The 144,179-nt window shown below is 43.7% G+C and overlaps 1 protein-coding gene across 1 annotated transcript; it reads left to right on the forward strand.

The window, feature by feature from the left end:
• Window positions 1-10,496: 10,496 nt before the first annotated feature.
• Window positions 10,497-115,542, forward strand: EMP2 (epithelial membrane protein 2). Its single transcript, XM_078663102.1, has 5 exons — window positions 10,497-10,697; window positions 74,990-75,105; window positions 75,446-75,545; window positions 81,133-81,279; window positions 114,846-115,542. Exons 2-5 carry the CDS (start codon window positions 75,028-75,030, stop codon window positions 115,028-115,030), a joined length of 510 nt encoding a protein of 169 aa, XP_078519228.1. The 5' UTR covers window positions 10,497-10,697; window positions 74,990-75,027; the 3' UTR covers window positions 115,031-115,542.
• The last annotated feature ends 28,637 nt before the right edge of the window (window positions 115,543-144,179 follow it).

A 144,179-nucleotide genomic window follows, 5' to 3' on the forward strand; every position in this document is an offset into this window, starting at 1 on the left:
AAAATGCTCCAGGTCACAGCAGAGTACCAGGAAAATTGTGTCAGAAGGGTCAGATTAATTTCTTGGCAGTATGCATACTCCATTGCAACGGTGACAGAATATAAATGCTGGCAAGATAAAGATCTGCCCGCTTGATTTTGATGCAAGGGGACCTTACATTTCCCTACTGCTGTGACTACTCTGTCAATCACCGCCAGGCAAACCCTGGTGGTAGGGAACAGTACAATGGTAATAATGGCCCCATCACCATGGGAGATGACTTTCATGGCAGGAAGGCATTTTTTTTAATTTTCAAAAAGAAAATCTAGTTTCAGGATTTTCTTTTTGTAAATAATGGCAGGAAAAAGCTGTGGCGGGGGCGCCTGCTACTGCATTTTAAATGACTGCCTGCTTGTCGGTCTTTTATAAATGTGGCAGGTGTTCCCTCCACCAGCGGGACGGAGTATATTACTCCAGCCCCCCTGCCGGAATGATGAGCCGTCCGTCCATTTATAAATCAGTGCCAGGATGTCCAACCTCACTTTTCTGAGGGGATGGAGTCATAAGGAAGGACTAATCCCAAAAACGTAATCACCTCTAGCCCACATAAGAAGTGCTCGCAACTGTAGGACTGCTCTCTAAGGTATGCTCCCTAAAGGGCCAATCCGCTTCCCATTAAACCCCACCTGCTACTCAATTATTTTAGGATTTCTTTTCTCAATTAATAAATTATTCCATTGGCCAAATGGAAAACCATCTTCTCAAAAAACAGAATATCTCTGTTCTTCAGCCCTAACATTTATGAGAATTGGCTGAAAGACATTGGCAGTTCATAAATTCATCAGTTAGTTGATTAAGGAAGAGGTGAGTTCCCTTTTACTTGACTGTGCTTGGTTGAAAGTGCTGAAAAATGGACAGTATTTGTTTTGTAATACCTCAAGGGATCGAAAACTTTACGTTACCATTGTTGCTGATGTTTAAACAATGTGAGGGCTACTGAATATATAACCTCATTATTTTTTATTTTTGCAGTGTTATACAGCGCAAACTCGATCCAAAGGTATTGGAGCGCCTTACATGGTCAACAGCTATGTTACACAAGGACACATTCTGTTTTTTGTATTTTTTAGGCACAGGAAGATTAAGGGCCTGAATTAGAGCTCAGTGGAGGGGAACATTCAGTTACATATGTGATAGATATCCCGCCTGCCACTTGGCACTCACATTCTATTCTTTGGGGATTGTAATACAGTGGACAGGATATCTGTCATTTTTGTGTAAGAGGATTCCCTCTGCTGACTTCCAAATCAAGCCCTAAGTGATTTGTCTAGATTCACAGGCTGTTGAGCTGATGCTGAGATTCGAACCCGGTTCCCCAGTTCCAAAACCAACAGCTGTGGTCGTTGCGCCACATCCTCTCCCCGTTATACAGTGAAGAATTCAGGCTGCAAAGGTGTGTTATGGAAGTGAGTCTTAAATCACTTGGCCACAATGCTTTAAATAAAATATTATTTTTTCTTTTTCAGATGGGCAAGGTGGGGAGGAGAATGGAATTTCGTTCAGAGGAAATGTGACAATGAAATGGAAAATCCCTCCACGTGGCTGGGTAAAGAAATGGACAAGCAATTAAGCATGATTTTAGGCCTAATACATAGGGTTAATAATAAGATTAAAATAAGTGAAATAATATGGAGCATGGAGCTTTGTTGGACTGTTCACATTTCAATAATTATGTTTGCCTCGTTCTATCTTAAGGAATGTGTTAAAGTTACTACTCTTTTTCAGTGGAAGTAAATAGTATGGTATAGGGGAAAATAGAGAGGCCAGTTTCCTGGGATTATAATTGGCTCCAGAATGCCAGAAAGCAATTTCATGTTGGTCAAAACTGAATATGATCCTATGTCAGCAAATATTTTATATTACAATCAATCACACCTCATTAATCTGATAGGGACGGCATCATTTTTATCGGCTAAAACAAGAATGCCACATATGGTGGCAATCCTACAAACAGCATATTTGGGATAATGGAGGAAAACATTGTAGTTTCTCCAGTCCATTGGGTCATGGTAGGGTTGAAGACAAAGTGTTGGAAAGCAATTGCTCTTTTTTAATCACACAAATTGTGAATCGCCTCTACTGTAAAAGATATTAATTGTATTGTACTGCCCCAAGTGCCAGAGGGATACGGGCCACCATGGAAGCCCTTCTTAAAGTGCAAGATAGTAATCAGGAGATTGGTTACCTCCGAAGAAGTTTTTCCACTGGGAATAATATTCTACCACTTGAAATCTATGCAACATATGAGTCCTCCCTGGTTCTGTGACTCCTTCAACTGTTGCATAAAGCCAGGAAACTGGGGACTCAGCCGCTGTGTGAGGCCCTGGCTGTACCTATACTAAAGTACAACCAAAACCCTGTCTCCCCTACATCATATTGGATTATTTTCCTTCTCTCCACTGATTACAAGATCCTTAACAAAATCATAGCAGACAGAATACTGCCTATCCTGCCAGATCTGGTCCATTTGGGCCAGAATGGATTTATTCCATGCCAAAATACTTCTCTCAATATTAGACGTCTCTACTTAGTCATAGAGGAAGTCCCCAGGAGTTCACCCAATTCGGCCTGCCTCTCGCTCCATTTTTGTGTTCTTAAGTATCTTTTTGGATAATCTTTCTCTTGTCCATGGCGGGCCGTGTCGCTTTGTCTAAAATGGTGATACTGCCGCTCCTCTTTTACGTTTTTCACTGACTTACCAATTGTTATTCCACCCTAAACCTTCTGTAAACTCGATTTGTTACTGACAGACTTGATTTGGGGGGAAGGTCGAAGGAGGGTGGCATTGTAAAGCTGAGGCGGGACGATATCTGTAGCTCACATATTTCACATTCTTATCTAGCAGGTCAACGTCAATGGGTATCTTTTTGGCTAGGAGGTTAACATCATTGGGAGACAGGCCTCACTCGGTTGAGGATACGATAAGGATACCTCCATAGCCTTTGGATTCCTGGTTCTGCTGCCCATGGATCCCACTCACTCCTACTGTGTATGGCCCTAGAATGCTCGTGGCGGAGGTTCCCACATTCCAAAGTTCTGCGTCCTAATTCCATTGCTCCTACTACTGATGGCACTTCCACTTGGAGGTAGCACTTTCATGAGAAAAGCTCTTGAAGAATGGGGGACACCTGGCATCACATGACTGGTGATCTATTTCTGGATGGGGCCCTCAAGAGTTTTCAGGATCTCCTGGAGCACCCTGGCCTGCATGGTGGGTTCTTCCTGACATATGGCTCTATCAGATGGGCGATGGTTAAACAGTCGAACAGTCGGGGTGTGGAACCCTCTACAAACCCTTTGGTACATGCATTTCACTCTGCGGAACATGATTGACACTTCGTTTTTGACAATATCAGGCATTTGCACATGATCCCCTAACCCCCCTGGCACATCTACGAACTAAGGGCCCTATTTATCAAGAGTTTGTATCATGTTTGCAGAGCGCAATGTGGTGCATGCATAACGCAAACCCTAAAATTTGATTTATCAAGCCATGCAAGGTCACTTTGCGTGGCTTGTTCTATCAGGAGTAACACAACACCATGCAAATCGCTGTGTTGCATTACTCTGCCATGGGAAGGCAGTCCATGGGCGTTGCGTGGGTGCTCCCATGCAACTCCCATGGAATTTGACACATTCCCAGATTTACTATCTGTGGTAGACCTGGGAATGCACCAACAATGTGCGCCTCTCAGGGGAGGCATAACGAGGAGAAATATCATTATTTCTCCAAGTTACTTCCTCTATCTAAAAACAACCCTGAATGCAACGCAGGCACCCTTGCACCATGAAATTCTGGTCATCCTCTGGACCCTGTGTTAGATAGTTTGCTGCGTTGTTAACCTGTTAGTGTTGTTTTGATTTCCTATGTGCAACATCTCCTATACACCTATCAGTAACGGTTTATATGGAATGGGTGTTTAATCCTTTAGTGCGAAAACATAAATAAAGACTTACTTACAATAAAAATGAAGATATGAATTTTGCTCTGTTTCAGTAATAAGTCTCAATGATTGTAAGTGCAGATTATGAAAGTGCTATTAACCTCAATGTCAAGTAGAAGACAATAAACCTCAAACAAGGTGAAATAATCTTTGGTTCTTCGAGAACAAGGTGAAAAGCAATATAAATACTTGGGGGGCAACGAGTGCCTTGGGCGTTGGGGGGCAGGTCATTCTTTGCCCGCAGCACGAGGTTGCAGGTTGGGGGGTACTGTTTGATGGGGCTGTGGCAGTGTTATTGTTTGGGAGACATGGTGGTCGGTGGGTGATGGGAGTGGGGTGAAAAACGCGACCAGACAATAGAAGAAAAGTGTTCTTCGTCTTTAGCTGGGGGCATCTCCCTTAAGGTCTTCTCCTGGTCAGTGAACGGGCTTCACAACAAATTGAAGCAGGTGGTGAAGAGGTATTTGGCGAGGCAGGTGACTGACCTGGTCCTACTGAAGGAGACAGATTTAAAGAGTTTCCACTGGGAATTTTTTAGGAGGGGCAAGTTGTGGTCACTGGTCCAGACCACTCAGGCTACTCGGGGGTCCGATTGCTTGTCCGCTAGTCCACACCCTTCAGGTGAGGGAAACATGTGCAGATTTTTTGGGTTTCTGGGTGGCGGTGAGCGGCCTGTGGAATGGGAGTGTTTGATTATGGCTTCCTGGTATTGTCCACCTGGGTTGCAGGCTTCAGGCCTGGAGAGTATGTTGAAATGGATTAGGGTGTGCCCAGAGACTTGTTGCTGGTGGGGGAGGGGACAATAATCTGATTCCGCATGGAACTGAGGATAGTATGGTGCAGTCAGGAGAGACATTCGGGGATTACCCGAGACTATGCTCCTTCCAGGAGTCAATAGGGCTGGAGGATTTCGGGTGGGTAAAACATCCGGGGGAGCGGCAGTTCTCACATGAGGCTAACACCTCATGGGCGCACTTGAATTCTTTTTTGGTATCGGGGTCACAGAGTTTTCACTATAGGAACACCACCTACATGGCCAGAGATATTTCAGACCACTCCTCGATGGTTATGGAACTGTGGGTTTCTGGGGACCATCATTGGTTGGGTTGGTAGCTGGACCCATGGGAATTGACGAACTGGGACACCTGCTGTCACCTATTGGAGAAATCAGGCCTCTATTTTTGGGAGAATGAGGGGTCGGTGTCCTCGGGGACGGTGCTTTGGTAGGCGTCCAAGACCGTGCTCTGGGGTCAATTGATCGCGCATGTGGTGGGCAAGCAGAGGGAATGACTGCGGAGGGTGAAGGAGCTGGAGAGGGAGCTGTCAGAGGGGGAGGTGGCATATGTGCAGTGGCCGAACCGGATGGGGCTTGGCAGTTGACTCTGTTGTGGGAGGGCTATAGGTGGCATGTTCACCAGGAAGCGCAAACTCTGTTTTGGGCATGGCTGAGCAGTCTCTGCGAAGTGAAGAGCACGATGGGGAAGATACTTGTAGTCAGGATTCATGCTGCACAGGTCAATGCTTCATAATCTTTGGGGGATCTTCAGTTGTTTGTTTCGTCTGCTGCATCTTGGGGGAGCCAGCTCTTCTCTTGGCGCTGGAGTGGAGGAGTGTGGCTCAATGGTTAGAGCGGCAGACCCTGATGCAGAGTTCTGGCCAGGGACCAGGGTTCGATTCCCGCCTCGGCGGGGTCTCGGGCTCAATTTCCTCGGACCTGTTAATTCTTGCCTCGGTGCCTATTCTAATCACGGGACCCACGCTGCAACTCTGGGCAATAGCTTGCTTAGCCTCCACACCGGCCCCAACAGCGCTAAGGATGCCTGGCTTCACCCTGGGGGTGCCCAGGAGTGGACGCTACACAGGGAAAGCCAGGAGGGGTTCCACAGCAGTATGAGTATCAGCGCCAGGAAGCCGAATAGGCGACACCGCAAGGTGACCGTCTGGTGACAGTGCGCTCTATAAGTACCATGACATTTACATTTACATTTACATTTGGACGCCAAGAAGGCATTTGATTCAGTGGAGTGGCCATACCTGTGGGATCTTCTAGAGCTAATCGGGTTTGGCCTGGGATTCTTGGCACGGGTGTGGCTTTTGCAGTTGAATGGGGTGCTGTGGGAGGAGTTTAAGCTGTGTCAAGGTGCCAAGCTGGGGTATACCCTCTCCCTGCTGCTCCTCGTTGCGGTGGCAATAGAGCTGCTGGAAGTTGATTCCATTGGGATATCCAGTTGCAGGGCCTACGATGGGATGAGGAATGGGAGGACGTGATCTCTTTGTATGCAGATGACGTCTTGCTCTATTTGGTAGAACTGGGCGGCTCGCTGCTGAGAGTCATGGAGATCTTGTGCACCTTCAGGTTTGTTTCTGGTATTACAGTCAATTGGACAAATTAGTGGCCTACCCGCTGTCCAAGTGGCCCCTGCAGTTGGAGTGGTCTGAACTTTGGTTTACGTACCTTGGGACTTAGTGACAGCTGATTGTACAGTGTTTCACTAGAGGAATGCTGGAAGGAAGCTGCTGAACTTCCGCAGGTACATTGACCACTGGAGATGGCTGCCCCTGTCCTTACAGAGCAGGGCGACCCTGTATACGATGATCTAGCTCCATAATTTCTTCTATCTGGTGCAAAAAGTATTATTTGAGGTTCTGGATCTTTTTTTTTGCGAGTTTGAGGTGAAGGTGTAGGTTCTTCTGTTGGATGGGGGAGTCTCGAGGATCTCATTTGAGATGCAGATGCACCGACCGGGGGACAAGGGTATCGCTCTCCCGGACTTACAGTTGTACTATTGGGCGATTTGCCTGAAGCTGGACAATGATTGGTCATTTGCGGATCGGAGGAGCTGCCACTGATAGCGGACCGGCAGGTGCTGGAATCCTAAGGTTTTGTGCGTTGGAATTATGGTAGGTCTGCTTGGGCATCTGGCGGGAGGTGACGCTTAATAGGTATACGCTTCTGCTTTGCAATGTGGCATTGGCAGTAGCCAGGACGAATGTGGTGCAATACTAGGGCTGTTCATTGCTCCTGACGGAGTAGGTTTGGGAGTCCAATACTGAGTGGTGTAGTAGGGTGGAGGAGTTGATTTACCTGACACTGGCTGCCCCCGAGTTTTGGAAAGATATGGGATCGATGAGAGGCAGAGGATAATGTAGGTCTGGGAGAGATTCAAGGGGGGGGGGGTGAGACCTGGGAAAATAAGCAAACTGGCTGTGCGTGCTATAGGACCTTTGGACTACGTGAGTAATGTGCTTCTTTCCTGTGTTTGCAGATTGGACTAGTGGAACACTACCAACTTACAGGTTTGCTTCTTACTGTGCGCCGCAGCACACTGGGGAGGGTGTTCAGGGTTTCGTTTTACTTGTTGTGTTTCATGATATAACTTAATAAAAACATCTTAAAAAAATAATGAACTTTGGATAGTATTGTACTTGATGCATCTTGGTTAAGAGGAAGGTGGAATATATATACAACGATTGAAACAAAGGTCATGTTCTGCAATGCACATTTTTACCCTCGGTATTCTGTGGTGCTCTTTTTGTAATTGTACGTGATTTAGAAACAGCAACGGCAGTTACCAGCGCCAGCAGAAAGACAAGGTCTGTGGTAATTGTGTGGACTTGGATTCAGTCAGTTTGTCCTGTGGACTCCAGCTGCTGAGAGCAGCTGACACCTTCATGGGGAAATCATGGAAATGGTAAATTCAAGGGGAAATGCATACAGAACCATAGATGCCCCTGGCAGTCCATTTCTCTGAGCAACCTCAGGGCTCACCCTGTAATCCCTGTCACCTTCACCCACTGGAGACAGTATCAGTAACTTCGGGGTGGATTAAATGGGACAAATCACAAATCAGAGATGCTTGCAGTGAGGCCCACGGGCCCAGCTTTAAGTGAGTAAGAAAGTCAAAGGATTATGTGGTGACACATCTCACATTAGGGACAAACAGCCATACTTATCCCATAAATAAAAAGACAAATGGCATGGGTGCAACCAGTGGTTAATTTGTGAATAAATAGGTAATGGGGCTCCCATCAGGGGGCAGCTTGCCCATTTCTCCTGTTAGCGCCCCCTACAACAGAGCCAACTACTAACCATGAAAGTGGGGAGATGATGTGGCATAATGGCCTGAGCTGAAGACTTCGGAGTTCGGTAACCAGGTTAGAGTCTCGGAGTGGGCTCAACAACCTGTGATTCTCTGCAAATCACTTAACCCCCCCTAAATAAATATGTTCTTAACTGGTGCTCATGAAAAGCGCAGGTGTTGATGATTGAGCACGGGAAGCCACCGGCTCAAATTAAGCAATGGGTGCGACTCAGGTGTAAATAGCTTAACTAAAATACAGCAATGAAGAGGGCTGAAGGAAGTACTGATATGAACCAGTTAATACATTAAGACAAGACTGACTTCGATTGCAGGATTAGAACTGAGCTTTACCTAGCAGAGAATTTCGACATGAGTCAGATTAAAGTGTACAGTGAGATGGTAACAAAAATACATAGCATGTGTCTAAATCACATTTCAAGCCATTTGGACATTGACATTCTCTAAGCACCGACTGACCTGCCCTCAAGTCAGGTCAAGATACCTGTTCAACTAGAATGTCTATACGTATTTGGTAAAACAGTTATGACTAAGAGAGGACGTGGGATTACATTGGTGCCCTCTGCTGAATCACGAAAGATGTAATCACCACAGGGGCTTAAAGGGACACTTTGATGCCATCCACCTGAAATGGGAGATTGCCTAGGGGTTCGCTCTTAGTTTTGGAGAGCTTGTGTCCTTCTTAGCTATGAAGTCGTTTAGCTTGGCTTGGGCTAGTGCTTGAATTGGGCAGGACCTGTCAGGTACTTAGTACCTTTACTTCTTTCATTTGAAAGGGCGAGTACCAGCTCTTCTGAGCACTTGTGCAGTATATTTTATTGGAGCGTGCTGGCACTTCTCAATAGCAAATATGTGCACCCGCACTTTACATGTCCATTCAAGCACTGACTTGGACTGAGAGACTCGCTGGTGTTGGGAGCAAGTGGTACTCCTCTGATGAGCTCAGAAAGTCAAACATATGAAGGAATTAATGTTACTGCATTCCATGGGTAGTTGATGGCAGGCTTCTACCCCAAACACTGCAATACCTTACTGGCTCTTGTAGATCAGTTAACCCATGCATCAAATTAGTAACCATGTGTTGATCACTCCACTATTCTGAGCGGTGTGAACCTCATTTAAGTACCCTGTAGTTCTGAGCACCACAAACACCGGTTAGAGTACATCTGTTGTTTACAGTGCCTCTAAATTGTAGGGTGTGGTATGAAGCGCTATAAAAAAAAGTCATTATTATCAATGGGTGTTTTGCCAGGTCATTAAAAAAAACTCTCGTAACTCTAGCCACAGCTGGACTTTCATTGCTCTTTCTTGAAAAAAGGGCGTTTGATTGATCTATTTTGAATTAAATCCCGTTGCAAGACATATATCCTCTTCCCCACACCTTCTCTGCCCCTCTATTGCACTGGTTTTATAAGGTGTATGTGGATGTTCACAGTAGACTTTGGATGAATATGTTATTTATTCAGCGTGTAGCGTTTTGCGGAGAATATTTATATGTCATTCTTAATATGTATATATTTTTTTAAATAGAAAGGAAGGAAGAAAATATAACCTCTAGCCTAGCCCAGGAGGGTAAGTCATGCAGAACGGCGCCCTTGTGGTACCCTAACTTCGGTCTCGCATCCTACGTCATCGTAGGCAACGCCTTCCCGTCATCCTTGGTCGCTTCTGAGGAATCAATCTTACCCCCAGGATGCGCAATAGACTTGGGGGGCGGGGGGGGGGGGGGGGGGGGGGGAGGCCACCTGTACCAGTAAGGCTTACTTTTATAAGAGTTTACAAAACACACATTAAAAGTGAACCCCAAGGACTCACATCCGAACCCCCGGTGCCCGTTAATCTATTTAATGAAAGGTGTCGAGGAGGGCCACTTCTGGCCCCAACAACCCGTCTCTCAGGTTGAATGTAATTTTAAAAACACAAACAACTGGAGAGGCGCAATTACAGAGCGCGCAACACCCATCCATCCCCGCCACCTTGGCAAGCCAGCGCGCCCGGAGCGCCAGGGAAAGGGACGCGTCCGTCTCGGTGAAGGTGTGACCTTTTATTGTCGCTTTCGCTCAGCGCAGACGACGAGTGTGCGACAGAAGTTGGCTGTCAAGCGACTTATTGAAGATAAAGTCACAAAAGTGGGAGGAAGAATGCTAATTTGTGCTATTTTCAGAGAGCAGCGGTGAAAGCCACGGAGCGGGTCTTGTTTGTTTTCTCCTGGCAGGGGTGGAGCTCTTCCGCCCCCTCTGTCCCTGAAATGGTTCGCTGTCGTCCGACACGTTCACCTCCTCCCCCGCCGGGGATGGAGAGCTCCTGAGTGCATTTTTTAAAATTTTAAAACCGAGGTGGAGAAGGAGGAGGTGTGGGAGGGAAAGGGCGAACCTCGTGTGTGTTTTTAAGTTCCAGGGAGCGCTCTTTATTTTCTTTCCACACCCTCCGCCTGTGACCTCACCCTGCAGCAGGAGAGGGCGGGGGAGGGACGGGAGTGGTGCGAGAGAGAGAGGACTCGGTCTGAAAACAACACTCAGCTCCAGCAGCGCGAAGAGGACGCCCGCTCCAAGCCCCGGCCCGTCACGGCAGCCCCGGGACCCCCCCAGCGCAGACTGGACACCAGGGACCCCCGGTAGGTTTGTCAGCTGCGGGCGCGCCTGGCACCGGGGCAAGCGATGCCAACTGTTGCTGATCCCCCTCCCTCATAGCAGGGAAGGATGGCACGGCCTCCAGTGATTGTCTGCCACCAGCCCCGCGCGGCTCCGGGATATTGTGCAATGTTTACACCCCAGCTCCCGTCTAGACGGAGTGTGAGGGCTTAAAAGGTGGCAAGGTGGTTTCTCGTGGAGTGGAGGAAAGCTATTTTTTTTACTTTCACCTGGTGGAAGAAAGCTGTGTTTTTTAACTCTCACCTGGCAATTATTCATGTTTAAAAGGAACGTCTTGTTATGCTCTCACACGTCATAGTATATAAGTTGTGAATGGACAGAGTCATCACTTTTCGTCCAGGGGTATTCGGAACTGGCTGGCACGCGGGTTTAAACCTGATTCGCAGGAAGGAACCTCCTTTTAGGAATTTTATTTGAGGGCGTTGTGCTAGTTTTTACAATTTCTGATTTGGGCCATGACCTTTTTTTTTTGCATTTTTAGGCAGCTTTGATCCCTGTTTTCAGAATCTTATTTTCGTAGATAACCTTGTGCCAGCCTTTAAACTTTGTGGTTTTGGGGCAGGAGCCACCGGCCAGAGTTTATTTAAGAGGACATTGTGCCTTTTTTATGCCGAGTTGATTTGGGCAAATAAAGGAGCGGGCCTTTGCAAAATGAAACACGGGCTTTTTGTGCGGAATACACAATATTTTGAGGTTGCTAGAGAGAGTATTTGTTGCTTTGTTCGTGTTTTTCACAGTTATCAGGATTTCCCCACCATTTCTCTGCTTACAAAAACATCATCTTTCTCCCATTCGCGTCCCGGAGCGCAGAATATCTTCCAGATGTTCCCTCCATTTCTGCAGATGGCAGTGCTCATCTTAGAAAGAATGCTCAAGAAAAGTCTTCCGTGGAAAGGACACAACGCCGTTTCTGGTGTTGTTTAAGTGAGTTGGGGAGAATATAGATTGCCAGGTAGCGCTTCAAAGGTATTGTGCACAGTGCAGGTACGTGTGCTAGCTTTACACGGGTTGCACGCCTTTGTTTTCATTCTTTGTGTTTGGTTATTGCGCGTTTTTCATTCGTGCGTCACGTTGGACGGAAAAACAGGCGTTCTTTTTTTTTTTTAAACTTTGAGTGAGTGGAAATTCCATACTTTGGGGAAGGGGCGAGTAGAGTAAAATAGCTACATTCTGAGAAAATAAAAACCCGTCTCCGAAAATGCAAGGCAGCTGTCGGTGTTTCCACTTGGAAAAAAATCTTGGCGAGATGTACCTCACCTACTAAGAAATAATAAAATAAATAAATAAAAAAACGCGCATCCAGATGTTCGTGTTTTATTTTTACGTCTGCAGAAAGCATTTACTTTGAAAACTTCAGCCTCGCTTTAATACAGTCAACGTTCTTCCGCAGCTGTATGGGCGAAGCAGTTTTGTTTGACATGTGAATATTTTTGGGGCGTGTGTGGTTCGAGTTTCTTTGCGCGATTTTAGTTAACTCAGAGGCGTCTGGTGGAGCTGCTGCAGTCTGCTTTTCCTTGGCCAGTTTGCCCCCTAGTGGAGAGAAGTATTTTTGCATGCGCGTCTCACCTGTCACATCTGGTGCTCGCTTTCGTCTCATTCTTAATTTACTGTGCACTGAATTAAGGGGGTCTGTCACGCGAATGCACGCGCCTTAATCTTTGTTCTAGATTAGAGAAAAGACGGAATTCGCAAGTGTATTTTGTGGGAAACATCCATTATCAAACACATTTGCATATGTTATGTGCACCGCACTTAATATTTGCAACAAATGCGTAGATGTTTAAGGTCCGTGCACGGTGTGATATTTTTGAGGAAGGCATGCAGTTATTTGAAAAATTCGAAGAATGATTTCATTTTACGTTTCCCATCAATTTTAGGAATTTAGTGGCCCGGCTGAGTTACCACGACCAACTTCTGAGCGTCTGTTTATTCTCCGGCAACACACTTTCTAAAGAAAGTTCGCGGGGTCACGCAGCGGTTTATTTTTGTAAATGTATTTATTTAGAAGGCTTCTAATCTGTAGCCTTGTAGCCCAACGGGTATTTCGGAGCGCTGAAGATGGTTACAAAATATACATGGGTTGCAAACTCAGTCTGACATTGTGCCATGTTTTGCTACAATATTTATTTTTGTGGATCTTTCTTACTGATCAGGACTTTTTTTTTCTAAACAATGCGTAAAGTTTGGAAAACGAGATTGTTAGCTTTTTTAATTGCCTTTTATTTCCTATTTCAAGACTTAAAACTTTAAAAGCAACGTTTGATCCCAAATAAAGACAGGGTTTGAATGAATTTCATGCCACATTTATCGTTTTGCATTAAACGATACACGTTTAAGGGCATTTTGCACCTTAGATTATTACTCTCACCAGTCAAGACATAGATGTGCTTTCCCCATTCCACAAAAAATGAACACCATTTCGTGTCGACAGATCTTTAAAATGCTATCTCTTATTTGTTGACAGTTCTCAAGATATTCTTGTGCCAAGAGATTGATAAGCCGGGTGACTCCTGCCCTGGGAAAGCCTCTGGCAGCTTCCGACTGATTAAAATGGGCAGGACCGCCATTCTGACACTGGGGTTTGGCGGGTGAGCTGCAGACTCGAGAGGGCTGCTTTCAGAGCCCAGTGGGTGGCCAGGACCTAGGCATGGCAGTCCCCACCCCCCATCCTAGTCTAGGCCTGATGCTGTGAGGCTGCTGTAGCAGTTCTGCCAGCCCTGCACAGTCAGCTTACAACAACGGAGTCAGTGGTGAATGTTCTGCTATACAAATACCTAGTAACATACAACAGTCTCTGCACATTCAACAAGTGGTTTCCCCATTTATAAAGTCCTAAAGCTAATCCGAATGGGTCCTTTAGTATGAACGGCTCACATGCATCCCTCACTTAGCAGGGTTTCGGCTTTTCCAAGCTCTAGAAAATGTGATTTTCACCCATGCATATTCAGAGGTATGATCTGGTTGGATGCAGACTTTCATACATTATTCAAGCCAGGGGGAGTTTGTTCTAAGCACACACAGCCCGTTTTCTGACATGATGTTGGCTGTACCGCAAGGGGTGGTACAAGTTGCACCCTCAGCCTAAAATAACCAATGACTAGTAAATTGCACATGTTTGCTAACCACACGAATTTACATCTTCTGGAGTGTATACACATGGAAAACCTCTTTTCCAATGCACGTGGGCATAACCAAGCATTATTTTAATTTATATTGGTTCCAGAAGTTAAATGCAGAGAACTCCTGCCACCTGTGGAGTGAGCAGGATTTTCCCTGAGTCTTGTCTTGGAAGCGCTTGGTGGCGGCAAAGGGACTGCTGACTAGCTTTTCCATTCTATGTGGTTTTGGATCAAAGTGCCGTCAAGGTTTTATGGGGTTATAGTCACATCCACACAATAAAGGCCAACATACAAGGCAAATTTGTACACAAAATTTACCTCCTTATTGTGGCGTAACCAAATGTTCAGAGAATACTTGAAAACCACATGCAACAAATCCCCTCCTTCTCAATAGGTGAGTAAGGCAATCATGTCAAGGGGGCTGCCGCTCTCTTTAATCGCCAGCACTGACAATTGTAGGCCAGCGGGGGTATCATTCGGATCCACTACAATTAATATTCTGTCTGGTGTCTTTCTAAATCAAATATATGATCATTTTTCACAGTGTGAACCATCTGTATTGGGTTCCATATGGTACTTTGAAAGCTATGCATTCAGGAATTCACAGATCCTAAAGTTCTGGATCACATAAAATTGAAGTGATAGCCCCCATGACCATGGCCCTGTGCGAATGTGACATCAGCACAAATACAACTCATATTTAGTAGCAGGCCAAAGAAATACTTGTCTTAGAAGACTTTGATTTTATGAAGAATAGTGCTCTTTCTGGTGCCAGGTTCTCTTTGGTGATATTTTGCCTCTATGCTTAATGTAGAGACATCCGTCATGTCGTGTGTCACAATATTGTGGTCGAAATATCAACCTGTGAAAATATTGTATCCGTTATATCAACAGCTAAAATTAAGTTAATATAGACTTACTGTTCTTAACTGCAGATCTACTTACCTTGACAATAAGTTGGTAGTCAATATCATGCATATATTCTTACTTGCTAGCCTATATTTCACCCGTGATATAGTGATATAATACCAGCCAAATCAAGTGAAATGCATGTTTATATCAAGATAAAATGTCAAAAGATCAACGTGAGACATAGTGCAAGGATCAATCAAAGAAAAATAATCTTGAGCCACGTTTTCGGCAAGCAGATTTCCTTCTTGAGAAATGTGTCAAGGACACATCTTGTTTTCCCACATACGCAGTATATCCATCGGAAACTTTCCTCGCTATCCATATCAGAAGAGGAACACAGAGGGAGGTTGCGTCCTTGTTTCAGAGGAATCTGATTTCCGGGAGGTGGAATGGAGACTTAGGGGCAGATTTACTAGCAAGCCATGGATCATAACAAAGCAAGACAACTTGCTGCGTTGTGTTGTATGACGGAGAGGACAGGAATGTGCCATATCTACTCCGATATGGTTCATTCCTGCCCCCTCCTGGCGCTGGTGCACTGAGTGCAGCATACCACCAACGCCAGCACCACGGTGCAAGGGTGCCTGGGTTACAGCTGGGATTGTTTTAGTGCAGGAATGGTCACTTTCCCAAGTAAATAAATAAAGATTTTTAACAGCGTCAAGTAAAAAAGTAAAATTCAATGAAAACTAGTCAAAAGATGTCTGACCGTTTGGGGGTATAGTGGAACTGTGCATGGTTCTAAAACCACCTGTTTATGCCTATATTACTCTGCCCTTCTGTCCCTGATTTTGGAGTTAGTTGGCATGGTGCCGGCAATGCTGCACCTCTCCATTGATGCAGGAAAGTAAATCAAACCTGCCTCAAGATTTGGGTGGTGCACAGGAGCATATATGTCAATATGTGGACAACTATTTCTAGACCAGGGTGGAGCAGCACACATGCCCCCATTTACAACCAGTCCTGCCAGCAGTGTCCTGACAGTTCTTTACTAACAGGACAGGAATGTGTACTTGGTTGTAGAAGGATTAGGAAAAGCCTACTAGTTAGAACCATTAAGGCCAGAGCATGGCTGAAGCAGTATTTCTTGAAGAGCTGTGTGCCACGGGCACAGGTCTGGTCCAAGTGGTCTAACAGCGTTTCATGCCTGTTGGTAGGTAGTGTCTGGAACAAGTGTAGTATAGGGCAGGGGAGTAAAAGAGGTCCTCACAGCCCTCACAGTGTGGGTGGCCCCCACTGCATTCATCTCAAAGGGGGACTTTTGGGGCTGGCCAGTTGTAAACATATAAAACACTCAGAACCAGCAGGGCAGTTAGGGAATGGGTAATGGGTGCTCCGTTACCGTACCTTGAAGGGGTGTCCCTGAGGTTTTGTTATGCCACTGGTATAGGGAACCTGTGGCATCTGCAGAGTAACACTCTTTAAGGATTGGTCTCAACATCTCTGTGCTGGTGCAACTGAGAGCGGTGATTTTGGAGGTATATAAGTGTTAGTTATCTCCACAGAGCTCTGTTGTGGGATGCAGTTGTCTTTGCACCCTTGGCACAGAGGAACTCTCACCAGCCAGAACATGTTAATCACAGAGTGTGGGGTAAAGATACTCTAGGGCCTTAGCCAGCACATAAAATATCACCTCTACTATGTCTCAGGGCTAAACCAAGCACCTTGGTAATAGATAGGTTATATCCTAAACTTTCCTTTATGATGCAATAACACAAATTTAGTGTCTTATAAACGTAAATTTGGTTTTGATTCCGTGAGGTATAAATATTCACTGAAGTGCTGACTTTATCAAAGATCCGAATTTCCTAAAGGAAGGAAACAAAAAAACCTCAAGGCATACAGCTGGTATGTGCTCTTGAGTTTTACCAGATCTATTTTTACAGCTTGTTAAAGTTCTTTTCTCTGGATTACTTGAGCAGCAGTAAATCGCTTAGAGTTGTTGCTACTGCTAATATTTAAAGCACTTTATTGTCTCAAATAGATGTCAGTATTTCTCACAGAGGTCTACTGCAGTATTAGAAGATTCTTTTGCTAATGCCCCATGCTCTCTAGGAGTAGAGGTTTGCATCTGCTTCTCTCACAGTCCTGAGAGGCGTCCATCCCGCAAATGTTCAACAATCAGAGTAAAACGCTTTATTTTCATTTTAAGTCTTACCTGCAACTTCATATAACTACTTGACAGCCTGCGTCTCTATTTAGCAAAGTATTGGATGTGGCATGATGGGTGCATGTTGTGCCTTTTCTTGGGCACTTTCTTCAATGTCTCCTCACGAGGTGACCGGTTATTTCTTTGTAAAAAATTTACACTCTTAGGTATCTGATGAAGGTTAACCTCATGCAGTGGCAGCCAGCACAGATCTGGGGTGGTGAGGCGGGGAAGCGAGGGGTAGGGAGGTATAACTGTGAAAAAAAAGAAAAATTCACTTACCTCCTTGCAGCTCTGTCCCATGTTTTCTATCCTCCGCCGAACAGGAAGCCTCCAGGCTCCCCAAAACCAATCACAACGCTGCAATGCAGCTCTGTGATTGGTTTGAGGGCTGGGGTTCGACGCTCAGACGGGCCTGGGCATGTTCTCTATGCAGTCTGTAATGCGGCCAGCATGTAGAACATGCTAAAGTGCGCATGACTGGCCGACACGAGAGGGCAGGACAAAGCATCATGCGCACTTTAGTGTGCCCACCACTCCTCCCCATCTCTGTCAGCAGAGCAGCCCCGCCCTCATGCTGACGCAGCAGGGAAGAATACAATGATAATAACATCTTATTATTATCATTTCATTTTTCCTTTCTTTTACTGCTGCACAGCAGCAGTCGGGCGACGCTCCTCGCTTTAGCAGAGGAGCCGCCCCTGCCCTCATGGGGTTCATCCAGGTCTTCACTTGTGTTGGTGGTTGCCGGTGTGGGGTGCCGGCACTCACATTTGGGGTTCAGGACTTATTTTCCATTATCAGATTTTAACCCTGAGCAAAAAAGAGAAAAGCAAAACGGAAAGATTGAAGAAGGCGAGGGAAAGAAAGGAAAATAGAGAGAAAAGGCGAAAGCAGGGAGTAAAAAGAATACACATGAGTTAACAGACGAAACAGGCTGTGTATGGTGGTGGAAGAAAGGAACAAGCTGTAGAATCGAAGTTAAACAGTCTTGGTATGCAGAAACCATGTCATGCAGCAAACCTGGAGGGGGCTTAAAAAAATTAATCAATTCAGGCCATTGTTTTAATCTTAACATTAAACAGTGTGTTGATCATACGGACTCTACTCCAGGGACATGTGGTCCAGTGGCGGGGCAGCTGATTGTGAATCCCAGGTCCCAAAGGTCTGATTGAAGGTTCCCCACTTGACTAAATTGTGTCACATTGAGCAGACCCCTACTTCTCCTCATGACTCTGATCCTGTAATAGTGGGTTCTTTTATAAAAAGTCTATATTTATGTATTAAGTCATGTATACAAAGCTAGACATTAACAATTTTGATTATCGGAACGTGTATCGATTCTTCCGGTTAGGTGGAGCTTCTCCAAGCTTTTGGGTGGGTAACTGCTCCTACTTGTTCAAATATAGTGTGTAATCAGCCGGCTTTTTCGTAAGGAAGGTTTTTAATGGTGCAGTCTCCCGGTCACAAGGCGATCTAACCAGAACAGACATTGAAAACCCAATAGATCTGCCCATAGTAAGCTTACATTATTTTGTGCAGACATGCATCGTGAAAACGAAATGATCAAAAATGTTAACAATTATAACAATGAAAGAGTAGGCTACCAGCCCAGATACACCAGCACTGGCACTGAAGTGCACTAATTTTCAGGCCGCTGTGGACATGTGATCAGACAACATGCCATCATTCACAGTGCAAGACAACCAATGGATGGAGTGCTTCTTGTATGCTGTTGTGAGTGCGAGCAAAATGTGCATGACACTTGAACAAACTAATATATGAAGATGGGTGACCAAAATCACCTATATATATGTTTGTATGTTTAGGCAATCTGCTTTTTCAGGTTGAGCCTGGGCAGCACATGCGCTGCTCTGCGGAGCATGCTGTGTTCAGGGAGGGACTTGTAGAGCCGCCCATCTCCCACCCATCTTTTCAGTTGGCTCCTGTTACTGTCCTTTCTAAATCGTTGCTTTTCATTCATAAATAGACTTAGTAGTCCCTCCTTGGTACCGCCTTATCTTCATTTGTAACCTCCCATGAGGACTTGTGTTGTTACACGGTCTACTTTATCTAGTCTGGGAGTACTATCATCTTCAGTGATTTGCTCCTATCCCGCTCACTACGTGCTTTCCTACAAGCAGCACGCCACCCGCTTTTATTTTAATTAGTAATGGTGTTACTCTTTAACTATAGCGGCCGTGCTACTTTATTTATTTAACTTGGCAATGTGATCCGCTTTAGCATCAGCACTACGAAACTTTTTTTAAATTGAAAACCCCCGTACCTTGCTTGTACTTACATAGTGACTGCGCTCCTTTATTTAGACTCTGCTCGCCTTATTCAGGTTACAGGGAGCATTGTCTAAAGAAAGGGACACAGCCACCATTAAAGTGAAAGCTTAGCATGGGGTGCTTTTACCCCCCAAAAAAACATTTGTTTATGAACAAATTTTTTGGGTGGTAAAAGTGCCCCATAACGTGCTTTCACTTTAATGGTGGCCATGGCCCTTTCTTTAGACGCGGTTCGCTGTAACCTGAATACGGTGAGCGGCGTCTAAAGAAAGGGGCGTGGCCACTATGAAAGTGGTCTCGCATTTACGAGAGTTTGAGCTTTCTGCATTAAAAATGATAATGCCTTTTATATATGTATTCGTCTTGAAAACACATTAATAAAAGGCATTGTCATTAACATTGCAAATGCTTGTCTATGTTTTGACTCTGGATTTTTTCGCCTCTTTCTGGTCCCTCTATTTTTGCTGGCTTTAGAACTCTGTGTACTTTACCCCTGCTAACCAGTGGCACAGTCCTGTGCTTCCCTTTAAACATGGTTGAATTGGCATACTCCTAATTGATTTATTTTTGGCACATGGTACATGGTGTACCCAGGGCCTGGAAGTTAATTGCCACCTGTGGACTGCAGCGCCCATTGTACAATGCTAGTGCAAACATTAGCTATATGCCTACCCTGTGTAGCTTGACTGTACAGTTTAAAAACTTCAATACAACCTGTCAGAATGCAACTTTTTGACAGGTCAAACTTGCTCTTTTAAATACTAATTAGTCACCCATACAAAGGCCTTGAAGCTCACAAGACAAGGTGTGTGGTATTTAAAAGTGGGGCATGTAGGAATTTAATGCTAACATCCTCCAAGTGACTGGCACCAAAAGCTATTTTCACTGTTGCCGGCCTAGCTGTCCCATGTAGAAAACCAGAGTACAAATTCAAATACTAATACTGTATCTCAGTAATATGACTAACTAGAAAAATAATTAAACAACCATTTTTATTAGTTATTACAAATACAGTTCAGAGATGAAGTCTGGTTTTTCAATAAATATTAAGAAAATGTAGCATTTAGAAAGAAACCTTTTCCCTGCCTGAATTTCCTAGAGGCTAATTTGAATTTGCTCTCCAACTTCTCTGAGCAAGGGAATAGCATCTGAATAGGTGTGAAAATAGGTGTGAAGTATTTCCCAGGAACTACACAATAGTTCGCTGTTATTGACAAGGCGACCTGAATGGGTGGGAATGACGCCTTCTAGCTCAGCAAAGGGTGCGGGCTGCAAGCATCCATTTTGAGATTACAGTGTCAAATCCAGCATGAGTTTCAAATCCTGCTTGACTGATCTGTTAGGTTTACATATGACACTTTGCAGCACACTTGAAACAAAGGAAACAGGATGCCAATACAATTCTTCCGAATCCACCGTCTTGTTACTGAAAAATCCTGCTTTTGTCCTACCTGACTACCGTTTCTTGGTTTATTCGGGGTCAATTGGTCACTTCAAACAACATTTTGGTTTTAGATGCATGAGGACATTAGGATTACCATAGTACACTCCCCACAAACACCCACAGCCCTCAAAGCATAATCTTAGTGGAGCCAGAGGCTTTTGCCATCTTGAAAATGTCTGAAGTGGGACATACGGCTGGCCTGCTTTTCAATCTATATTGATAAAGCAAGCTATAAGAGACCTTTCTGCAACTGCCCAGCTGACCAGTGGCAACTGAACCACCACTGGGCCATGATGTTGGTCTTTTCTTGACACTCTTTGCATTTCTAAGTGCCTTTCCTGAGGACCTGTGGGATTTAGAAGTGTATCCTGTAGTGGATTGGGACTTTAAGGGCTAAAGTTATTGGCATTTTAAAAGCGCAGTTTTCTATTGGTATGGCATGGGAGTAGCTCTGGGGTTACTATTGTAGACTGGATTCTGATTCTGCTTGTGCTAGTAATTTTCAAGTATTACATTCTGGCCCTTTTCTCAGTTTGTTGGCTATGTCGTATCATTGACCTGTGGAATATTGATTTTCAACACTATGTGTGACCAAAGAAGGTATTTTTATTTATTTATTTAAATACTTATAGGCATATTATGAAATTATGTACACTCCACCAATCAACTAACATACATGATTTGAGTAGAGCAACCCTCACTGACATACAATATTTGACTAGAACAAGCTTCACTTCTCTTTACTTCTCATAGTGTATACAATTATCTTCCTAGTGGACAATATAAGGTCAAGAATGTTGTCAGTTGGAAACAGCAATCTTTGTTACTGATCATACAGTGTAATCTTGTATTAATCTATTTACATTAAAACTGAGGATTTTACACTTTTACTATGATTTTTTGCTAATTACTATCCTCTCGTTTTCTAGTTTATGCCCTGACTGAACACCTCTCTCTAAATGATTTGGGGCAAATGACACAGTTACAGTTTCTGAAACAAAAATTTTCTGTGGGGAGCAAAGATGATAATGTTATGCTGGATTCAGATTTTTTTTTTCACCATCCGCACTTGTGCAGATGTATGGGAGAGTAGAGGAGGCGGAAATGCGTCATTTTGCACAAGCAACAGCCGAAACTGAATCTGTCTATGAGCGAAATGTGCTGTGGGTGTACAATTTGCATTTATATACATGCAAATCCCCCCAGTTCAAACTAAGTGCTCAGAGGAGTGGCAAGGGCTAAGGCAAACACATGTCTTTCTGCATTGCTTATTCACAAAGGGATGCAGCAAGATATGCATGTGGCACAGAGACCATTTTCCTGCACCGGTCCGGACGGGACAGAAATCTATGCTATCAGCATCTCGAAATCTGGTACTCTTCTGCTGATGGCATACATGACCAATCGAATGGGATGAAATTTACCAACTTTGAAAAAAATTTCAATGTGTGCAGGGAGCGGGCAGAAGCTTAGAGGGGGTAGGGCTTAATTCAGAGCACAACCCGAGGCACTTCTACCCACCTTCTGTCCTAAAAAAAGAAATATATAATAATCCCTAAAATCTTCTAGGCCTACCGACGTCCTGTGGGCGTTGAACACCCTGTAATGGACATCGACTATGCAGGTCCTCCAAAAAAGTGCGGGAAACACACAATGTGAAGGTGTTTCCAGCTCAAATTATGGGCTGTGTGTGTTTTAAGGCCTGTAGTATATTTCATTTAGATGCCTATGCGCTAGAAATGTAATTCAATGTATAGATATACATAAACTCTTTAAGGACCATACACATCAACGGTGGTCCAGAGGGAGAAATGCGTGAAGGGACAGGAGCCCCACTGACCTGAATGTATCCCTAAAATTGTACCCGCTTGCGTCATGTGGGGCAATGCATATTAGAGCTGTGTGGAAGGGGCTTCCTTGGATGTGAGTCTGTGAGCGCAGCATCCCTGTTCATGTGACCTGATCCCCTCACAGCCAGCAGTCCCAATTGTGATTGACACCTGTAGGCTCAGTTTAAACATTTGTCTTTACGGTAAGGGGCATTTTGCCTCTTACAAATGTTCAGACATATGTTTGTGATCCCTGCCAATTATGATTTCCATATAGTTCTGTATCAGTCTAGAATGGTTGTTTCCAGAGTGTCCTTCGCCTGCATTTCTTTTCTTCTCAATAAATTAAGTATTTTAACCAACACTGGTCAAGTGTTGCATACAGTTTTGCAGCGAGGACTGACAATTTTAAACTGCCTTTGACTGTAACCATTCAGTGCAAATATAATTTTTCAGTGGCCCATGAGTGGGAAAAGCCGGATGCACAGTCCCCTCTACAACACATGGAATCTGCTCCAAGACAGGAGCAAGATATTGGGTCCTCTTAATATTTTGTTTTGTGTGGACATTGGAAATGTGCCCAGCTTCAATGTACAAAACATATTTGTCCAGTTGCTATGGACAACACACACTTGTTCAGTTCGCATGGACACACAATAACTGTGAGGGCATTGGGAGGATTGTAAAATCACAAATGCCACTTCATCTGGTAACCAGCTGAATTGACCACAGACAGGATAGTGATATAAGGGGCTTAATTTGCACATTTTATCACCTGCATTGCCCCTACCTCACTTCTTTGCTGGGTCTTAGAGTTGAGGAGTTGTATATCTGAGCCTTTTCACTGTGGGCAGTTGGCGTTTTTTGTGGGGATAACAGCAGGCATATGTTTTCTTAATTTTATTTGAACAGATCTAGGACCAGGCAAGAAATCCTCGTTTTCCATGAGTCCTGTCGAGTTCATGGGAAAACTCACGCCCACCTATGATGAGATCATTTGTTTTTAAATCAGCCTCTTGCATGAATGTGAGTCAACTCTGCAAATTACTATTGCAGAATTCGCTGATGGTCACCAAGTGGGACTACTGCACAAACGTGTCTCATTAGCTTGTGTTTTATAGTTTGTGTCTGTGATCAGTTACTGTTTGTTAAAATGTGGAATTTTTGAGTTGTTAAAGAAAACTGTTTAAAAGGAAAACATATAGTTGCCCATAATAGAACATGTCAATGTGTAGTGACCAACTCTTGAAAATTGAGGATTTGTAGCCAAGTGAGTTGACTGTACAGTTTCAAATGTTTATGTAGTTTAGCAGACATGAAATACAATATGGCATACTGTACATGTAAATCTCAAAGCACTGCTCTGCTACTGAATTGTGCTCCACAATTTTCTGGGAGAGTAATTGTCATCTGTGCTCCCATGATCATGGCTATTACCCCTTAAATTAATTAGAACCGCACCAACCGTGTTCACAATTAGGAAAGAGCTGAGCCCACACCTCTTTAAAGAACACTGTATTACCACACAGTAACAGTCCATTTTATCTCTCAGAAGTCAAACACCTCTCCGATAACTCATTTATTGCATCATTGCCTTTGACAACACTGTGCTGTTTTTCTATTAGATATGTGCCATACAAATTTTACCAAACACACAAAAGGTTATGACAGGAAGGCTTGCGATAAATTTAAGCCCTGGCAAACTCCCGGCATAGTATTCCAACCCATTGTTCTTTTTCACATCATGCCACCTCAGTTTGGATCCAGCCCTAAGCAATTCAGTTTTGACCCTGTTCCAATAAGACTAGTACAGTCCGACCTGCGTCGGTCAGAAATGGCCTACGTCACCTTCTCTGGCTCCCAATCAAACAACGAGCCCAATTCAAGGCTCTCGGCATGGTTTTCAAGTCCCTGATGGGGACTGCTACAGAAGACTTAAAAAAGCGCATTCAATGGTATGTCCCCGGGAGAACACTGCGCCCAATGGAAGCAAAGCGGGGGGCCGTTCCTAGTGCGAGAAAGGCCAACTGGGGTGGAAAGAGCTTTGTTCTTAGAGCCACCAATGCCTGGAATGACCTTCCGTTTTATCTAAGGTCTGCTACGGAATACCTTTCATTTAGGAAAGGTCTGAAGACATGGTTGTTTACAGCTTAGTCTCAGTCTGGGCTCAGGGTGGAGGATTTCAGGTAGACAGTGCTCAGCGCCAGGACACCCTTGGGTAACAGTGGGCTCATAAACCTATATAACATAACATAACATAACCTGCCAGGCCAGGTCTTCCTTGAAACAGAACACCAGCAGCCCAAGACCAGTTTTGGCCCGACTGGGCCTCTCCAGTCCAGTGTAGCTTGATTTAAGATACAATTACCAGCTACATACATTGAACAGTATTTCCAATGCTTTCTGGCCTGTCTTTAGATATAGGTGATTTGATTCTTCAAATGCATTTGGTAATTGAGCATACCTATAATTGATTGAGTCTGAGACCCTGAGTACAAGAAGAAAGAGCTCATTCAATTAAAGCTCATATACTCATAGTGTTTCAGTTTAGTAGCTTACAGCAGGGGGAAAATAAAGCTTTCCTACCTGCATGCAGTCTTAGTAGTCACATGCCATTGGCCGTTAGTCTTCTGTGTCCTCCACCATTTCCTATGACACATATATTTCGGACTCAGCTTGTTGGTGGTCAGAATTTAGTAATATTTGTCTCCTCTTTAGTGACTTCCCGGTGTGGATTTATAATTCACTATGAACCGACCAAGTTATGTTTGACTAAACCATGTGCTAACCGCCTTTGATGCAGTCCTGTTGCAAAATGGTGACCACTATTCTTTGTCTCCTTGAACCTGGACTAAGGCACTGTGAAATGTTTGAAAACAGAATTTTAGCGTTCATGCTTGCATTGATCCCCTGCACATGGTGTCCGATGACGCCATTTACCACACTTGGTTTGGGTCATGGATTTGAAACACATCTACGATGACCAATCATAGATTCCTTTCATGTGTTAAAGGAAAAAGTATCATTATCTGCAAGTTGATGTTTTTGGTTTGTACTTTCCATATGTGATCAAAACTAATTATAAGAGAAATAGCGCCAAGTGACCTTGACACGCACCGCTGTTGCTTTACAGTCATAGTGCCTTTCACTTAATGATCAGTGTGAATCATGTGTACTGCTGCCAATACAACGTAATACGATTTGGGTGCATGTAATCCAATGGTACGGTAATGTATTACAGAACCAATTTTTGATTATATGCTCCAGCGACTGACCAATGGGAGTCATTGTGTCTACGGTGAACCACAAGATCTGAGCGTGGCATCTTGGAACACTGAAGATTGTCATTCCTCACATGTTTCAAATAGTTTGAATATTATCCTGACCTTTCTTCTCGTGGAAGTTTGATTGCACATTAAGAAGACAAGGCCAGTCTGTTCATCAGATGTTTGTGGATAACAAACACAAGACAGTACATTCTTTTATTGTGAACCCATCAAGGGTCATATGCTTTTCGTAACACATTTTCCTCTCATAGTTCTTCTGGGGTTCATGATATCATTGCATGAACATGCTTTCACATTTGATGATAGTGCAATAGTTTGTTTTCAGGATTGACATGTAGTATCTGGTTTACCCTCTGTTGATAAGTTGGTGTGATTTTTGGTTTTTATATTCAGACTTAAGCCTGATACCTTTTAGTGAATTTTTCTGACAGGTGCTTACTCTAATGAAGGGTATGGCAAAGTTAGCATGGCCCATTAACCCTGTACACTGGCCATGGTGTGAAATGGTTCAGCTGCCCCCTAGCTTTCTTTGGAGCTCCCACTAAAAATGGACAAACTATTTGTACTTCTTTGTTTTGTTTGATTGTTATATCCTTTATGTTTCAATATCATGTTGATGTCTAAATGTGTCCTTTGTTTTCACTGCAGTAAATTCACATATTTTTAGTCATTTTAATTATTTTAGTCTGGTGTTAGCCAAGACCTTTTGATTGAATTAAAATTATATACATCATATACTTACTTGTAGGGGCTCTCGACCAGCCCTCTCCATCCTCTGGTCTGTTATTGTGCCATTCACATTTTTCTTCTGCCCACTACAGCTTGCATTGTGTGGCCTCTGGCTACCTTCACTGTGAGTCATGGCATCCTGCTCTTCAACAAGAAGCACATCCACATACAAAATAGTACCCTTCAGTGCCAGGGACTACTATGGTAATGTGTGCTTTTCAAGACCCAACATAGTTTTGCTTTTAGCCAGTGTTTTTGTTTTGATTGAGGAGGAGCCAGCAGCTTCCCTAACAACAAAGTTGTGCAAAAACAGCAACAAAACAATCATTGACAAAGCCAAAAGTCCGACAGTGTTCGCCTGCCCTACTTTTCCACTGCTTGTTTGTTTTATTCTTTGAGACTAAGGGGGCAATTCACAAAGCCATTTCTGAGCATATGAAGTAGAACTACAGGAGTGCAAGATCACATACTCCTAAATGATTTTGTGAATTGGGCCCATAGAGAAATCCTCTAACTACTATGTTGTGGTCAACAAGATGTTAGAAATGTATTTTCTTATATGTGTGACATACTGGAACAGCAATGTGAATTTATCATAGGTGTATGGCTGTAGGTGATGTAAGTGTTACATTAGGTGGTTTTCTGCTTGCCCTGCACAGGGCAAAATTGTCGTTCCTTTGAATTAAGTTAATTGTTGTGGTTATCAGTGAATGAATGAATGAAATGCGGCTGGTAGGGCACACAACTGCTCCAAGGAGTGTCACAGCGCGTATTGGCCTGCTACAGTGTGGAGTCGGACTTGCTCCTTTTTAAAAAGCCCAGTTTTCAGCTTTTTCTTGAACAGTGAATTAGCATCCACTAAGCCTAGCTCAAGAGGGAGCTTGTTCCATGCAATTGGGCCAAGATATCAGTTGGAGTTTAATTGTATTCATGTATTTGATGATTGGTGCAATAAATAATACAATATTTGATTCTTTGTACCAGTATATTATATATACAATTTATTTTAGTATCATATTTTTATTGGTAGTCAGAAATCAGTATCAACTCAATACAACATTTCTATCTCCTAAATCTACACTAGAAATATGTCAGCGTAACACTAGCCTTCCCTCGCTTACAGCACCTCACCTGGTGTAGACAGGTGCACGGTTTGAGGTGTAAATAAGAATCAAAAAGTGATTGCAAGTGTTTGTGAATCTCTGTATAGTTTCAACACCATGGGCGTTGGCTTCATTTACATTGACACTCCGCTCATACTCTTTTGGGAACACTCATTACTCTTCCAATAGGTATCACTTCCAATTGCTGCCAAATATGCAAACACTGCAGAAGTTCTGCTCTCGCAAATCAGACCAAATGTTTTTATGGAAAGTTTCAGACATAGTCAAATATATTCCAGGTGGAAATCACACATACACCTGAGAAAACTTTGCAAATCAGCCCCTGTGGATCTCATGCTCCTTCATCTGGGACCATAGCTGCACGTCATCCTATCTGGACCTTTCATTGCAGAAATAAAAATATCACATTTCTATAACTCACGAAGAGAAATCTGAAAGAGGATCCTCCACCGGTGTGGTGTCCGCTGCTGATGGATCCACCTATTGCAACCATCCTGAAAGAGACCAGTGTTGAAACCAACTTTTTTTCTAAATATGCCACTGTATTAAAAGGGTAAGCTATCCAAGCATATGTTTATTTTTATTGCGGCTTGGCATATTGACCACTCTTTCAGTAAAATCCAGCCAGGTTTTTGGCATATGCACAATAAGTTGGAATCGACAGATTGCCATGCATCTCCCAGTATGCTACCTGCTTGTTCCTCCGGCAGCCCTGAAGTTTCGCCTTTTGCTTTGCTCCAAGAGACCTTTGTTCCGGTAAATTCATTTCCTTCTCCTCCAGAGGAGCTAGTGCTCCTCGGCTTCCGTTCATGATCCTGACTTACTAGAGGAAGATGCCTGGAGTTAAAGGCAGAGTGTATTTGAAAGAACAATTCACAGGCAGGCTGGGGCAAGGAGAAAAGCTTGTGTTCTTTCAATGATTGTCTGAGGATCAATGATAGCCGAGAAAGTGGTATGAAGGTGGGACCGCCAATGGGGGTGGGGTGGTTGATATTTCTGTTCTTGTTTTGGTTAGCTGCAAATGACCAATGCTTCAAGAGACTCTCCCTTATGAAACAGGGAATATTTGTATTGTCCTGTAGTTTAATTTCATTTATATATCGCTTACAACCCCTGATGAGGCGTCAAAGCACTTTTTCGGCGAGTAGTACACTACTCCGGAACCCATAATATCACAATACAAAAAGACTCACAACATGGAAACATCATGGATTTCTCTGAAATCAAAATGAGGCACTTTTATCTGTCTTGGCGATGTTTTACCCTGAAGAAGTTGTTCTAACTTTATCTCCATTAAATGGCTCAAAACAAATGAGGTGTGTCCTCTTACCACTCTACACCTTCACCAGAAACATACAGTCAAAGTCAGTTTCCCATTCCTATAATAAACTCAAAATGTACCACATTACACTGTCTTTCATAATGTTCTTCCAAAAATTGTTTTGTTGAGTTATCTGATTCTATTACATTTATTTACTAAAATGCAAATACATGTTTTAAATTTGGTATACGAGTCCAAATCATTATCAATTTAAAAAACACGTATTCAAGGATTAGTTAAGCATTAAACAGTGCCTTGTAATTCACGAACCACTTCCGGGCATCATTAGCATACCTATCCAACCAATCTCCTGTCAGGCATCAGGCGGTCTATCTTTGTTTTGAAGATTGGGTGAATGTCGCTGTCCAGGTCCCCAGCAAGGGAGGTTTTTCAGGTATCTGTAGATTATAAAAAAAAAAAAAAAGTTAACTATAGAAAGGGCCACTGGAATTGTGCAGCAGGGGAGGGCCATATTGTGCAGTTGAGGTGAATAAATTATGTGGCAACAAAAGACAAATTATGCAGCGTAATGCTGCACAAGTTGTGGTAGTATTACTTTATTTTTTTCAAATTTTTACACTTGTTAATACTGTCTGGTAAATAGTTGTACGTCAATAGTATCAGTTTGACTGCCAAATATAGCAATAAGCAACAGAAAGACGACCAGTCAACTTTTCCAAAGAGCCTTCCATTGTGCGGTAATACATGTCTCAGCGTTTTAGTAACATTTGAACTGTTTGAGCTAGAAACACCATTTTTTTGTTATAATGTGCAGATCAGTAAGCAGATGACGGCTGTGTCGAGAATGCAGCAAATTTATGCAAACAAAAGCTGGAGCTGCACAATTGTATAATTCCAGTGGCCCTGATTTATGCAATCCATAGTCCAAAATTAAAGGTTCTGGGGAGTTTTGACTTCCTTTAAAATCACACAATAGTCAATAATATCACAGAACTATTTCAAAGAGTCTGTCCATATCAGGCTGCCCAAGACATATCCGTGTATTAGGAGTGTGCTCATTGACCCAATGAACTGTGAAATCAGGTTAGATTGCCAGAATGATTGAAAATAAGCAGAACATCTAAAATTGACCTTAATGGTAAGAAAATTGTGGGCATTCTTCTTCATTGTGGATATCTTGGGAATGTGAGTGAACTTTACTATTCAGTAAGTCTGTGAGCCTGGCACCAGTATATGTATTGTCATGCTATGTGTGTGGGAAGAAACCTTACTCATCCATAGACCATGCCTTCCTTGAATGGCAGAGTTTGGTAGTAGAGGATTGAAGCAACCAATCCAGTGACAGAATGGATTTTCTTGGAATTGGTGACTCCAAATTAGGTGTCCTTTTGCATGACTCCAATCATGGGAACAAAGTTGATTGCTGAGCTGCAGTATGATAGGAAAAACCTCGTGCTTCAGTATCTTTGTACATTCCAGTCTTGGGATTTGATTTACAGCCCTGTGGCTCTTGTGGCTTTCGACCGTTCCCTTCAGATTGCTGTCCCAGCACCACAAACATGATTTATGATGGACTAAAACAACAGCAGGAATGTCAACTGCAAAGGTGGCAATGCCTGGATTACCCAGTGTTCTCAGTTAAAGAAAGTTGAGGTATATTTCATTTCTATGTTTTGTAGGGGAGGTTGGTGTTTAAGTCGACATTAAAGATACTGTTCACCGTAGAAATAAAAGTCAAATTTAGGATGATGCTGCATGTAGAACTGTCCTTCTGTTTCTAGACAGATTTGCTCAGTTCAATGCATTTCTCTGTTTTATGTTCATCATGGAAATGCCTGGTTTTTCTGGTTTACCAAGTTGTGTGTCTTGGGACTTCATTTAGGACTCGTGAGTCCAGATTGGACCACTCGGTTCAGTTATTTTTTTCTTCCTGCATATTTGGTGAAATTTAAGAACACATTGCTATAAAATGTATGTACCGCATCCCTTTGCAGTGCATTTATCGGTGTGAGAGGCAAAGGCCTTGTTTATTGATTTGTGTGTGTAAATGTGGTGGGGGTACATGGGCGGTGATGGGTGAGGACTTCTGAAATTTCTTTCATTTGATGGGACAAGCAGTTTTTGATGGTAATGTTATGCACTAATCCAATCTCAGAGCATAGTTGAAAGTAAAAAAAAAAACACACTATGACACAGTCAACGGTTTCTGCGTCATAGTGTTTTAAATTTTCTTTTTACTTCCAGCCATGCTGCACAGCAGCTGTCTTGCTGTACATCCTGGTCCAAAACATTGACAAAGCCAAATAGCTTTACTATGTGGCTTGATCAATGTGTTATTTTAAGGCATGTTGTACAGCATAGCAGCATGGTTGAAAGAAAAAGAAAAAAAGCGATATGACACTGCCAGCGTTGACGCCTCATAACACTTTTTTTTACTTTCAGCCATGCTGTATAGTAGTCGCACTGCTGTACAACATGGCTTAAAAAACATTGACAAAACCATTAGATCTAACAAAGTTGAGATCTATTGGCTTTGTCAATGTTTGTTGCATTGGCAAACATACAAGTGCAGTTATGGTCAAGTAAGTATTTGCTGAGCGATTGTAAAAATTCTTTCCCCACACCACCTGGAAAGCATTACTCCTGCTATTGTCAGGGGATACGTTTCCAAGTTTCCAACCTTTTCCAGCGTTGGAAGAGATTGGAGAGAAGTTGGTGAATACTTTTAAACGGTTGTATGACAGAGGCACGCATGGTTGAACCATGCTTGTCTCTACCATGGATCCCCAACATCAAATGTGTCTAAACAACGCATTCCTTTACCACGCGTGCGTTTACCACACAATTTTATGGTAAAGTAATGTTTGGCAAAGGGATGTGTGGTAAAATTCATGCACCTTTCCCTCCGCCCTTAGTCCTTAAATCCTGCCCCCTGCCAGGCCCGGACTGGCCATAGCAGGCACCGGGCAATCCCCCGGTGCGCCGCAGGGGTGGGGGCCGGTTTTGGGCCCCTGGGGGCCATTTTGCTTACAGGGCCGTTTTTACAGCATAGCTGCAAAATGGCCCCTGTAACAAAAACGGCTGAAAACCGGCCCCGGCAAAGAGCTCGGCGGCACCCACAACCTCCCGAGTGGGGAGGGGGGGCCGGCCGAGCACTTTGCCAGGGCCGGTTGTGGTTCCCAGTCCGGCCCTGCCCCCTGCCCTATAACCCGACCCCCCTAGTCCAAAAAACAACCCCAACTCTAACACTTTAAACTATCCCGACTCCCCCTGCCCTAAAAACAGCCCTACTTCCTTGCAAACTGCCCCTTCCCCCTGCCCTGAGCCCTAAAACACTGCCCACCCACTTAAAACCTACCAGAAACCCCCCTGCCCTGAGCCCTTGAAACTGCCTCCCTGCCCTGGAAACTATTCCTTCCGCCCCCTGTCCTGAGCCAGGGCCGGACTGGGAACCAAAACCGGCCCTGGCAAAGTGCTTGGCCGGCCCCCCCGCCCCCCGGGCGGGAGGGGAGCGAGCGCTTTGCCAGGGCCGTTTTTCAGCCGATTTTGTTACAGGGCCGATTTTGCAGCTATGCTGCAAAACCGGCTCTGCAACAAAAACGGCCCCCAGGGCCCAAAACCGGCCCCCACCCTTGCAGCCGACCGGGGGATTGCCCGGTGCCCACAACGGCCAGTCCGGGCCTGTCCTGAGCCCTAAAACTCTTCCACCTACACTTAAAACCTACCCCGATCCCCAAAACAAGCCCCTTGCCTTAAAAGCTAACTCCCCAGCCCTAACTTAACTCGTCGCGTCCCCGTCCTTCGCACAGGTCCTCCCAGACACCTAGAACGCTGACTGCCTTAACCATGCATAAGTTTGGCTCAGCCATATGCGTGGTTAAGGCAAGCGTTGTTCAGGTGCGGAGTAATGGAACGCGTGGTTGCAGCTGCGTTGCAAAGTCTGTTTCCCCTTTTAAACTTGTAAGATTTTGTGTGTGAACAATCTTGCAGGTTTGTTTAACCCTGGAACAACCGCTTCCCACCTACTTTCAGCAAAATGAGAGCCATGTTAGAATCCAAACCCGAATAATCAGGATGGCTATTATCAGAGCTGTGATATAGGGACATTTTTTTTTTTAACTGGAGAAGTATTTTTCTGAAGCCTCCCGTGAAGAAATGTTATAAAATTCCACACCCCTAGATCGATTCCTAGCATATGAAATTAAGCACTAGTGCAGTTTTTGTAAAGACACTTAACATTATTAAAGCAAAACATTTAACCCATCTCTACAAAATACTCGCTCGTGCTAATTTTATACAGTTTACCAAAACAAATAATCTTAATGAACAGATACAAGGCACTTCTTTTGATTGTGAATTTCTCTTGTCCGAAGAAGCAGGTACAGCGTGTTTGTTGAGAGCCAGGTGCAATGATTGTAGCGCACGTGCGTGTAGATGTAAAATTCCCACTTAGTGAACAATGTAGGATTATGGGGCAACGTGCAATCATCACAACACCCACACATTTGCCAATACCTGTTTCTCTCATTGTGATATTCTATTATTAAAACGGAGTGGGGGGCCTATGTTTTTTTAACAGCTCCATGAAATGTTCTTTCAAACTGGGCCACAGCCAATTTTTTGTATTCCTCTTTTTATGGTTATCTTTATTTTTTGTGGCGAGATGGAGCAAGGTGGTCAGAAGAAATCTCCTCACAATATCATCAGGTGAGAGACCTAGCAGATACCAGTTCTTGTACAAATACTCATCTCATACAATATTGAGCCCATTGTAGACCTCCAGTATCCCTTGTGTTTTTGTTAACAGTTAGATTGGGGGATAGGATACTTTGTAGGTCTTTCATTTTGCTTCCCCTTTAGACCCTCTCACACAGTTGTTCCTTGTTGGTCAGAAGAAATGTCAAAATACTCGAACGAGTGATTGCTATGGTTCTGAATATTTTCCTCATAACAAGGCACACCTGATTCACAGCAGATACGTTTCTGAATGACCTTACAGAGGAGGTCTTGGTTAAATATTATGCATTTATGAACATTTATTTTATTGAGCTTCCGGAATTAGAGAAAGACAGCCAGAATGTTTAACTGGCCTTAGGGTGCATTTATTTTTCTGTGTGTAAAACTTATTAACTTGAGGTTGGTCAGCCAGCTCAAGCTTGAGTTAAATGAACTTGAACAGGTTTGTGCATGTGACCATGTTTCTGTGAATTAATTTAATGCCAGAGAGAGTATCAGAATGTGAAATGCTCGTCATGCCCCTTTCTGCTTGCTACATTACTATGGTGTGTATGTAGCAACCAGCCGAAGACCAAGTTTATCGGCAGTTCAAACTACTCTCTTATACATTAACCCTTTAATCAAAGCAGACCACAAAGGAAGGCATTATCCATACCCCTACTCGTCTGTCTTGACAGTTGGCCTTTGCTTGCCAACGCTGTGGTAGCTGGCACAGATCGGGCGTGAGAGGGCGAAGGGCAGGGGGGAGAGGGGTAAAGAAAAAAAAAGTACCTTCTTGCTGCGTCTCGCCGCTCTCTCCACCGTCGTCTCCGGAACAGGAACAGAGCACCCACGAAGCAACTAGTCTCCCCTGAGCCAATCACAACACTCCAATGCAGCGTTGTGATTGGTCTGAGCGCCGAACAGGGACTGGGGGCCTGGACATGTTCTCCACCCAGGCTGTAATGCAGCCTGCATGGAGAACATACCAAGTGCGCATGACTGATTCCTTCACACTTAAGAAGTGCAAACCACTCTTCCCCTCCCCTGCTCTGTCAGCAGAGCAGCCCCGCCCTGCCCGCAAATCTGCCGCACAAGGAGAAAATAAAATTGTAATAACTTTGTGTTAACATTTTATTTTTCCTTTATTTATACTGCTTAAAAGCAGTGGGGCGACATTCCTCCGCCATAGCAGGGGTGCCACCACTGTGCCAATGGCTGCCAAAGTTAAACCTGCCAAATGGAATGTGCCTTTCTTTTCCTAGGCGGGATAGTGGATATGTATGGTGGTGGTCTTTAGTACTCCAGTACTTAAAAAAACACAAATTGTATTGATGCTTTTCAAGTTTTGAAATACAAGGCATAAAATACAAATAACTTGTCTATGCCTTTTGGGGAAAAGGGTTCTCATACAGTGCAATGTTCTTGTTTTCAATTTAATTGTTAAATCACAGTCTGTTGTATTAATTACAGTCTTTTATGCACATTTCTACTTTTGAAATGCCTATTAATCCCAATACGTTGTCTTGCTGCATCAGGACTCCTTAGTTAGTAATGTTAATTTTTCCCTCAAGGCGGGTGCTGCTCATTTGGCAGAAGTTGCTGCTTTTTAGTGAGTAGCTGCCATAAGTCCAGATCTTACTCTAATTTGCCGTCATATCTCATCATTTTTATATGAGTCTCCTCTGTCACACACCACTCATCCACATCTTTTGTACAGTTATCCACCCTGGAAGCCCATGGGCACATACAGGGAACAGCTAATCATCTGCGGACCAGTAGTAGCGAGAAATGAATAAACCTCTGCTCAATCTTATTTTTAGTCTTGCTAGCCCCGATTCCTAACAGCAGAGTGTGGTGTCCTTTGCAATTCTGGCTGGATCTCCGGGTGGTAAATTCTGCTACCTATGTCTAGTAGGTGTGTATAGACAGACATGTCTACTTTGGATGGAATTATGTAGCGTCTATCTGCTGACACTTTGGGCAGTCTGTGGCTTTGTTGGCTCTATCCTGTGTACCATGGTCGTGTGACATATGTCATGTGTATGAAGTTGAATTGTATTAAAAGGAATCTGGCATTACCAGTTGCCGTTTGTATTAATATGATGGCTTCTTCCCATTGTTTATCTTGGTAATCAACTCCATAGTCTGTTTCCCATTTCATTCTGGCCTTTAGTGGTGGTTTCTACATGTCTTCTCTGAGCGCTAGGTACAGCCTTATTTCCTTGGTCTGTGTGCCGTTCCAGCGTATTTGACCCTCGTGGGGTTTCAGTAACTGTCCCGCACAGTTTCATTGCTGTTTTTCATATTGCTAATAGTGTATAAACTGTCCCACCTTTAGGTAGACATTCTCAGCGGCTTGCTGCAGAGTGATAGCGGTGCCATTTTATATAAGTCATCTGCCTCCATAGAGCCTTTCTCTCAAGTGCTCCAGTAGTTAGACTGATTCCACCAATCAGTGCCATATGATTCATTTGAAATCCTCTCGATGATAACGCCCTTTTAGAGCACTGTGGACCAGAGCTCATCTGAAGTGGGTGATCTAGACTTGAAAGGCAACTGAATACCACCACCAAATCTATATCACAAAGTTAATTCCATCAGATGACAAACTTGTTTTGCAGTCTGAGCATCAGGCATGTGATCCCTTCAATTTCCACAATGATATGTCTACTGTAAGGAATTGCAGAAGCGGTTTTGGTGAGATTTCTCTATGTATGTATTATATTCAGTTTGATTGAAGAGGTTACATTGTATTTTAAAGACCTATTAGGTTCCTATATAAACCCATGACAATTTACTTACAACTGAATAGTGTTGTATTGTGTTTTCTTTACAAGTGTCATTCATATGCTAAACTAAATCAATGAAAATGTGTTAACAATCATACTCAATGTAATAACTATAAAATGCTATCCATCGCATTCAAACTTTTTCCTAAGCTAATGTTATTGCATTTGAAATGCAAGCCATGCTTGGAGGTAGTATCTTTGTCTCTTTGCCCATGGCTCAAACTATTGTAATTTATAATTGGACTTCCCTCAGCTTGAAAGGTACAGGTGATATCAGTTAAAAACCTTGGTGCCGCACCCTACGAATAGGAAAGAGGCAACTGACTTTAAGAAATGGCTGGAAAAGAAGGTTTCTGACTCTAAATATGGCATCTGGCATTTATGAGCTGCTGATGCAGGATCCAGGGGAAAGCAGCAATGACATTCAGATGTTCTGGTAAAAAGAGCTTGGCAGGCAGCTGAGTTGAAAAGGCGGAAGAAGTTTTAGTGAATGTCCCAGAATGTCTCCGAAAGAAAGCCGGTGCTCAAAATGTGATTTTGTTGGCATTATGCCTCTGTTGCGACACTTATAGCATGCAGACGTGTCATATGCTTGTTGAATACCATGTGAAGAGAGGGGTCCACGTCTTTTGAGACAGTTCTAAAGTTGTGGGCTTCTGAGAAGAACTATTGTTGGCATTTGAAGGACACAAGAATTCATCTCAATGGGACTTTTTGTTAAAGGTTAGAACGCCTTGTTCAACCAGAGATAAAAATAATCACACAGCTGCTTTTGTCAGGGAAGCAGAATATTGGGATGTATGACGTTACAACGCATGCTATTACAACGCATGCCTTTACGACGCAAGTTTTACAACGCAACTTTTACAACGACTTGCGTTGGGGGGCGCTGGATAGTGAATAGTTTAATTTACTATTCCAACTCCAGTCCCCGTGGATAGTAGGGAAGGTGTTGGAAACTATTCCCTATCCTAGAGCGCCCCCCAGCGCAAGTCGTTGTAAAAGTTGCGTTGTAATGGTTGCGTCGTAAAGGTACTTCGTTGTAACAGTTGCGTTGTAAAGGATGTTCTCCGAATATTGCCATGTTTTGGGGGGAAGATTTGATCACCTACAAGGAACAATTAGCTACACAGTTCTTGGTACTTATTGGTTGCAGATAAAACCGCACCCTTTATAGAAATATAAACGGATATGAGTAACACTCAGCTTCTTTTCTGGAGTATCTAGTTGTGGAATAAAATTATCCACCTGAGATAGTTGCAGACTGTACGTTTAATCTCCTTGGGAATTAGCCAATTCTGATGGATCCCGCTTGAGAAGAGTAGGGATATCATTGGCAGAGCAGATGATATTGACTTACCTGGAGGAGAATGGTGCGCTGACTGTGTATGGGAGTGCAGTGTTGTGAACAGCATCTTGATTCACTTCTTGGTATGGCAGAGATTTAAAGGGAGTTGAATTGTTCCTATTGCGTGGAATTCAATGCAAATTACTAAAGCCTGACCATTAGTTGTTGGAGTGTCGTATTAACCCTCTCTCAGCTTTATGCCTAACTGAAGTTAAAAATCTTCATGTTACCCTGAAGTCTCTGTCTGCTAGCCTAGCATTAAAGTCAAACACATTTTACCAGATTCATACTGAATACTGGTTTTGAACTTCTGCAAATTTTAGTGAAATTTGAAAATGTCTTCCCTTTTAGGCATGTAAACAATGCCCCCGCGTGGGCAGTGTTTTGAGTTAGTTTCCTGTTTTGAGTTAGTTTCCTACAAGAAACAAGAAATACACAGCAAACTAGGAGGGCGAACACAGGGAGGCTGGCTGAGGTTGAAGGTCTCAAGATTTAACCTTCCACAGGAGCACACTTCTTCGTGGTCTAATTCATCACCTACTTTAATCAGGTTGTGCTATACAAAATCTCAGTAACATAACTAGCCTTTTCTTCATTGCAAGGTATGATATGGATGGATGGGCGTCCTTCTCAATGGGGCTGGCTGTTAGTTTCATTGCAATTAATGTACTTTTTTAAAATGATGTTCATGCCCTCGTAATGCATTAGCCTTCCTTTCCATCAATTTGATTTTTGTTGTTTTGCTACACTACCTGGTCCTAACTCCTTACCCCTTTTTTTTGCGCCACCAGCATTTACCCCCCTAGGCCTCTATGATGTGTGTGCCTGAGTCCTGAGTGTTCTTCTAAAATGTTTTTTTCTTGATGGGTAGTCAGTGGACTGAAAAGGGGATAAGCCTCATGTTGCATGGGTCGTATTAAAATCAAAGTCGATCTTTTTTATTTTCAACCTGGTTGTTGCTGTTCTTTAGGGTTTTTTTAATATCGACTTTTTCTATCCTACATTGAAAACTAAAGCGAACAGTGCATGTAATAGACATTTCTTAATCGATCTTGCTCCTTTGCAAAGGTTTTCGAAACAAACCCTAAGGTCCTGGTGTCTTACAAATAAAACACACTGATTCCTCACTGAAAAACGTGTTGATCAAATTACAGAAGTTCTGCTTGAAGTCCAGGCTTAGTACTGCGGTTTCACACTGGATTATCGTTGATGCAGGAAGGACCTTATTATGCTAGCTGCACACAGTGATTATTCAATGACTGTTCTCTCTGACGTAAGGGGGCCTGGCCTCTCCAGAATAGTTGATTCCACTTTCTTGCACCTGAGTTAGCATTCTGTGTGGTTTTGATGATTCATACCCCCAATTGTAAGCTTTCCAAATAACTCCTCCAGCCTAGATGACTAAAATGTTTCTATAATTATGTAGTAAGCAGCTGTTCGGAGCACTGGTTTCTAAACTGATTTGATCTATATACATGTCCCTTTCTTCATATGTTTCTTCCAATCATCTGGCATTCTATTTATAGGCGATGTGCAGTCATGTTAAAACAGGGTAGTAACCTGGCCACAAGCCATATTGGATTTGACTCCCATCATGTGTCCTTAGAATATTCTATCAACAAATAATGCAATATAGAACATAGGAGAACTGTTCCCAAAACTCAATACTGTTAGGAGGGTTGGAAAGCTGGTAACTTATAACTGAAGATTAGTGGATGTCTCAGATTGGATGTATGTCATCACAACGCATGCTTTTAATCCGCATGCCATTACAAAGCAGTTTTTACAATGCAAGTCGTTACAACGACTTGCGTTGGGGCGCGCTGGATAGTGGAATAGTTTAATTTTCTATTCCAACTCCAGTCCCCGTGGATAGTAGGGAAGGTGTTGGATAGAAAATTAAACTATTCCCTATCCTACAGCGCCCTCCAGCGCAAGTCGTTGTAACGACTTGCGTTGTAATAGCTGCGTCGTAATGGTAGTGCGGAGTAAAAGTTGCGTTGTAAAGGATGTTTCCCCTCAGATTGAGTGTAACTCTGGATTTATGTGAACACCTGCAAAATGAGTACCGGTCCTCGACCGATATTTGTGTTTGAGTTGAGGGTCCTGGTCCCAGGCTGCCATGTATTTCCCTTTACATATTAGCCCAGAGGCTGATAAAGCTATTTCTAATTTCTTGGTATATTTTGATGCCTCAAAACAGGCCTTATATTAGCAGGAACCTACCACTTGTGCCCATCCCTGCTGAGGTCCCAAGATACTGGGTATAATCTTTCCGTTTTCTGGCTATCATATGTCTACTGTCTCTTGATTTATATAGCATAACTCTATTTTCCTTAAACATGACATTACACGGTGGACAACAATATCTTTATAAAAGTCTGTGTCTAATTTTCTTATTACAATTGAGTTGTGTCATCTTTAGATACATGTAAAAAAAAAAATTAAGTAGTTGCTTAATTTTACAATTGCTTTGTGATATTACAATGACTGTTGCCAGATGCAGCAGCAAGGTGAAAGACGGGTTAATGAGCTTCAATTCAAAGAATAAAAAACGAGAACTGGCTTTTCTTTGAGCTGATCTGGTTTTCTAAATGAATGGTGATCAGTAGCAAGGAGGTATTTATGGCATCATGTTTGTTTTCACACTACAGGGCCATTACAGGAAAGACGTGATCGTGCCACATGTTTTTACATGTCCAGAGCTACAGCATGTTTTCAAACCTGACTTACATTAAACTGATTCTAACATCGTTTTGCAACTAATTACGATCTGCTTTTTGGTGTGTTTAATTTGCACTATAGATTCAACTTTTATCATCCTGTTAGCAACTATCCTATTTCTATAAAATGAAAAATCAAACCACCAAGGATTTAAAAGGTTAGTGGGAAGGGTGATGTATTTATTACAAGGAATAATGTACCCCACCGTACATTACAGAGATATTGCAAGCCACCTCTGACTTATTTTACCTTATTACGGAGTGCTGCCTTTGACCTAGTTCATCTATATGGTCATGAAACTCCTTGGTGACTTGCACTATCCTTATGATGTAAGGCAGGACACACTTTATCCTATATATCTTCTCCATCAGTCATTTTGTGAAGGTTCACTTCCTTATGCTTCTCTGCCTCACACTCCAACTTGTTTAGTTCTCTGACTTGAGGTCTCCTCTCCAGGAAACAACCTTTACAACGCAACTTTTACCACGCAGTGCCTTTACGACGCAACTTTTACAATGCAAACCATTACAACGCATTGCGCTGGGGGGGGCGCTCTAGGATAGGGAATGTGTTTAATGTACTATCCGACACCTTCCCTACTATCCACGGGGACTGGACTTGGAGTAGTAAATTAAACAATTCACTATCCAGCGCCTAAAAGCACTATGCGTTGTAATGGTATGCGTTGTAAAAACCGCGTTGTAAAAGCATGCGATGTAAAAGCATGCGTTGTAATGTCATACATCCCTCCTCTTCTCACTTTTGCCTGGGCACACAAGGGACTAGTTTATTTTGGAGAGCTTGGCGATGAGCCGACAGTTGAGTTGTTTCTCAGATATGTAATGCTCTGGATGCAAATCAGTTGACTTCTACCCTCTCTGTCATGGTCTCTTTTCTCATTATGCAAGTGTGTAGCAGATGGCAGTCATGTGATTGCAGACGTGCTCATGTAGGGGTCGAATCCTGTACTTATGCAGTGTTGTAGTTCTGCCGTAGGGACCAGTATACATGTAAAGAATCATGTACAGGGGACTCCCTGCAGGTACAGGAGCCTCTACGACGTTATTCTGCTTGAGAAAGGCCCTAACATGTTTAGAGCCCACCAAGTAAAAAAGTACTAAATATAGTAAATTGGTAAAAGTTGAATGAACCTTGGTAAGAGTAGAGAAGGAGAGGCTGTTCAATACCGGTCACACTGTCTATACATCCTATATTTGCTAAGAAGCCAAGACAGCCAGAGTCAACCTGGACATTAATAGGACACAAAACACATTTTGATTAAAAAGATCTTCAAAAAGGGTATAGCAATCGCATGAAAGTATGTACACCTTAGACAATTTGCACTTGAAATTGTGAATCTTTTAACCCTTGTTGTCTGAAGTGTGAATGATTATGTTTGTAATGTACATAATCTCACAGATATACTCCGGCAGGGTGTGGGCTAGAACCTGTCATTACAGGCTGGACTGGTGGCACACACCCATTGGAAACCAACCGTCTACGCTCTGGCCCTTCTGTTTATAAGGTAGTGCCATTCTAAAACAAACTTGCCTGGCAAGTTGTGCCTGTACCAGCAATACATATGACCTGTTATGCAACCTTGCTTGATGGAAGCGGCTTCCACATTACAACAATCCTTTGTTTAATACAGTATTGGTTTATCACAAGTCTATCTGCCTACGTTAAATGGAAACAGGGTGTGCGCGATGAAAATGACAGCCATTGTGGCTGAGGAGATATAGTTCTGTGATTAGTCATCTGGAATGGGAGCAGCTTCTTAAACATAACCACTCATTGCACAGAGTGTCACAAAAGCTATTCTAAAATGAGTAATAAGAACCATCAATCCGTCGCAGGTTTGATGGTTATTAAGCTCTGCTTGCTTTCCATGAGGCGAGATGAAGATTTGTGATGGGTGTCCATTGTACTGAAATTCCGTCCCTGATTGTCTGAGAACCTTCTTCTTCCTACACGTATAATGTAGTTTGAAGTGGACTGCACTTGGTAAGTTGAACTACACTTTTGTCTGTCAATCAAGTGTAGTTCACTAGCGCATGGAGCAACTTCATCTGTGTAGTACCGTTTACTTACCAAAGTCTTGTCCTTTTGGGAACACCCCCATCCTTCATTTAAGTGAATTTGGTTCCAGTCTTTTCATCTGCCATTTTACTTATCTTTAATGAGAGTAACTATAAGTGAGATGGATTGACATGGTCAGAAGTAAGGGATTAGTTGGTGCCAACCAGTTGGTTTCCATCAATTCACCCTTACTGTCCAGATAAACCTTCATGTAGCCTCAGTAGCTCTATGTGTAAATGCAGTGTGCAATCATTTTAACTGGAAATAAGAATGACAAGAGGTATGACAAATGCTTTCAATTTGAAAAAAATATAGAAATGTGGCAAAAACGAATATGGGAGAAAAGTGTTTGGTGGGCAAAAGGTTTTTTGCAAATCAGACAAGAATTTGAATACACCCGCGTTAGGAGAATCCTGGGATTGATTGTATCTTCTAGGGAACGTTTGTAATACACTTTTGGAATTCCAATTGGAGCTAAAGAGGGCTATTGCTTAAAGAAGATTTTGCACCAGAGGTTCAAGGAGCAGTTTAAGATTTAGAGACAACACATTTTCATCTCCAAAACCTAAACTGCAAGTTAATCCTCAGGGCACAAGTGTCTCTAATGGGAACAGGTCTTTCTACTTCTTTATCTTTTGTATGACCTGTCCCATCAATGGTGGTTGCCCATGAACTCACTTATTATCATACCTCTAGTCGCAGGTGTTCCTAAGCAGATCACTGGATTCCCTATCAATATTTCGATATACTGTTGTAGGGATGGTTTCCATGTTCCACATCATTATATGATTCATGTGTCTATAATGTGCTGGGGTGTTTGTAGCTAGAGTTCTTGAACGCTTTGGTCGGTTTCAAATTAAATTGATGGGCCAGTCTTAGAGCTAATTCAGGATTTATAAATGGGCCTGCCTGCCAAAGTAGATCCTAGGCATCTCCATATTGGGGAGCACCCAGAATAAGGTATAAAAATGCCTCTTTGATACTGCAGGAAAGCAAAATCGTAGAGCTGAGATGTCTTACATCAGTGGCGTAGCAAGGGGGGGTGATGCACCTCTGGCGGCACGAGTTTTAGGGTTCCACCCTTCCTTGCACTTACCTGCAACCGTGCGGGGTGGCCGTCGCGGCACTTGCCAGCACCCACCCCCCACTCTTCATGCAGCCACCGGTTGGCAAACCCAGTGACCGCCTCGGGCGGCATAACAGCTACCTACGCCACTGTCTTACATAATGCATGAACTCCTGTGGAGTTTGTCAAGGTCCTTTCAAACAGCATGCTAATGCTGTCTACACAATCCCTTTGCCACAGATCTCAAATTATTATGTTTCCACTGGAGCATCAAGTCCAATCTTCTGGGTGCATTTCACTGTTATGTATTTTACAATTAGTGGCTATTGAAAAATATGTTCTTATTTTCTATTCTCATTTAAATGAAAACAAATTAGTCAGAGGTTCCCACTCCCTTATAATTCAAAGATATACACACCTCATCTTCCTGTTTTTCCCTAGTCTGTCAAGACTTGCTTTATACACCTACTGATTGTTAATCAGAGACCAGATTCAAATAACTAAAAGAAATATTTTGAAGAAGAGCTATTAGCAACTCATATATGTATGTATGATATATATACATTGAAAGTATTTACCAGTGTGACTTGGGGAGGGTCGATTATTCAGTTTTTAGACATAACCCAGCAACGTGTACACCGTGCTTTCGGCAGTGGCCATATGTAAATCTTGGGTTTTCTCTACATCGCGCCTTGGGATTTTAATCAACTCCATTGTCTTACATTTAATGATAAACTTGGTTTGGGGCATGCAAACAAAACACAAACTAGCCAGCTTTTTGGACCATAAATTATTTTAGTAAGACAGCAAAATCATATAGTGATATTTGGCATCTGTGATTTGTGTGGGTTGTGATGTGTTTGAGGTTATCTAACGACTAGTTTGTGGATACCATATTCCATTCCAGTTTGCTTTTCTACAAACCACTGAGATCTAAAACCACTTCCAGTAGGTTCAGTAGAAATGAACTAAGTCTACAACTGTTAGAATGCAATTGGGCTTTAAAGGAATGCGCAGGAGCAGAACAAAGTTTTCAAGGCAACACAGGATTATCTCATAACTTCTGACAGGGAAATTGTAGGTGTTTGAAAATGGTACCAGCATGCATTGGGCGTAGGCACATATCATCCAAATGTAGTGTTACTCATGGGTACTCTTTAAGATTGTTGTATGAAAATTGACAGTGTGTAATTAGTGTGAAGTTGGTTTTGGGCACGGTAAGTTCTCTGGCTAGTATTTTAACTCATTTTTCATGTTCATTTTAAATCATCATAGATCTTTGTCAATCCACACGCCACCTTTGGTACGTCTACTATGTACTGACATGAGAACTCAACATTTTGAGAACCCTATAACAAAAGAGCCTTTCAAATACTCTATGTGCAGTGACTGAAGAGTAAAGTGGTGGAACGGGATCAGCCTTAGCCCATGGCGTTTCAGCAAGGCATCCGTGTAGGTGTGTGAAATGAATTCTCTATTGTTCGAAGGAGCAATTTAATGCCATTGGGTGTTTCTGCTGTCAAACCCCACCTTGCTCCCAGACATCTGTAACACTCTGAGAATGTGACAGTCACTTGAAGCTTTATGTATGTATTGCTTACATTTCTAGAGGCCTTACTCCAGTTGTGAAAAAGAGAGTGCACGCTCCCTTGTTTTGCTTTCTAATATTGCATATTGGAACTCAAATATTGTGAGAAAATTCTAGGTTTTGATATCATTAACCCAGTGTGTGGTAGACGCCACAATGGAAAAATCTTACATGATCCCTACATCTGCTCAAACTATACGTTTATATCAGGCTGCACTTGCATTTGCATTGTTTATCCAAGATTTCCCATGTGCGGTAAGCAATCTGGCGCGGCATGTGTAGAAAGGCCGTAGTCTGAAGGTATGAAAAGACAATAGAACAAGGTCACTGTTCAAATAGAAATCACGAACCGTTGATCATATCTGACAGTGGTACAGCCTTTCTCGGGTACTGTTTCTGGTCTATAGAACTCCCTCACACCCACACTTAGGACTCATCCAGCCCTCCTAGCCTTTATACTAATGTTGAACACGTTATATATATATATATGTTTCCAATATCATCTCAACCTGATTTCTCAAATGAGTAACTTGGGAACTCCTGATAGCTTCCCAGCTACTTTTAAGTAGGACGGTGTGCACCCCAGCCTAATAAATTAAAATGTTGTATTGGCTCAGTTAATATATGTATACTAAAATTGAAAAGTGTGGTTTCAGGATGAAAATGTGTGTATTTTCAGTACTTTTTTTCAGAAGATGATGTCTGAAGAAACATGATGAATTTGCATAATATATTTAAAGCTGATATGTGTGATAACACATGTGGCGTCCCGGACACTTGTTACTCATATTATTACCTTGGTGCCAGATACATTGCAGCTGTGGCTCTTTTATATAGTAATAAATGATTGATTATATTATGTAGAAGTATAACAAATGACCATATCCATATTATTTCTTTTTACCTTATTGTTAGGAAACCTGTCTGATGCACTGAGGTGATCTTTGTTGACAATCTTGCATGGGATGGGCACAAATGTAAGCATGCCTAAGATGGTCACTATTACATCATTAATAGTAGCTCGGGATGATTTTCATTGAACATAAGTAGCTCTTACTACAGAAGAGGTTGGAGACCTTTGGTCAAAAACTAATGTGAATGTATTTAACTTCTTGTCACCCCCTTCATCTTTTCCTCCAATTTGACTATGCTGTTGTACGTCATCTTCATATATTCCAAACCTTTTGTTACACTGTGACTCATAACAGAGATCTCCCTCTGCCTCGACCCCTATCTGGTAGAGACGAGGCAGTAAATATAAACAGATTGTAAACTACTACCAAGAGAACATTGCCTGCTTAATAACACTAGGATAAAGTTACTGAGTGAGAGACTACTCCTAGCTTACATGATTGTAAGCTACTAATCCATTCAGATCATTTTAAGGTTGTAGCCTACCAAACAGACAGCACAGCTATCTGGTTTGCTAAAGACAGGTTGGGGACATTCAGAAAGCTGACCTAGGAATGCATTCTGCCCATTGCTTACCATTGGCTTTGTGGTTTGTAACTCACCTTTTCTGGCTTTCTATTTGCAGAATGTATTAGTTCTAGGCAGTCCAGCTTGAGTTCATCCCTCCCATTGCCCAAACCTTGTTTAGTATATGCTTCCTCTAACTCAGTTTCTGTAAACAAGCCTTTAAATCTTTTTCGTATCTTGTCACATATGCTGTGCATTCAAAGACAGAGGTCAAATGTCAAGCTCTCTCTTCCGAGGGAGTCTGGTGTTTACTTTCTTTCTCTGAGTTGAAAGTGAAAGAATTTGTGACAGTCCTGCTTAGTAGCCATGTAAGAGGAGAGAATATCAGATGTTTTTTTCTAGCACACAACAAAGAAAATGAACTGTGCTGATGTTTCAGAATATATCAGAATTAGTACAAATAAAGCACATTTTTTTGGTAATTCTGAAGTGTGGTGGAAACAAATATTTGAATATGATCAAAACACATCAATACACTAGGTCAGTGTTCTCCAAAGTCGACCCTGCAAGGCCGGATCCATGGCAGATTTTTGAGATAACATTTATCTAAATGGGGATATGTTAAAAATCTGGCATAGATCCAGCCCTCCAGGACAGACATTGAAGAACCCTGAACTAGGTGATGACATTTACACACATTATCGTTTGTGTGCAGTAAACCCGTATTTCGGAGTAAATATAGTCATTTCAATTGAAAATGTGTTATATGTAATGGCAGTGTGCTACCACACATTGCATGCTCCACACTACGCCACTCTACTCCACTCAATGCTCTTCCACTCTATGCCATGCCACTCCATTCTAAGACACTCCAGTCCATGACATGCCACTCCACTCTTCGTCCCTCCACTCTGAGACACTCTACGCCAAGCCACGTGACTGCATGCCACTCCAATCTATGCCACTCACTCCACGACACAACACGCCACTCCACGCACCTCCATTTCACATCACTTTCCCCACTCCACTCTACCCCATTCCCTCCAAACTATCTGTCTCAATACCATGCCAAAGTATCCCAATCTATCTCATCTCACTTCACTACAATCCACCCCAATCTATTCCACTCCTATCTACCCCACTCCACTACACCCAATCTACCTCACTCCAATCTACCCACTCCACTTTACCTGACCCCACTTCAATCTACTCCACCCCACTCCGATTTACCCCACTCCAATGTACCTCCACTGTAATCCAATCTACCCCACTCCACTCCAATCTAACCCACTCCCTTCAACCTAACCCAATCAGCCCCACCCACTCCACCCAATCTACCACACGCCACTCAAATCTACCCCACTCTGCTCCAATCTACCACATTCTACTCCAATCTACTAAAATCTACCCCTATACCCTCCAATATACCCAACTCCACTCCAGTCTACCCCACTCCATTCTACTCCACTCCACCCAGTCCAGTTTGTTCCACTCCATTCCAATTTACCCCACTTCACTGCATAATCCATTCCAATCTATCCCACTCCTCTCCACTCTAATCTACCCCATTCCACTCTAATCTACCCCACTCCACCACAATTTCTTCCACTCCAAGCTACCACACTTCACTCCAATATGCCACTCCCAATCCACCCAATCTCCCCATTTCAATTCATTCTAATCTACCCCATTTCACTCTACCCACTCCACTCCACTCTACCCAAATCCATCCCACTTCATTTCACTCCAATCAACACTACACTCAAATCTACCCAGCTCCACTCGGATCTAACCCACTCCACCCAAATCCACACCACTTCACCTCACTCCAATCTACTCCTCCCCGCTCCACGCCAATCTGCCCAACCCCTCACAAATATGTACTAACAATAATCACACGTAAGACAGTACTGTGAAATGTTTTACATATCCATGGGTGTATTTGTAGCTATAAGGTATTTGTAGCTAAAAGTAACTACAATCAGTTGATGCATACTATATGATTCAGTGCTCTATCGATCTGGCTGGGAACAACACATAGAAATATATACACCGACCGACATATGGAGTGCACCTTCTAAGGAACGCATTGGTGGCAAATTGAAAAAAAAGAAGGCGGCACCCGGCTACCCTCGGAGGCTCCCGGTTCACGGAACGTGATTAACAACGTATGGCGCTGGAACTGACATCGGCACTGAAAGCAGGTCGGCTTTTCAGGCGGTAGCAGAGAAGACGCCCATCGTCAAACTGGGACTTTAAACAAACAATAATCTCCCCGAGGGACTTGCAATAGAATATCCGGCACACGAGAGTGAAACGAAGGACTTGTTTAAAACGCTGCGCCTCACGAAGCAAACAAAAGGTGAGAGCGCGTTGCGTTTCTTCATAATCATACGGATGCGCACTGCATGGCCGCGGTAATAAAAGTAACACAGCAACTATATTTTAGTGATCGAGCAGGACACTGAAAGACCTGCCGGATCGCGCTAGTGTGAAATAACTTTGTCCGTTGCTTAAGGGTTCAAGAACCATTAAAATAACGAGCGTTCCCCAGCCACAAAGTTAATTATTTTGGTTGACATAAAGTAACGTTCTTACTGCAAGTGATTAAGAAAGTCCGTAATCACAATGGAAGAAAGAGCAAATAAACGTGCGTTACGTGCACAAACAGTAGTCCAAAAAGGGAAAAAAGCAGAAAATACCGCTGATAACACCAATAAGGAATCAGAGGAAACTAATCTACATTCTATGACACTAAAACAACTATTTGTGAAACTTGAAAGGCTGCTCAAGAAAGAAATATCCAAAAGTTGGGAAATTTTAACATTGAGGAAATATTTGGAATGCAAAATGGTCCCCAGAGGCCTAAGAATATACACCCTCCCGAACCACCCAGACACACGCCCTGAAATGCTCATTGAATGGGGTAACAACAACATGCAATGTTCTGCCAACATGTTAAGAATTATAGTGAAAAATGCAGAAATAGATATAGAAGAACTACACGAGAAAATATCTGAAATAGAATCTCTAATTACTTCGCATGCTAAAGAAGAAGAAACTAAGAAGCTAAGAAAAGACATGGAAATCAACTTAGATAAGCATGAAAATGAAGTGGAAGAGCGAAAAGAACGGAAATATAGAAGAGATGAACAAGACTATTCATGTGGCAGAATCTTAACCTTTGCAAAAAAATTTGAACAGATAAAACTCCAACTAAAATCGCAACCTCAAACCGAAATTGCAAATACCACCTTAAGTGAATCAGACACAGATTGGAGTGAAAATGAAGATCAAGACACAACTGGAACTAGGACCCCTTTTTTAGAAGAGGTAAAAATGGTCTATCTGGAACAACAACAAGCGAGGGGAAGAGGAAGAGGACGAGGGAGAGGGAGAGGAAGAGGCCAGAAACAAACAGCTACAAAACAAAAAGGAAGGGGCCAACAGAACACAAAAAAACAAGACGAAGGAAAACCAGAAGAGGCTCTGGCAAAAACAAAGGGATACACCCTACGCAACAGAACCACGAATTAATAGCACTTAATGAAGAATTAGATCCGTACTTAATAATAAATCTTTCAAAACACGTGCTAACAAGAGCAGAGGAGAGTTTGTTGAATAAAGGATTAACGTTTTGCCCGGAAAAACACTATGACCCGGTAGAAACAAAAATTGACCTTTATAAGTACACACGAAAATTGAAGTTAGCTAAATTCTTCAAAAAACAAAATCAACCGACTGGTATCTCTATTTCCAATGACAATGAAGACATTGAAACTCGCATCGCAATCAATGAAATTCCTGCAATGCGAACAGCCTTCGAATTAGCAAATGAAATTGAAGAATCAACGTTGACAGATAGTCAAATATTAACTGATATGGGACAGGTAATGAATCAAAGCCTTAAAACCAACTTCAAGAAACAAACGAGATTTTGTCCTACGCTACATCCAGGAAACAAAATTGATCTTTTTTTTGAATTGGTTAATGCAGACCTAGAAAAAATGAAAAAAATCAAACATACAGGCAAAAAAGAAAACCTGTCAATATCAGAAAGAAATGCCCTACGACTTTTGATGGAAGATGAATCGCTTGAAATAAAACCAGCAGACAAGGGCGGTAATATAGTCCTAATGGATAAAATTGACTATATACAGGAAGCCACGCGTCAACTGACTGAAAGTAAGAACTATGAGAAATTGAAAAAAAATCCGATCAATGAACTAATAACTACATTGAACCTCAAGTTGACCAAATGGGAAAATATGGGGCTCTTGACGAATCAGGAAGTGCAATTCTTAACAAATGAAGACCCTGTGATGCCCACCATGTACTTTTTGCCAAAAGTGCACAAGACCTTGAAAAAACCACCGGGCAGACCCATAATAGCAAGCTGTGGCTCACTATATGAGAACCTTTCCATCTATGTTGATTCTTTCTTGGCACCAATTGTCCCTACCTTAACATCGTATCTTAAAGATACAGGAGACTTCTTACGGAACCTGATGAATATTTCCTGGGTAGATGAATACAAACTAGCTACCATTGATGTAGTCTCCTTATATACATCAATAACTCATGAAATGGGACTCACTGCAATGGACTACTTCCTCAAACAGAAACCATTGGAAGAGTTCCAACATTGGCAAATGATAAAAGAAATGACTGAACTATGCCTAAATAACAATGTTTTTCTGTTTAATAAAACGTACTACATCCAAAAATGTGGAACTGCCATGGGCGTGGCATTTTCTCCCAGCTACGCGAATCTAGCAATGGGCTATTGGGAAAAAACAATAGCCCGGAAAGAAGAAAATGAACATTTCACGTCAAAAATAGTTATTTGGCTTCGTTTTATAGACGACTTGTTCCTAATCTGGAATGGTACAGAAATCGAATTCAATCAATATCTAACCGAACTGAATACTAACGATCTGGGACTAAAATTTACATCAGTAATCAACGAAAAAGAAGTAGTGTTCCTAGATACAAAGGTATACATTGAGAATGGACAACTGGAAACCACTGTGCATAGGAAGAAAACTGCAACCAATAGTGTTTTACATGGTGGAAGCTTTCATCCGACAATTTTAAAAAAGAGTATACCATACGGGGAATTCGTACGCATGAAAAGGAACTGCTCCAATCCAGCTGAAATGAACCAAAAATATAAGGAGACAACTAAAAGATTCCTTAAACGAGGATATAACTATGCAGACGTCAAGAAAGGAGAACTAAAGGCAAGACAACTTAGCAGAACACAAACTCTGATTGACAAAAAACTATCGAAATCTACATCTAAATCTGAACCAATCAGAATGATTATGACGTACAGCAAGGAAAGCCAGAACGTAAGAAAGATCCTTAACAAATATTGGAATATCATCAAAAAAGATCCTGATATCGGTGAACAAATGAGTGAATACCCTCTGGTAACGTTCAGGAAACCACCATCTTTGCAAGACAAACTAGTGAACAGTCACTTTAAAATGAAGAAAAAAGAAGACTGGCTGACTGTTCAACAAAAAGGCTTCACGAAATGTCTAATATGCAAAGCATGTACAGTAGGTTCATCCCTTAAATCTCTAACTGATCCACAAGGAAAGCGATTCAATATAGAGCAAACTATAACCTGCAAGACAACTTATGTAGTTTATATTCTTACATGTGCATGTGGTAAGAACTATATTGGGATGACGACCTGCCCGTTGCATAAGAGAATCTTGGAGCACATCCGAGCCATCCAAAATGGGGACATGTCCTATGCTATAGCCAAGCATATGTCGATGCATAGTGGAAAAACTTGGAAAGACATACGCTATAGCGGGATAGCAACAATACCCCCACATGAAAGAGGTGGTAATCGAAAACTGCAATTGAGGAGATTAGAGTCACGTCTAATCATACGGTTCCAAACTAAGGCACCGAGAGGATTGAATATGGATGATGAGATGTATGTTCATCTCTAGTAACTGTGAATGGACAATTGGGAACCTAAATCATATATGATGAATTAAGATTTGAACTCTTGACTCTTATGAAAAATATCTCTCTTTCTGGAATAATCAATCTGTACTGTAACTTTCTCAACGACTTTACAATGGGCACTGAGCCCAATATACTAACCTATGAAATCTGGAAATATCGAAGGAAGGTGAATCATGGCACTTAGCCTTAAATGAAAATGTACCTCAGTGACATTATATAGTTAACTTTGTGAAAAATAATGCACTATGTGACGGTCCAAGCAACAGTGTGTTGTTTAGGAAAAACAATTTTCCTTTTAGAACCGGCCCTTGTATATATGTAAAAAACCTTCTATGATTTTTCTACTTTTCTTTTACAGCTTTAAGAGAAAGTATTACTTAACAGAAAGACAATATGAATGTTTTTGCAATGTAAGAACGTTAAATTTGTGTCAAATTGGTTGTAAAACTACATCTCCCATGATGCTTCATTATGAGTTGATTGGGAGTCATACTATAAAAATGAAAAGAGAAAATGGACTAGTGGTAAACACTGTGATCAAGACCTGCGGTTCAAACGCGTAGGTGAATGGGGCTCCTTGAGTCTCTTGAATAAAAACCCTTTATAGAAGCAATTGGACGTGTGCAGACAATATTCATTTTTTGGTGAAAGATTGTTTGTGGGGAGACGTTCATCCCCGCTGTCTGGCACCGACCGACATATGGAGTGCACCTTCTAAGGAACGCATTGGTGGCAAAATATATATATATATATATATATATATATATATCACATCGTCCAATCAGTTCATTGTAGGGCGCTCTCTTGCACAGTGGATTGCCGGGTGCCGGTGTCGAGGTTGGACTGATCCTCATTTACTTATTCAAACATCACTTTGATTTAAAAACACTGATAATGGTAACCAGATATGAAAAACTACATGTCCCAGAATGCTTCATTATGGGCACGACTGGGCCAGGACTACAAAAAGAGAAGTAAGTGAGCAAGACCTGTGGTGGTAGTGGTAGATGTGGTGAAATTTGCACATATGCAAATAAAAGTTTAAATTGAGTATTCTCCTGGTGTGCGGTGAATCCTTTTGGATAATTTTGTCATCGAAAATATATATTTGTGCAGATACATACAAATTTTTTTTGTATTGTCATACACTGAGGTGCACACATATGCTGGTACATCCCTATGCAAAGGCTAAACCCAAATTGAAGCACACATACACATCCTTTAGTGGAAGAATCAGGGATGCGTAGTTTACAACTGTGGGCCACAGAAGCTAGCAATCCATTCATAAGGGTTTGCGTAGCCAATAACTTATAGGCCTCTGTGGTGCGCGGTACCCTTGCACTATTATCCCATGCTTCATTGTACCTTAAGATGTAATCAGGTACTGACTCACCTGGCTTCTGCAACGTGGCAGTAACTTGAAAAAAATCGCCATGTTTAACTGCTAGGCCACTAATTGTGTCTCTGATAGACTCTAACCAATTAACCAATCTATTTTCTGTGACATTCATATTATTAGCGAGTATGGTCCAATCCCTTTCCTGTGGAATTTGGAATGCACTTTTTACTAAATACCATCTGCTCCCATATCCTATTTTTAATAGCATTTCTACATCTCGAGGGAGGGGGGTATAGGCAATATATATTTTATGAAGCCACTCATAATATTTTACACTGGCAGTGAGTGGGTCAGGCACGTCCTTAGTCATTTGGGTTGCCTCCAAGGGGGTCCATGGCTTTAGCATGGCTGTCCAGCCAACACTACTTTTGGTGCAGTTAGTTTAGTGTTCAATAGTATGTCATCATTAAATGAGTTCTCACCCTTTCCTATTAGGGTCTGTGTTCGTGACCGTACATGTATCAGCCATTCCCTCCTTTCTAGCTTATCCTGTAGTTTATTAATTGAGCATTGTATTTCCTCCCTATCAGTGTTTACTTCTTCTTGGAACTCATCTGCCTCTTTCCTCATGTGTGTCAACTTCTCATGTTCCTCCTCATCTTTTCTCTCTTTTGCACTCAGCCCTAAATCTTCACTCAGACCAAAAGTGGAACGTTGGGCTGGGGATTCAAAAGCATGTAGCATGTCCCCTCCTAAGGATAAGTGACCATTCAGGACTGGTGTTCTAAAACTGCCCTCTCTGGGGCTAGTTGGTATGTCAGGTACCCTAGTTAAATCACCTTCCAGGGATATGTGGAAATAAGGTACACGTGCTAAGCTTGGTTGTGAAGCCAGTGCTTGCTCAGGTGTGTAATGTCATTCACACTGTATGTAGGGGCCTGAAAGTGATGGGTAAATTGAAGTTGCTGGAGGAGGGGATGATAATTGAGGTGCAGGAGAAACAGGCCCTGCAGACTGGATGATTTGTCCCAATGTTTGATGGCCGTTCTCATTGCTGGCTCTATCTGAGACCCAGGAATTACATTCACTATTTGCATCTACTCTCTGTCTTTTCCTTTCTTCCTTAGTAAGCAACAAAATCTCCTCCTCAGTCAATGCGCTACTAGTTATTTGCTCATTGCCTGTTCCCTCCCCCAGTTTGACAAAAAGGCCATGAGGCTTGGAGGCGATAAACAGTTTTTTAAACTTATTTATGTCAATATGTACTTGGCGGTGCGTCCAAATACATAGCAGAGCAGCAGCCCGTCTAGAAGTAGTGGCATTTGATATTTCTTTAACCCGGTATGCTTCAATTGTTGAAAACCCACACTTTTGCCATAGTGACAACAAATGCTGTTCAGTTTGCGCATAGTTACTTAATTCCAATAAACACTGGCTATAAGATGTGGGCCAATCTTTTGCTAATTCTAGCTCTGTTTTAGTAGGCTTCTTGCACTCACTATTCACCACTGCTATTGCAGAACAGTCTTTATATTCAGTGGAGGCATTCCCCGGGCCTTTCTGTTTTTGAAAGGAGAGCTTTATTTTTTGCAATTGAAAGCCACTGCTGTAAACAATCTTTTACATAATGTGAATCCCATGATGGGTCACCCTTTAAGTGTATACTTTCTGTCAAGCCTTCAATATCATCTATCTCAAAAGAACCAAATCTAGGCTACAGCCTTTCATTCTCTTTCCACGTCCATATTAGCGCGCAAAAAGGAGTTACATATTCTAAACAATTTGTATCTTTTACAACCTGAGCTGCAGGGCTATCTGCTGGTAATTTAAAATCCTTCTCTAATGACAGTTGTTTAAACAATTGTTTTGTCTTTTTCACCATGTGAGGCCTTACCACCACCATAGTTCCTTTAGAATTGCTGGTGCCCATTGTGCCCTTCATTCACAATTTTAAACCCTGAAAGATAAACAGATTTGTCTCCTGGAAGGAAAGATTTGTTAAGATTTGGATATAAAGACTTGAGAGAAAACAATCAGCAGCTGTGGATCACTCAGACACCACATAAAACAATTTGACTTCTCTGATGCAATTTGTTTTGATATCACTTAAAGACGCATTTCAAGGAAACATAGCAGGACAATACTTTTAAAGATCAACACATAAACATAATTAAATACAGTCAATTGATCAATGACAGAACAGTGCAAATTTGAAAATCCTTTCCTTGTGTCCTGTAGCCAGCCAATAGTCAATGCTTCCCAAGCTACACTCTAGGAGGGTTGTTTTTATTTCTTTATCCCTCTACTCTTGGGTCATAAATTATTCTCTTGCCTAGGCTCTCCTGTTGCATGCATGAGGTCCTGTAGACCCCTGTCACATATCAACTCCAAGGTATTGCTACAGAGAAAGATTTCAAGATGATAAAAATGTCAATCACTGATGGAAAAGAATTCAATCAATGATGAAAAAAAATCAATCAATGTTTCTCTACAGTCCTCTAGTTAGATTAGATGCCAGTTACTACCCCTTCTCTTTGAAAAAAAATACTATATTCTAACTGAGCATTTGAAACACTGAAAGGTCACTCCAGCAAGTTATTTTAGCTTTACAGCCTACTTACCAACTGGTGACATTACATTCCTTCAATGCCTCTCACTTCTGACGCCACTTTGTTGGGTAATGAATCCATTAGGTTGGGTAATAAATCCTCCAACCCTCCTCAGAGCAACGCAAAGCAAACAGACCCCAGCTGCCACAAAACACAGGAAATGTTCTTGCACCTTTGTCCATTTATTGGCATGCCAAGGCAGAAGCCAGACGCAGTGTCACGTCTTGGAACAAGCTTCTTCTGCCCTCATAGATATTAACAGGAGAATATATAGGGCAGAAAGTGCAGTCATCAGTAAAATTATAAGATGTGGAAAAGGCCAAATACGGTTGTACATACACAAATAGTAGTGCCATGCAAGCCCAGGACATAGAGCAATATAAGGGCACAAGGGACCAGAAAGCAAGTTTAAGCAAACCTGCAATGTTCAGAGGATTTTCACAGCTGTTAACCCAGGACGTATCAAAGAGGGCAATACAGGTCCTGGGGTCAGGCTTTAATAGATTTGTAAGGGGATGTGTGTTTAGGAGCACAGAGCAAGCAGTTTGGTCAGAGTAGACCTAGTTAGCTCAGTGGGTCTGAGATAGTGTGGAGGAGAATATGGGAGTGACTCACTTATTTGGCTGATGCAAGCATATAATTATATATTTTTCCTCACACACTGGCAATTACTCTGGGCTGTATCTGAGTCCATCATTTTTTGCCCACATATTAGACCCAGCTACACTCAAAGGAACTCTGATCTTCCTCCAATAGACCATCCTCAACTGCCAAGCCAGGGCGTCTCTGTATCTGAACACAAACATCCAATGACCAATTACAGCCTAGTTGGGGCTCATCAGACGGGTGCAGCTTGGTTCCAGTGGCAAAAGGATCACGGGACCCGTGTCTGGGCATACCCGTTGCACTTAGGGCATGGCACTGAAGTATACAAAAAAAAGGTTCTGTTTTTCATTGATTCTAACGGTGAACCGTGATAAAAACCATTGACGTATTCTAATTTTGATAGGACAGGAATGCTTGTGGTTTGTACCTTGTTGGGGAATCCTAGGTTCTATAAGATGTGTCAGTGTTTTCATGGTTTGAAAACTTACATTGAATAGCTTATTCTCTTGGGCATTCATAGACAGCTTGGAGTTGTTTGGGAATTCCAAGGTTTCTTAGGTCCAGGAAGTATTATTTTTTGCGACTTGGTGTGAATCCGTTCAGTAGTCTTAGAGATATTAAAGGTTAAAAAATTTTATTTTTTCTCGGGGCACAGATGATCCGCTGGTCCACCCGCAGAGGATCCGGAGCGGAAATGCCCTGAATGTCTGGCTGCAGCTTGAAAGAAAAGTTGCTTCCACCATTTTGTTTCTCGCATTGGCCAGGTGCGTTGAAAATAAAGCATCAAAAACATATAAGGGGTTAGAATAGACATATGCTGACCCCATAGAACACATAGAGGGGTCCCTGAGGATCCTTATGATTCAATTTCTTTTTTTTCATCAAAACTTAAAATCCACTGAACCTCCGGTTTTCGGGCTTAGATGTTTAAAAAAAGGATGTATGACGTTACAACGCATGCTTTTACCACGCATGCTGTTACAACGCAAGTATTGCAACGCAAACCTTTACAACGCATAGCGCTTTGGGGTGCTGGATAGTGAATAGTTTAATTTACTATTCCAACTCCAGTCCCCGTGGACACTAGGGAAGGTGCTGGATAGTAAATTAAATCTATTCCCTATCCTAGAGCGCCCCCCAGCGCAATGCGTTGTAATGGTTTTCGTTGTAAAACCTGCGTTGTAAAAGCACTGCGTTGTAAAAGTTTCGTTGTAAAGGATGTTTCCCTTAAAAAAACATAGAAATGTATTGCTAAAACCAAAGATATATATAGACACTCTCATACACATGTAATGTCTTTTAGACAATACGTTTTTTATTCAAAGCTTTTCTGCATAAGAAAGAACACAAAATAAGCATTGGCAAGTTCAAATGTTCATCAATCAACACCATACCAGTTGGCTTTTTCAATACTTTTTTCTCATTCACACTCAACTCAAACCATGGATTGCATTGGTCTGACTCGCTAAAATGATGATTTAAACCAGTTTCAACGAGACAGGCTGCTATTCCTTTGGCGTGGTGTACTACTTTGTAAAGAAAGTATTTTATATAGAAAGTGATTGTTTGCAACTGTTGTTATCCAATAAAAATGTAATCCAGGAATTTAAATGTATTAGTACATGGTCACTCACTGGGACATCTTGACGCTGATTAATAGATGTGGATATCATGTATTTGTAAAGTGCACGTTTACTGAGAATGGTAACTTGGGACTAAATAACAGGTTTATTGTTCTCCTTGTGAATGGTGCACATGTTATTGACCCTGGAAGGATGAAAGGCTGAGTGGACCTGCCAGGATTTGAGCCTATGGTCATGAGGTCAAACAGATACTGCCAGTGGATGCATTAGCACACTGAGCCACCAGACCCTGCTAATGTAAGAGCATTATGGAAACCTGAATATAGACACAACAGGATTATCCATAATCAGAATTAGGGAATACGATGTTAAACTGTAGGATAAACTCCCACTTACTGTGCTGCCACTGTCACTGTGATCATAATCAGCAGTTTATGATTGTGTGAAAATGGTAGCCCTAATACTTGCAATTTATTATTCCCACTCTCCATTCTGGTTTGAAACATACAATATACTGTCTTTTGGCACAGCTCCTAGCTGCTCAGCAGAAATTATGACTTGGTTCAGTGACTGCTCCCATTGCTTATTGTTGTTTACAGGTGATGATCTAATGCATGAGAACCCAGGGATCAACCTAGACTGAATGACTGATGGTCACAATGCAGCAGCACTAAGTCGTGCTGAGGTGATCTTTAAAGGGCGGGTAGGTCTGCACAGCTTTAGTCAACACCATAGCAGCCACACCTTGTCATTAGCATCATTTCACTGCATCACTACTGCTGAAAGTGACTATTAATGGCGTGAACATAATGATGTATACAGAATGCACGTTCTCTTAGTTCATCTTCCAGTGGTGTTACAAAACTTGATGGGGGCCCTCTGCAAAGTACATGGAGGCCCTTCCCCAGTGCTTAATTTGAGCCTTTGGTTTCCGGTGCTCAGCCCCAGCACTTAATTGTCAGCACTGGCGCTAGTGACAGCCTGCCACAAGGTGGTGCTGTCTGGCTAATTTAGAGATGACCACAACAACAGCTAATTATTAATACAAAATACTTTAAAAAGTACTATTCTCCGCTACCCAAGCCAGTCTTATGCCTTTAGGGGGCTGAAATAGACAGAATTGTCACACTTATAGGAAGGAGTATGATGTTAGTAGTTGTATCGTTACTATCATTGCAGCATAGCCGGGGCACTGTGCGGTGCAAACTGCAGTGGCCTCCTTTCAAGAGCCCTAGCACTTATTTGTTTTGCAAATTAAGCACTGCTCCCCCCCCCCCCCCCTTGCCGGCCCAGAGCTCTCAGGCCGGCCAGGGGCCTGCAGCCCATACACAGTGCCGAAAAGGGCCCCCTGGATCTCTCCTCCCCTCCCCCCACACCGCAGGGGCTGCAGAGGCTACTGTTACACAACTGTCTTCTTCCATAAATAGATAGAAAAATATTAGTGGAAAGATACTACATGTCAAAAATCAAGAAAAAGCACATATAATAAACAAAAAGTAAGAAATTGGAAAAAATACTGGTGGCCGTGCTGAAAGGAAAAAAACATGTAAACAGAGACCTACCTATACAGCTTACTTCATTATCTCATCTTTGCAGATAGCATCAAAAGGTCAACCAGCTGGCATTATCAGATTTTGTTTCCCGTCTGAGACGGGAAACAAAAAGAATATTTTCTGACTTTAGAAGAATATTTTTTTTTAGTTTTCGTTTTGAATTGTTTGAACAATTCTGGATTCTTATTCAGAGATGATGGTATATGCCAAGGGACTTAAGTGTGATTTGCATCAAATGTTGAATGAATATTGTTGGTCTTTTCACATTCATTCTTATTTCAAGCTCTTTTAAAAACTGAACAGCTGTAAACCTGTGAAATATAGGAACATATTGATTTATTAGGGCCGGCCTTTGGCATGGGCAAGCTGGACCTTGGCTGAGGTTGCCAACATTTAGAGCGGCACACAAAGCTGTCTGCATTAAGGTTCTGCAAATAGCAGTCTCCCTCCACTTCGGACCTGCAATTCAGTTTAAACTTATTCTAAATATGTTTATGTCTGGCCTCGAGACCGATTTAATGATTTGGCCAGCCTCATATTTTCCCCACTTCAGTGTTGGGTCTGGTAGGCCAATCTTTGCATTCAGTTCTGCTTTCATTTCATGTTTCCGTTTAATTTAATTTTCTAATGGGTCATTGTTTACTTTTGTGCACACATATGCATGCCACCTTTTATATTTGTAGTTTTTATTCCTATTTACCATTTTTCTTTTAATGTACATCGCATATGTCTACAAAAAAATTAATTAATAATTAAATAGGTTTGGCCTTGGGCTATTGGTTTTGCCAATGCTTGTTTTACTTATCGGCAGGCGCTTTTTGTTTTAACATACCATCAACTTCTACCCTCCCATCACCCTCTCAACCCCTGCTACAACTCTCCAATAACCTCCCCTGTTACCTCCCATCAACAACTTGGGCCCAGCTTGAAAGAGCTGAGCTATGGGTGATTCAGGTAATCTGTGTTCGGAGGCCAGTCACTACTTTCAAGTAACCAACCAGGAACTGACTTGTTAACCCAAAAGGATTCCCCTGCTGTTTCATTTTATTCACCAGCAGCAGCGGTGGGTAGTAGCGGTTGGTGGGGGGGGGGGGGTAGGGGGAGGGGGTAGAGAACATTTCTTTCTGCAGAAGATGCTATGTGAACAAAGGCCAGCTCTGGACAGAAGTATGATTTGTACAGAATTTGATATATAGAGCATATACTATATTGTGTGCATCCAATTATACTAATAAGCAGCCTTGCTCATGCATGTTCTTAGAGCACACGCCACTACTTTCTGTTAGCAAGAGTTTTATGTCTTTTTTGGGGATCTGTACGATGGGGACCCTCCGAGGCTCTACCTGTTACTCTACGCGCCTTCATGAATCTTTGAAAGAGCTTCGGAAGGTTCTTTTTAAAATATGAGGCACTTTTTGTTAACGAAAATTTGTGGAAATTTGGTCAGGGGACTTATTGGAAGCAAGCTTGTTGATAATGTGAGTAATTTCTTTAGGTAATTCCAATGTGTATATTGTTTCTGTCTTAGATTATCGGTAATTTAATGTTATTTGTGTAGATGTAAATTTCTAAATAATGAGTTTGAGGAGGAAGGATAGTCCTGAACAGCTTAGTTGAGAATAATGTTGTAAGCATGTCTCCATCTTTCATTAGAATACCAGCCTTAGTAGATTGGAAAGGCTGGTGCATATAATGGATTTTAAATAATTTGCCAATAAGCAGCTGAATTTGTCACGCAAAGGCCTTTAAAAAAAGGCTTAGTATATTAATATCATAGGTTTTTAAATCTGTGAAGATGAGATTTGGAGGACATTTTAACTGGGATAGTGATACCTACATCTTTTAACAGTTCATTGATTTTATGGTTTTTGATCCTGTTTTCTGTGCACATATGATTATGGATGTATCTCTAATGGAGGCCTCCATGGCATCCCTGGGCAAGGACTAGGAGCTGCGTTCGCTCTGATTTTGAAGAGCCTGATGAAGATACTTGTCATCCCTCTGCAGATTCACTGAGTTATCAATAGACCCCAAGGTTATTCACAACTATTGGTATTGGTCGTGGGTGTGCTTATGTCAGGCCAGAGGTTTATGCAAGAATTGTCTGAAATGCAGATTGGTTCTAAGAAAGGTGCATCAGCCTAACAGAGTTGTGAGGGATCAGTCAGGAGATTGTTTCTACTCATGTAGGCCTGATGTCCTTGATGAAAGAAGGCAAATAATATTAAGCCTTGAGCAGCTGGATAATTGACTTTCACATGTCCAGTAAGACAAGATGTCTCTACTAAAGGAGCACAAAGACGTGTGTACTTTAGTGGGTTGCATTAATGTCAATATTATTAATCATAAATGGTGCAGAGTACTGGATTAATGCTTCCCATATCACAAGATTCCTATTTTTTGGGATTCATATTAGTGTTTCCCAATGTTTATCCAGAGGTTCAGTGAATCATCTGTGGGCCAAGTAGAATGAGATTCAAAATAGTGTTCCCTGCAACTGTAAATGTATAAGGACCAAATGATCTTCCCTATGCACGGCAGAGCATGTACCTTAATATTGCTGCATTTGACAATAAGTGTTACCGATCCATTTGCCCTCTGGCTTCAAATTAAAGTTCTGTCCACCTACTCTTCTTGTAGTATTTTAATTTTTCTCACTTTAATTCTTATTACTGACAGCAGTACAGAATTACATTTTGCAGTTATAGTACGTAAGAGACCACACATCATCTTCCTGGTGTTTAAGAGGGTTCTAAAGCTCTTTTATCTGCAACATGTTTAGATCATGCCCTTATGCATCCCTCTCATCCATTCTGGCCCAATAACAATATTGCCTTATATAATTGTCTGATTCTTGGTTTCACATTATGGCAGGCTTTTTTCTTTGCATAGTCCTGGTTTAGGATTATTTTATCCTCTTCCGAAATGATTTAGTGTTTCTTCTGGGCCATGAAAAGTTCACGTTGACTTTAAAAATATCTCTGCAGTTTGAAAATTATGGCTCTAGGTTATTTACTCCCTTTAACCATGTGGTTTTCACCATGATATATCTTCTCAATTCAATGGCACTTCCATTTCTCAAAAAAACTCTTTGCAAATGTTTCCACCCATCTTTCTGTCTACTTTGAAACCCAGAAATATTTTCTCCTCCTGTCCAAGCTCGCTAAATCAGTGATACTTTATTAAATGTCATATTTTTTTATTCTGTTAAGCAAAGTTGTTGTGGGTTATGTGGACCAAAAAAATGTCATTTGGATTGCTGATTATTTTTCAGTTTCTATTACAGATGGAATTGTTCTTCATTGTTGCCATATCAGTTGAAATCTGCTTTTGTGTTGCTCTTAGATGATGGTAAACTACGCTTTAAGATTTGCTAAACAAAACATTGAAAATCCAGAAGACAAGATAACTGTATAATAAATGTACTGCTTGTGGCATTGACAGATATAATAAATGTACTTCTATTGGCATAGACATATATAATAAATGTACTGCTATTAGCGTAAACATCTAGTCAGATAAATCCATTCTTGAAGAACGTAAAATAAGCCCATTTATTGAAGGTCGCAAAATACTACTCATTAATGTGAGTGAGACAGGAGCTCTGGGAAGTCCTGTAAAGACACCGATAGAGGCCTGTGGGGAGCAGCAGACCTTCACCCCTATTTCACATTCTCTGAATGCTGTCATTTTTCTGTAAAACATCCCCTGTCACTTAAATGCAAGGGAGTTACCAGCTGAACTGTGAAGTGTGTGCTTTTAAAGGACAGTTATCAACACAAAATTACGCTTTCTACAATCTGGGCATTACTAAAACCCATATTTTGGAAGCATTTTTTTATCTTAAACTTTTTGCGCATTTTGAAGCAGCCTATCTAATACTGTATGTAATTACATATATTCACACTTATTTCTGTCACAGACTGGGACCTTGTAGCACTATAAACATACACAAGTCACTTTCCCTACTGCACCAATCAGGATTCAATTATGTGGCTCTCTGGCTTCAGACACAGTCCTTTGCAGTGCATTAACGCATACAAGTATTTTAATCCACGATAGTGGATTTCCCACTGATTAACTTAACTTGTATGTAATTTCCATACATGCTACACATTATTTTATATGTATTTACCTGAAGGGGGAAGACCGAAAAAGTTGCAGAATATTATGTTTTTTAGCAACACGTTTGACCCCAACCCCCTTTACACCCAGCATCACAGTTCCAGAAACTTGTTTTAATGCTCTTCGACCACTGGCCGGCAACCACCATTGTCAAGATGGAAACCGTCCCTCTGGGAGAGCTTCCTCTTTGTCACTATGGTGCAACATTCTTTCAGGTCTCGATAGCTGATCTATGTGGCACATAGTGTGGTTTTCTCTAAAAGGCAGTTCCGAATTGTACATTGTAACTAAAATAACTAATTCATCTAGCACTGCAGTGGCTTTTTCAACTCTTCTTGTGCCTACTTGAAGAGTACATAATAGGTGTATTCTATAGCCAGGAAGTCTGTGGAATTTGTGGAAGATTGTATTTAGTTTGGCCACCTTAACATGTATCAGGTCCCTATCTTCAGATAAGATTTGCTCATCTAGTTATGACAAGTACCAGCATAGAGGGGAATTCAGCAAAGCTCCCTTCCTAAAACAGAAAACAATCTGAGATTATTCAGTGCTGAAATGTAGGCGTGGGCACCATTCCATTACTGGTCAGCACTCTTTATCGGAGGAGTGAGGTCAGAGTGGCATTGCTGTACTCACATATATGTGGTTATGGTGTCTGGTTCCTTCTGTTATTATGTTGGAGGATTGACTGTTGGCTTAACCGACTACGCTGGCTGCTGGGAGGACTCGACCATGATAGGGCATGTTTGAAAGGCCTGTGAAGGTTTAATATTGGCACCACAGGTGCCCTGCTTTGATGCCTCAGTAGGGCAGTTTGTTGGAGAGTCTGCTTCAGTCTTGATGTTCCATAATCAGTCTCAGTCATTTAATCTTGTGTTCATTCTCCATGACGTCAGTTCCTGTCCTGCTAGCTTGCCTTACTAACGTCTGTCATTTACCCCATCTCTTGGTCATAAAACATCTCCATTCAGCCTGTAATGGCCAGTCGTGCCCCCTTCCCCACTTTCACTCACTTGTTACCTCCCTGACACGTCCCATGCAGAATTCTTCACGTTCCATCAAAGAGGGGCCCTATCTTGGCTCTGGTATTCGTTATTAATTTATTTATAAAGTTTTATATAGCGCGAACTTGACCCCGAAGGATATCAGAGCGCTTTACAATACTTTTTATAACAAAAGTTGAACTGCATTGTAACAGTTAAGAACATAATTCAAAACAAAAAGTGAGACAACAAATCACTGAGGCACCTTTACTGTTTCATGTTGAGAAAATGGGACCAATGTTGAGCAATCGGAATTTAATGAACCATTTTTTATTCAAGTTTCCTGGTTAGTCTCTTGCACCCACAGACAATATGGTAAGCTGTTCTTATCGGTAGGTTTATAATGTACTCTGGTAGCTACTCCTTCATTGCTGAGGGTAATATCCAGGTCAAGCAATACTGCATGGTCTTTGCTGATGGTGTGTGTGAATTTGAGGTGATTATCTTTGGTGTTAACCCACTGGACAAACTTTGTTGCTTCCTCCTCTGTTCCATTCCACACTACCAGCACGTCATCTATGTAGCTTTGAACCCTTTGCTTGTTGCCGTTGGCTAGTACCTCCATGTGAAGACTTGCACTAGTCTTTCTCTAACACACTCCCAGGCTCAACCTTGCCTGTCAAGGCCGGATGTTTCTCTGTATGATGCAGAGATGCATCCCACTTCTGTCTTCTTCATCCCCTTTTACACTGTCGATTATTGTAGTCTCCAACTCTTCTGCTCTACCACCACCTTCTCCATTCCCTTGACGGGCAAGCAGCCTCATGCTCACCCCTTGTTTTGGATCTCCGGATGGTAGCACAATGCCAAGCTCAATTCCGCACCTCAGTTAGTGCAGTGACTCCTTTCCACCAGGGACAGGCACCTTAACACTATCCTGTGTTGTGCCAGTGACATACGAAAAGTGATGTGCTCTGTGTTGCTGTCCCCTCTTTTTTGTAATCAATCTTAATGTTTAGTCTCCTTAACTTGGTTTTGGTCCCTGAAGGTGCTGAGGGGATCCACTTCTCTAGGTATCCACACCCGTTGTACCTTTAATCCACCAAGCTCTTGTCTGCCGAACATCACCGGACAGGCCTGACTCTATCACACCAACTTCACCTCTCTCTTATTGACTCATTGTGTCCTTCTTTCCTCCTGCCCCGCAAGACCATCAACCCTCCATGATAGTTCTGCAAGGAGTGCTCAAAACCAGTGTGACTCAGGGCAAGCAAGGAATGGTGGCCACCAGGTGCCCTCAACGCATCCAGCACTAACAAAAAATGATTTTCCTACCAAAGAGGACCTGGATACTTTTTCTGAATCTAGATTAAATGTTCAAAATTTAAAGTTAGAAAAGCCAAAAGTTCCAACCAAAATGTGAGAAACATCTAGTTTGAAATTAAATGCAGTCTGTGTAATTGTCAATTTTTTGAAAACCTGAAGTTCAATTTGTTTTCCAGTATTCAAACAATATAATTTGTTGTTTAAGGTGCTCACCCAGGCACAAAGGGACTCTAAACTGAACCACTGCTCCGTAACCTCACGCTGACATCAATTTCTTTATATGTATTTTAATGCAACCAAGCAAAATCTTTCTAATTTAATAAGCTGGGCTGCACACAGGTGAGCTACTCAAAGTTAGCTCAAGAGCTACAGTAGCTCACGAGCTACTGGTTGGAGACCCCTGCGAGTCTGACCTCATTTACTACTGAATATAGTAAAGGACATTGGCCCTTATGTTTTAAAGGGCTTTTCCCATTCTGTGTCTACGTGTAAACCAGTTAATACAAATAGGCCATTAATCCCAACCCCAATACTAACCCTCTCACAGCCTCTGTTTATCGAGGTGGGCAGGCTGTTTTACTTCGAAAGAGTCCAAGCAAACCCAAAATCCCAGATTTTAGGAGAGTTGTGTGAAAAACTGTAATTGGGCTGGATTCCTTGGCTCTGTTTCTTTTCTAAAACCATGGCAACCCCATGTGTTGATGAATATCCTGTTTGGCAAGAGGCTAGCCAAGCCTTCAACTGAGAGCTGTGATAGTACAGCTTGTCCCACAGCTGTCCCCTTATTGCCTCCTGTGACTTTCCTCGTCTTGGGTATGAAAGACTGGGGCGGAGAACGTCTTTTCAAACATGTTGAAAGGATGTTTTGGTCAGTTTTTAAAAATGTAGCTACCTTGCTCTGTTATGGAGGGGATGCCTCGCTTTTTGAAACCGAAGAGCGTGGAGAGTTAGTTAAAATAACAGTTACAATTAGGAACATCTTTGCATTCTTTGAGTAAATCAGTTCTTTGATTTCAAGTGTAGATAAAGGCCCAAAACACTCCACTGTGGCTCTCGGGTTACCTCAGAGAGCCGCAGCGGGAAGGTCACGGTGAAGCATTGAAGGCACGCGGAGGTGTCGTCACATCCGCATGCGTGACACTGTTGAAGTGGATGAAGTAAGTTTGCGTTGTTCAGTCACTAATATGGAGCTGGCTGTTCCTGGAGTCGTTCCTGGATTAAGGCAGGTGATACGGAAAACTGAGCAAATTGTTTTTTTTCTTTTTAGATTGTGACAAATCTAATGAAGCTGTTGGATAGAGCAGGGTAAGGCCAGGGGCGTAAAGCAGATCCCTGCAGCCCCTGCTCTGCAGGGGGTAACAACATTTACAACGCAACTTTTACAATGCACTACCATTACAACAAAACTTTTACAACGCAACATCCATTACATCGCATGCAATTACAACGCAACCATTACAACGCACAACACTACAACGCATACCACTACAACGCATGTCATTACAACGCATACCATTACAACGTATAACATTACAACGCATAGTACCCTTACACTTTCCAACACTTACCCTACTGTTGCACCCTCTGGAGTTAGAATAGTAATTTTTACCCCTACACTATCCAATACTTACCCTACTGTTGCACCCCCCTGGAGTTAGAATAGTAATTTATACCCCTACACTATCCAACACTTACCCTACAGTTGCACCCCCCTGGAGTTAGAATAGTAATTTATACCCCTACACTATCCAACACTTACCCTACTGTTGCACCCCCCTGGAGTTAGAATAGTAAATTTTATCCCTACACTATCCAATACTTACCATACATGCAATGTAATGTTATGCGTTGTAATGGTATGCGTTGTAAAGGTAGTATGCGTTGTAATGGAATGCGTTGTAAAGGTAGTTTCTAAAAAATCGTTGTAATGGCAAATTGTAAAAGTATGCGTTGTAACGTCATACATCCCTCTGCAGGGGGTGGGTGGGGGTAACCCTTCAGAGTGCCCCCAATTCTTCAGGGTGTCCCCCAACCCTTTAAGGGGCCCCCGCGAAGCCTAAGGCCAATGGATATCTATGAGATATGGGAGACTGAAGGGCGCCTTATCACATTATGCAGGGGGGGGGCATCATTTTGCGTTACTCCACTGGTAAAGGCTTGATGTGCAAAGCTGTTTTGTGACTGCCTGGCAAAGTGACCGTTAGATGGCAGGTTGCAGTGCACCAAAGGGACATTGCAAGTGGGCAATGGCTTTTGGGATCTCAGTATGCACTTTATGACTCAAAACCATTGAGAAGGAGGAGGAAGGGGAGCCACCTGATGCCATTTGAATAGAAATGCAGGGGTGTGTTAATCAAGTTTTTGCCTCACCTTTGCGCCACATACGCAAGGGTGACTTAAAACCTAAAGGAAATTTATCAAGCCACCCAAGGCACAGAATGTGCTGCTTTATGCCTTATAATTTACTTTTCTTCCTACATCTTTATTCAATCCTGCCGCATAATTTGGTCCTTCATTGGCACATTATTCGTGATCACGTGCATATAATAAAGAAAACTCATACAAGTATAAAACAGATTAGATTACAGAAGCTGCAGCAGAAATCTGTTCTGTTGATAAACATTGACAATGCCAATAATATGGATTTCTGGGTAGTGAAAAGCTTTTCTGTGTTCACACAGCTAAATACATATGCAAACACGGGGGATAAGAAGGAGAGAGGGACGATAAAGAAAATATAGTAAGGGTGTACGAGGAGAGGAATAATGGTACTGAATCACAGGGATGATAGAGTGGTGGCTACAGGATGAGGGGGTAACCTAGTTGCAGCCTTGGTAGATTGATAAGGGGTCTCAGAAATGCGAAGGTTACATAGGTGACCCAGGAGAGGGGTGCCACAGCTTTGAGTTCCTTGACAGAGAGAAATGGTGTAGGAGAAAATACATTTGTATCAGGTTAGGGTGGGGTGGCCCAGAGTGCCATTCTTGAGGGATGGGCAGGCAGACAGAGACATCTTAAGGAGTATGGGGGCCCTGGGCCAAACCTATTTTGGGGGCCCCTGTTCGTAAAAGGTTTACATTTATGAATCAATTTCAGGTCTTTATGCCCTCTTTATCCAGGTCACTGGCAGTGCACAGGCGCATTCATCCAAATTCTAAATGTTTTTGCATCTAATATTTAGGGATTCTGGTGTGTGTTTTCAATACTGCAACACAGCAGCAGCTCACTAATGTTGCTGCAAATAATCTCTGGGACGCCCTCCCGTTTCTCATATTTTAGGTCCTAGTGTGATCTAAAATAAACTATTTTTATGGATTTTGCATGAAACATATACTTTTCTCTGCAAAATGTCTGTAATAGACTCTCACGCGTGGCCCAGCTTAAAAATATATTAAAGGAAAACGACATTTAAAATAATCTGTTTATAAATTATTTAAGTTCATCAGTGCAAGACTATCTGCAGAACAGAGCTGGATGTATCGGGCCCTGAAAGGCTAGGGCCTTGGACCAGAGCACACTTTGCCTGTGCCTTAAAAGATCTCTGAAGGCAGATGGTGAGAACCTGGGCTCCCTTGCTCCTGAGTCATTCCTATTTAGGGTGGGGTAACTATGTCTAGGGAGAAATCACAATAAATACAAAAACAAATGCTTATGAAGATAGAAAAACAGGTTGCAACTTTCTGTTGACATGCATTGTTCATTGCTGGTTTCAACATGGCACTATCTGTGGAATGCTGATCTGTGGTTTCTCCCATTGGACTGAGGTCAGTATCAGTGAAACTGGCGACTTGAGGTTCACCTTTCTACCTTGTACTGCCTTCGTGCTCAATTACACAAACTCCTTTTGGAATAATTGCCTCTCGCTGGTGGACCCAACAAGGCTGCACACTTATGTTCATGTCCTAGGTCAGCGGTTCTTAACCTTTTGACTTCTTTGGACTCCCACTGAACCACTACGACAAGCTGCAGACCTCAGCCTAAACGATTTCTATAATTTGAACCTGAAAACAATCCACAAAAATATAGAAACAAGAATATACATTTAACAAATACAGCACTTAAGAGGATCTTTTGAGGTTAAGCTGTAAAAGAATACCCAATAAATAACTAGATAAATACACAACCTATTAACTATGCAATCTAATTCACAAACAAAAATTATATAAAAATCGAAATTTTAATTTCATTGGGACGGTTTGAACTTTTTAAAATGAGCTTTTATTTCTAAATGACGAAGAGGTATGCTCGATTCTTGTCAATCCCTTTGGGCCACATTTATCAAAGTGTCACCCAATGCAGATCAGTAGCCAAAAATTCTGTGCTGCGTTCTGTTAGATGAAGGGTGCAGGAGAGCGCCATATCTGCAGATATATGGCACTCTTCTCCCCTCGCCCTAGTGCTGGTGCAGAATTGGGCTGCAGTACGCCACCACATACCTTTGCACGTAGTGAAAGTGTGTGTGTGTGTAGATAGATTTTTTACTGGAAGGGTTCCCATCTAATACAAAATACTTTGGCTAGACAAGTTTTTAAAACGTTCCTACTTTGTATGTGTGCAGTACAGTGCAGCACACATGCAAAGTCAGAAAAGAAAGTAGAAATTAAAAGTTTCTCTTTTTAATGTCTGCTTTAAAAAGGCATTAATTTTTTACCCAAAATCCTGTCTCTGTTTTTTGGTAAATAGAGTTTTCCATCAAAAAGCATGGGTGGCTGCATGCGAATGTCCATGTAACGCTTCACTCTTATTTGCGTTACTTTTAGGCAATTTCTAGCCTTTGTGATGGAAATTAAATAATACAAAAACATTTTGTGCTGGTTTGCGTCACTTTGGTGACACTAACACAATGTAACATGTTCGTAAATCTGCTCTTTTGTCTTTTCTACTCTTAATGCATGTTCTTATTTGTTGGCACATATTAATGCTTCAGCTGGAACGACCTATCATCCATACTGGATTTGGTTTGCTGTACTTGTGCTGTTCCCAAAAATCCACCTAAGGATACAGACTTAATTCTTAGCCTCCAATTTCAGATGCCTTTCTGTTTTGAGTGTTTTGAAATTTTCGATTTTGCTTATTTTGTTTATACTCTATTAATCTGCTAATATTATTTAATTTTCTAAGCAAAAGTGGACCACAGATTAATACCTGATGTCCTAGTGTGCGTAGAGTTGCAGATTAGAAAGGCCAAGTGAGAAGTAGCTGCATAGACACCTTGTAGCGAGCTATTGGGTTGTGCTTCATCCATCCCATACAGTGTTGAAGATGCGTGTGGTAAATGCGATGCTACCTTCTGTGAGGTACACCTGCAGGGTTTGTGACATGGGTGGTGCATGAAGCCTGCACTTTGCCTCACTTTTTAGGGTTCTTTACAGGCGCTTCTTGTTCCGTGATTCCCCCAAAGGTGACTTAAGGCTGCAGGGAGGGACTGCTACCACAGCTCATCCTCATTCATTCTATGTCACTGGATAGGCAATGTCTACCATTACACCAGGATCTGAGAGGCAATATCCAGTCTGTGCCTGCTGTATACAGCACTGGCATAACGAAAATTGAGCGGGCCTCTCTGCAAGGTATGTAGAGGGGACCCCTCCGGTCTCAATTAGGAGCTCTCCGGACAGAGTGCAGTGCCGAGGGGGCCCTTGGAGCTAGAGGCCCCCCCGCACCGCGTGGGCTGCGGGGCCCTGTGTTACGCCCCTGGTATACAGCTCTGTGCTCCCCTAAATATCCTGTCTCAGATTTCGCCCACACTATTCATTTCATTGCACTCCAGACGCTTCTTGAAAGATGGCTTCAGTGGTATAGCTAGACCTTTTGCCGCCCTGGGAGATCCCTGAGTTTGCCGCCCAGTGGCACCTGGGGCAGGTAAGAGCAGAGGTGGAGGTCACAAATGACAACGAGCAAGGGGGAGGGGAGGCGAAAGACGATGAGGGAGAATAACATTTAAAAAAAGAAAACTTAGCTTGCGCTCCCCGCCGCTCCCTAGCTACACCACTGGATGGTTTCCTGCTTTACACTTCTCCCTCCAGCCTTGTCACCTAGTATGCACTTGTAACTGCTTAACTGGTCTAATGTCTGTGTATAACAAACATTGGCAAGGCCAATCGGTTCCGCCTATGCAGGAGCTAGTGGCTTTGGCAATGTGTTTTAGTCATGTTGTACACTAGCGTGGCTGCTGTTTGCCATGGCTACAAGTTAGGGGCCTAGAGTAGAGTGGCATGGAGTGGAGTGGATTGGTGTAGAGTGGTGTAGAATGGCATTGAGTGTCCTGGAATGGCCTACAGTGTTGTAGAGTGGTGTAGAGGGTCTTGGACTAGCATAGAGTGGAGTGGCTTAAAGTGGAGGTGAGTGGCATAGAGGTGAGTGGTGCAGTGTAGATGGAGTAGTGTGCTGTAGAGTACAATAGAGTGGAGGGGTGTAGAGTGAAAGGGGGAAGAGTGGACAAGAGTGTTGAAGAGTGGAGTGGCATAGAGTGGAGCAGAGAGTCATAGAAGGGAGTGGCGTAAAGTGGAGCAGAGTAGTATAGAGTGGAGGGGAGTGGCACAGAGAGGCATGGGGTACAGTGGAGTGTCGTAGAGTAAAGTCTTGTAGAGTGCAGTATTGTGGGGGGTTGTAGAGTGGAGTGTTGCAGAGTGAAGTGAAGTTAGGCATGGTGGAGTGCTGTAGAGTGGATCAGAAGAGCGTAGAGCAGTGTAGAATGGCAGACGCAAAGTGGAGTAGAGTGGAGTTTTGTAGAGTGGAGTGGAGTGGCGTAGAGTGGTGTGGCATAGAGTGGGGTGGAATGGAGGGTTATAGAGTGGAGTGTCATGGAGTGAGTAGAACATCACAGAGTGGAGTAGAGTCTCATGGAGTCAAGGGGGTTGAATGTATGGGTGTAGAATGGAGGAGAGTGGAGTGGAGTAGAATGGCATAGAGTGGATTGGAGTATCGTAGAATGGAGAAGAGTGTCATCCAGCCTCACACACATTCATTTAAGTGCTTGCCTGCATAAAGGCAATATCTATTTGTCATTTACTTTCTTCATTTTGTTTCTGTATCATTTGGAGAAGCAACCCTTTGGAAAACGTTTGAGCTGTTTAGTTGGCACCGCATCCATTTCAAGTCGAGGTTTTATGAATGTCAAGACACTTGGCAAGCACGACTTTGTGGATTTTGGAAAAGAATATTGCGTTAGCTTCAAGCTGTAAATTCCCATGCGCCTGCCAGATTATTTAACCTCTGTCAAAAGAAATGAATTTATCATATGCTATGAAATTCTTTGTTCGTGTGTATGAAAATGTTCCATGAAACAGATACTCCAACTTAAAAAAAAAAAGCAAAAAGATCATGAACTGCAAGTACAGCACAAGACAATGTCTTCCATTTTCACACGCTCCCACAAATACAATGCAGGGACATCACATAAGGTTAACAGCTGCTACCCCCTCTGCTGCAACTTGCAACCCTTCTGGGTTACTTTGCAACCCTTGTTATAACTGATATGAATTTCCATTTTTTTAAAGTTAGTATTTTTCTGGATTACCATATTAATTATTGTTAGCAATAAAGATTGCTTAGTGGCTTGTCATGGGTAAACCAAAGTTATTGGACATCACTTCCTGTCATGTAGTTGTATTAAAGGACATGTGCGGGGACTTTCGCTAGAATATGAATTTATTTCAGTGTTGGAACTGGTCGACTCGGTTATTTATTTTTCTGACCAATAATTGTTTTGAATCAGTGCACTGCTTTTATATTTATAGCGATTCCATCGCAAATGCGTTTCATGCTTGTTATATTCCTTTACTGGTCAAAAATATACTCAAAAAGAAGACTTTAGCCACAAGCCCGATCGGGTGGTACAATGTGTGTGAGATGAAGAGGCAGGAAAGAGCATTTTAAATTTCTTCTAAAAGTGAATGCATGAAAATTTGCTTTTATATCTGTTTGTAATAGCGAATTAAAAAAATGTAACATCACAAAAACAAAGTAACCGGAAGTGCCAAGTGGCAGGCCATCAAGGCAATGAGCATAAGACGTTATGGGTGAAACTTAGATCTTAGCTTTTGAAATCATTGACAATTGTGGATTTTATACGCAACGTATTTGTCTAGGCAAAATGAGGGAATGCGTTTCTAATGGTTGATTTTCCATATCTTTGTGAAGCGGACAGCACTATGCAAATCAATATGCAGTTGTTAAATTATTGATTGAATATTAAACGCATCCGTTTTTACAATATGTTGCTCAATTTGTTTTGCAGATCCAACTTTATCATAGACTGATTTGCATACTAACAAGATGTTGATTATTTTGGCGTTCATCATCGTCTTTCATCTAACAGCTGCAGTGATGCTGTTCATCTCCACGATACAAAATGTGAGTTCAGATTACACCTGTGCATGCGCATACATATACATTTTTGCCTAAATCCGATTGATCATATTGTTGTAAAATGCTGTGTGAAAATATGAAAGTGTAAAATTTTATTCTTAAAGGTACATGACATTTGCAGGTTTGTTTTCTGATTCCGCTGCATTCCTTAAAATTTTACATTCCTTTGAAGTTTTACATTCCTTTGCTCTGCTACTTGCTCCACCTCGGTTGTGACAGTTCTTCAGCATATTCAAACATGTCAAGTAATATCTGTGTGTTCTGAAGTTGCCATACCATGATGTTTATATGTTTTGAACAAACAGTGGGTTCCCTTGTTTTACAGGTATGGTGGATCGGAAATGATTTTACAACAGATATCTGGCAAGTCTGTCTAAATATCTCAACAACCACCAATTGTACAGAAATTGGAAACAACAGTCCGCGTAAGTATCAAGGGTGAAGTCATTCGTTTATAACCTGATAAGATAGTTCCCTACTTAATTCTGCATTCAAGGTGTTTGACATAATAATTTTGATTGTCCTCTGAGAGCAGCACCGATGTGTATTATTAGCATAAGTCTGTCTCCCAAAAATAGTATTTCATAGTTTTATTATTTATATAGTCCTTGCTAAAACTCTTCTAAGTCCCAGTTTATGGGTGACTGAATAACAGACTACGCTGTAACTATAATTTATATGGTGCTTTGTAGCCTTGATAAGGTCAGGCTGTTTCAGATTTTCATCTGGTTAATTGGTGCCATTTGGGTGTATAGTTGAAAGGGTGTGGGATAAGTTTGGCCTGTATGGGAAACGTTTGGGGCACTAGAAATAGTTGTGCATCAGACTTCATAGTGCATGAAACTTGTAGAGAATCTAAGAACGGATACATAGGTTCAAGCAGTTACTTACAATTTTTGTACATAAATTAGAGTATTAAAAGAGGTTGTTGATAGCATATGTGGGGCCCACAGGTTAACACACTGTATTGGGACTAGGCCTGGGCAGAGTTCGCGGAGTTAAATGGTGACCAAAAAACTCTGCCATGCTACGCGGAGTTCCGCAAGCTGTGGAGTTCATTGGGTCGAGCTGTTCGCGATGATTTTTATTGCCAGGTGTTTGTCCTGCACTGGAAAATCAGTGCGAACGTCACCTTGTGATGCGTAACAGGGCGTACGCAAGAGACCATCACCACGGAAGTCTTATTTGCCAGCTGGGGAGCGCACCTACACAATCACTATCCAAGGTGTGTGTACTTCTGCTCAACAGGGTCTCCAACATCCACCACCTGGAGATTCTAGCTATCCAGTTGGTCCTCAAGGCATTACTTTTGCTCATTCAACACAAAGTAGTATGATTCCACACAGACAACACTAGGAAACTGGGACACTCACTCACTCCAGTTGTCTGCTTTAGCCCAAAACATTTGTCAGTGGGCGATACATCACAGAGTCCCTCTCCTCATACAGTACATTCCCAGAAAGGACAATGACTTGGCAGAGCTGCTCAGCAGGATACCTCAACAATTCCACAAATGGGAAAGCCACCCCCAATTCCTAATCCCATACTTCCACCATTGGGGGTTCACTCAGATAGACCTTTTCACCACTGCTGAAAACAGAAACTGCCCAAGCTTCACCTCCAAGCTCTAACATTTGTATACCATGAGCAACTCACTATGGATAAATTGGTCAGGGAGATTTGCTTACGCTTTTCCACCTCTCTCACTCCTTCCATTTATGGTACCGACACTGAGATTGATTTCTCTGATTCTCATGCTAGTAGCCCCAACCTGGGCACGGCAGCCTTGGTTAACCATCCTTATCAATCTCTCCTTAGTGCCTCACAAGAAGCTCTCAAAGTGACCGTATCATCTCTACCAAAATCAAGGCACTCTCAGGCATCCCAACTCCCATCAGCTCAATCTTGCGATTTGGATCCTTAAGTCATAGAATTTGGCTACCTCAATATCCATGCAGAATACATGATGATTCTGAGGGAAAGCATGCAGGCCCACAACTACAGCCTGCTATGCAGCCAAGTGGAGACGGTTCATACGCTACTGTCTCCCTAATCATATTGGCTCTCTTGCAGCCTCAGTGCAAGTCATTATCTGTTAGCTTCTTCACCTGCAGAAGTCAGACCTTGTCTATACCTCTATCAAACTGATTAATTTAGCTGGTGTGACTGTACTTACAAAATAGGGAACACACTTCGCTTTTTAGAATTCTTGTTATCAAAGCTTTTATGGAAAGCCTCAAAAGTGTTATCCCACCATGAACGCCCCCATTCCTTTGTGGAACCTTAACTTAGTATTCAGTAGACTAATGGGCCCTCCTTTTGAACCACTTTACTCTTGTTCCTTATAGTTCCTTTTCTGGAAGGTGGTTTTCCTTGTAGCCATCACTTCACCCAGGTGTGTCAGTGAAATACACACTCTTACCCTGGAAGAACCTTTATTCAGGTACATCACAATAGGGTAGTCCTAAGAACAAACCCCAGATTCCTACCCAAAGTGGTTTCTAGTTTTCATCTCACCCAAACAATAGAACTCCCAGTGTTCTTTCCACATCCAGAATCAGTAGCATAACGCACTCTGGATACTTTATATGTCAAAAGAGCACTGATGTATTACACTGATAGAACAAAGCCCTTTTGTAAGAAGCAACAGCTCTTTGTGTCTTTCTCCAAACCACTTAAGGCGCCTGCTCTTTCTAAGTCAGATGTGGCACATTGGCTCGAAAAATTGCATACAAACCTGTTATGCTAAAGCAAAAAGACCCTTGCGTATCCCTCCTAGACCCCTCTCGACCCTTAAGAAAGGGGTTTTGATGGCTTTTCAAGGTAATATTCCTACAGCTGACATCTGCAAAGCAGCTACATGGTCGACTCCACACACATTCACCAAGCATTACTGTATGAATGTCTTGGCCTACCAGCAAACTAATGTTGGCCAGGTTGTCCTTCATACCTTTTTCCATCTTCGGAAACATTCTCAGGCTAATCCACCACTTTTGGGAGGACTAATTTACAGTCTATGCACATCATGTGTTTCTACAGCTACACATGCCACAAACAGAAAGTGTCACTTACCCTGTAAGCATCTGTTTGTGGCATGCAGTGCTGTAGGTTCACAGTTGAACCCCCTCCTCCCCAGTCACCTTTGGTTGTTGCAGAGTGGGTTAACTTTTATCTTAAACTTTACTCTGCATGGCCATCTCTTCTGTAGCTCTATGCCCCATCTTCATCCTCACCCTTTGTGCGGACAAAACAATCTAACAATGGAGTCGATGCCTATGAGCATTACCAGCTATACCTGGGGGCCACTATTCCTTGTGACTTGAAAATACTTCTTAGAAGAAAAACAAGTTGCACACATCCAAGTTCAACACTAGATGACAGGCGTATGCACAGCATGTGAATCTACAGCACTACATGCCACAAGCAGATGTTTGCAGGGTAAGTAACATTTTCCTTTTTCAATCAATAAATTTGCACTTTCTCTTCCCTTTCCTTATGGTTGTAGTTTTTAATGTTTATCTATGATTACCATAGTTTGACTGTTATCCAAATTTCACCATTGACCAATAGGGGGAGAGTATAATATTGTAGTTTCATTAGTGTACCCAATGCTGATGTAAAGGAATGAGATGTTGAATTTGAGAAGGATACCTCTAGTTCAGTCTTGAGAAGAAGTGTGAAGCAGTCTTATTTGGAGTTCCGCAATAAGTGATTTATTTCTATCAGGAACTTGCCTGCCTTGGACATTCACAAAGTTTATTTAAACACACCTCCTTGCAATAGGTTAACGTGCCACAGAGTTGATTATTTTTCCTAATGTCTTAATCGCTGTGTTTTGAATATAGAAATATTTTACTTCTTTAGTTTCTTGACAACTACATGTGTACAACAAGACATCTTTTTCTATTTGGACACTGTGTTTTGCCAGTTGCTATGACTGCTGGCTAGGTACCTATAGCCTGTACTTCCTAGAGTAAGTGAATTGTCCACACCAATGCCATCAGCCTTGCTTTGAAGGTTCACACCTGATTGATTGGCTTCTGGTTTTGAACTGTGACCCTTATTACGACTTGCCTCTTAAAACTGATGGAGCTGGTCACAAGAGATACAGGACTCAGCAGAAATACTTGCCAGAACCCCACAGATCTGGTGTTTTGAACCCAGACATTTCAACTGCTAAAAGCAGCCGAAATGTCTTGGTAACATTTTTGACAAAAACATGCCAGAATCATGCCGCATGTCTTGCCCCAAAATGTTGTAATGTGAAGCAATTCCATGCCCTGGAGTTACTGACACATACAGTATTTCTAATTCCACTGAAGTTGGGAAGAAATTAATATGCGATTTTCTAGTCAATTCATAGAAAGGGCATCTGTGTCGTCCACGAGCTTTGGAAGCAAAAGTTTTCTTGATAAACTATACTAAATTTAAACTACACTTTCTCATCAAATCAAAAGCATTCTGCTCTCTATTGGCGTCTATAAAGCTAAACAACGCATTTTATGACATCCCATTACAATTGTAGATGTCTATCTACATTTGAGCCAAGACATCTGTGTTTTGAAATCCTCCTCTGGGGCAGATCTTTGTGTATGTCTAATTTATGGTCTCTAAATCCAAGGCATCGAAAGCATTATTTTATGACTGATATATTTTGAGAACTGGGTTTTATGATATAACTGAAATTTTAGGCAAGAGGGGTAAAGATGATGAGAACTATTCACAAATGCAGTTTGGAGTATGTAAAGAAGTACTTTGTACTACTCCTACATACTCTTAGGTGCCATTATGAATTGACACCACAACATCTAAAATAGTAATAAAATGGAACTATTCGTTTAATATTCATACATAATAAGTACAACTAGAGAGGACTGTGCTCTCTTTAACGTTTTACTAATAGGGAGGTGTAAGTTTTGAGGCTTATAAAAGTACATAAAAGAGTACTACTTTATTATTACTTTCTGTACTCATGAATGCTTTTATAAATCTGCCTCGATATATTTATTACTTTACATTAGTCCACTGGAATTATGCGCCTAGAGAGAACCAAATTATGTGGCAGAGTTGACTAAATTATGCAACAAGAAAAGGCAATTTATGCGGTGTAATGTGGCACATTTTGTGACAGCATTACTTCTAATTTTGTCATTTTCACCCATGTTCACCTCGTTAGAATCGCTTTAACACTCAGGAATCTATTAAAATGTGACCAGTCAATCCTGGCGGGGTGTCTACCACTGCGCAGTAACGCATGTTGCTGGATTTTTTTTTACTTTTGGTCTGTTTGAGCTGAAAATCTTTTTTTGTAACAGTCTGCTAATTATGCAGCAGATGATGGATTTTATGTCAAATGCAGCAAATCCATAACTATTTAAAAAACGCCGCAGCCGCCTGGTCGTATAATTCCAGTGGCCGTGCTTTTAATGAACTTTTTATTGTATATTTTGCAGCCAAAATATTGATTACAAGTGTGTACATCTTGGTTTCCGCGATTATTCTGAGCATTTTATTGGTGCAAGTTTGCTTTTCTGCTCATAATTGTTAAATCACTAGATATTGCTTTGTCCTGTCACAGTGAGAACATCACCACAAAAGCCTAACTAGCAGACATTGTCAATGTAGCCTACATGTTTGTAGAACTGGTGGTTTAATGTTTCATGTTTGTACAGTAAATTCTCTTTGCTTGTAGTTACCTACATTCTTTGCACAGGGTGTGTGCACTTTGGTTTTTATTGACATGTTCTGAGGAGGGCTAGCCTCTTTGGAACTCTAAAGCAGGCCAGTGCTGCAAGACTGCAACACAATTAGTCACATGTAGGTGGGCATGTGACTGACTCCCTCCCAGCCCTGCAGCCCTTTCAGAGATAGTCTTATTCTGAACTACCTTTTCTTCCTACACCTATTGCTCTATAGACTACCCATTTCTGCTTCTAATGAGATGTTGCAGGAACAATGAAATTAAAGGTAATGTTGGTGACTTTAAGAATTCGCATTTCTTTGCCTCCGCAGATTTTCAAGCTCTTCAGACAATTCAAGCCACCATGATCATGTCTACTACCCTATGCTGCATTGGCCTATTTTCGTTCGTCCTTCAACTGTTTCGCCTAAAGCAAGGAGAGAGGTTTATTTTCACCTCCATTGTCCAGCTGTTGTCATGTGAGTAGCCCTGTTGCTGTTAAACGGTTGCACTGTACCCGACGCAAAACAATTTAGAATTTATAGTTGTTAAAAATGTATTTGGTAAATGAGAAAGCGCTGCATTATAAGTTAGGGTAATTTTTTCTACTGTCTTGCGAAGCCCCATTCGATTAAATTAATACAATTTGTTAAATAATGCTTTGTGTTATATTTGTTTGACCTTTTGTTGTCAAGGTAACTGTAAAGTACACTGCATCAAAAGAAAAGGCATCAGGTTTAAATAATGAGTTAAAAACATAGCGAAAATCATCTAGAATAAAAAATATCAATTACCAGCAAAAGGTTTTACATTACAAAAAGCTTTTATTTGACAGGATAATTTCTAAATTGCCCTTTTCCTGCTAAATGAAGGGTGGAAAGGAAGTTGATTTGAGGTAGAACAGCTGCATGAACAATTACTGTGGCTCTAGGCATGCATGGCAAAACTCCAATGAGGACAAAAAAAGAGAGGAAAATAGGGGGGTAAGGAGACTTGGTCCAATATGAAGGTCTTCTTTGATTTAAAAATAAAGGGTGAGATACCCGTTTCAACTAGACGGCTAATGTAAAGATGTTTGATGTTAAGTGACATAATTGTTTAATATAGATTTATTCTGTTCTTTACTGCCCCTACTCTCCTCTCCATGAGAGGTACGGGGGGATATTATCTAGGAAGTTAACGCCACTCATCGCCACATTGGAAGAGCCAGGCTGCACCATATTACCAAGGATATGGTGCAGCCTGGCGTTTCTCCCTGTGATGGCTCTAAGTTTCACCACTTAACGCCAACGCAGGCACCTTTGCACCAGAGTGCAAGAGTGTCTGCGAGCAGGGAGGTTTGTTTATGTACAGGAAGGTGTACCTTCCTGTACATAAACAAACCTTAAATGCCATTTCGTAACGTACATGTGTGCTGCTTCATGCAGCACACAAGTAAGTTACAAAATGTCATTTTAAAAGAAAGTTTGTTTATGTACAGGAAGGGACACCTTCCTGAACATAAAACAACCTTGGCATTTTGCTTTTTCCATGTGTGCTGCACAAGGCAGCACACACAGAAAAAGCAAAAATGAGGAGAAATGTAGCATTTCTCCTCGTTTCGCCACCTTAAGACCAGGATTTTCCTGGTCTTAAGTTCGGCGCTGCCACCTATTATCGCCTCTCATGATAATAGGTGGCAGCGTCAAAGTGAATGTGTGTTGCGGTGGAATGCCCACCACAACACCCACTGCACGCCTCTTTCACGCTAATTTTAGCGTGAAAGGGGCCCAATTACCAAGGCAGCGTTATATGTTTTTAACGCCACCACAACGTCACAAAAAGTGACCTTGTGGTGGCAATAGGGGCTTGGTAATATGCCCCACAGTTTCATAACAAATTGTTCAAATTTCTGCTGAGCTTCATGTTTGACTCATGCACACCTCTTCTATCCCAGATGTCTACCCTCACGTCTTCCGGCTTCTATCACCTTTGCCTATTGGGGGAATCTTTTCTGGTTTGACACCCGAGGGTCACCATTTGGTACTTATCTTTCTGATTGACTCCAGTATGTGTTATAGAAATGGATCATATGTAGGGATCAATAAAGGAGCCATGGTTTGCATCCACAGTTTGCAGGACATGGCAGCAACACTATTGTGTGGAATTGACATTAATATGCACTCTTCCAAAAAAGCACCCGGGCTGTCGGTACAGGACCGGCCATCTTTAAGGCTTTGTCCACTGTTCATCAAATGATCTACATAAAGGGACTTTTTTCTTCAAAAGTCAAATGATTTTCAAAGCCCTTTGATCATCTAAGCATATGCTCCTTCAGGTTTCTTGTTTCTGGATGGTGGGAAAGGAGGGGGAGCGTGCTTTTTGCAACTCTGACTGCACAGCAATAGAACAAGCTGCCTTTTAGGGAGGACCACTCTGGATCTCCTTTTCAGAAAAGTATGTACAGATTTTATTTAAAAATGTATAGAAAGGGGTGTCAGTTGGATTCAATTCAATTCAAAATCTTTTATTCGATTAAGCATTTTGTTAATCATAAAAAGTACATCATATTTAAACACTTCTTCATAAAAATCACATTATTATTAATACATTAATACAGTACAAGTTAAAAAGAGAAAGTAAAAAATAAAAAGTGAATACACTTTAGTTCATAAGCAGAATTAATACCGTTTTTTTGAAAATTCAACTAGGTTTCAGTTCTATGGCTTTACGAATTGTTATACATGATTTCAGAAACAAGGCAAAATTCTTTGCCACGTATTGTGATTCAAGCTGTTGTAATGCTAGAAATGCCGGGCGACAGGTCCTCAACCCCATCTGGCGCAGTACTGGTAAAACCCAGCGTTTACGTGTTTCAGCATAGAAACGACAAAACAGTACTACATGCATGGTTGTTTGGGGGGAGACCTTGTCGCATGGACATTTTTCTAATTCGTGTGACCAGTTTAACGTTTTTGGAAAAGTAACCAATCTAAAAAACAGATTGAAACGGAACCTGGTTAATAGATATTTTTTGTGATTAGATGTATGATATGTTAAGTAAGGCCGTATACCTGGAGACACTTGGGCCATCAAAATATGAGCGTTGGATTGCTTGGATACTTCTCCAGACAGACGGAGTTCCCTTAAATGATTGAGACATTGATGTTTCAAGGTTTTTCTACTCATCTCGGTGATAGATGAAGGCTCGATGACATACTGTACAAGGTCCAGATCTTTCAGGAAGTTGACCACATACGCCAACCATGGGATGTTATTCCAGGATGTCTGCTCTAGGCATTCTAAGATCAGGGCACGTGTGAGGTGGCATTGTGGCTTAGACCAAATACGATGCCATAGAAGCATTGGTTGACATTTGATGTAATCTACTAGATAGTCAATCCCAAGCTCAATATGACAGCCGTATGTGGGGGCACTCTGTGGGAGGGCCAACAAATATTTAACAAAGCCATTTTGGATTTTTTGCAATTCTACCGCTTTTACGTAGCCCCATACACCGGCTCCGTATGTGGCAATGCTCAGGCATTTAGCTTGATGAATTTTAAGTAATACAGATGGAGTTGTTTTACCCATTTTTCTGGAGAAAGAGACGAGGGCAGAAGTTGCTCGTTGGTAAAGCAATTTCCTCGTTACCATCGCCCTTTTCCATGTTAGCTGGTCATCTATTAGGATGCCCAGGTAGGGGTATTCCTTAACACGTTCCAGTTTTGATTGCTCAATGCAGAGATGTTTAGAGCTTTTTACCTTGGGCCCTGTTTGCATGACAAAGGTCTTTGTCTTGTTCACCTTTAACCCAAGTGAGAGCATGTAGTTACAATATTTATCCAGCTGCTTCTGGAGCTGTACTAGGGTCCTAGCAAAAATTACGGAGTCGTCAGCGTAGAGTAATGCTGGAATAGGGCGATGGTTGATGGTAGGTAGATCCTGACTCCCTTCTAACATGGCTACTTCCAGACCATTGGTGTATAAGTTAAATAGAAAGGGAGCCAGGACGCAGCCCTGTCTTACTCCACGGTTAATTGGAAAAGAGGATGTTAACTCTCCACCCATGCCAAATCTTACGCAAGCTGAGGCATCAGAGTAAAGCTCGCGCAGAAATTTAATAAGGGGGGGTCAACACCCAACTCCTCCAAAATAGACCAAAGCTTGGCGTGGATTACACAGTCGAACGCCGCGCTGAGGTCGACGTAGACCATAAATAGGTTACCCCGTTTTACCCCAACATACTTTCCTATTAGGAGTGTTAGGTTTAGGGCCTGTTCGACAGTGCCCAGTCCCTCCCGGAATCCATTCTGAAGGTCGGTAATGATGTTCTTTTCTGCCGCCCAATCCTGTAAGCGGTCCAGAATGAGACGACCCGCGACCTTACCCAGTGAATCCAGGAGGGAGATGGGCCTGTAGCAGGCAGGGTTGTTTCTTTCACCTTTTTTAAAAATTGGGAGAAGTATGGAGGAGGACCAAGAGTCCAAAAGGCCAGTATTTAAAACTGCCGCCATTAGCTGGGTGATGATTGGGGACCATAAATCGATGTTTGAAAGAAATATATCAAGTGGGGCACCGTCTGGGCCAGGGGCCTTTCCGGTTTTTGAGGAGGATAGTGCGCTTATGACCTCCCCAAGTGTAAAATGGAGGTCAATTGGGTAAACCCCTTTTTTTGAGGACGCGCTCGCTGGATTGGGGTGTGCAACGCTTACCGAGGGGAGGTCACTAAAGATTTTAGAAAAGTGAGTCACCCACTCGTCCGCGGTCACAGCTACATCCAGATGTTGATGTGAGTTTACCTCAAGTAGAAAGGGAGATTTTACTACCTGCCAGAATTGAGAGCTGTCCTTACTGTGGCAACTCTCATGTAGTTGGGCCCATAGTTTGTTTTTGTGGTCTTTTTTACAGCTAGTTTGGGCCTGCTTGTATTCAGATCTTAATTTGGCTGCTTTGCTTTTGTCTCTAGTTGGATTGTGAAGCTCTTTTTTTAGAGCAGTTAAGGCTTTCCGACATGCCGTGTTGAACCATCCTGGCTCAGAGTGGTTACCCGGTTTGTAAGTTCGAAATAGTTCCTTCTGGATGACTTTCAGGATTTCCCCGAAGCTAGAAATAATTTGCTCGGGGGGGGGGGGATTCCACGTCAAGACAAATGTTTATCCATGGGAGTGCCTCAGTTGGATTCACTAGAGGCCCTGGATTCTGCTCTCAAGAAGGAAGGCCTAATGCCATATTATTATGTCACTGCCTTCATGGCGTTGGTCTCACTGCCTGTCACAGCATCCGCCATTGCAGCTAAAATGCTGACAGGAGAGGGGTGCCATTTTTTTTGTGCCGCTCCTCACACTTTTTTGTTTTAGTGAAACAAATGTCCAAAGTGGGAGTTGCTTTCAGTAAAACAAATAAAAGCAATTGCTTTGACTGGCTCTGAGGTTTCCACAGTTCTTAATTTATAAAATAATGAGTGCGTGGTGCCCAGAGCTCTGCACAGAAGACCATGGCTGGTGCAATTTAGTGTTGTACACCGAATACCAAGGCTGCATAGTCTTAAATTCACCTCTGTCTGTTCAAACAACTACCAGATACTCCATGCCCTTTTATTTCATTGTTGCAGGTCCTTGTCCTCTCTTCGTGATGGTTTTTCTGTCTTTCTCCGTCTTTCCACTTGATGTTTTTCCCTCTCTTGCTATCGTGAAATGTCTAGTACAGAAAAATAAGTGCCGGGTCCAAAAATGAGTGCAGTGCCACCCATCAGCAACCACCTGCTCAACGTAGTCACTGGTTTTCTGCCAGAACATGTTTCTATTCTGATTTCTACCTTTTTAGTTCTGCCATACCTCTCAAGGCTGATCTAGGAAAGGAAAATGAGTAACAGTGTTCCCTCCCTATACAGCCATCAAGGTGACACTGTAACCTGGTGGCCAAGTGGTGAATGGGCTGTCAGGTCATGGTTTATGATAATGGAGCCAGCTGAGGCTCTGCCATTGAAAACGCTGTGGTTCCCCACCTATGAATGTGGCGGGGGAAATGCAAGCTGGGGCACTGCCAATTTACGACCGTGATTTCATCCAGCTGTTCCACTGCCCGCAATCTGCCTCACCTGAACTCCCTGCAGCGTACTGGGGTGGGACTACGTCCCCCAGCTGTCTTAGCAGCAGGGCGGATCCAGTGAGAGAACTTCTCACTCTTAAGCGCATTACAGATCGCGCAGCGTGTGTTTCATCCGGATTTTTCCTTGCCTGCAATCTGCCTCACCTGAATTCCTTGCACCGGATAGGGGTGGGACTACATCCCTCAGTCATCTTAGCGGCAGGGTGAATCCAGAGAGAGGACTTTTCTCTCTTAAGTGCATTACTGATCCTGCAGTGCAGGGCGCTCGCAGTTCTCACACCGGGTGTGTGCCCGGGGCCAAGACCGAGCCAAGGCAGGCCCATCTTCGCCCATCCTCGCCGCAAAAGAGGCCAGTCTCAGCCATCCCTCATACTTTCATGATTTGGGACCACCCTCAGCTCAGCTAAGAATTCAATAAGTTGCACTTCTCTTTTATCCCCAAGACATATTACGCTTCATATTGTACTTTGTAACTGCCAACATGGGAAATTAGAAAGCGACTGAAGTTTCTAAATCTTCTGCAAGCGTGAAAAAACAAGGAAATCTGCAAGGGAGAAAGCAGGTCCCTCCACAGAAGGCGCTAGTAACTGTACTCTTGATGATATTGACCATTTGATTGAAGAAGTTGAGTCAATGCTAATTACACAGGTAACTCTTACTAGTGGCAGATCACATTTGACGAAGGTATACTATACCATATATGTTCAAGAGAAGCAAACTTCCACCCAACAGTGCTATTTCATCCACTGATAGCTCATGTACTACTATGTAGAGTATCCAGAGAGCGCCCATAACCCTGGGGTTGTCGGAACAAACAGGAGCTATAACCAGCAAGTCCCTGTGCCCGAAGCGTCTGCTGCGCCCTGGCATTCACTCAGTCCTGAAGTTAATATCCTTTCTAACATCCCTTGTTCTAACAGGTTTACCCCTGGCAACAATTGAGACGATTCCTTTGTCTCAGACTCAATATTTGGCTCCATCTCAAGTTCAAACTATAGGGGAAACTGGTAGCAAGTGTGCATATGTTGTACAGCTGCGCATACCGAGTTCTGACCATGCATCACTCCACCGAAAATTGGACAATTTGAAGGCATTATTAGTCTCTCTTACTACACAAATTTGAAATATACAGAGTAACCAATGCTGCTTCAAATGAACATGCAGTAAGGGACTTGAAAGATGGAGTGGTAATTTTGGACACAAACCAATTACGAGAGAGCTACTGCCATATCTTTCCTCCTTTAACGCATCAAGCACAGTCCACACTGCTTCAACCATCCTGGGACGATTGATTCCCGCTACAAAAGCTTTATCATTGCAGCCAATTGTATCCGTCCCAAAAACACAGGTGACTTTACCATTGGTTCACTCATACAGTTCTCGACTCCCCCTGCTCTATACACTGGCGAACCTCCTATTAACCTTTACTCTGGAATAAGAGACCCCCTAGATAGTAAGAACCCATATCACAACTACTCACCAACCCAGAGGTTCCCGTATCGACCTGTTGTTGATGACAACTCCAGAAGAACACTTTATATGACACTTTATATGAAGGAAATACTTAAAAAACCAACATGTTAATTAACTAGTTAATTAATAAAGTTATGCACCGGCTCAGGATAAAACGTAAGGTCCATAGTCCGATCTGACATTGAACACACTAAGCGACACAGCACTGAATCCTCAACTTCTGACTATATTTCTGTATTAATGAAAGACGAAACACTGGTTGAAAGCCTCATAAAATTTTAATTGCATATGATCCATCTTGTGGGACCAATCAAGGGCAATGTTAGGTTGAAATTATCACCTCCTGCTAACAGTTTGCTTGTGGCAGCAGTTAGAGCCCCGGCGACTCACATTCTTGAGAGCCCTGTGCGGATGCTCAACCAGAGGCATCCAATCAGAACCCAATTGAATGATTAACCGACCCAGCTGATCCCATTCCAATGGATGAACGTGTTGTTTCTGTCATTGAGACTTACAAAAGTTTATCTAGGGCAGATGGCCTTAAGGATCCTAGGAACAGCTTTACGGGGGGTCTACTGATAACTCTTAGAGTCCCACCTCTCCCACAGTATCACAATCTCCTGTAGTCCTGTATCTAAGGAAAGACTTAGATCCTGCTCTGCAATCAAGTTTTTCCATGATTTCATAGAATTCGGATGGTGTTAAACACAAACTAGTAGATTCAGAATGGTTATCTTATATTGCTAATTATGCTATCTGTATGCTTCAGGAGGCTTGGTCTACAATCAGGGTGTGTATTGATGGCTTTTCAACCTACAGCAGAGAAGCTCAACCCCTGGGGAAACATGGGAAAGCTAGTAGAGGGCTGCTCACATTGATAAAGAAAGATTGCCATTGTACTCACACAGCCCTGATAATTGATTCACCTGGCATATTTGGGTTTCACTTAAATGTCCATCAGGACTGAAACTGGTACTAATAAATGTATACATTAGATCAGACTCAGCTGGCAGCAAGTAACCTGTGCTAACGCTCTTGGATGAGCTAATTGAAACAAATCAATGGGACGCTAAGTTAATAGTGGCAGGAGATTTTAACATGCTTTTTGAACCGTCACCTTATATTAAGGAGCTTACAAAAATCGAGGGCGAACAGGGGAATATTCCCCAGCTAGATGGGAAGCAACAGCATAACTTCTCCTGCACTGCTCTCCAATTGACTTCTTTAAGTGTGGGCTGGAGTATTGGGGCTTGTAATGGTCGGACTCATTCAGACTCCTTTAGAGCACCCACATTTAAGCAAGGTTTCTATGCAAGTGTTATTGATTATTTTAGATGTAAGGCTTTGGTCACTGCTGGAGGACATGAAAGTAGATATTTGCACTGACAGTGATCATAATGCTTTGCTTCTGATTCAGCGTCAGTTGTATAAATACTTTTAGGTTTAACTTTCAAATCAGTATTTACTCATTTGTCCCTCTAACTGTACTGGGCCCCCTACAGCTAGACCAATCAAAGCATTACCCTTACCACATAGGCAAATGGTCCTCCGATGGATCTTTCTCTACCTATTGATGGGGTGGGAATTAGGATGTCCCAAAAAATTCATTCAATGTTTGCCACCCAAGGAGGACCATTAATTGGTGACTTGCTCACAAGTTTGAAATGAGGTTCAAATACACTACTCTCAGGACCATACTGTAAAAATAAAATATCGCAATGGGGAGACCCTATCTCCTAAAGAAATGGAGTCCAACTAGAATGATACACACTAGAATCTCTGCTACTGCAACACAGAATAAAAGAAACAAAACGAGTTATTCTGAAAGGATTTGCTGATTGTCCCTATAACACATTTAGATCAAAAGAGTAATTTAGCTCAGTTTCAAATAAAGAACATCAGGACACAATAATAGACTCAGGCAATTTAGCTAGTTTAGTTATTGTATTAATGCTCCAAAATTGATACAGATAAGCAATTTCTTAAACATCTGAGTCAAGAATATTGAAGTATGTAGTGCAATACTACACATTTAGTCAGAGGTTCAAATCCAAAGAGGATGGTTTAAAACAAACATCAGATAAGTGGCTATAGATTCTTACCACCATTGAAGGCAGAAGGCTAGTTTGATTCTCTTTAACAGCATCTAAAGATTTAAAAGAAAGAAGTAAAACAAATCCATGTTAAGGCCTCTCAGGGTGAGTCCATGAGCAGGGGCAAAAAGTGGAAACAAAGAACAAATCAATTAGTTCAGCAAAGAAGCTACATCAGCAAAAAGCTAGTCCAAGATAGAAATTTAAAAGATGATTCCCAAAGGAAGAGATTAAAATGTCTGTGTTGCATCAAAGAGGAAAAAGGTATAGCCTCGAGTTGAAGTGTGTCCCAAAAAAAGAAAATTAATAGCATTGCGTTGAGTTTGTGTGTCTCTCCTGCCCCTCTTTTGGGGTTTCTTCCTTTATCCTTATGACACCTTAATGGCGTGGTATCACTCCACTGGTCAATCTATCTTATGATTAGTTTATGTATGTAGTTACCTAACACATTTTAGTTACTCCTGCATTCTTTCCCACGCACTTCATGTGAACACTTTGGCTTTCCGGGCCTCACAATTTTTTCGGTGGTAAGAAATAAACAATGTAGCAGAATATGGCATCGGGTTAGAGTTGATTTTCCCACCGAGCCATCTCATGGTGAACTTCAAAAGAATGTCCTTTGTATGTAAGAGGAAACCTGCACAGAACAAATAATGCACCATCTGCAGAAATACCAATGAATTATTATGCTTGCTAAGGAAAAATTTGCAGCTCAAGTAAGAACATGTTTAAAGCTTAAAATGCATACATCAGCTTTAAATAGATGACACTTAATTGAAATCCAATATAATGCACTGAATCATCATTTCATAATAAGAGAAGAAGAATAGATGTTTAACCAACGAATTATTGCACGAAATTGACGTAGGTTAGCTATGACCTACTGCCAAAAGTTTCAAAATCTAGCGTTATAAGCATTATAACTAATTAGCAATGTATTGTCTCCTTTTCTAACGCTTTCAAGCACACTTTAATGGTGCTGTCACATCACTTGTTTCTATTGGTTTATCACTTCATTCATTATCGTACTTTGAAAAGTTTTTATGTCTAAATCGGTAAGAGTGTCATGTAAAATGGTTTTGAAATGTTAGCGCTATCGCTTCTATCCACTCTGGGAAAGCGCTGGAAAGGACTAATACTGTCAGTTGTACCCGAACCACTGTTAGCTAATAATCATAGGAGAGTCACCTGGCCATACCTAATGTCCAACCCAAAATTTTACAAGAACTGTTTTTCCCCCGTGCTGCAAGCCATTTTCTACAAGAAAACTTACCATAGGCTGCCTGCTCCAGTGAAGGAGGTTAAATGGTTCAATCTTGATTGTAAAATGGCTAACACAAGATTAAGAACAGCTGCTGAAAGCGGTCTACAGATTAAGATTAAAGAGGTCAGGGGGAACTACAAGTTCTTTTAACTTAAGATCACTCCATTCTTCAAGCCTTTTCTGGACATCATTACACCACCATTAGCCAAAAGCCTATATGTGTCTGGCCGGTGGGTTGGATCCTGAGACCAAAGAACACACTCTGGGGCATATTACCAACGTTAAGCGATATTTATCGCTAACGATGCTTAGCAACGAATTTTTTAACGCTAAGCATCATCAGAAATTATCGCAGATAAACCTTGCTATTATCAAGGTTTATCGCAAATGCGATAAAAAACGGCCGCAATGCATGAATATCGCTGAAAAGTCAGCGATATTCATGCATTACCGAGCTAATGCTCTTAGCCATGTTATCCACCTCCCATTGGATAACATGGCTAAGAACTGCTCAGGGCAGCTGTTAGTTTTTGGAGATATTCGTGCTTAGCGCGAATATCTCCAAAAGTTGGTAATAGGAGATAGCGATGTTAGCGACTGTTTCCAGTCGCTAACATCTTGGCACGCCCACTTTGCATGTCATTAGTGATAAATATCACTGACATGCAAAGTGGCTCCCAAGATGGTCGCTATCTCCTACTAGCTGTCGCTAACTGGTGTTAGCGAGAGCTAGGTAATAGGGAGATAATTTTATCTCCGCTTTCTTGGCTTTTAAAGCCAAAAAAGCGGAGATAAACCCCCTTGATAATATGCCCCTCTGTTCTTTTTAGCGGAATATCTAGGTTCTCAACATATATGGATATGTCCTGTATGTCTGAATATTGAGGTTACCTGATACCTTATCGCCTATAGGATCTTGAAAAGCTACACTTCAATCATGATTGTGTTTGCTGTTAGACGTTATTTGGCAAATTTATGGCGTAGACGAGACACTATTCTTTCTGCTATAGCCAGCTGACCATTGGGAGTGTACACTATGATATCCATGTCTTACCGGGTTAGAGAGCTGGAATCTTGCGAATATTCTGTACTTCCCATATCACTTTGGTACTTCACTGTCGGATTGTCACACCTATTGCACTTTATGATACTGAACATTAGGGAAGTATCCGAAAGATGGAATGTTTTAATAAATCTCATACGAGTTTACATTGACTCTTTCCCTCTCTTTAATATGACATTTTATTCTGGTACTGTTTTTTTTCATTTAAAAAAGGGTGCTATTGCACTTTTTATGCTTTTATATCTAAAGCTTAGCTAGCATTTTTCATTCTGCAGTCTTTGCACTCCTGAACGTTGCACTACCGGATTTTACAATTGTATGTACTTTTAATGGATTAATATATTAACAGCTCCAGAATGAGCTGTTTTTGCTTTTATTACGACTGTTTGTGAATGTATCGATGCTATATTGTTTTACATATAAATGTGTATTTGTGAATTTTTACTTTTGTACGCTTTGATGGTTTTCAGAACCGAAGAAAGTATATTTGACTGATTGCTTTACTGTGCTTCCATCTCACCAAATATTAAAAGACCTTCAGAATCATAACCACACATGTCCAGATTATTGAGAGCCGCATTTGTGGCATACAGGTTTAAAAGTAGCTTTCGTGTGCAGGCAAGCATTACTTAACCTTGATAAAAAAAAGAGCTGTGTTGTACTGCCACGATACAGTTTTAAATCATATGAAGTAACTACAGGGAAACATTCTAATAAGCACAGTTTGCACTGGTGTAAACCGAAGTTAGAAGACGCCCAGAGTCCTCATCTGACAAATTGTTTTTCCAAGACATCCGAAAATCAAGCAATCTCAACATAAGCAGAAAGAGGCCACAACGGCGGTCTGGCACTGGAACAATTGGCCCTGTTCCCTGAGAACTGACTGACTGTCCTCTCTGTTGTTTTGTTTGCTAATTGTCAAAGCCACAGATGTTGTTTTCAGTATTAGAGGATATTCTAAAATAATAGGAGTTTATGAAGAAGCACAAATCCTACTAGCAAAACACATGCTTGGCATGCCAGCAAATTCAAGAATTGTAAATTTATAGTTAAAAATATGGATATAAATAGGAGCAACATAGGGCATTTGTGCAAAAAAAATATATATACATACATATATAATCATCTTTTCTAAATAGTGCCAATCGAGTAGTAAATCATCAGGGAACATAGATATTTAGTGCCGTGGAAGCTAGACACCCTGCAACTGTGCAACCACTTCACATTCTGTTGGGTCGGGGGTTCCCTATAACGTAAAGTGATGCTAAATTCTACATTTTAAAAGTGGATTTTTACAACTATGTGAAAAAGAAAGTGGGGGGGGCGTGGCCGAGAGCCGACTATGGCGGACGTGTAGCTGAGGAGCTCCGTCCTGAGCCCTGTACACTAGCGGAATATCCTGTCATCCTGCACCGTTACCCACCCCGTCTCCACGTCCGAAGCTTCAGGGAGTGAGCGGCATACCTTTGCAGCGCACCACCCCCCTGGGTCGCCGCCGAAACTCTGCTGACTTGCGGCGCTCCCGGAGGCCTGTCCCCTCGTGGTAAGCCGCGGACTCGATTTGCCCGGGGGCCGGGCAGCGGCGTGGCCCCGACGGACTACTGGCGAGCCCCGGGGGGGGCGGGTCTGCGGAGCTCGAGAGCGCTGCCCGGGCCGGCGGCGGACACGGCCCCTGCTGCTGCCACACTGACTGCCTGCACACCAACGAGCCTGGGTGGCCGTCCCTGTCCGGACTGTCCGGTTCGCGGCACTGCGCCGCCGGGGCCGCCCCGGAGCCTGCCCGGACCCTAAGGAGACGCCCGCACTTGCCTGGACGCCGCTGACACCGGTGAGGAGTGGGGGCCTGGGGTTGGCGCCTGAGAGACATTTCTGCCCAGTGCACCATTGCCTTGGTGTACACGGGGACTACTCGCGACGGCCCCCCCCGCCGCTGCAGGACCATAGCCGCCATTTTGCCTCCACCCTGCATCCCGGGCCCTCCCGACATCTAGCGCGGAGCCCTGCGCTGTCCTAGGCGCATCACAGCGGCAAGTTTACAGCGGCCCTGATACCTCCTCACATCACCAGCGCGGCCCCCCGCAGAGCGGGGAGTGGGTGCCTGTGCACTGCCACGGGTCCCGGATACTCGGGGCTTCCACTGGGGCTCCTGGCCACACACCATCTTTGGCCGGACTGCACCGCCGAGCTCCCCTTCCTGCTGATCTCCACCGGACCCCCAATAGTGGCCCAGCACCCCTACACATCGCCCTGTGGTGGCCAGACCCGCGGTTGAGAGGAAGGCCATCCGCTGAGCGCTGTTACACTGACGAGGATCCTGTGCTGTGAGCTTGGCAGCGCACTAGGGTGTGACCCTTTACTCATATCTTCGTGGTGCCGTCAGAGGCGGACACCTCTGCTTGCCGCTCGGGGTGCCATCAGGCGGTGCGGACCGGAGACGGAGAGTGCGCATACTACTACGCCACCCTGCATACCAGGTCGATGGGGAAACACAGGGGCAGGACCCAGGACCACGGCGCGTCGGCGGACATGCAGTCCACCGGCTCGGAGGACCCTCTAGCTTCGTCTACCGCGGACATTATCCCACCGACTGGAAAGGGTTCGCAGGACGCCAAGCTGGATCTCATTTTGAATGAAATACGAGCCACACGGGAGGCGCTTGAATCACGCATTGACAGCATGGCGACAGGCCTCTCGCTACTCCGAGCAGACCATAACAAACTTGCGGAGAAAGTGTCGGAGCAGAAGCTTGCGCTGAACGATCTCATACCTCAGCAAACAGAACACTCGGCGAAGCTGGAGGGTATGGAGAAATGGCTCAAGCTGCTATGGGATAAGGTGGATGATGCGGAAGGGAGGGCCCGCCGCAACAACGTCCGCATCCTAGGCATTCCGGAGCGCAGCGAGGGGAGGAATCCCACCCAATTCGTGGAGGACTGGATCAGGAAGATGGTGGGCCCGGAAGATCTCACGACGCTGTACAGTGTGGAGCGGGCGCATAGAATGCCGTCACGACCTCCGCAACCGGGGGCACCCCCACGCCCCTTGATCGCGCGACTCCTTCACTACAGAGACCGCGATACTGTGCTGAGAGTGGCCCGGGAGAAAGCGCCGATCCGCTATGAAGACAAGAACATCTCCATATACCCTGACTTCACGCCCACAGTTCAGCGAGCTAGGTCCACCTTCGTGGGGGTGAAGCGCAAACTGCGGGAAAGAGACTTGAAATATGCCCTCCTGTTCCCCGCTCGCCTCAAGATTCTCTATGGAAACAAATCCCACTTCTTTGACTCGCCGGAGGAGGCGGAGGAGTGGATGGAGGTTACGCTGACTCCGCCAACCTCGCAAGACCCACTTTCGGCCTCTGGGAATTCGAGGTACCGGAATCCGTCGGGCCAGAGTCACCAGGCTTCCTCTGCAGGACGAGCCCCTTCACAAAAATCTTCATCAAAGGGCCGACCCACAGCAGACCGCTTGATAGGTAGATCATCGGTGGTGCACCTGACGGAGGAGGCCCTCGCCGCTCACGATGCAGACACTAACAGAGGTCAGGCCAGCGTCTCCGGCACACACACTGAGGTGTCGGGGTCGGCGGACAGCCTACAATTATTTCCCAAAGTCACGGCGCAGACAGCGGTGGAGTTCTGACACCGGCAGCTTGCACCCTGAACGAGGTCCGGGTGGTAACGTATGAATAGTGTATCTTCGTACGTGCTGGGGGTAACTAGCAGGTTTGGTTTCACGGAGGGCTGCCACACCACCGCAGGCCAGTACACGTCAGGCACGAGAGGTCCACTCTCCCCCACCGTATGCACTTGAAACTGTTTACTTCTTGCCCATGTTGGGCACACTGGTTTGGATCGCGGGCCCGTTGGCCCGGGGACCTTAATGTTGAGGGGCTACCTGTTTACACGACACTCTTCTCATACGTCATGAGGTACTTGGTATGGTCACCCATGGTCCCACCATGGCCGCATTGCAGGTTTTGTCATGGGACCGCTTAATGTTTATGACTTGTGCACCTGGAATGTGCGGGGCATGGGCTCGATCCACAAGAGGCACAGGATACTGGCCCAGCTCAATCGCCGGGGAATCATGATAGCCTGCCTGCAAGAAACACACTTGAACTGCGCTGAAGGCCTGAAACTCAAGAAGAAGTGGAGGGGTCAACTCTTTGCCACATCCTACTCAGCGTTCTCTAGGGGGGCTGCCATTTGGCTCCGCAACTCTGTTCCCTTTAAACCGATTGAACAGCGAATTGATAATGAGGGCAGGTATGTGTTTGTGAAAGGCCTGTTGGATGGGGATACGATTGTGTTGGGCTGTGTGTATTCGCCAAACTCTGGCCAATCGGATTTTCTGGTTAATGTCAATAGAATCCTTGCGGAGTGGGCAGATCACCAGTGGGTGATTGGAGGAGACTTTAATGCAGTCTTAGATGTTACACTAGATAGGTCTCACCCCCCCCTACACGCCACAGAAAGCAGGAGACAGGCGGATGCGCTGGCACAATGGGCGGCGGGATGGGAACTGGCAGATGCATGGCGCAGTGCGCACCCCCTGGACAGGGAATACACCTTCTTCTCCCCCCCTCACCAGCTACATACCAGGATAGACCGTATATTCTGCTCCCGCTCCCTACTGGGATCGGTCGTCCGAGCCCAACATATGGGGAAGACCCTCTCGGATCATAACCCCGTGGAGCTCACCTGGCAATGGGGCAGGATGCAGACCCCGATCCCGACCTGGAGGTTACCCACAGAACTACTTGAAGACTCCGTCTTCAGGTCATCCATGGCGAACGCTATTGAGACCTACTTTGCTATCAACACGAACACTGCCAGCTCCAGACAAATAGAGTGGGACACTTTCAAGGTCTTCATCAGGGGAGAGGCGATGGCCTCCCGAGTGGGCATGAGGAGGGAGGTGATAGGTGCCCTAAAAGAAGTGGAAGGTACACTGGCAATGCTGGAGAGCAAAGCTGCGGGCACTAACACACACTTTACTCCTCTGCAGGAGGCACACATTAAACACGCCGAGCTACTGGAAGACCTGAGGCTCCTAGATTATAGAGAATACACTATCAGACAACATACACAGGCGGATAGATCGGGCCCACTACTGGCCCGTATTATAAGAGACTCTCCAGTGAATCACCCGATCTTGGAGATACTGGACCAGGACGGTCTACTGGCCTCGTCCCAAGTGGGCATTAATGCCGCTTTCCGGGACTACTATACCACACTTTATGGTCATCACCAGTGCCTCTCCGAGGCTGCATTGGAGGACTTCATGAGGGACCTTGCATTGCCCCAACTCACAGCCAGGCAGGCCACAGACCTGAAGCGCACTATTACAGTCGCGGAAATTAGACAGGCAATACGTGCTCTCCCGAGGAGCAAAACCCCTGGAACGGATGGCCTACCGGCTGAGTTCTACACTACATATATAGACCTCCTGGCCCCGCGTCTCCACACTGTTTATCTGGAAGCGTTGCGCACTGCCTCACTGCCCCAGTCCTCCCTCCAAGCTTTAATAACCTCCCTCTTAAAACCAGGCAAAGATGGCATGCATCTAGCTAATTACAGACCCTTATCCCTCCTCAACACCGACTGCAAGATATTGAGCAAGATATTAGCGATGCGTCTGGCGCAATACATTCCACATCTGATACACCCCGACCAATGCGGGTTTGTGCCAGGAAGGAGCACGGCCATGAACCTTAGAAGGCTTGCTCAGCTGATGCTGCGGGACCCGGCGGAATTGGGTTCAGAAGGCTGCATCTCATTGGACCTGAAACAGGCCTTTGATTCCCTTAGATGGGATTTCATGTTTGCTGCGCTCGCGAAATTTGGGATTCCACCCGAGTATATTGCTTGGGTCAAACTGCTCTATACCCGCCCCACGGCCCGAGTGCGTACGTCCAGATGCATCTCTAGTCCCGTGAACATAGCACGGGGTACCAGACAGGGCTGCCCGCTCTCCCCACTCCTGTTCATCCTGTCCCTTGAACCACTGCTCTGTAAACTCAGAACGACAGCTCCCCACTATGGGATCCGGAGGGGCCCGACCACCCATGTGGTCTCCGCATACGCAGATGACATTATCCTATACCTCCGTGATCTCAGGGGAGACCTTGCTTCTATATCTCAGATATTCGAGGACTTCAGGTTGTTATCTGGCCTCTCCATAAGCGAGTCCAAGTCCTACGGGTTCATGTTTGCAGCCCCAGACCAGCCCGCACCCCTACCCTTCGCGCCACACACATTTCAAGTAGCGGACTCTACTTTCCGCTATCTCGGGATACAAATCTACAGGGATGCGGCCATGATGATTGATGGCAACCTCGGCCGGGCTATGAGGGCGCTCAAATCCCAAATTCACTTCTGGTTGTCCTTACCCTTATCGGTGGCCGGAAGGGTGGCCATCTCTAAGATGGTGATGCTTCCCCGCCTCATCTACTATTTTACCAATTTGCCGTTTCTGATTCCCGCCTCAACATTTAAATCGCTGGATACTCTCCTCACGGAACTCATATGGGGCCCAGGGCGGAGACGCATAGGCCTGGCCAAGCTGCAGCTTCCTACTGGAGCCGGGGGAATGGGAGTACCAGACTTCCGGGCCTACAACTTTGCATGCCAGCTGCAATGGCTAGCCTACTGGCTAGCGGGTCGGAACCTGCACGAGGTGGACATAACAGAGGAGGACCGCTCTAGGGGGAAGATCCATGTCTTGTTACTGCCCCGCTCAGGCCTACCGAGCACTGCCCCGCCACTGCTCCGGCTTGCTATCCAATACTGGCGGAAGGCCCTGAAGTACACCACCCCGGCGACATCTTATGCCCCCACGATCCCACTGCTGGGTATCCCACTGGAGGCGGGCCCACTTACTGCACACACACTCACGCCTTGGCATGACACTGGAGTGGCGACTGTGGGGGACCTCTTTGCCGAGGGGCGAATTCTGTCCTTCGTAGACTTTAGGACTGCACACGGTGTACCCGGGGGATCGTTCCTCATGTATGCCGGCCTCCGCCATTACGTGACCGATAGGTGGGCGCACGAGGGAATGGAACCTCCCACAAACCCATTACCACCGATGCTTTATCTTATGGGGACGGGGAGTCACCTGACTAAATGGTTAACCGCTAGCATCAGGACAGGGAGGGCAGCCCCACTGTCGCTCCTCAGGGCGAAATGGGAGGGTGATGTGGGAAGACCGCTACGAGACAAGGAGTGGGAGCGTATCCTCCAGTTCCCCAAAAAGATAGCCAGAAACCCCAAATTTAAATTCATTCAGCTCATGCTTCTACATAGGGCTTACTTAACACCACACCGCATACACGCCATGTTTCCTACTGCGGTTGACACATGCCCCCGATGCTCTGCGGATGACGCATCATTGGTACACATGCTGTGGGACTGCCCCAAGCTGGGCTACTACTGGTCCACGGTCGCCGGGTCACTCACCAGTGCAGGCGCCCTCTCACGCACACTCACATTGGAATACGCACTACTGGGGTTGGGTCCCGCAGCGCGCACTAGGAGTATTGCAACACGCTTTGCTGACCTGGCTATACTCTTGGCGAAGCGGGCGATCACGATGAGGTGGAAGTCGCCCAAACCACCGGATCCTGAGTTATGGAGGGCGGAAGTGACAAGGTGGGGCAAGGCGGAAGGTGAAGCGCTGCAACGCGAGGAACACAGGGGCCTCAGAAAAACGCCGATCTCACTGGATTGGTTTGCCATGTTGGGGATATTTGAAGCGGAGGGAGATGAGGACTCTGTTGATTCGATGCCTTAGCACTGTACTGTGTCCTACGAACAGAGAACCTATGTGACGCATTTGACTGTGGTGCACTAGATGATGGCACGGGTTACCCCGTGCTGTTTATGCTGCTACTCATGACTATCTGTATTAATATGTACTATTAGGTGGAATGGACTCATGGGTACAACCAGGTACGATCTGACTTACACATGCATGTGCAATGAGTGTCGGGAGGGGGGGGGGTTACTGTGGGTGGGGGGTGGGGTTTTGTTCCGGTTGTTTAAGGGACTGTTACCTTATTGAGTATGCCACAAAATACAGAATATACGTTGTAATTGCTGATATTATGTTTGCGTGAGCACGCCTTCTCCTAGTGCCGATGCTTACTGTTCACTCTGTAATGTTGCTCGACACACTATGCTAATAAACAGATTTCTAAAAAAAATAAAAAATAAATGTGAAAAAGAAAGTGGCGTGCTTAGCCTCATCCCCTTAGGGGGATGTCCTCTCCCCCTAAGACATCCTTTGAGATAAGCTGAAGCCTGCTTATCAACACCAACTCAAACTTGATCCATGCTTGACGTTCATGTCTGGTTTGAAATCAAACTCCTTGTAAATAAGCTAGACTAGCGGTTATTAAACTTGAGTCTGTGGCTCACGGTGTCTGGTAATGTTTAGAAAATAAGTAATATTTGCAATTCAATAAAGTATATAGACATGCAAAAAGAAAATGCAGAATTGAAACGTTTAAAACGCGTGAAGGAATTTGAAACTGGAGGCTTAAAAGGTATGGGGCTTATTTACATATTAAACGTGACGCACCTGTGGTGCAAGGGCTTGTAAATAAGCCCCCAATTCGTTAGCTTTAGCTTTTTTTGTCTGAGCAATACAAGAAAGGCAAACAGAATTGAGGGGCAGATTTACTAAGGACTTGCATAGTCCTTGCATGATGCAAGGCATCACAAGGCAACATAATTTCTTAATGAGATTAACAAAGCCATTTATGGGGTCATTTGTGCTGCCTTGCATGACTTTGTAAAGAAGTATAACACAATACATGCCCATGCATCCACCCTTGGAATTTGATGGAATCCCAGAATTACTAAAAACTGTAAACCTGGGATTGCACCAGCATGGTGTGCCTACCACAGAGAGGTGAAGAGAAATATCTTTATTTCTCCTTGTTTCTTCCTCATTTTATGTGTGATGCATTCTGCATCATGAATAGAAAGAGGGAATTGCCTCTTAGGATCGTTAGTGTGCAGGAGCATATCCCTTCCTGTGCAAAAAACAATTCTGCCTGTAACACAAGCAGTTTTACCACAAGGGTACCTGCGTTGGTGCTAGGCAGCACACTGCACCAGCACTAGCAGAGAGCAGAAGTGTGCCATATCGTAGTAGATATACCGCATTTCTGCTCTATCCCTTTCACAGAAAGTAAGCAGCAAGTTCCCTTTCTGCTTTACGTTAAATATTAGCAAATCTGCCCCCGAGTGTAGATGATTACAGAAATGAGAGAATGCGCTTGGAGCAAAAATTGCAAGGTGATATGCTACTTTTAGCAAATCACTTCACATTTTAAAAGCAAAAAAGAACAAAAGTTCCAACCTTCCCACTAAAATTAAAAAAAAAATCGATTTTTAGGTTTTTTGTTTATGAATTAAATTAAATATTTCATATTTGTACATTTGTTTAACTTATACTTGTTTCTGTATTTTTGTGTATTGCTTGGAGGTCCAAATTGTAGAAATTGCTTAGACTGGGGACCACGGCTTCCAGTAGTGATTCATGGTGGATCCACAGAAGTAAAAAAATTAAGAACCACTGACCCACAGTGAGATAAACACACGAAACATCTAACAGAGAGCCGGATTGTATCACAAAGTCAGAGCAGTTTTAAATACCTTTGGATAAGGTACTCTGAAAATGCAGCTTTGAAGGCCCAAAGGGTTACACACTTTTGTTACCATAATAGAACCAGGGCGTGACAAGCATCCTTGGAACTTTGCCATGAGCTTCTTAATGTTTCTGCAGCACAAAACTGAACTCACTTCTTTAATCCAATTATAAACACCTCTTCGATACTTCTCTTGGAATGAAGATCCGTCACTTTTGAGTCTTGGACCAGTCGAGTGACATTATTCAGAACCCCCGAGGATATTGTGGCATGGATGTGCATGCTTTGGGGCACGAAAATTGTTTTTTGTGGCATTATTGCAGCACTTTATTTTACTTGTACTCATTCCTTTACAGCCTTAAATCAATGGAAATTGTTTAGCAGAGTATTCCAATTTGAAATAGTCATGTTTAAAGTGTCTGAGAGTTTGTTTGTTTCCTGCTATACAGGAAGGAGGAATCTTGCTGAACTCAATGAGTCAGGTCAACAAATAAATCAGGATTACACACATTCCCAGTTATGAGACTTGCTGCTGCATTGATTGAGGCTCATAATGGAGCCGTAGAAGCTTTGGGTAGGCCGCACAGAGAGACACATCCGTATTCTACTCTAGGGATAATTAGAGCTTGTACTGCTTGCTTGAAGTCATTGGGTGGTAGGAAGGGTTTCATTTTCCGTAGTGTGTGTATCTGGAAGTTTGCTCCCTTTTTAGCACTACTGATATGTTTTTGCATGTTAAGATTTCTGTCCAATGTTATTCCCAGTGACTTCGCTGAGTCCACAATGGAGGGTTTGAGATGATTTTCTGCTAGCCAGACTTGGGTATTTCTGAGCATTGTGTTAAGCAATTTGATATTCTCTAGGTGTGGATCTTAAGGTATAGTTGTGTGTCGTCTGCATACATGTGATATTGCACGTTGGAGGATTGTAGAATTTCAGTGAATGGTTCCATGCAGAGATTAACAGTTTAGAGGATAGTGAGGAACCTTGTGGGACTCCCAATGTCACTGGCACTGGTTTGGACAAGGATTTATTGACTTTGAATTGTTTTGTCCGATTTTGGAGAAATGAGGTAAACCAACTTAGTACTGCCCCTGATAGACCCATTTTGTGTTCCAGGAGGTTTAACAGGTTTTCATGTTTGACCGTATCGAAGGCTGAGGAGAGTTCTAGAAGGATGAGTCAACAGGAACCATTTGGTCGAGGATTTGCAATCCTGTGTAATGCCTAGGAACTTACACCCCCAGTCACTGGGTCCTAAATCTAAGACCAAAGCTCTACTTTCACCACCATCCCAAAGTAAACCTTCATCAAAATGCAGACTGACTCATCATTTTGAAATGGGAACCCAATGCTCCTTATGGGTGATACCTCCCTTGACAGCAACGAGGGCAAGGGTTACATTCAAGTAGCAAGCCAATCTTTTAAAAGCACATGCCACCCTATGGTGTACCTCTGCAACAAATCAAAATATAGTCTATTTTTATAAATTTCTCAAGACGCACCATTTTAAAGAACACTACATCTTTTTGCAGTAACAGACAAATTTCACTCATAGGCCCCTAGGTACCCCCTCCGATCACACACTGTGGCTTTGCCCTATTTAGCACCCCACTGGGTTTGGACTAGGTTTGCGCTTTATGAATAATGCATACATACACCTGTCAAAACTGAGCACTTATGTACGCTATTTTTAACGCATGGAGTTAGCTGCGCAGCAAGAAAGTGCTGTGCAAAAGCAGGGGTTAACAAAAATAAAAGAAGTACAAGTTATGGTCAGATCAAAGATAAAAGGCCATGGGGATACAGTGCATGAGAGGATAGCATTTTATAGCAAGGGCTTTTGAGAACTCAAGGAGGGGGTACAGTGGAGGTGGGCTATTATAACTCAGGTAAGGAGGGTAGGATTACCTCTTCAGACGAAGTGCGGTGGTCACTCTGGCAGTCAGGTGCGAACAAACCTTGCCTGAACTATACCATGTGTCAGTGGTGTTGGATGCTTAAAAGGACAGGTGAAAACAAACTTGGTGTATCTGGACATCCAGGGACATATTTACAATAAAGCGGGTCATCAAGCCAAGAAGGCTAACAACATGCTTCGTCAAATTAGAAACGCAGGGCTCCACCATATTTACCAGAATGTGGTGCAGCCCTGCGTTTCCATGTGTGCTGGTGCTAATTTTAGCAGACCATAGTGCAAGGGTGCCTGTTTTGAGGGTAAGATTGTTTATGTGCCGGAAGGTCCCCCTTCCTGCACATAAACAATCTTTAAATGCTGTTTTGTAACTTCTATGTGTGCTGCTCAATGCAGCACACATAGAAGTTGAAAAACAGCATTTTTAAAACAAAAATTGTTTATGTGCAGGAAGGGAGACCTTCCTGCACATAAACAATCATAGGCAATTTGCAGTTTCTGTGTGTGCTGCAAAAGGCAGAACACATGGATGAAAATAGTAAAAACAAGGAGAAATAAAGCATTTCTCTTTGTTTCACCTGTTTAACACCTGGTTTTCCCTGGTCTTAATTTTGGCGCTGCCTCCTATTTACACTGCCCTTGTTAATAGAGGGCAGCATTAAAATTAATGGTTTTTGTGGTGGAACGCTCACCACAACATCCATTGCCCGCTCCTTTCACGCTAAACACAGCGTGAAAGGGTGCCTTATTTACAAGGCAGCATTAAGCCACGTTAAGGGGCTTAACGCTGCCTGGTAAATAAGGCAAGGCTCCTATCAGCATCAAAACGTCACTGAAAGAGACGTTGTGTTGGCGATAGGGGCTTGTAAATATGTCCATCAGTGTTTAAAGGTGAGAGTGAAGACCATTTCAGGACAGAAGAGTATTTAAAGGACTGAATTTATCCTCCTTAATTCTAAGAGAGGTCCGACGTCAGAAAAGGCATGTGCTTGATTATGTGGTGTTTTCAAGCTCTGCATCTAGATTTGCAGTATCTGCCATTCATTGCTAAAACTTACACAAGTCCCATTTTTACACTTTTCGAGCAGTGAACATTAAAGATGTCACTAAAAGCTATTTTTAGACTTTCGGCGCCTTAAGGCAAGTTGGTTCTTAGTGCGCTCCTCTCGTTCCTTGAGTGACTCTCTCCGAGTACTATGTAATTTGGCAGTAAATACAGTACATGCACGCTGGTAAACAGTCCTAGAGTGTTGGCAGGGCTGGCAGTTGTTAACTTGCAAAGGTGGATTGGAAAGCGCAGATCTAGTCTTGTTTTTTGGGGGAGTAAATGCTTGCTGTCGCAACAAGTTAGTTTAATTACGTGGCCAAAGCGAGATTTCATAAATATTGTGGGAATTTTGTGAATTGCGATATCCTTGAGGGTCTGATTATTGTATGTCCTGAATGGAAAACAGTCTCTTGCTTGTTTTGAGCAGCTAGGATTTCATCTTCATGATGTCTGAAAGATAGTGTTGAGTCAATGAGTTTGAGAGCGAAAAACAATCTTAAATATCTAATCTGCGATTCATATTTCCTACCATGTCCCAGATGCCCTTAAGTCAGGGTCTGTGGCACGCCCATCTCCTTACCCAACTTTCTGTGAACAATTGGATGTGCGTAAAGCACCTTAAGAGGGACAACGTAGATATTCCATAAAGGAGTGTTGGGGAGTGCAAGCACCATGAGTGCCTCAGTGCAAGCCTTCTCTGTAGGTTGTTCTACACCCATGGAACATTTGAAGATTGTCACTGCAGTAATTAACACAGTCCTTTATGACCCTCATGTGATCTGCCATGTTGACTGATATCTTTCAAGAGCTTCAGGGCAAAATGATAACACCATATCTTGTTCTATCATGATGTGGCTGGTAACAGTGCTGGGCCCTCCTGCAAATGATGTTCCTTCTGAGGTCTCACATTTCCCCCATGAAACTTCTGCTGGACTTAAAAAGTTAGGTAATGGGGTCAGACCACACAGCACATTGGTTCTTCAGTATGTGTATGTCCTAGTGAGATCCAGTTTTGGATGAATTTGTTGAAGTATACATCTTTCTAGCACAGAAACAGGTTTTAGAACTTTTGGTGCACCAGACTCCGCTTGACTTTAATCATCGTTGCACTAAGGGGTCTTTCGTTTGTAGTGCTGGATATTTCCTGTGCGTATGTGCTACAAGGCCATTTGGGGTCGACTCGAAGTTGAAGGTTTCCCCATTTCAGAGCCAAATGCTTTTAAAGTGTTGCATGGTTTTTAGAAAAACCTTCTATGTTTTGCCTTATGGTGGACAGAGGCTTTGAGTGTTCTTTCCCTGTTATGCACATTACACATTCCATTTTTTTTTTAAAAGCTCACTATTGAACTGAAGATGATTGATCAATGCTCTGAAGGGAAAATGAAATACATATATCTAAACAGGACAAGAAGATCATGAAAGTCCTTTATGTCACAGGGAACGACCAGTAAAGAAAAAAAACAATATAAAAATATGGGGGGAACAATTTAAAATGGCAAGATAGCAAGAGTGCAAGCTCGGTATAAGCTTGCTTAAATGTAAAAAGGTGTTATCGTTTAATGAATAGACAAAAGTAGCATAAAATCTGATACTAAGTGGAAGCGATTTACACAGAGGAAGAGAGGCTGCAAAAAAGCCTCTGGTATAATTTCACAAGACAAAATGTGGGCCCATTCTGACAGAGCTGCCCCTTGCTCCCTGTCACTCTTAAATCCCTTTGATCTACAGCTAGAAATTTTGAGTAGAGAGATGTTTCTGGTAGATCAGGTAACATCGCTTGAAATGAATAATGTGGCTACCAAAAAAGAAGTGAATGGAAAAGAGAGTGGTCATGATGGGACCAGATGTATTGGTTTCAGAACAAAAAAGGGTCTGCAGAGTGGAACAGACCCATTGCTGGGGAATAGCGAGAAGCAAGGAAGGGATAGCATTGCCCATGCCAAGAACAAGGACTTTGACAGGGATGCATGCTGGGAATCGGATTAATCTTTCTTACCAAATGCAGTAACATAGTTGAAAGGCACAGGGAGAGACTGGCTTGCTGAATTTATATTTGGAAGCTCATTAAAGAATGAAGAGTAAAGATTTAACCTGAAAGAGAATGTGAGACAGTGAAATTCAATGTGGCCAAGGAAGAAAGCCAGGGAAACATCAAAGAAACTGAAGAAAAAAAAGATGAAATGAAAAGAAACTTCATTTTAAAGGGATTGGTCATAAGGATGTTAGAAGACTTCAGGCCTCATTTAGACTTCGGCGGGTAGGGTACTCTGTATGCCATAATACAAGTGTTGTAGGCTACAATGCAGTTGTAAAAGGGAAGTGAGATTAGCTTCCTATGCCAACTAGGAAGCCTTTACTCTCGCAGAGGCATATTATCAAGGACCGGTGTTAAAATTATCACTGTTAACACAAGAACATGGGCTTCTACAAGGGCGTATTATCAAGCCCATTATCGCCGTTTTTATCGGCAGTTTCCTGCCGATAAAACGGCGATAATTTTAACACCGGTCCTTGATAATATGCCCCGTAGTTCTTTGGGCTGTCGTTCTGTGCGCACCTTTGACAAAGCTCTTCTGTCGCCTTTGGATCGAACTGCTAGAAGGTAGTATGATCTGGGGCATATTCGTCTAAAGTGAATTCTTGCTGCGAAAGCAGGTGGAGCTTTGAAGTCCTTCAGGAGTCTTGAACTCCTTGAACAGTCGTAAAGAGTATGTCTTGGAGGACTACAGTGGTTAAGGCTTGCACTCAAGGCGCTTAAATGTGTACAATAGGCAACAAGAATGCTAGTTTAGCATGAACACAGAAATATAAGCAAGATATCTTACTTACACATCTTGCAATTTTTTTAATTAGCATGGTTACACTTTATGTAGTGCAGGCCAAGGGCTACGTCTTCAACATCTCTGCATAATTTTAATAAACAAACCTGAAACATTTATCAGCTTCACCATAAAATACCTGCCTCCTCCTTTGTAACTTTTTACTCCTGAAAATTGATAAGGTCAAATAGTTATCGCTTCATCATTTTTAAATCCATTTAGAATGAATGCGACAAATGATTTTATGTACAATCCTGCCATCTTTTTGCTGTTAAAAGTAGAGTTTTATTCTCAGGGTGGGCGGAGCTCTCGGAGTTTCACTCCATGGAATTCCACATAGTTACAGAAAAACTTGGTGAGATTCAGTGGATCTCTGCCGACAAGCAGAAAATATGCAGCTCACGCTGCAATTTAGCGCCGGCACTGCAAGCAGAGCTGAAAATCAGCACAAACAGTACTGCGTTGAGCAAGAGCAAGCAGCCATTCGAGTTGATTTTCTGCTGCTCGAGTAGAAAATCTACTAGAGTGGCAGCAAATCTATGCAAACGGCAGCCCTCAGACTGTGACTGTTCGCAGGGCCGGACTTGGAACCAAAACCGGCCCTGTCAAAGTGCTCGGCCGCCCCCCCTCCCCACTCAGGGGGTGGGGTTAGAGGTGCCGCCGAGCGCTTTGCTAGGGCCGGCCCTGTAACAAAATCAGCCCCCAGGGGCTCAAAACCGGCCCTAACCCTTGCGGCGCACCGGGGGATTGCCCGGTGCCCACTATGGCCTGACCATTCGTGAATGCCAGTAACAACCCACCAAATCTAGCATGCGGTTGCCAGCTCGAATATTCTGGAGCCTTGCAAGAGAAAAATTCCACAACACGGTAATTGGCGGAATTCGGACAGAACTCTGTCTTAAAGGATAACGCAAAGTGGCCAAAATTCCACCAAGTCCATGAGCGGAACGGAATATTTTGCACACCCTCAGTAATTGAGTCGTCCGGTCTGGTAGGTACTGCAGTTGGATTGCTTTGACACTTGTGAAATGACCACATACATCTCTGGGGCCTTATTTATGAAAAGTGACGCATCGCTGCGTGAAAACAGCGATGCATCACTTTTCACTGCGCTCTCCCTGCGACATGATTGATGCGTCATATTTATAATATGACGCATCATGTCGCAAGGAGTTACAGATACGTCCGTATTTCTGACGTAACTGTAAGCGCAAAAGTCACGCATTGCTGGGGTGTGTCACAAAAGTGACGCAACTCCAGCAATGCGTCCTTTCACATGGGGAAAGCCCCATGTGAAAGGGCTTGCGTCAGTCTTACGCCTGCTGTGAGGCAGGCGCAAGATTTTGATGCACCAGCGTCCTAAAAGTGACGCAGTGAAATCTCACAGATTTCACTGCGTCACTATTATGAGGCTTTTTGCGTGTGAACGCACCCTTTGCATACATTATACCTGACGCAGGTAAAATGTAGCGCAGGGGTTTACAAAGTGACGCATCTGCTTAGATGCGCCACTTTGTAAATAGTGCGCAACACGACGCATGTTTTACGCCGCAGATGCGTCACAAAAAGTGACGCATCGGAAGCGCAAACCTAGTATTTTGGCTCAAGCCAAGGGTGCAGGTCTGTGAGCCGTCTTCTTTAGTTTATCTAATTACTACCAACACACCATCAATGTCTCCCACTAAACTGTACCTGATTTAGAGTTTGATCTTAATGGAAAGTCCTCCAATTTATGCATGAAGTGCAAGATCCGGAGAAACAATTTTGGGCTGAGTTTCCTTCAAACTTGGACTTCCTCCAGAAATGAGAGGAATTCCTGTTCCCAGCCCACTCTAAATGAATATGCACTTGATATTTTCCTCTAAGCAGTAGCAATTTTCTCTTGTTTTGTTGGCTTAGCCTATGTGGCATTGTGTCCCTATAATAGAGCATTTACAATGGCACAGGAAAAACCTTTTGGAGACAGGGAATGATATGGCATAGTGGTAAGCGAGGCCTGTAAGACTATTGCTAGAGATTCTGCTGCGTATATAGACTACAAATCACAAGAAAATACAGGAGGGTACAGAGTTGAATTGTTGTCCGTCTATTGATTTTCTTGTAAAGCGGCATGCGTCCATTTGCTCAGATATTATCCTTTGCCATTACCTTATCGCATTTGCTGGGCGGTTACAGCACAGTTTAAAATGTATGATTTGCATGTAAAACACCTTCTATATAGATATTATGTGGATAGCTGCCTCTCCTTTTTGGAAGACTCCAGGTGGCAACTTGAGGGCAAGAAAACAGCGGTCATTCACAACCATATGCTGTTAAATGGCCCTGGATTGCAGAAGTATCTATCCCTCACCCAAAGCTGCTTCACACGGATGCTGCTCACCCGTTTTAGAGTTGGCAGCTTTTTCAGACTGGTGACTTTTCCGAAGACAAACACCTGGATAGACCCTTTGCCTCTCTGTCCTTGTGATGACGTATCACAACTATCAGCTCTACATTGTATCATGTTTTGTAAATTCTATACCAATATTAGGAACAGGTACATACTTGGCTTGCTCAGACACTGGGGCCTAAGACAGTGCAGACCGGCCTTGCTGAAATTGCAAATGATGGAGGATGAGTTCACCCTCTTTAGTATTTCAGTATTTTTAAAATGTTTGTTGAGATTCAGATTATCTATGAATTACAGTTTTTAAATCTTCAGTCATATGTAAGTGGCACTTCGGGTCTTTTTAAAACTGTTCTTTTCCTAATGGAATTAATTTATATTGCAGATGTACTTATGAATTTTAGGAATAATGATGAACTCTGTACTTGTATTTTAAAATGTGCTTTTATGGTTTTCTAAAATTGATACCGAATAAAGCTACTTTTTGACTTTTTGACTTTGACTTTGATATTATGGGGCGAATTCACAAAGAAATGGTGCAGCGCTGCAAAATTTTGGACTGCTGCGCTGCGCCATTTCAGAAACACAGGGATGCGTCATGTTCACAAAGCATCCATTCAGTGAAACAGCACTAAAAAAAAGCGGCCTAACGTCAACGAAGACACACTTGCCCCATGGTGCCTCCATTGGCACACAGCTGTTAATTTTCACAGGTGCAGGGGGTCTGCGTTGCAGGGATGATTCCTTGCAACTCAGACACACTTGCACCTTGGTACAAGGGTGTCTGTGTTGCAGGAATGATTGTTTCTGATCAGGAAGAGACACTTTCCTGCACGTAAACAATCATTAAAGGTAATTTGCTCCTTCTATGTGTGCTGCAAAATGCTACACACATAGAAAGAGCAAAAACGTGGGGAAATAAAAGTACTTCTACTCATTGCGCCACTCTAATGCCTGCTTTTCAAGGGCGTTATTTTTTGGCTCTGCCGCCGATTTACACATCCTTGTAAATCTGGGGCAACGTCAAAAAGCAATGGGTGTTGCGGTGCAACGGCCACAGCAACACCGATTGCCCGCCCCTTTGCCAGGATCAAAGGGTATGATATTTACAAAACAGTGTTAAGCCATTAAAATATGGTGCAGGGCCTTGCACTACCAGAGCGTCGTGATAAGTGACTCTCCAGTGGTGCAATCCCCTTGTAAATATGCCCCTATGTTTGAAACAAAGGACATTGTAGTTAATTCCCAAACCAGTGGCACAACAGACCTTCAATTGCAAATGATTACCTATTATTTTTTTATGTACAACTGTTACCCCTTTAGTCCCTCAGTGTCCTGACTAAATCTCAGCTGGACAATTTATAAGGTGGAAGTTATTGTAACTGCAAGTTAAAGGTCCAGCTTTTCAAGACTCGGAGGAGGGTTCCACAAATCAAATACTGTAGAAAGGCCATTAAAGGCTCGCTGTCGCCATGAGAATGGCGCTCCCTCTATTTGATCCACCTTGTTTCTATTTAGGAGACACAATACTGAATTGAAATATTGACAGTTGGAATTGAAATATTTGACAGTTGTCAATCACTTGGTAAACCAGAGTTTTCAGCCAACCTCTTTAGGTGTCAAGCTGTGTAACCAAAGTAAATATATATGTCCTGATTTGGCACTACCGATTTTCTGTTCATTTCCAAGTTACTTGATTTGTGCTCAATGGGGGGGAAGCTTCTTCTCCCAGCAACAAGTGTCAACTGTTTGTTCGGCTCCGATTGTCACATTAATAGGTGTGCTCAGATCCTACATATGGGCTGTTTGGGTCTATTAATGCAGGTTCGATCTGCTACTCTACCCCTCCCAATCCAGATCCACATGATTCTGGTATCCACAACACTGTTGACTTAAATTGATGCATAAGATTGACAGTGTATTAAGGGTTTCCCCACCGCTAGCCTTTTCTTGAAGATGATACCTCCATAAACAGGCTGGCGGTGGGGCAACAAAGGGGCCCTACAGGGCACCCTGTTTACCCTGTGCATGGGGATGCATGCATGGGGGCACATGTTGTGCCCACTCTGTGCACGCACCCCTACTTCTGCATGGCATGGACTGCATAGTCCATGCTGTTCAGGAACGGCCTTTGATGCTACCATTGCAGTGCCTTTCTTATAGGCACTGCCAGGAGACTGCCTAGCCGTCCGCCTGCCAGACTATGTGAAAACTTGTAAACGAGCGGGCGGCTTTGGCGGTGTTGAAGCAGGATGGTGGCATGGCAGCCCGCTCTTACACTGCCAAAGTCGTAATCAGGCCCTTGGTCGAGAGTCACGTTTCCCTCCTGAATTATGCTATTTTCAGTGACTGAACACACTTATGATTTCTAAGGATAGGAAAAGTGGTACATGTTGGTTCTTACATTCCTAAACAGATTTATTCACAGAGTTTTCTGTTAATATATCTACTTCTCTGAGTGGCGGGGTAGGTTTTCAGGGCAGGAATATCCTAGATGTTTGGGGACACCCAGAAACCTACACAGTTCTGGGTATTCACAAAACATTTTCTGACCCCATCTCGTCTAGAAAACAGCTAGAGATTTACACCTGTGAAAGGCCAAGTAAATCATTTTCCAGGATGGGAAGCTAAAGGGAATAATTGCCAAAATTGTTCAGGATGGAGAGGAAGAGGTGTCTCCATTGGGAAACATAGTTTGTGTGTGTGATTCTTTTTGGTTAAGCACACCATCACAGCCCATGTGTTTTCCTTCTCGCTATATTCCGCGTGCTGCCGCCCCAATATATGCGTTCCATGTTGCCCTCTCTCTTGTGTGCTTCTCCCTTGGCCCTGGCATTGGTGTGACCCACATTTGCTCCTTCTTCAACCCACTTTGCTCTTGTGTGCTTCTCTGACGCACTCCTGCTTTTCTCTATATCATGTGCTTCTCCTAATGTTCCTGTGTTGCTCTCAGCCTCAAGTGCTGCTTTCAAGTCCACCTCCACCCACTACTCTGTTGCCTCCAACCCAGTCAGTCAATTATTTTTATTTTGCATTTTCATGTTAAAAGAATTCGTACTTTTTTTAAATTACCGAACTAAGAATGGTAAATACCGAATTTTACCGATTCGGTATTTACTAATCGGTAATTGCTATGTAGGTAAAAAATTCGGCAAAAATGCCGAATCGGTAAGATTCGGTAATTACCGATTCGGTAATTACCGAATCAGTATTTGCCATTGATTCCTATGGGCCTTGAAGCCCATAGGATTCAATAGCAAATACCGATTCGGTAATTACCGAATCGGTAAAATTACCGATTTTACAAGGGGGACAGGGTGTCACTTTGACACCCTGTTGCACCCCTGTTTCTGGCTTGTGTGCCATGTGACACACATACATGCCCTTAGGGCATGTCTGTGTGCCACATGGGACAGGTGTACATGCACAGATGTGCATGTACACTGGAATTCGTTATTTACCATGGAATAGTATTCCATGGTAAATAACGATTCGGTAAGGGCCTGTGGCACTGATTACAGTGCCACCTACATATTGATTTACAGAATCTGTAAATTTACCGATTCGGTACTTTACCGATTCTGTAAATTTACCGAATCGGTATATATACCGATTCTGTAACATTAAGGCCACCTACATGTCAAATCCCAAATACCGGTCGGTAACGGCCAAAATCAGCCGTTACCGACCGGTATTTGGCGACCTACATCTGGCCCCAAGTAACATCTGGTGTCTGGGTTCGGTAAATAAAAAATCATAGCAAATGACACCCATGTCATTCTCGTGGACTGCGCATGTGTCATGACTAATGCACATGTTTACGTCATCACACATGCACTCATCAATAGAATGACATGACTACGAGTAGCAGTTTTTTTCTTGATGTTTCACAGCATGGGGAAAAAGCATTTTGCTTGTTCCCGGACACTGTAAGTCATCACCAAAAGGAATTGGCAAAGCCAAAAGGTCCCAAAGACGCAAACTATTGACTATGCCTACGCTTGTTAAATCAATAGAAATGATAACTGCCTGATTCTCTGTCAGGTACCTCAAAGTCTAACAAAGAGGTTGAGATTTTGGAAGAGCAATCTAATGGCCCACACATTTACAATGGTTTCTGTGACATAACAGCATCTTGAAAGTTGTCATAATGGGCACAAATTAGCAATGATTATTGCATTGTCTCCTGTTTCAATCAATTAACTTCTGTGTTTTTATTTTTTGTTTCAGCTCTTTGTGTTCTAATTGGAGCAGCAATTTATACAGCCAAGCACGATGATTTCCATGCCAATATGAATTACTCAGGGGGCCTTAAAGAAGGGACCTATGGATACTCCTTCATTTTAGCCTGGGTTGCATTTGCTTTTACCCTAATCAGCAGCATCATGTACTTAATACTAAGGAAACGTAAATAAAAAGCAGCAGCTATTTCTAGAACTACTGGACACAACCAAAAATTCCAATAACCCTTTTGTATATAATCATTTTTATGTGGTTTTGTAGTCAAGGCATTGTTTTTTTTTAAAAAGAGGAAACGTATTGTGTTCTTGCCATCGGTTGTAAAGGTGACAGAGAATATTTGCTACAAGCATACTAGGAACAAGTATGAAAAAGCCCAACCTTCCTATATGATGTTTTACAACTTGAAATAGATTTATTTGATAGTATTTTTTTTTTTAGAATTAGATTCTAACAACCCCCAATTGTTGGATACATGTGAAACATGAATGATAGCTAGCCCAGTTGTAACGTAGGGAATTATTTGTGTATGTTTACAGCACCAACTCCCCCACCCAGATGTGTGAAAGCCATAACTAGAAATGTGTATCTTGCTTTTCATGTTATAATAGCGTGTGGTCAAGATCATCTGACTCCTATTGCTGTAAAACATGTTTAGAAAACAGTAAAAATGTTCTTTTTGTACAAATGTGTGTTCGTTTTTTTAATAGTTCATCCTATAGGGAGTTTTAATAGTCATATGTTCTGCAGGCCAATTATTACTTTTGTTAATATTACAAAGAAATCACTGAATAGTTTTGCGACTAAGTAAGAGTGGATTACTTACCTCTGACTATCCTCTTGTCAGTATTTATTGTCCACCTTCATCAATTTGGTGTCAAAATTCTTCTCAGTAAGCTCTTTGTGGAGCCCTCCATACCATGTCCAAAGCTAATGGCAATGAAAAGCAATCTGAGGTGGCGCCTGGATCCTGGTACTTTCTGTTTCAGGGGAGGTATTGTCCATCACCCTAAAACTGAAAACACTTCTTCGAAGAAAAACAAGCTGTATTGTTCAAAGCCCACACTGTAGTTGACAGGAGTGTGCTCAGTTTATGGATTGTCAAGACTAAAAGCTGCAATCCAGTTGTCGCGAGTAATGGTTCCTTGTGTAGTGTTTTCATTTCTCATTCTCCTCTTACTTCTGGCTGCTTCTCAAAATCTTCCTTAAACTGTCTTCTTTCCTTTCCACCAGAGTAACAATTACAATTCCTCTTCACACATTCTTGTCTTAGCTTTCGACCCTGCTCCCAGACAGAATTTTAGTAATCCCTGCTCCCCACACTGCCATTTCGGTAGTCCTCATCATCCCTAGCCCACCCTTGATTGCCAGACAACCTCTGAAGTGGGGTATCCCTCAGCATGTGGCATTTATGTTTGAAAAACATTGTAATGATTCTCCTTCCTTAAGCATACCTGTATTGTTACTGTGAATGCTACGAACGTGCATCAGAGAGGCAGGATGAATCAATATTTTAAAATCACTATCAATGATTTGCATACTCTATTCTTCAGCTCATATCATTTGCATCAAATTCATTGAGCCTTAAAAGAATGATTTCCTATCTCTGTTGTGCATCAAATTTCCCACCATAAAAATATTTAACATACATAATTTTCAAGGAGGACATGGCATACGTTCTGAAGCTGCTCCTGGCATGAAAGTCAATTGTTGGAGTTTTTCCACATTTGCGTCATCGTGCAGAAGGCATTCCATGGCTGGACCATATAATCCCTCTTCCATCAAGGGCTTCGAATTGACAGTGTGTGCAAGCAAAGTACACTGCCAAAGTCACATGGTAAAGTAATAAACATCCATGTTCAGATGTTCTACTCATAATACTGAGCCAGATGAATCCAAAACACAAGTTTCCAGTGGTTGAATGATCCAAAAGGAGTAAAGGTGCAACATGGAAACATAGGGGCATATTAGCAAGACAGACGATAAAATTCTCGCCGTTTTAGCGACAAAAAACGGCTGCTAAAACAGCGATAAAGGGCTTGATAATATGCTCTATGGAATTCCAATTGAAGCCCATGTTAGATGTCCTTCACATCTAACATGGGCTTCAATTGGAATTCCATAGAGCATATTATCAAGCCCATTATTGCCGTTTTAGCTGCAGTTTTCTGCCGCTAAAATGGGAATAATTGTATCGCCTGTCTTGATAATATGCCCTATAATTTGTTATTTGTTGTGCGGGGAAAACTTCAATGTAGACAAAGAGGTGTAATGTGTATAAGAGAAATATGTCCTTTAACTGGTGAGATGTCGCATGAGAAGACAATGTTACATTTCTATGTTAATGTTGGTTGTAGAGGGTGCTCAATTCTTCTCCAGATTGTTCAACACTGAAATTGCTCTGTCACAGAGCAGGGATCCCCAGAACCTTTCTTCACCAACCTGACATGACAACACCCTGGGATATACATGGTACTGCTGATCCCAGGCGACTCTATTCCCTGCAACTCAGCAGACCTGAGGAATGTGAGGATATAATAAACTGCAAATGGAACACAATATCCATCAGAACAGACATTACCAAAGTACAACAATTCTAATTGATAACGTTCTCGTTGGTCTTTATTTTTTTGATGATTTCCCCAGCAACTACTTAAAAAGATGGAGGAAGGGAGCTTGAATAACTTGACCAAAAATATGTTATCTGAAGATGTTAGGCCACATATCTTTCAATCTGAGTCTCTGCTTCATCAGCATTTGCAATAGTGACAGAGAACCTGTGAGGTTAGCACCAATTCAGCTTCTTGCCTGATAAGCAGCCTAGTGAGAGCTTGTCAATAACGCCAAGTTTAGCATCTAACTAGAGCGACATTAGCAGAGGTCATCTTCTATGGGGGGGTGATGTGATAAATTCTAGCAGCCATGTACCACACCAACCACTACCTGCATAAGTAGGTTTTACATGGGATGCATGTGGATGGGGAGGTGGGGTAGATGTGGCCTAACGACTAGTGCTGCTGACCTTGGAACTGAAGAACCAGTTTCAAATCTTGCCGTTGGATTAATACAGTTAGTCTAAATACCATGGGCCTCATTTATGAAAAGTGACGCATCGCTGCGTGAAAACAGCGATGCGTTACTTTTCACTGCGCTCTTCCTGCGATACTAACGATCCGTCATATTTACAGTATGACGCATCATGTCGCAAGGAGTTACAGATACGTCAGTATTTCTGAAGTATCTGTAGGTGCAAAAGTGACGCATTGCTGGAGTGTGTCACAAAAGTGATGAAACTCCAGCAATGTTTACTTTTACTTGGGCAAGTCCCATGTTGTTAGTGCCTGCGTCAGTCTTACGCCTGCCATGAGGCAGGCGTAAGAGTTTGATGCATTAGCGCATATGTGTATTCTTTTTATTAAAAACACGGGAAGAGTTGTATGTATGTTGACTTGAAAAAAAGTGTGTATTAAAATATGTTTAAGCTGGTTTTAACCAGCTACTTTAGAGAGATCAATGAGGACAATGTATTAGTTAAACTGTAATTAAAAAGTATGTTGAGGTAAACATTTAGATGGGGTTTGCAAGAATGCAATAAGGTCAGAGCTCATATAACAAAGGAGTAACCATAGATGATGCTTAGTTTCCAAACACTCGGATATGTTGCTTCTTTTCTGTGAGAAAATATGTACTGTTGTCACTCATTTATACATCATTTTGGATTTTTGTGTTGAAGATGCATTCTCTGGCGCTTTCCATGGTATACCTGTGTTGTATATTAGTGAAGCTTGGTGAACACCTTATGACTATAGGAAAGCAAAACAAATTAACACGACGAAGGGTGAGCACATGGTGCAAATTGGAGGGGGCACTAGATGCAATTGAGGAATGTAGTGTGCAAGGGCATGTAATCATTCTTCCCATGTACAGAACAAGTAAAGTACAGCCAATGAAAGCGAATACCTTCCCCATGCAAGAGCATCAGAAGTGCACGCTTCCTGCACACACAAGCCCTGCTGCCTTGTTTTCCTTTTTTTACACTTCCTAGTGTGCAGTCTGCTGATGTCCCTGCTGCGGGTGGCAAGAACCACCAGAGATGGTGAGCTTGTCTGCAGGCTGAGCATGGTGCTGTTTGTTTGTGGCTTTATAAATTATTTTTGTTGCAACAATCCCAAAGAGTTTCTGCAATGAATTTTGATTCACAAATATACTGTTTTTTATTTCTTAATACAGACTTGCATTTGCTTTACCGCAACACTTATGATCATTCGATTATTGAACAGTGGTATCTTCAGAACATGCAGCTAATCACCTTGGCCAACTCCTCACCGAGATGGCAAAGTGACAAATCCATACTTCCAATGTACACTTTCATTGCTGTTCTTTAATGAGACGGTGCCTACACTTCTCAGCAGAGCACTTTAATGAGACAGTACGTGCATTTCCTAGCAGGACTACCATGTCTTTAAAGGGACAGTACCAACACTACTCTGCAGGGCAGTGGGCTTTTAATGCAATAGTGCAAGTACTTTTCTGAAGGTGTCTTTTCTACTTTTAAAGGGACAGTAACAGCACTGCTCTACAGGAGCTCTATACATTAAATGGAGCAGTACAAGCACTTTTGCAGCGTGAATCTTTCTGGATTCACTATGCTGTGCATTATTCCCCCGGTCTAGTGGTTGGGTCCGGAATCGTATTTGCACTGTTTTTTTTTTTCCGTAGCCCAGGTGGGTGTCGACTTCCCACCATTTGGTGTCCTCCTGTGACGTCAGCGCGCTTCCCCCGGAAGCTCCCACCTTCGGCACCATCTTCAGATTCTTTTTTCTGCCGTTGGGTCTGGATCGTCACTGAGAGGTTCCAGAGTTTTTGGAGAAAAAGGAGAAGATAAAGCAGAAAACCACAGAAAAAGTTGGAGATTAAATCTCACAATCATGATCACAGAGCCAGGACGACGAAGAAGGAGAGGAAGATCGAAAACTTTAACGTTCAACAGAGAATGCACATAGAGGGGGCCCCCTGAGTGCAGGAATGGACAGGACACCTTTTAAATGTTGCCGTAATTCCCACCACAAGAACGCGCAGAAGGACCAGCACCCGGTTTGCAACCTCTGTCTGCCAATGGACCACGCAAGCAAGGATTGCAATGCCTGCTCTGCGTTTACCCCGAAGACCCTCAGAGTAAGGGAAAGACAGAGGATAGCCAACTACAACATGCAAGGCCAAGGTCAACCTCCTTCGCTCCGGGACTTGGGCCTCTCCAGTGGAGAAAAGGACAACATCGCCAAAGGACCAGAGGACTACACAGTCGTAGAGACCGATACGAAGTGGACAAAGGTAAGAGAGACGTTGACCCCTAAAACCCCGACAGACTCTCGAAAATCTTAGTCAAAGTCCTCAGAAGGAGCACTGGCGCTGAAACAATCGACGGCCGAAGCTGCATCCAAGGACCATCGGCCCAGGAGATCCTTCAAAAAGGACTCCCAGTCGGTGAAAACCCGTAAGAAACCTAGGTCTTCGAAGCACGTCCCCGAAAAGACACGCTCGATGCCGAAGGAAAAAGACCCGAAGGCAACTTCGACATCGACGAGACCTGCTGAAACCCTCGACGCCGAACAGGCCGCCGAAATGAAGAGGAAGAAGAGAAGGCTCGAGACGGAATATGGCCTGTATCCTCCAGAGAAAGAAGGATTTCGACGAACGGATGAAGAAATACACCATCCCTTCGAAGCCCACGATGATTGTAGAAGTCGACGACGAAGAGGAGATCGACGCCGATGAACCGCAGAAAATTCCAGAGCCTGCAGATCAGCAGGAGGAAGACGGCTTATATTATAATGAGGGAGAAGGGTAGGAAGACCAACAGACTAGCTTGGGGCTGTATCCTCCATGGCGCAGGATCTGGATTGGCAGGACCTCGACGCTGAAGGCCCGGAAGAGGCCCTAGAAACATATCCTTCGAGGCCTTCGCCGCCAGACGACATTGTCATCTACAATATAGTCATCAAGAATGCGGCTGCAGCATATCGGGTGGAACTAGAGTAAGAGAAACCAAAAGCCTGCTTCCTCTTAGAGACCCTGCTCCCCACTCAAACTAGGAGCGAATTCCTGCCCATGTTCCCAAGAGTCCTGGACCAGGGCAGGGAAGCATTCAAGAAGCAATCAACCTGCAGATCTGTCACACCTAGGACAGAGAAAAAATATAAACATTCCTCTAAGGACCCACCATACATCCAGGGATCCGCCATGGCTGACTCCATCATTGCTGCAACAGCCAGAAAGAGGGCCAACATTCCCACACACTCAGGGCCACCCCCAGACAAAGAAAGTAAGAGGATAGACCTCAAAGGAAGGAAAATATAGAGGAATGCAGCAATTTACTGGCACATTGCTAACTCTAATGCCCTACTCAACAGGCATACGTACCAGCATTGTGAGAAGGTCGGACAACTACTCAAACACCTCCCTGAACAGTACCAGCAGAGAGCAGCACACCTGGTGGAGGAAGGCAAGAACATGGCAAACTCCTGCCTCAAATCAGCCCTGGATGCGGCTGACACATCCAGCAGGCTCATGATGATTGGGATAACAGAAAGGAGGCATGCCTGGCTGATAATTTTGGGTTTCAAGCCAGAAGTCCAGAATAATATCCTAAACACACCCTTCAATGGGGAAACGCTGTTCGGAGCGCCAGTAGATGAAAAACTGACGCAGCTGAAGGAGAATGAAACTGCTAGGTCCATGGGAGCATTGCAGTCCAGAGGTATGAGAAGGGGCACCCAAAGACGGAGACCAAATGGAAGAGGGGAATCCAGCCGGAAACATCACATCAGACATTCCAACAAACATACCAGGGCTACAATCAAGCGCAGTAGGGACAGCAGCAGCAAACCTGGCAGTACCAACCTAGGGGCCAGTCCTTTCGCGGGCGATCGAATGGATGAGGACAAACAAGAAGAAGGGGCCAGCAACCCACTTCAAAGTGACTCTTCTGCACTGTACGTGCCCACCCACACAACACCTCTAGGGAAGGGGCATGACAAAAGACCCAAAAAACAATTACACGCCCTCAAATCGGGGATCAGAGAACACGTAACACCAGTAGATGGCAGACTAAAGCACTTCTTCCAGGAGTGGAAGAAAATAACAACAGACAAATGGATACTGAACATCATACAGTTCGTAAACTGTAGAGAACTGGAAAAGAAGCCACCAAACAGGAGGCCAAAAAGCAAGGCGTGCTCTGCAAAAAAACTTGCGCTCCTACTATACGAAGCACAAGAACTCCTCCACAAGTAGGCGATAGAAACAGTACCGGTCAAAGAAAGAAACAAGGGAGCATATTCAAACTACTTCCTCGTACCAAAGGTGGACGAGACGTTAAGACCCGTCCTGGACCTACGGTTCCTAAACCAATACATAAAGACTCAAAAATTCAAAATGACATCCCTAACGGAGGTTATTCCTCAGATAAGGGACGGCGATTTTATGTCCACCATAGACCTCAAAGACACCTACCTACACATTCCCATGAACAGACAACACAAATATCTACTAAGATGTGCCATCAACAAAGCGCACTACCAGTTCACTGCCCTAGCCTTCGGACGGAAATCCGTACCAAGGATCTTCACAAAATGCCTCGCAGCTGTAGCAGCGCACCTACGGAGGGAAGGGATTCATGTATACCCATACCTCGAAGACTGGCTAATAAAGGCAAGTTCCTACAAACAATGCCAACTACATGCACAGCGGGTCACACAGACGCTACCAGAACTGGGATTCTCAATACACTGGGGGAAATTCTCAATGGAAACGGAACAGGTGAAGATCTTCCTGGGTGCACAGATCAACACCATTCAGAGCAAGGTGTTCCCCAGCGACAAAAGAACACTTGCCCTGCTGAAGGAGACACATCAATACCAGAAGGGGATATCTCTGACAGGGAGGACAGCGAGCAAAATCACGGGGATGGTGGCATCCTGCATACACCTAGTCCCCAATATACAACTCCACATGAGACCATTCCCAGAATGGCTCCAACAACAATGGTCACAAGCTACAGGGAGTTGGGAAGATCTAGTGGTTGTAATGCACGCAGTGCAAGAGGAGATAGCGTGGTGGAATAAAGAGAACATAACGAAGGGAAAGCCTTTAACACCACCAAACCCAACAGTGACCATCACCACAGACGCATCCCAGATAGGATGGGGAGCACACATGAACCAGCTCAAGGTGAGGGGTCTGTGGACTCCAACAGATGTGATCAGACACATTAACTACCTGGAACTAAATACCGTGTTCCTTGCCCTAAAAGCCTTCCAGAAACAACTGTACAGGGAATGTTGATACAAACCGACAACACCACAACGATGTTCTACATCAACAAATGGAGGAACACAATCAGTAGCACTATCCAACCTAGCGCAGGAGATATGGAGGTGGGCCATCCCACTAGAAATAGACCTCCTGGCAATACACCTACCAGGAAATGACAACGTGGACGCAGACAGGGTCAGCATACAGACATCAGCATCCCACGAGTGGGAGCTCAATCCAGAGGAAATGCAAAAGCTATTCAAGAAGTGGGGGACCCCAAAAATAGACCTATTTGCAACACACCAGAATACAAAATGCCAATACTTCACATCCAGACAACCAGGGGAACAATCCCAGAGGAATGCCCTATGGATAAGCTGGTCGAAGACATTTGCCTATGCTTTTCCCCCGATACCACTGATACACAAAGTGCTCAGCAAATGCAGAACCAGCAGCATGACATTGATTCTGGTAGCGTCACAATGGGCCAGACAGTCCTGGTTCTCACAAATAGTGGAGATGGCACAGGGCCCACCACACAAGTTCGCAAACGAAGAGACTTGCTCTCCATGCAAAACGGGAGGGTGCTTTTCCCAGAGCCAGAGAGCCTCGGCCTAGCAGCCTGGCTCCTGAAGATGTAGAGTTTGCGCACCTAAAACTCTCAGAGAGCACACTGCGCGTGCTGCGGGAGGCAAGGAGACCTACCACATGAAGGTGCTATGTGGCAAAAGTGAAACGATTCACACAATGGTGCATCAGGGAAAAGCTACACAAGAAAATCACCAAGGAATCAACGGTGCTAAAATATTTACCACACTTGCTAAAAACAAACCTAATCTGTGCCTCGCTGAGAGTACACCTAGCAGCGATAGTAGCCTACACAAGAGGGGAGACTGGAAAGAGCTTCTTTACATCCCAGGTAGTAAAGAGATTCTTAGAAGGGGCTAAAAGGATCGCCCGCCCCAAAGAGGATGCCGCCGCCGGCATGGAACCTTAACATAATTCTAACAGAGCTTATGAAAGCGCCTTTTGAACCCATCCCTAAGGCCTCACTACAGATTCTCACAATGAAGACAGCCTTTCTGGTAGCAATCACCTCGCTACGCAGGGTAAGCGAGCTATAAGCGCTAACACTACAAGAACCCTACCTTCAAATACACAATGACAGGGTGGTTATGAGAACAGACCCACACTTTATGTCAAAGGTGGTGTCAAGGTTCCACATGAACCAAGCAATACAGATACCAAGTTTCTTTCAGAAACCATCGACAAGCGCGGAGAGGGCACTGCACACTGTTGACGCTAGAAGGGCAGTAATGCATTACATTGAAAGAACTAAAGATCACAGGAAAACAAAGCAGTTCTTTGTGTCCTTCGCAAGCAGTTTACCGGGAAGACCAGTAACAAAAGGCTCCATCGCATGATGGATCGCACAAACTATCCAAATCTGCCACAAACAGGCAGGTCAAGAACTACTAGGAAGGGCACAAGCCCACTCTACCAGGAAAAAAAGTAGCAACAATAGCTTTCCTGGCAAACACACCCATCCAAGACATCTGCCTGGCAGGAACATGGGCTTCAGTGCACACGTTAACCAAGCACTACTGCGTGGATATACAAATGAACAAGGAAGCACAGGTAGGACAAAAAGTGCTTCAACATATATTCAACAACCAACACTCATCTTCGACCCAGCCGCCACAAACATAACGCACCGCTACAAAGTCTATGCACAGCATAGTGAATCCAGAAAGATTCACACTGAAAAACAAATAGTTTCTTACCTGTCGGTGTAGTTTTGCAGCTTGAAGACTTTCTGGATTCACTAGCAAACCCACCCACCTCTGCCAGAAAGATGAGGCAGGAGGGGAGGAGAATATGAAGGATACGATAAACAGACTCTTTAAGAGACAAAATTACAATTCATTTAAATGAAAGAAGGACTTGAGAAGAATGGAAAAGGATAAAACAAACAGGACACAAAAACAAGACAAAAAAAGAATTTGAAGATGGTGCCCAAAGGTTGGAGCTTCTGGAGGAAGCGCGCTGAGATCACGGGAGGACACTAAATGGTGGGACGTCAACGCCCACCTGGGCTACCCAAAAAAATAACCAAAAAATACTACGATTCCTGACCCAACCACTAGACTGCGGAATAATGCACAGCAGAGTGGAACCAGAAAGTCTTCAAGCTGCAAAACTACACCGACAGGGAAGAAACTATTCGTTCACTGTCGGTGGTTGATATTTAGTAGAGAAGAAATTGCAGATGTAACAATTGTATTTTCACACCCTCTCCAGATGCTTTGATGGATTCAGCCTAAAAAAACATACTTCTGTCAAGTTAACACAGACCACTGTCGCTGTCTTGGGAAGTATTCCCTACAGTGCAGGCCCTGAGAAGGTCACTTAATGTGTGCCTAGCGAAGCTCAGGAGGGAGTGGAGAAAACTGGTTTTCTTATTAAAGCTCTGTGTACTGCACATTTCTACTCTGCTTGAAGGGCAATGAAGAGACATTTCTGCTGCTGTGGGAGCTTTATACGTCTTCAGGCTGTGCTACTTGCTCGTATTCATTCCTAGTCATCAAGTCCTGCAGTTATGGAAAAAAGGCAATGCATGTCTGGCAAGACACTCCCTGGTGCACGAAACATGACCTTGGAATTCTATTCCAAGAAGGGCACTAGTGTTGGAACGCTATTGGCTGGTGTGTCCTGTCCTGTACTGGCAATGGATGCAGTACATGTTGCTCCATTGGCCATTGGGCAGCCACCTAGTATTCTATTGTCAGTTTCTTTCAGTCCAGGTAGGCCCATATTCCAGCTCTGTCAAAGATTTGCCTAAAGAGAGGAGTGTGCAGCGCCTTCCTGAAAAGGTAAGTTCAACGCATTCTCACTCTTTTCTTTTCAAGGCCAACACCTGTGACGTTGTCCTGTGTGACACCTTGCCTCGATATAACTTTTTTTGACAATACTTTAAATGAGGGCATGTGCAACGGTCAACAAGGTGCTGCGTTTCCAGTTCAGACTGCTAATTTTACAAATGGGCTGATCTTTATGTATGTGAGGTCAACCGGCTCAACAAAATTAATGGAAACTATATTTTCCAGAGTGCTTTAGCTCAGCAAATAAAAACTAAAGACTGTGAGCGTGATGTTGTACCGAGTGGCATGGTGACCCTGAAAGTGAAATCTCAAGCCACAATCAAAAAAGTGTTACTGGCTAAATAATGAGGAGTGGTTGAAGGTGTCACTTAGACATGGGCCAAAGGGCACTTATATTTTGGAGGACTACTACCTGTGTTGAGATATAGGGAGGAGTTACCCTGGTTTTGAATGTGTTTTTGAGACCTGGGTGTTAATCATGTTTTCTAAATTTCGTGGGCAGTTTTGTAAAAATTGCAGCATTTTTACAAAACTGACAATTTTGCAATTGTTTTGCAAATTGTGAAATCCTGGAGGGTCTGAAAAGAGGTACAGAAAGAGGCAAGCGAGGAGCAGAAAGAGGCATGAGGGGTGCATAAACTTGCAAGAAAAGTGCAGAAAGAAGCAACAGAGGTGCAGAAAGAGGCAAGAGGGGTGCAGTAAGAAGTAAGAGAAGTGTAGAAAGATGGAACAGAGGTACAGAAAGAGGCAAGAGAGGTGCAGAAAGAGGGAAGAAGGGTACAGAAAGAGGCAAAAAGGGTGCAGAAATGTACAAGACAGATGCAGAATGAAACATGAGCAGTATAGAAACAGCAAAGAGAGGTGCAGAAAGAGGCAAGAGGGATGCAGAAAGAGGCACGAGGAGTGCAGAAAGAGGCAAGAGAAGTGCAGAAAGAAGCAACAGAGGTGCAGAAAGAGGCAAGAGAGTTGCAGAACTGGGCAAGAGATGTGCAGAAAGAGGGAACAAGGGTACAGAAAGAAGCAAGAGAGGTGCAGAAAGAGGGAAGAATGGTATAGAAAGAGGGATGCAGAAAGAGGCAAGAGAAGTGCAGAAAGAAGCAACAGGGGCGAAGAAAGAGGCAAGAGAACTGTAGAAAGAGGCAAGAGAGTTGCAGAAACAGGCAGGAGAGTTGCAGAAACAGGCAAGAGATGTACAGAAAGAGGGAACATGGGTGCAGAAATAGTCAAGAGAGGTGCAGAAATAGGGAAGAGAGGTGTGGAAAGAGGGAAGAAGGGTATAGAAAAAAACAAGAGGGGAGCAGAAAGAAGCAACAGAAGTACAGAAAGAAGCAAAAGAGAAGTGCAGAAAGAAGCAACAGGTGCAGAAGAAGGCAAGAGAAGTACAGAAAGAGGCAAGAGAGTTGTTGCAGAAACAGGCAAAAGAGGTGCAGAAAGAAACAAGAGCAGTGCTGTAAGAAACAACAGAGGTTCAGAGGGAGGCAAGAGGGGTACAGAAAGAGGCAAAAGAAGTACAGAAACAAGCAAACGAGGTATGGAAGGAGGCAAGAGGGGTACAGGAAGAAGCAAGAGAGGTGCACAAAGAGGGAAGAGGGTACAGAAAAAGGCAAGAGGGGTGCAGAAAGAAGCAAGAGAGGTATGGGAAGAAGCAAGAGGTACAGAAAGAAGCAACAGAGGTGCAGAAAGAGGCGAGAGGGATGCAGAAAGAGGCAAGAGCGGTGAAGAAGGAAGCGACAGAGGTGAAGAAAAAGGTAAGAAAAGTACAGAAAGAGGCAAGAGAGTTACAGAAACAGGCAAAAGGGGTGCAAAATGAGAAACAGGTGTGTAAACAGAGGCAAGAGAGGTCCAGAAAAAAATAAACAGAGGTGCAGAAAGAGGCAAGAGGGGTGCAGAAATGTGCAAGAGAGTAGCGGACGGAAGCAAGAGCAGTGCAGAAAAAACCAACAGAGGTGCAGAAAGAGGCAAGAGGGGTGCAGAAAGAGGCAAGAGAAGTGCAGAATAAAGCAAATGAGGTGCAGAAAGAGGCAAGGGGAGTGCAGAAAGAAGCAAGAGAGGAGCAGAAGGAGCCAAGAGAGGTGCACACGAAGGCACGAGGGGTGCAGACATTTGCAAGAGAGGTGTAGCAAGAAGCAAGAGAAGTGCCGAAAAAAGCAACAGAGATGCAGAAAGAGGCAAGAGGGGTGCAGAAAGAAGCTAGAGAAGTGCTAAAGAAGCAACAGAGGTGCAGAAAGAGGCAAGATGGGTGCAGACAGAGTCAAGAGAGGTGCAGACATTTGCAAGACAGGTGCAGTAAGAAACAAGAGCAGTACAGAAACAACTAGGGCCCCGATGTAGGTAAAACGCATTTACCGATTTTAAAATACCGATCCGTACCGAATCGGTATTTCAAAATCGGAAAATGATATGTAGAAAAAATTAATCGGAAAAATACCGAATCGGTAGCAATCGGTATCGTGAGTCGATACGTACCGATTCGCCAAGTACCGAATCGGTATAGCCCGGATCGGACACGTCCGAATCGGTAAATAAAAATGCGGATCCTACCGATTCGGTAAACGCCGAATCGGAAATAGAAATACGCCCCATGGGCCGAAAGGCCAATAGGAACGCATAATACATACCGATTCGGTATTTACCGAACAAATTCGGTATATTCCGAATCGGAAAATACCGAATCGGAGAATGCCGATTCGTCGAGCAGGTTAACTGACACTGAAGACATCAGCCAATGAGCTGGAAGCACCCTCCCCCACAGGGAGTGGCAACCCAGGCAGGTGCAACTCATCAGAACTTTCTGGAAAGCTGCCTGAGCTGAGCAAACACAGTGAGCAGCAGTGTTAGCAGGATCCCTGTGAGACATGGCAACCAGCACTGAGAGCCAGAAGGCAGAGCGCAAGAGGAAGACAAAATTTAGCACCATGGAGCTGCAAACCTTGGTGGAGGAGGTGGTGAGGGTGCACAGGCAGCTTTATGGAAAGCTGTCCCTCACTGTTCCGGAGAGCACCAAGAGGAAGCTCTGGATAGACATCGGGGAGAAAGTCAACGCTGTTGGTGTCACCCACAGGAGCCTAGACGACCTCAAGAAGAGGTTTTACGATATCCGTGGCGTGACAAAGCGAAAACTGGCTGACCTGCACAAGCAGGCTGGACTTACTGGAGGAGGCACAAACCGGGCGCCACCCCTCACTCAGCTGGAGGAACTAGTGGCGACCACTATTGACAGGGCGAGTGTCGTGGGAATTGGGGACCTGGATAGCTCATCCCGAGCTACAGCTACAGGTAAGAAGCATGCGCAACTTGACACACCATACCAGACACCTCCCCTATAGACCCAATGCACAGCCAAACCCCAGGCCAGTACTGCTAGCAACAGACATGAGCAATGCATCTTGCTAAATGTAGTCAGCAAAAGTACCCAATAATGCCACTGCAGAAGCTTAAGAAAAATTACTGTAATACTGCACCGACGTTTTAGTAATGAGATGTGCAATGCTTTAATACTAGTGACTGGAACACATTAGCACTCAGTTGACAAATGCTTCTTTATACCTAGGGGCACCATCAGGCGGGGGAGCAGCACCAGCTCCAGCACCAGCTCCAGCACCAACAGCCAGTGCGGTGGCGGTGGCAAGCACCAGTGTAGCAGCACAGGAGGAGGACAACACCAGTGCCCTGGGCAATGAGGGGGACTCTGGACATTCCCTCACACATCCACACTCCCCCCGACTGTCACTGTCTCAGTCGCCCACATTGCAATTCTCCCCGGAGATCACACCACCACACAGCCACCCTGCACCTGCAACATCCCCTGCCAGGAGGAGAATTGTAGCTCCATTAATCATCATGGAGGGAGCGGCGGGTCAGGCTCCTGCACAAGACCCAGTGACACCAGCGTCACCCCAGCACACACAGCAGGGCAGCAGGATTCCACGGAGGCCACGTGCAACCAGCAGTCCAATACAAGCACAGGGAGGCAGCGTCTTTGCAGGGCTGGAGAGCAGTATGGTGAAGATTCAGCGAATGCAGGCAAAATCCATCCTGGCCTGCCATCGCCAGTTGCGCCTGCACAACCTGCAGATGGGGGAAATGGCACAGGGCTTCAAGACTTTTGTAGACAGCAACAAGGAGATTGCAACATCTATTGGCCGAATGACCACTGCCATCACCCAGCTCTGCAACAGGATGGATGACCATGAGCAATGTCGTCGCAGGGATGCACGTATACAGAACAGGTCACTCAACCGCCTTGCAGCTGCGACCGCCCAGCTATGCCAACGTGGGGCAAACATGGAGGCCAGCCTCACACAGAACATGTCAGAGGTCACTAGGGGCATGGGCCGTATTACCACCGCCATGGAGACACTACTGATCTCCAACACTGTTGTGAATCCCGTCCTGGGCGAGGCTGGGGACAGCAGCAGCCGCAGCAGCCCGGCCAGCACAGTGTCAGAGCCGCGCCGGAGCAGCAGGCGCTCAGCTGAGGCTGCTGGGCATACAGAAGGGGGTGAGGCTCATCCTAGTGGGGCTGCTAAGCGCAGCAAAAAATAAGACTGGCAGTGAGGGTGAGGCAACCCGGACAATGGACAGTTCACCACTTCTTCTTTACCTTTTCTTTTGTTGCACATCAGTGCAGTAACGTTGATGCAACATTATTAAATTTCATTTCTTAAAACATACATTGACCTGTTTGTGCATCTGTACTCACTCAGAAATAGTTGTCTGTTATCTCCTGACGCCTGTATCTGCCGTCAGTTGGTGCAGGGAGTCCAGCAGGTTGTGGTAGTGGCACAGCATTGTCATCATCAGGGTCCTCGTAGTCGGATAACTCAACCTCAGTGCCTTTCCTGACTGCAAGGTTGTGCAACATTGCACGGACAGCAATAATCTTGCAGCAGGTGATGGGGGTATATTGCCTTGCACCTCCGCTCTTGTGCAGACATCTGAACCTGCTCTTCCAGATGCCAAAGGTCCTTTCCACTACATTCCTCGTGCTTTTGTGGGCACGGTTGTACCTCCTTTGGCTGGGTGTTGAGGGGTTGAGGTAGGGGGTGAGAATGAACGAGCGTAGGGCATATGCACTGTCGCCTACAAGGAAAAGGGGTAACATTACTCACATGCATACATGTACTTCACACTGCAATTTTGGTTATGGGGGTCAAACACTGTGTCTTACCTAGGAGGTATCCTTCACCAAAATCCCCTGCCATCAGCCGTGCATAAATTCCGCTACTCTGGAAGATATAGGAGTCGTGGGTACTCCCCGGAAACTTAGCAACCAGGTCAGTGATGACACACTTAGCATTGCATATCACCTGCACATTTATGGTGTGCCGTGACTTCCGATTGCGGTATACGTATTCCGTGTCAGCAGGGGGGCAAATCGGAATGTGTGTGCCATCTATGCAGCCAATGATGTGGGGGAATCTTGCCATCTGATAGAATTCAGCTTTTGTCTGTGCCAGTTCTGCATGGGTGGAAGGGAAGGAAATGTAGTGGTCCATCCTCTGAATCATGGCATCAAGGAACTTGTGGAAGAACCTTGACAGGCTGCTCTGGGTCACCCCTCCTGCCACAGTAACTACACTTTGATAGCTGCCAGACGCCAGCAGGTGTAGGCAGCATAGCACCTGTACCTGCACAGGGATTGCGTGTGCCCTTGGGGTGGGGTGCTGCAACAGGGGTTGGAGGTCCCTAATGAGGTCTCTGATGGTCTCTGCCTCCAGCCTGTACCTCTGTAGGATCTCTGGATCTGTCAGCATGCACAGGGTGATACGCTGTCTATACACCTGCTCCTGTCTCAGCCATTCCCTCTCTCCTTCCTGCTGTAGCCGTAGCCGTCTTGCTATGACATAGAAAGCTGCAATGTTGCAAGTAGAACTGCATTTTGGGTCCTTTTTTATAGGTTGCACCTGGTTACCACCTGATTCCAATCCATGGTAATTTCCGACTCTGAAATACCGAATTTGAAGCAAATTCGGTATTTCAGTGCTTACCTACATCTCATTCTTCAGCTTTTCGCATCAAATCGGATTATCACCGATTCGGTATTAATACCGAATCGGCGATTTTACCGATTCGGAAATTCACCGAGTCGGTAGAATCCCGATTCGGAAAAAAGTAGGAATCGGAAAATTCTCCGATTCAGTATTCTACCGAATCGGAGAATTTTCCGATTCCTACTTTTTTCCGATTCGGGATTCTACCGACTCGGTGAATTTCCGATTCGGTAAAATCGCCGATTTCACAGGATTTCGGCCTCCTACATCCCGTTGTCTCTATTCCGATCGGTAACGGCCGAAAATACCGATTTTCGGCCGTTACCGACAGACCTACATCGGGCCCTAAGAGAGGTGCAGAAAGAGGCAAGAGAAGCACAGAAAGAAGCAACAGAGGTGCAGAAAGGGGCAAGAGAACTGTAGAAAGAGGCACGAGAGATGCAGAAACAGGCAAGAGATGTGCAGAAAGAGGCAAGAGTGGTGCAGAAAGAAGCAACAGAGGTGCAGAAAGAGGCAACAGAGGTGCCGAAACAGGCAAGAAAAGTGTGGAAAGAGGCAAGAGAGTTGCAGATCGAAATGAGAGGTACAGAAAAAAGCAAGAGAAGTGCAGAAAGAGGTAAGAGAAGTGCAGAAAGAGGTAAGAGAAGTGCAGAAAAAGGAAGAAAGGTGCAGAAAGAAGCAAGAGAAATGCAGAAAGAGCCTAGAGAGGCTCAGAAACAAGCAAGAGTGGTTTGCACACTATTAGTACCAATCTAACACCCACATTTAGCAAGAAGTAAGAGGTGACCAGTTTTGGTTAGCATAGGGCCTTCCACCACGCTATACCACTTGTCGCCACATTTTTTGAAACATTTGAGTCATTTGACCTAGAAACAAGGGTTTCTTTGTTCAAATCTGCAGATTATGCCGCAGATGATGGATTATGTGGCATATGCGGAAAATGTATAATAGTGCGAAAGTTGGTGCAGCCAAACAGTTGCATAATTCCAGTGGCTCTGCTTATACCTCTGACTAGATCCAAAAGTGCTTGTCAGTGGTTCCTTCTTTTTTTGTCTCATTGAGTTTATAGTTTAGCTTCTATGGAAACATGAAAGGCTAAACCTGAGGTTACCACTCCACAACACAGACTACCATACCATATAATTACTCTCCAGAATACATATTTCCTCTCTACATAATTCCTATACACTAAATAACACATACTATCTATCCACATAATTTCACTGCACAACATACCACATAATTTCACTACACACAACAAACATCCACTCCACTCCCCAAAAAATTAGTAAAAAACTTTTACATTTACAACGCCCATAGCTCAAACTCTCGCAAATGCGAGACCTATTACATTGCAAATGCTTTTTAACTGGTAGTTGTGTTTGCAGAACGGTGGAGAAAGGGGGCTGGGCCTCTGACCAACGCTCATAATTGCGCTACATAGGAATTACAGGAGGTACCAGGAGGGCTTCTTGGCCTCCAAAGTCCCTTAGGAGAAAAGTGGACATAATCACCCAACCCGTAGTGTGCCAGGAGGTGCATTTACAGAGTGGTGGAGAAAGGAGGGCATGGCCTCCGAAGATCTCTTAGCCATCCCACTGTGTGGGACTTATTGGAGATAACAGGATAACCTTGGGAGCCACACAGCAGCATTGGTAATTTCTTATAGCAGGCCACGCCCCCTTTGTCAACCAGTCTGCAAACGCGCTCCCTGGCGCGCTCTATGAGAGGATTTAAGTTCCCGTCGCTGCTGGGGGTCGTTAGAGGCCAACTAGCTGACCTGTTATCTCCAGGAAGCCCCGCACAGTGGGATTGCTGAGAGGTGGACATAAGCCACGCCCCCTTTGTCCACCACTCTGCAAATGCACCTCCTGGCACGCTCTTGGTTGGGAGATGAAGTCCCCTTGCCTCCTGAAGGGTCCTGGAGGCCAACTAGCCCTCCTGTTATCTCTAGTAAGCCTCACACAGCTGGATTGCTGAGTGGTCAAAGGCCACACACCCTTTTTACACCACTCTGCAAATGCGCCACCTGGTGCACTGCTGCTCGGGGGATGAAGTCCACTTCAGTCCTGAGGTCCTCATGACACAAGAGGACATCATCGCCCGCTAAAGTGAGATTTATGACGTCACACAAGGCCACTTAGCTTGGCCCTGAGTGGCTCCATAAATCTGAAGTAAAGCAATGCAGCACAAATTGATCTGTTGCCTTACTCTGTGCAAGGGAGACATTTGATGGGTGTTGCTTGGGTGTTCCCATGCATCTCCCATGGTTTTTGATGCATTCCCAGATTTACCAGAACTGGAAAACCTGTGAACGCACCAAAAAGGTATGCCTTCTAAGGAGAGACAATAAGAGGAAATATTTGTATTTCTCTCCGTTACTTCTTCTTCCTCTTTCGATGTCTGCAGCACACATAGAGGAATATGCCTCTCAGAATTGTTTTTGTGCAGGAGGGTGCCTTCCTGCACAAAAACATCCTGCATGCAACGCAGGTACCCTTGCACCATGGTGCAAGGGTGCCTGCATTGGTGCTAGGTTGCCAAAAGGGCACCAGCACAGGAAAAAAGGTAGGAATGCGCCATATTACCTTAAGTACAGCGCATTCCTGCCGTTTCCCTGTCACGCAGTACAGCACAGCAAGGTGATGTGCTGCGCTGCACTGTGTGACAAGTTCATAAATCTACCCCTCAGTGGGAGAAAGAGCAATCTCACTTTCTGTTTTTTTTTCCTTTTGGTATTTGTAGAAGATGTATTGAGCTTGAGGGTAAAACGTAGTACAAAGCTCGAAAGGAAGAAGGACATAGATTGTTTTTGGACCGGTGTGTAACGGACAAGGCTTTAAGGACTAGGGGTCAGATTTGCTAACATTTTGCGTCATGGTTGCACCACTTTTGTGGTCCTTCCATGATGCAAATTCTTGCAGTTATATACAAATCCACACAAGGGGCACTTTGTGCCGCTTTGTAAAAAACATGTAACGCAATGCAACCGCTTGCACTGCATTGCGTTACATTTCATTCTGAGAGGCCTTCCCAGGGTAGAGCATGGGTGTTTCCATGCATCTACACATAGATTTCATGCAATCCCAGATTTACAAAGGTTTGTAAACCTGGGATTTCCTCTTTCTTAGTGTGCTGCAATCTGCCTCCCCGAAGCAGGCGTAACTGGGAGAAATGTATTCATCTCTTCTCTTTTTTCCTCTTTCCATTAGTGATACATTATACCCCTTCCTGCACTAAAACAATCCTGTCAACAATGCAAACACCCTTGAACCATGGTGCAAGGGTGCCTGTGTGAGCCCTAGGCACCAAATTGTGTGCCGGCTGAAATGACAGGAATGCACCATATCTCGTAAACATGGTGAATTCCTTCCCTTTCAAATTGGCATTGGACAGCGCACCGAAAAGACTTGCAGTGCTGCCATAGCCAATTTTTTGTAAATAAGCCTCTGGGTGTTTATGGGATGTGCAGATGTAGATAAACACGCTTCGTATACTCCTGCCATCTAGTGTCGGGCTTGGACATGTACAATTTGTTTTCTTCAATGAAGTCTTTAGAGTCACAAGGTATGGTGTCTCCTATAACTGGTAATTACTTGGGCATTGGCTTATTGCTAGATTGTTTCTTTCACTGTCAGGTTCATACATGTGTCACTGAAGCTTTGAGTTGATGCTGCATGGCCGGGCCTTCTGGTGCTTCCTCCCCAGTGGCACAAAATAATTGTGTTATCTGCATTCTTTCCGACTTCATCCCGGTTCTTTCGGTTCTGCACTGGGGATGTTTTCGACACTTCACCCCCTTCGGCCCTTCTCCTCAGTCACCTTTCCTGAGAATGTGCAGGCCATGCTGGAAAGAACTCCTTTCCAGTACTGTCCAGAGTGCCACTCTTAGTACTTGTGGCAAGATCATCATCCAGTCTGTAAACTATGCTTGTCATCGGAGCACGACAAGATCTCCTGTTTCTTTTCTCACATTCCTTTCCAAGAAAACCCACAGGTACTGACACAATCAACAACTTACTGGTTGCAAGATGGAGCAGCAGCAAGAAGAGGATTCCCCCAACATTGTCAGTGAGGACATCAAAGGAGAAACGGGCAACTCCAATTCTGTCGATCAACCAGCACCCTTCAGCCTGGAGTCGGGTTCCCTATACAATTCAATGCATTTCTAAAGCGCACTACTACCTTATAAGGTGTCCTGACACTGGTGGAAAGGATCGCCACTGTCAAAATACGAGAAACAGAGTTAGGAATTGGGTAGAGCAGAATCAAAGAGAAGCGTTTTGAGTCCTTTTCTGAAACCCATTTCAGAAGGAAAACTTCTCACAGCCAGAGGCAGATCATTTATTTACTTATTTATAAAGTTTTATATATAGCGCGTACATGACCCTAGAGGGTATCAGAGCTCTTTACATTACACGGTTCTGAAACATTAGATGATTGGGTAATATACATACATTCAATATTCGACAGTCAATACACAAGAGGTAGACAGTGGCATATAGGATAACATATGTGGCTAACAGTCACATATGAATTAAAGTCTCAGGATGTGAATTTGTTAATTAGAAGCATTTTTACTTATTTTTTGAATGATGAAGAAGAAGAGATTCTGCTTGCATCTGGCGGTAAGGAGTTCCAAATCTTCGGTGCAATACCTGAGAATGCTCTGCAACCAGTTTAGAGCTCTCCCTAGCGAGAGACACTAGGGCTGCGAGCGTTTTTAATTGGAACCTACTTGCTGGCATATCTACGAGTGAATCTGTGTTTTAAAGCTGCTAAAAGATCGTTTTTATGAATTTTCACTTGGGGGTTTCTAAATAGAATTTTAAACTGGGGAATTAATGTAGGCACACTAACATTTCTTCTACACGCTGGTCTTCCTTTTCTCTGCCTCGCCCAGCCGTCTTGTGTGATTTGCTGTGGGCGACGGTGGGCGCCACTTTAGGTAGGGCTGGGGGTGCGCTCTAGTCACGCCGTCCTCCCGCCCTCCTCACACCCTACATAATGTGTGTACCGGCCAGACGGCGCAGCGGGCTGGCGCAGCGGGCGCGCCGAAGCCGCGCCTAAGCCAAGCCCGTCTGCGCCCGTCTGCGCCCGTCCGCGACCGGACTCGGCCCAGGGCCCCCACCCCTGGCCCGGAGTGCAGACTCACCTGGAGTAGGAGTGAACTAGTAAGTCTTTCCTCTAATGCGTGTTCCCCCGGTCATAATAGCGTAAGGGTAGGGGAGAACGAAGGGTGTAGTCATTGCCAATTCCGCTTCAGTACAGCGCTAGCAGATACCAGGGCCAGCAATTTTTCGCTGTCCTGCGGCCTCATTAATGTGAGGTCGCTTAGCTGTCATAAGCATGATATATATGACCTTCTCAGTGATAGACACCCTGATCTGCTGTTTATCACTGAAACGTGGCTTGATGCCAACTCTGACCCTGATATAATTCAGGCCTTACCAGATGACTATCAGATGGTGCGCCTGGACAGACCAGCAGGCAGAGGAGGCGGAATTGCGATCGCTTTCAAACAGCAATGGGCCTGCAAACTAGAACTAGTCAATCTGGCAGGATGTGAGGCGGGTGTTTTCACCATAACAATCGATGGAAGCATGACTATAAAGGGCCTGCTAGTTTATCGCCCACCGGGACCTATGTCCAGATTTAAAGGCAATCTCTTAGAGTGGGTCACAGAAACAGCGATAAGGAGGGACAAGTTTCTGTTGTTGGGAGACTTAAATATACACCTGCAAGACTCATCAGACAGAGGAGCGGTGGAGTTCCGGGAAGAACTTCACACCCTACAGCTAGAGCTAAAAGGGCAGCTTCCAACACATAATCGTGGGCATCTACTAGACCCTATATTTGCCAACTGGGAGGATGTTTTAGCCATTCCCCCGGTGCTCCAGCCCTGGACAGATCACTTTTTTGTACCATTTATATTCACTTGCCCAAGTACAAAGCTAGCGCTCTCACCCCTCTTAACTACCCTCGTCGCAGGTGGGCAAGATTCTCCCTGATAGAGTTTAATAAGGCTCTTACCGCGGAAGGGCCCCCAGGAGGCAATGACGTGGCAACGGCAAATAAATTGCTCAATGACCGCATTACGGCTGCTCTGGACTGCACTGCCCCACTGGGTCAGCCAACCAAAGGTGTTCGCAGACAAAGAACTGCCCCCTGGTTCAGCGAGGTGCTGCGCTACGCCAAGAGGGATTGTAAACGAGCAGAAAGACAATGGAGAGTGGCATATGATGACCGGTTGAAAGAGGCCTATCTTATTAAGAGGCGTACCTATCATAACAAAATCCGGATAGAGAAAGCCACATACTATGCAGACAGAATCCATGGGGCGGAAAATTCCGCCAGGGAACTGTTCAGCATATATAAGTCCCTATCCACCCCAAAAACCTTTACTCAAGACGAAGACCACTCAGTAATGGCATGCAACCGCATTGCTAATTACTTTGGAGACAAAGTGTCTAAGATTTACTCTGCTTTTCCCGATATACCTCCTGCAGCGGAAGAGCCGGCTGACTCAGCAGGAGAGGAAGCCGATCAAAACTCGCTACTCCAGTTTACTATCCCCTTACCGGAGGATCTAGTTAAAATTTGCAGATCTGTTAAATCCGGCTCTCCTCGAGATCCTGCATCTCCAAAAAGGCTGAGTGACAGTCTGGAGACACTTGAACCCTACCTCAGGCATTTGCTAGATGTCTCCTTCCGATCCAGTTCTATACCTGAGGATTGGAAACAGGCCGTGGTGCTTCCCCTCCGCAAGAAGCCCAACATTAGCTTTGAGAAGCTGGACAATTTACGCCCCATTTCTCTGCTGCCTTATTTCTCTAAGGTAGCGGAGAAGGTGGTAAATAAACAGCTAATGAAATATGTGGAGGAAAGCAACCTTCTTGACCCTACCCAATTTGGGTTTCGGCCTCGTCATTCCACGGAGTCTGCCCTTCTCAGGGCTACCGAAACCCTGAGGCAAGGTGCTGACGAGGGACAAACCATGGCTTTAATCCTCTTAGACCTCAGCGCAGCGTTCGACACTGTAGCTCATTCCATCTTGCTACAGTGTCTGAACAAAGGTGGGGTGAAAGGGGCAGCGCTGAAATGGATTCATTCATTTCTTGTAGGCCGAGGCTTCCAAGTGAGGCAAGGTGACCATTACTCCGAGCGAATCGTTTCGGACCAGGGGGTGCCGCAGGGCTCATCCCTGAGTCCAACACTTTTTAATCTTTATGTCGCCCCAATCGCCACCTTAGTAGAGAGTCACGGCCTCCGAATGGTGTCTTATGCCGACGACACGCAGTTGGTCATCTCCCTGTCGCGCGCACCCGGTCTTTCGGCGGACATCTTCAGAGCTTGCATGCAAGATCTAGCTGCCTGGATGTCCGCCAATTGCCTCAAGCTTAACGGAGGCAAGACCGAGGTGCTGGTCATGGGGGGAGGCCAATCGGCGTGGACGTCGGCATGGTGGCCACCTTGCCTAGGTCCAACTCCCATCCCGTGCCAGAAAGCAAAGAACCTGGGCATCTGGTTCGATTCTGATCTGACCTTTGGCCCCCAGATCAATCAGGTGGTAGGATCATGCTTCGGGAGACTCAAAAGTCTCAGGAAGGCATTGAAGTTTTTACCTATAAGAGCCCGTCAAACCCTGGTGCATGCATTGGTCACATCAAAGATGGACTACGGCAATCTTCTCTATTTAGGGACTCTGGAGAAGAATCTGAGCCGCTTGCAGGTCCTGCAGAATGCCGCTGCCCGGCTAGTCCTTAAACTTCCCCGAAGAGCCGCATCTTCAGCGGCTCTCCGGTCTTTGCATTGGCTCCCGATCAGAAGCAGGGTAGAATTCAAAGCACTATGCACGTGCCATCGGATCATCAATGGGAGGTCCCCTCTCCCTTTGAAAGAACTGTTGACGTCTTACGAGCCGTCCCGCTCTCTGAGATCTTCCGGCTCAGGACTCCTGGTTATTCCCAAGGTGTCTAGAGCACGGATGGGAGGAAGATCCTTTAGGTACCTTGCAGCTTCCAGATGGAACAAACTTCCCACAGCACTGCGACTAGAAACATCAGAACTAATATTTAGGGCCAAGCTTAAAACTGCACTTTTCGAACAGTAAGGTATTCCACTTTTGTAGGTTCCAGTAAGTATCTGCTCCTCAGCGCGGGGACACGCCTCTGGGCGTCACCAAGCGCTTTACAAAACCCCCTAAATAGAAATAGAAATAGAAATAGTTCTCTTTTTTGTGGAAGGATTGTGGTTACATTAGTAGTGAACTCACGCTTCGCGAATGTCTGCAACCTCCCGACCGCTCTAGCTTTTCTGCTAAGTAACTGGGGGTATTGCTTTGCAGGGCTTTATGGGTCATGCAGGTGATCTTTAGTTGTATTCTTGCCTCATAGGGTAGCCAGTTCAGATCTTTCAAGGTTGGAGAAATGTGGTTATTTTTTTTTTGTTCCAGAGACCAGTCTGGCTGCAGCGTTAAGAGATGCCCTCAGCGGGGCCAGCTTGTATTTGGGAAGTCCGCCTAGGGTGGTGCTTCCATAGTCCAATTTTGGTAACACTAGGGCTTTTACTATCATTTTTAAGTCGGTCTGTGGGACGAAGGGTTTAAGTTTCCTTAGAATACTCAGCTGATGATTAGCTCCCTTGGTGGCATTACTGATATGTGCCTGCACATTTAAGTGTTTGTGTGAGGTGATTCCCAAGGATTTCGCAGGGTCAATGATGTGGAGAGCACAGTCACAGGATGTTAGCTGCTTCAGCCACAGGTCTATCTTTGGTGTGTGATTGGGGGGGAGATGAGGAGGAATTCCGTTTTTTTGGTGGTAAGCCTGAGGTGGTTGCCAGTGAGCCAACTTTGAGTATTATGTAGATTAGCGTTGAGGGAGATGAAGTCTTCAGGGGAGGAGATTTTCATATACAGTTTGTGTCATCCGCATACAGGCGATATAGAATGTTCGCAGAGTTCAGCGCGTTTGCCAGGGGTTCCATGAGTAGATTAAAAAGAATGGGTGATAGAGCTGAGCCTTTTTAGGAAGGAGGTTAACCATTGTAACACGGGGCCAGATAGGACCATCCTTCGTTCCAGTAGGGACAGTAAGCTGTCATGCTTAACTGCATCGAAAGCGGAGGATAAATCAAGAAGTATCAAAAGACATAGGGGCATATTATCAAGGACCGGTGTTAGAATTATCGCTGTTTTATCGGCAGGAAACTGCCAATAAAATGGCGATAATGGGCTTGATAATACATCCTTGTTAATTCCCATAGAAGCCCATGTTAACCTCAGAACATGGGCTTCTATGGGAATGAACAAGGGCGTATTATCAAACCCAATATCGCCGTTTTATCGGCAGTTTCCTTCCGATAAAACGGCGAAAATTTTAACACCGGTCCTTGATAATATGCCCCATAATTCGTTATGATATAACATTTTTAACATGGCGTCCATTAAGTGGGTGAGTGCTGATTCGGGGCTGTGACCTTGCCGGAAGCCGGATTGGTGTTTGTCTAGGTGGTTGTAGTTCTCAATCTGGTTGCATAATTGAATTTGTACACATTTTTCCAGCAGTTTCGCCAGAGTGGGGATGTTGGATATAGGGTGGTAGTTGAGATCTGAGGAGAGGGAGTTGACTTTCTTTAGTTTGGGTGTTACCTGACCTACTTTAAGAGAGTCAGGTATGGTGCCTTGCCTAAGAGAGGCGTTTACAATCTTTGACCATTAGGATAGTATAGAACTTTTGTTATCATTTTGAATAATGAAGGAGGTAAGGGATCAGAGAAGTGATTGGAAGGGTTAATCTCCAGAAGAGTGCAATAGATTTCGTATTAAGGGATGGGCGTGAAGGTGCGCCAAGAGGCATTGTTTTTTGGAATTTTCATCGGTATACTAAATTGGTCCTTGATCTGTGAGTAAAATGTAGACTCATGAGCAGTAGTTTGGGGAAGGGCATTCTTAGATTGAATGTTGTATTCAATGGTTTTTGTCTTTTCTAGGAAGAAATTGCCAAGCTTATCGCAATTAGGGGTAGATGATTCGCTTAGTTCTGTAGCAATAGGAGTGTTGCGCCATTGTTGCTTGGCTATTTCAAATAATGTTTTGGGACAATTAATGGCTTTGCCTTTCCTGTTGTAGAAATTCCTTAGCGCTCTAAGGTAATATATGTGTTCAATGGATGGTACTAATTTCCATATTTGTTCAGCTGATCTCAGCTTAGCAGAGTTCAGGTTCTCATTGAACCTTGGTTTGGAGATTTTGGTGGAAATGTTTTTCTTTTGGAGGGAAGCTGTAGAGTCAAGCATTTCAAGCATAGTAGAATTGTAAAAGTCTATGAGGTCATGGATGTCAACCATGCCTGTCGTGGGGATCAGGTCAGAGTTGCATCAGTTTACTAAGGCGATAGGGTTAATATTTTGGATATTCCTTTTCCATTGTTTTGTTTTTGTGGGTTGGCATCTTTTTGGAGTTACCTCAATATTAATGGAGAAGAAGATGCTGTAATGATCAGTCCAATCACATGGGATAATGGAGTCTAATGAGACAGTGTTCGTGTTGCTATGATGAGGTTTAATGTCTCTCCCTTGTTGTGGGTTGGATTGTCACAGAATTGGGACAGATCCTGATCTGATAGAAAGGATTTAAGACTACTAAAATCATGATCGTTTGTGTTGTTCCAGTGGAGACTGAAGTCTCCCAGAAAAATCTGCGGCACTTGTGAGTTGTCTTTGGATGTAATGACTTTCATTAACTCTTTGATGAACTGCAGATTAGCACCAGGTGGGTGGTATATTATGTGAAGTTTGCTAGTGAGGCATTTGTCATTTGAGATGTTGATGCAGAGATATTCACAGGAGGATAAAGAGACGGTATCTGCTTGATTAACTGAGATTATATTTCGATAAATGCAGGGTAACCCGCCACCAGGTATCACAGTTCTGTCTAGGCAGATTATATCATGACTAGGAGGGATCAGTAGGTCTAGGATGGGAGAGGAGGAACTATTTAGCCATGTTTCAGTCAGGATGACAATGTCAAGATCATTAGAGAGGATGAGATCGTAAATGTCGGAAGCATGTTTGTTAACTGATATGCTATTAATGAGTGCACACTTCAGTTTGCTAGTCGAATGGCTGAGAGCAGTCTGCACTATGTTGATATTTGGGAGGTTTTCTCCATTTATGGATCTGTAGTTATGAGTAAGTTCTCTGTAGAGGTTAGCTTGAACGGTTTGAGTACTGCCACACAGGGACTTGCTGTTGTCTATAAGACTGGCATAGGATAGGAGGTGGTCAAATATGTCATTGTCAGATAGTTCATCAATTAACCTCCTGGGACGAGACGGGTCGTTGGGGGAAGGTATTTTACTCTGTCTAGTGTACTCAGAGTGTGGATTCTTGGTGATGTATCTGCTAGTTTGGTAACTAATTTGGTTCATGGTGGCACTAGTGGCTCTGTGCGAGTTTGAGAGTTTTTTGGTAATGGTTGATAGATTTTTCATTTCATCCTTGAGATGGGATAGGCCTATGGATAACTCTGTAGGATAACTAGTTATGTGTTGAGGCGTGTGTTCTATTAGAGGGGGAAGTCTGCAAGTTAGGTCTGGTTGCATGGGGTTAGCGTTATTAGGTTCCGATGGGGTTAGTTGATCATGGAGGGTTGAGGGAGGGTCCGTATGAGTATGGGAGATGGCATGGGGAGGTGACAGCATGGTAGGGGCGGATGCATGCGAGTGGGGTATGGTCGAGGATTGGTGAATCTGGATGGGCGGAGAAAGTTTTGAGGGTGCTAGGGACCGATAAAAGACCAGAGTTGATGGCAAGTCATGGGGAGCTTTGCAGGTCAGCTCAACTGTAGGTGGGATAAGTGGGATGTCGGTGTGAATTCTGAGTTGGTGGATTCTCCATTGGTCATCAAGGATATCAGTGTTGGGTATGTATTGGGTTGGCTGGTACCTAAGTGCATCCCTGTCCATTCTGGGCCTGGGGACTCTGGTGTGGTGAATCCATTGTGACTGACGGGTAGCGGTCATTGGGGGTGTGGAAAAATTTAGGTACAGTTGATGTCGTTATGGGATTTTGTAGAAGAGTTGGTGTATTGTCAGGATAATCAGGATGAATAGTGATGGGGAGTGTGTTTTTCT

Source organism: Lissotriton helveticus, chromosome 10 (genome assembly GCF_964261635.1).
Source record: "Lissotriton helveticus chromosome 10, aLisHel1.1, whole genome shotgun sequence".
NCBI lineage: Eukaryota > Metazoa > Chordata > Amphibia > Caudata > Salamandridae > Lissotriton > Lissotriton helveticus.

Excerpts from the sequence above, each read along its gene's own strand:
- EMP2 (XM_078663102.1), top strand. The coding sequence starts at position 75,028 with ATGTTGATTATTTTGGCGTTCATCATCGTCTTTCATCTAACAGCTGCA. Across the intron at positions 75,546-81,132 it reads AATTGGAAACAACAGTCCGC|ATTTTCAAGCTCTTCAGACA; the intron begins GTAAGTATCAAG and ends TTGCCTCCGCAG. Across the intron at positions 81,280-114,845 it reads CATTGTCCAGCTGTTGTCAT|CTCTTTGTGTTCTAATTGGA; the intron begins GTGAGTAGCCCT and ends TTTTTGTTTCAG.